This window comes from Sturnira hondurensis, unplaced genomic scaffold (genome assembly GCF_014824575.4).
Source record: "Sturnira hondurensis isolate 20B ecotype Veracruz unplaced genomic scaffold, ASM1482457v3 Scaffold0022566, whole genome shotgun sequence".
NCBI classification, from domain to species: Eukaryota; Metazoa; Chordata; class Mammalia; order Chiroptera; family Phyllostomidae; genus Sturnira; species Sturnira hondurensis.
In genome coordinates, this window is record NW_028095197.1 from 19,952,361 (window position 1) to 20,090,010 (window position 137,650).

Here is a 137,650-nt window from a genome sequence, read left to right on the forward strand (position 1 = left end):
CGCAAGCAAGCTGGATACAGAAGCAGATGTGGCGGTTAGCGGTTGGCTCAGGGGCACAATAGGGTTACTGATCATTGGTGAGTTAACTCGTGCACTGGCTCGTGCTCCTTTACTTGATTGGTCAGTCGAGCTCGTGCACAGGGGCAAAGTTTCCCTCCCTAGTGACTGTCCAGATGGCTATCTGCCTGACTAACCTTTGCTCTTAACCCACATCCTGGAACACACCCTGTTCTTCGGGCGTGTCCCGGAGCCTCTTTGCGTTAGTTAGTAAAACACCTTTTGCTTCCTTACAGCTATGTTCTGGCTAGTTCCCCTTGCCCTCAACACAAAACTTCTGGAAGTTTCTGTCCCTTGGCCTGTACGCCCAAAGGCTGCTATTCTAGCAAGCAGAGAGAATCGGATTAATAGGTGTGCAGTCAGTGCAGCTTCCTGAACCCCCATTTTCTTCACGAGTGGGGGTGATGGTGTGCTGCCTTACATAGTGGAGGAGGCTCTAAGTAGGGACATGGGAAACCAGCCCCCTGGTCTGCCAATCAGAGACTCATGAGGTTTCAGCATAATTAATGACCTCGGGTAGCTGGGGATTGGGGAAGGGGTGGGGAAGACCCGCCGTTAGCCAGTCACCTCGCCTGGGTCTGTCATCTTGACACTGAGTCTAATTTTCTCGCTGCGGCCCCAGCACCCTTTTGCTACACTGCTCACAGGTGGTACAGAAGGACAAGGCGGGGGGCCTGCAGCCTCACTGCCTCTGTGTGATGGGATGAGTCTGTGGGCCCGCACTGTCTGCAGGAGGGGCTGGGCAGAGGGCGTGTGGCGGGAGCCACACAGCGGCAGTGGTGGAGGCCGGGGCAAGGATCCGGGAAGAGCTGGTGGCCTTCAGAGCCTGTGGGAAGGCAGGAACTCTCTTCCTCTTCTGTCTTAGAGCTTTTCCTGCATCTTTGGAGAGCAGCGTTTCTCAATTTTTTTTTCCTTATCATTGTCTCTATTGGGGAAAACAGTTGATTAGGTTTAAGTTTTCCCATGTGAGAAACATTAAAAAATCAGACATAAGATTTTGCCGGGTCGCTTTGGAGGGCCACCAGCCACTGTAATGTCTAAGACTTTCTTGCCCCTTTCCAAGCATCAATTTCCTCTTTCGAGAAGACACGTGACAGAAGAATGGTTCTGCTGCTGAGAAGCCTTGCTACCCAGAAAGGGAATCTCTCTTCTTACGTTCTCTCCTGCCTGCTTGCTGTATTTCTTGTCTTCTAAATTTCTAAGGATGAGTTCAGCTGCATGTTACAGGGATACTGATTAAACTGCCTGAGACCGAAGGGATGTTTACTGTTTACTGAAGAAGTTTGGAGTTAGGTGCAGGGGCTCAGTAATGCCATCAAAACAGGTTCTCATGCCCTCGGTGATCCTCAGGGTGAGGATGCCTCCACTCTTGGCCACAAGGTGGCTGTAGCAACTCCAGGCATCCGGGCCTCACAGTCTGCCTTGGAGGGAGACAGAGGGAGGGAGACAGGACAACAGTGGAAACGGACAAATGACTAACAACCAAATAATAGTTGCTAATTCTCTCTCTCTCTCTTTCCCCCACCCCCGACACCCCCTGTTACCTTTTGGCTTTACTTCACTAGTATTCCCCAAACCCACATGGAAATCACTATACATTCAAATGGAAGGATTCTCTAGCAATAGCATTACCTGGTTGTCCCTTAGCAAATCACTTAACATCTCTGGGCCTCGGCTTCCTCATTTATAAAGTTAGGGTCACATACTAGATGCCTTTTTACATAAACTTATATAAGGAGTGCTGATGAGAAGATTCTCGAATCCATCTTTTGATGAATATACACATGTATTTCTGTTGTGGTCTGGGAGCGAAACTGCTGGGTCACGTGATGTCTGGATGTTCCTCTTCTCCATAGACCGGAACACTGCCATGGAGCGCACAGTCAGTAAATGCGTTTTTCCATCCGACCCAGAATCCTCTGTTAATAAACTCAGGGCCAGGGCTCCCCCTACTTGTCAGCTCAGTGTCTTCTCCAGCCCCACCTCTGTAAGGGGCAACCGCCACAAAGAACACCCACCCACCCACCCACCCTGGAGCTGCCTGTGGGGAGAGAGACAGGTAGCAGGTTGTCCCTTGTGACGGCGGTGAATTTCACCTCTATGGCCAGAGGAGGCCCTGTCCCTAGGAGCCTGCATGACCAGCCAAAAGAAGTTCTGGGGCTCTGGGAAATATTCGTTGTGAGGCACTTCACAGCCAGCCCTGCGAAATGAATCTGTCAACAGATAATTGAGGTCACGCGAGCCCTTTCAGCACCTGGTAGATCCTCAGTAAAAGTAAGGGTAAAGGACCCTGCGATGGCATTTTGTAAGAGAAACTGGTGTTTTGAGCACTTTTCAACAAACAGGAAATTTCTCCAAAGCAAGCACTTAAAATATTATTTACAAAAGGAGGTTTGGAATGTCAGTTTCTGGCTTAGAGAAGTGGGCGGAGCTCTGGGAGGGTGTTTGTCAAAGCCTGAGCATCAAGTAGGTGGTCCTTAGAACACCGAGATGCCAGTCCCCACCCCAGAACCAGCATCTTTTAGACACCTGCATTTGGACCCACTCCCAGGTGCTTCTCGGGCACCCGTCCACGACCTGTGCTGCACTGCCCACTGCAGAGGGTCTCCATGCTTTTGGGGCGGGACACTCTGATATGGAGAGGGAGGGGGTCCTATCATTTACCCATGAGCATCTCTGCTGGTTCTGGGACAAGGTCCAATCTCTTGTTTGCAGAACTCTTCAGGTCCTGGCCTCAAGTGGACCTGCTGGCGTCCACTTTTTCCTGGGACATCGTTGGCTGAGTTAAATTGTCCACCCAATTTTGCCTCAGTCGGTGACAGTGCCTTCTCAGTTGCCCGTCTTGTTGGACACAGCCCTCCGCGGCTTTCTCCCTGTCACTCTGGATGCCCTTTGAAAACCTGCTTTGTCCTCCTCAGCCGGCCACTTCAGAAGGGGCTGGTGTTATTCTGGGGCAGGGTTTGCGATGCCATATAGAATAAAGCTATGATTGTCTTCAAAACCAGAGGCGGCTGAGCGGCTAACACAAACATGAATGCGGCCTGAGCACATGCTGTACCAGGGGAGACAGAGAGAGAAGGCTCCACTGTGACTCGGCTTTGTTTCTGACGTCTGGGTGCTCATGTGAAGTCCTCACAGACCTGCTAGTGAGGCTCACAGGGCTCTAGCTTGGTGAACGTGGAACCCTGGGGCCCAGGGCCCCGTCTCCTGAAAGGCACCAGCCCAAAGGCCTAAGATTCCCTGTGAATGGGGAAGGCCCAGTGCTCTGTTCTTGGATTCTGTGGTCTCTCCCCCAGGCCCCCCATGCACGTGTATCTAGGGTGTTCTTTCTCAGAGCTCTCAAGCCCAGGAAATCCACGCTCCCCTCCACAAATTCTACCAAACACTAGAAACTTCTGTCCTGATATAAAAACTTCACGTTTCCTCCTTACTACCCTGTTGCTTTTGAAAACTTTTAGTAAAAGAACAGTCACCTACTCTGGGACACTTAAGAGTTATTTCAGTGACAGTTTTCCACCACAAGGAACACTGAAATACAACAGGAAATGGTGAGTATGAATAGGCAGTCCTGGGCTAAAACTGAATGGTGGAAACTTTGTAGCAAAATGTTTTCCACAGAAGTTCACTTTCTTTAGCTGTGATGACTACCCACGGGGTCGTTGTGGCCACATGCCACTGACCAACCAGGAAACTGGAAAATAAATAAATAAACTGCCTCGTATTATGGCCTTTCAGGAACTGTGGGTATCTTTTCTTTTTTGTTTTGTTTTGGGGTTTTAGTGGGAGCATAGAAATAGGGTACTCTGACCCAAGCTGAAAAATTTGGAGTGCAGCATGTTTCACTGTGAAAACTGTATGATGATCATTTCATAAGAATAGTACAGCCCTGGCTGGTGTGGCTCAGGGGATTGAGCACCAGCCTGCAAACCGGGGGGTCACCGGTTGGATTCCCAGCATGCCTGGGTTGCGGGCTGGGCCGGGTCCTCCGTGTGGTGTGGGGAGTGCGAGAGGCAGCCACACATTGATGTTTCTCTCCCTCTCTTTCTCCCACCCTTACCCTCTCTCTAAAAGTAAATTAAAGAAAAAAGATAGTAGAGAACACCTGAGAGAGAGGGAGAGGAAGGGAACTGACATTTAGGGGCATCTATTCCATGCCAGCATTTTTTCTAGGATTGTTAGAGAACAGGCTACTCCATCCTCACAACCACCACCTGTGGTAAGTACTTTTACTGGCCCCCTGTGCTCCTTCTTTTTAGGTTAAAAACAGGTTCATTAAGATTGGGCAACTTGCTCGTGGTCACCCACTTGTGGTGGCTGAGGAGGAATTCAAAGGTGGCTCCCTTTCCACTCTTCCCTGGCTGCCGAAGAGAAAGCTTGCGGAGTCTTCATAAGATCTCCATTATGTTCAGGGAGCCTGATTGTTAAAATGCATAATGCCATTCAATAAGAAACACCTATGCGATACACCTACAGAAAACTCATTTCTAGTTATACACATGCTATTTATTTTAGTGCCAACAAGAAGAATGGTGACTAGGGTCTGTGGGAGTTGTTAAGCAGCTGTTGACTATAGAAGGTAATTTTACCCAGCTCCAAGAGAACCAGACACTGGCATTTCTGCGAGGGAGATGCAGCATTTAAAATTGTTGCCTGTGTCCTCTGAGTCCTAGTCTCCCCACAAGGCAGACCCGCGTGGGGGAGGTAAAAGGTGATTAAGTGCGGAAGGAGGCCCAATGAATCACACCGGGGAAAATAAAGAAGATCTCCCAAGTTCACGGAGTCTCTGCGTGGTGTTTTGGGTCAGCCTCAACTCTCTGCATTCTCCTCCTGCCGGAGCATCACTTGTTTCTAGAGGAAAGTGGGCTGTTGACCACAGTGAATCCCACCTTCAGGATGTGTCAGGCGAACTTGGGAACAGATAGGGAAAACGTGCTCTCTCACCATCAGCCACCCTACCTGTTACTTTGTTAGTATCCATCTGTTCTTGCCTGGGCTGATAACCTCTACCGACACGGCCCTGAGAACAAAAGTCGCAGAGACTAGTAAGGTGGAATAAGGAAGTGAACTTCCACCCCCGAAGAGCTGCAGTAAAGCCTTAACTCTCTCCACTCAGCCAGCAAATAATGCTGAGAATCCAATTAGGGCTTCCAGCTAGGCCAAAGGCCCGGAAAGGAAGCACAAAAGCATGAAAAAAGAGCTTATACCTCAGGTTCTTTCAAAATGCAGTTCAGTCAAGGTGTGAGTTTAAAAGTCACGTATCATTTGTGGCACTCCCTCCATTTTCTGGTGCTCCCTCTTCTGCGGTTTAACCTAACGCGAACCCCGCTTCGCTGCAGAAGCAAGATGGCACGGGGATCTCGGCGTGCATTTGAAGAAATCTCCCGCAGACTCCTTGACTTGTTGTTCTCTATTTCCTTTGAACCTAATAATAGCGTTTTATGCCATTCTTATAATAGGCCTCATAATCCCTTCCATTTCGGGTTATTTTAAAGGCCAGACTATCTCAACCCACACGCGTGCTCCAAAGACCCCAGCCCCCAGCGTGGCTGCCCGTGGGCGCCTCAGTAAGCGCGGGTCGTATGGAACAGGATCCTCCAACGTCTTTTTCCACCTCTGATTTCCGTTAAACATTTGCTCGGAGGGCAGCGCGCAGTCTCCGCGGGGCCGGTCTCTCCGAGGCGAGGCTGGACACTCGGAGAACAGCCGCCAAGGGCCCGGGCGCACTTCCTGCGGGGCGGCGGGCGGGGACAGAGCTGCCCGCCTCCCCGTCCCCCGCCCCCCTCCGCGTCCCCCCATCTCCCTCCGCCTCCCCGGGCGGCCGAGGCGCCGCGGGGGCGGGGCCGCGCGAGGCCGGGCGCGGGCAGAGATAAGCCCGCGGGCGGCGGCAGCGGCGGCGGCGGCTCCCAGCCCGGCGGGTGCGGGGCCTCCGACTGAGCTGCGGCGGAGCGGGGCCTCGGCCGGGGCGCTGGGGGAGCCCGCCGCGGCGGGCAGCAGCAGGAAGCGGCGGCGGCGCGTCCCGGGCGGTGCGCGCCATGTCGGGCGGGCTCCCCAAGGCCCTGCCGTCCACGGGGCCCCACTCCCTGCGCGACCTGCCGCACCCGCTGGCCGGCTCCAGCAGCGAGGAGGCCGTGGGCGGCGACAGCACGCCCAGCCCGGACCTGCTCACGGCGCGCAGCTTCGCCGACAAGGTGGGCAGCGCTTAGCCGGGGACTGGGAGGCTCGTTGCTCTCCCCGAAGGGACGCTGGATGCCGAGCTCCCTTGGGCACCGGGCCTCGCCCACCCTGGGCGCCCCTTCCTGGGGGCGGGCGCGCCCTCGCCCCCAGAGACTTTGGAAAAGGCGTTTCCCCTGTCACCGCCGTGGGGTCGCAGCCTCAGGGGAATCGGCAGAGGGGACGGGCTTGCGGGGCTTCGGACTCCAGCGCTGGTGACAGCTGGCGGGGAGGGGTCCCGCGTGCGGGCTGGGGCCGCAGGCGTGGGTGTCTGGGGATGGGGTCCCAAGTTCCTCCAGGCGCATCCCTGGAGGCTGAGCTGCAGAGTAACTTGTAGCTCCTCCAGTTTGCTGGGGCTGCCAAGAAGTAGGAGTTAATGGTTTTCTGAAGCCGGACTGGGCAGCCTCGATCTTACTGCCAGTCGTCTTCCTCCCCGTCGGTCATGTGGGGAGGGACCTTTGTCTAGGTTTGTTGTGTGCCTTGACAAGTCACCTGACTCAGACCCCAGCCGCTGGCGGGAGGAGGCTCGGCTGTGGTTTTCTGTCTGGGGCTTCCTTCACCTCTGACGGCCTCCCACACTGTTTAGGTTTGGCAGCCGCTGGTTTTGTGGTTGATGGAAAGAAACTCGCCCTTTGACCTTCTTTGTGCAGAGTGAGGCTCCTGATGTTCTTAGAGCAGCGCAAGCCTCCTGCTGCTTTGAGAGACAGCAGAGTCCAGTGAGGGGAAAGCGGCCGAGTCCCCCTCCCCTGTCGCCATTTCAGCTGTCACCGGGACTTGAGCTGTGATTCTATTAGCGCTGCTGTTGACACTTGTCCCTCATTGCAGAAATCAGAATTGTTCTCAACATTTGTGATCAGTATTTTCTCCTCCTAGTAAAGTATGAATTCCTTCTTGTCCTAATACTAAATGAAATTAGGGGGACCTAACTTTCTTTCCCTCTTAGATGGGAGGGCATTTAGTACAATAAAAATGGGTATGCCTGCAGTCAAAATAGCTAGGCAGGGTTACTTGATAAACCTTCTTGAGAGGGTTTGTAAAGGCAAAGGGTAGGGAGTGGGGGCTAAAACAGTAGGAGCAAAAGGACTTAAAAAGCTTATAAAGCCAATGGTTTGAGTGGTTTGAGATGTGTTGGGGGGAGCTCTTTGTGATTGTGTTTCTTTATTTTATAGATTATACACTATATGAAGGCTTACTTCTTTTGCAAATACCTTCCCTGTATTTGACACTCAAGAAGTAATAGTTGAAATAATCTGAAAATAATTTGTTGCTCTTTTATGGAAAGAGAAATTGTCCCGCATGTATGTTGATGAGGAACTGAGGTTAAATCTGTTGATTTCCATCTCAGGTCTGTGTAGAATAGTGAATGAATGATCTATTGCTGTGTAACAAATTATCCCAAAATTTGGCATCTCAAAACAGCACCTGAGGGTCAGAAATCTGGGAGCCCTTTAGCTGGGTCTGTCATGAGGTGGCTGCTGACAAAGGTCGATGAGGGTTTCCACCATCTGCAGTCTGGACTGGGTGGGTGGAGGGCTCCAGGCTCACTCACTTGGCTGTTGGCAGGTCATAGTCCCTCTCCATCGGGCTCCTTGTCGTGGTTACTGGTTTCCTCCAGAGCGAGTGATCCCAGAAAGCAAGAGGTCCCAAGATGCAAGCCACAGCCTTTTATAATCCACCNATTTAGCATCTCAAAACAGCACCTGAGGGTCAGAAATCTGGGAGCCCTTTAGCTGGGTCTGTCATGAGGTGGCTGCTGACAAAGGTCGATGAGGGTTTCCACCATCTGCAGTCTGGACTGGGTGGGTGGAGGGCTCCAGGCTCACTCACTTGGCTATTGGCAGGTCATAGTCCCTCTCCATCGGGCTCCTTGTCGTGGTTACTGGTTTCCTCCAGAGTGAGTGATCCCAGAAAGCAAGAGGTCCCAAGATGCAAGCCACAGCCTTTTATAATCCACCACTTGGAAGTGATGGGCCTCTACCGAACTCTGCGGCCACAGAGGCTAATGCTGGTGCAACGTGAGAAGAGGCTACGAGTGTATCCACAGGCCCTCCAATAACGTCGTTTTGTTATAACATTGAAGAGATACTGTGGGAGCTTAAGTCTTGTTTATGTTATTTGCTTATCATTTTATTATGTGTAGTGTCACTTAAAGTCACAGAACTGATCAACACACCACTGCTAGGGATCACCGGGGCCGTCTTGGAGCCTGGCTGCTACAGGTGGCTATTTTAAATGTTTGCTTAATGAGCCACTCTTCATGATGATGCATACTTCTGAGTCAGGAGGACACCTGACTCAGTACTATGGGCGTTTTACCGATAAGAACTGGGAGGATGGATGCCCTGCACTACCCAGGTCTCGTTGATGGGCAGGAAGTGAGGCCCAGGTCTAATTCCTGCTGCCTGCCTTTACAGAGACACTTCTGTGAGAGAGACAGTCTTGAAGACCTCATTATTAATTATTAATTGTTGAATAAGTCTCCTATAGCTGTAAGGAACATCAAAATGACATCACTCCCAAGGGCCCGATTATAGTAAGCCACTTTTCCTTAGAGGCTAAACAATGTAATTTCTTTCTCCGACTGGGAGTAACATTTTCCTTGATTCCTGGCATGCACATGTGTTTCATAACTGGAGAAATTTCTGTAGAGAGAAGGCAACGGAGGTGAATCAGCACCAGTGGAAGGAAGGCTTTCCTTTGTCCTGCTTTTCCTCGCTGTGGCAGCGTGGAGGGCAGGTAGGAACAGTGAGTCCTATGGTCTTTCTTTAAAAAGAAGCCTGTTCTGTTGCTTTTTTGGGTAATAGGGTTGTGATCCTGGATGTCTGCTTCAGAGTCAGTTCTGGGCTTGGAGAGTGAAGATTTGCCAGGCTGCTTAGTGAGGGGAACTGCCTTCTGTGGGCCCAGGTCCAGCAGGCACTTCCGAATGACCTCTGGGTGCTGGGAAGGAGGGAAAGACCATAGGTGATGGCCTCTCCACCCAGAGAATCTAATACCATTTAAATCATGGAGAGATGGGAGGAATCCTTTCTCTCTACCAATGATTGCTAGGACTGATTCTTTTGACGCCAACTAAACTCACCAGGCCTTTTATCATCACCCTTTATCTCCACCTAAAATATAAGTAAGCTCCCCTGGCTGGTGTGGCTCAATGGATTGAGTACTGGCCTGTAAACCGAAAGGTCATGGGGTTTGATTCCCATTCCTGGTCGATGTTATGTTTCTTTCCCTCTCTTTCTCCTTTCCTTCCCTGCCCGGCTCAAAATAAATAACTAAAATATTAAAAATGTAAATAAACCATTGGCCCATGGTTTACTCTTTTTCACTTTTCATCTGAAAACTTCTCTGGGCTGCTTCTCCCCTGACTCAGCCTCCAACTCCTATGTGCCTCCCGAAACTTAACATCAAGCCCTCTCACTGTGGTTACCACCCTACCCACATCCTCAACCTCTTTACTGAACTCTTACATCTACTTCCTGCCCCCTAGGTCACGGCCACCCTCCTGAAGTCTTTGAAAAGCAGGTGTCTTTTCCTCCTGTGCTCCGCTCACATCAGGCTCAGGAGATAAGGGTTCATGTCCTCTCCCTCCACCACCTCTTAGAACCAAGTTCTGCTCCTTTGAGGCTCATGTCATTTTATTTGTTCATTCAGCAAATATGTGAGGGCCTGCTAGGAGTCATGCAGTGTTCTAGGAACTTGAATTGAATCAACCAGTGGAAGACCCTTGCCCTCATTGGGTACATTTAGTGAGTACATGCTGTATTATGTAATACATTCTAAGGAAAGAAGAAGCAGAAGGGCAGGGAGGTGTTTGGGATCATTGGCCATGGGGATGGGGACTCGGCTAGGGCTCATTGAGAACTTGGATTGGAGCAGAGGTTTGCAGGAGGTGAGGAAGTTTGCAGGTGGCTGTCTGGGAAGTTTGCAGAGGCCAGGTGGAGGGAACAGCTACAGCAGAGGTCTGAAGGCACATTGTGGGGTGGTGGGGCAGGGGGTCAGGGAATAGCTGAGAGGCCAGTGTGGCTAGGGTGAATGTGTAATGGGAGAGTCATAGTCGAGGGGCATGGTGGCGGGGGCCTGGTAGGTCACCCTGAGGACATCAGCCTTTGCTTCTCGAGCCATGGTAGGGTCTGGGGCAGGAGGACGGCATGGTTTGGTTTATGTGTGGTGAAGGATCACACGGGCTGTTGCAGTGAGAATCCTTCATGTGACTGGTCCACTGAATTAGGCTTCTTTTTAGTTAAAAGAATATTAACTGAAAAGCCCCAGGTATTTGGCTTCAAGGGTGGCTGGAACTAAGGATTCAAATGAGTCGGGAATCTGTCCTTTTCCTCTTGGCCCTGCTCTCTTCTGTGTTAGCTTTCTTCTCCGGCTGGTGGAGGGATAGGTCATACAAATGAGCTTCACAACGCTAGCAGAAAGAGAGCACCTCTTTCCTGATAGCTCTAGCAAAAAGCTTGGGCTGGCGTCTCATGGGCCTAAACTGGGTCAGGTGCCAAAACCAATCTTTGTAATTCTGATTGCTCAGACCTGACATGGGTCCCTATGTTTAGTGCATGGGGAAGGGAAGTTTCTCTATGTATGTTTGTTTCCTTTAACTGTGAAATATATATACAAAGTATATAAAATAGATCTATATGATCTAAGGGATAAAATGTATCTATGTGGTTGAACAAATTAAATGAATAATAACATGAACCGTGGAGGGGGGCTCCCCCTGCAGGGCCCCCACTGCCCTCAGTCCTCCACGGATGAGAATAAGTCTACCAAGACATGATCTGCTTGGGGAGGAAAGGTGGCTGATCTCTCAAAGGAGAAGGACCAAGAGCCTTTTCCTCAATGGGCTTTTATTGGGTTCATTTTGCACAGGAATACAGATAAAGCTCATTAATTGTGGTCAGGCAGTAAGGACCAAACAATAGATAACATTCAAAGAACTAGGAGAGCTTATTCTGAGTCAGGGTCTGTTAGCTAAAGGGTTACAAAACTTTGGGAAACAAACTCATTTCCTGCTCAGACTCTTGTCATTTAATTGAGAGCATTCTTAACAAAGCAGGTTTCACAGGATTTTATGTATTCTTTCTTAGGCCTGATCACACCAGGGGACCCGCCCTTTCCAGCACAGGGCTGCACCGCCCTCTATCATTGTTTCAGGCTTAAGTCAGGCAGAGGAAGTAAGGCAGCTAAGAGATTAGGAGACTTCTATACAGAATGAGGACTCAAGCTATGTCAAAGCTGAGGGGGTGAGGGGCCATCACCCCCAAGTCCTTCCCTGGGGCCCCCCTGTGATCGTGCCTGTCTTAGGTCATCCCTCCCTTGAGGAATCTTACCTATCTCTGGCTAACTGATCATGCACTGGGGGCCAGGCAGAGTGAAGTAAAAGGGGCAGAAGTGGCGCCCCTGCCAGGGAGATAAGCTTTGTCTCCTTAATGGCTTGTGGTCTGAAGGTCACTCACTCAGCCTTAGCCATGGAGAGGTTACAACTTCTCAAACCAGGCATGGCGGTTCCCAACAATGAACACTCATGTTCCTATCCCCCAGAGTAAACTGTAGAATATTATTGTATAGAATAAATTATGAGGGGAAGTCCCCTCATGACCTGGGGAGGCAAGAGGTGGCTTCCAAAGCAAAATCAACATGCTGTTATTGGAAGAAGTAGGAACCAGTGACTTTTGGACAAGCAGAAACAACAAATGCCCATTACAGACCTTCCACTACGTTCTTCTTATTAGTCATTTCCTCGCTTCCCTCCTCCTTACCCCTTTTCATCAAAATCTTTAGGCTCCCCTGCTGGCCAACTCACTGTCTTCTCTCATCATGCCCTTGTCTCGTGGGACTCTGTCCAAATCTGCAGACCTCTCAGTCTTTTGACCCTATTTCCAGTCACCTGCCCCTGGTTTTTCAGAATTCAGCTCCCCCATGGCCACACCTTTGTATTATAACATCCAGAACTGTTTCTGCCCAGTGGTGGTGCCGTCAGATACCACCTTGCCTTACCGCTTTCTCAGGAGTGACCGACTACACCTGTGCTCTGACTTCCTGCATACACCTGTCTCTATTAGATTCTGTGGCTCACCTCGTCCGTTGCTGTCCTCCTTATACATCCAAGCTGGATCATCCCGCTTTTTTCATGTCTTTTGCCTATATCTAGAGGGTCTGAAGGCACCTGGAGAATTCCTGCCATCATAAGTAACCACAGATTCCAACCACAGTTGGGGCCTCAGTGGTGCTGGGCACCCCTGCTTCGCACAGTTGGGCCCCATTCTGCACCGTGGCTAATCTACAGCTTTTCTCTGCTTCTCACACCCTCCACCCTTCTACTCTGCCCTTCCTTCTGCTGGCAGCCTCATTTTCTAGCTTAGGGAAGACGGTAGTCACAGTAAAAGAACTTCTTTTCACCAGTTTATAAACCAGTCTGAATCTGCAGCCATCCTTGCTTTCTTACCCATTGTTTGCAGCAGAAGAGATTCTCAGCAGATCTGGGACTACACAGCCTGCCCCTCCGGCCCCCTGGAGACCAGACCCTGCTCTGCTGTCCTCCTGACTCCTGTGTCTTCCACCTCCCTCTCCTCTGGCTCATTCCCATCAATATTTAAACACGTTCAAGTGGCTCTCATTTCTAAAACAAAGCAAGAATACAGAAAACACTGCCGTGATGCTGTCTCCTCCTCCATCTCCTGCCTCATTTCGTGACCCCTCTTCACAGCCAAACTTTTTGAAAGAAACGTTTGCTCCTCTTGTCTCTACTTCCTAACCTCTGGCCTACTGGCCTGCCTCGTGCTGTCCGGCTTCTAGCTTTCCGGCTCAAGGATCCTCGTGACTTCCTTATTGCTAAATCAGTTGACGCCTCGCATTCCTTATCTTACCTGACCTCACAGTAGCACTCGATCCTGTGGGCACTCCATGTACCCCCGAGACACCCTTTGCTTGCTGTCAGGCTTTGGAGTGTGTCCTCTGGAGCCTGGTTGTCTGACTTTGAATCCCAGATCCACTACCTACAGTCGTTGTAACAGCGAGGGATTTTCTCTCTCTGAGCCTCAGTTTCCACATCTTTAAAAGGGGTTGGCAGAAGTGCCGACATCACACAGTTGCTGTGAAAATCCTGTGAGTTCATTTCTAAAACACAGGGCCTTGAGGAGTGTCTGGTACATAGTGAGCCTTTCATAAATGCGAGGTGGTGGTGGCGGCTTTTAGTTTTCTTCCTTCCTTCCTTCCTTCCTTCCTTCCTTCCTTTCTTTCTTGCCTTCCTGCCTTCTTTCCTTGACTCTGTCAGTTTCTGTATTAGTTGTGGTCTGGTCAAGGAATAAAATAACCAGGCATTTCAAACTGAGAGACTGTAACACAGGGAATGAGTTACACTGGTGATGGGAAGCATGAGAAATCAGGCTGAGGACAGAGAAGTAAGCAGAGAAGACCATCCTCAGGTCGGAGGGCCTGTGGGAGGAGGTGGTATTATCAGAATGCAGGAGCTTCTGTGGGAGTTTGAACTGTGGTGCGAAGGGCTGCGCATCAAGAGCCGGGGCCACAGTGGAAGGGCGCCCTGGAGAGGGAGCAAGCGGCCACCAAGGACTCTGTCTAGACCAGAGAAAAATACCCTGCCTTCTCTCCTCTTCCTGCCTTCTGGTCTTTCATTAGTATCTTCCATCGGCCAAAATCTCTTCCTGGGTGGATGAGGGACCCTAGCAGAGCCCAGCCATCTTTCCTGAGGTTTGCTCAGGTGGATGCTGGGGGAAAGAATTTCTCTGGCAGTTAGATTGTGATCCATCATTTCCTGCGATGTGGAGGGCGCCTGCCTTAGACTGCAGCTGGAGAGGAAAGGAGGGCTGGGGAGGAAGGCAGGGCAAGCCTGAAGAACGCTTGCCCCTGCCCCACCCGTGCCCACTCTGCCAAAGCTATAGCCAGCCCTGCTTCCTGGGCTTCCCTGTTCCGGGAGGTCTTGAGTACCCTTTTGTTTACACTATTTTCAATTTGGCTTGTCACAGGAAACTTAAAATTGATCAATGCATTCACCTAAAATGTGAAGTGAATATCGAGTTTTACGTCGGGAGTATTGCCAGGGGGGTGCTTAAGTCCTGTTGGTCAGCCCACTGTCGTGGGAGGGGGTGCGTCTGCAGTCAGCCAGGGTGGCAGAGGTGTGTTTTCACCAGGTCCTTGATGTTTGAGGAAGCCTCCAGGTGCCAGGCGGGGAAAGCAGCACGAGCAGAGGGAGTAGCTTGAGTGGAGGGCCGCAGGTGGACAAGGCCGGTGCCCACTGCAGTTGGAGTCAGTGGGGCCACGTGTGGGTGTTGAGAGTCTAGAGGTGGGGATTCGTGACAGACGAAGGGGGAAGCCAGGTCGGGGGAAGCCGAAGACTGCTTTGAGTGCCGTGGTTGGAGTTGCTTGTGTTCTTTAGGCCATAGCCAGCCCTAGAGGGTTTTTGAGCAGGGGTGTGTGATCAGTGCTTGGGACGAGGAGAGCCTGGCAGTGAACGAGGGAGGTCGGGAAGGTGTTAGCCTGGTTTAGGTCAGAGTTGTTGCCTGGGAGAGGAAGGTTAGCACGGGTAAAGAGGGCTGGTTCTGGTGGGGGTGGTGGTGACTGGTTGTCTGGTCTAGGGGCCGATGCTCCCTGGTGCAGGAGGAGCAGGGACTGGCAGCAGGCTTGAGCCAGGGGTGTAGAGACCACTGGCTGCCGTCCAAAGTCAGGAGTTCGGGACAGAGGGTGCCCGAACCCTGATGTCGAAAGGCCCCCCCAAACCTCAGGGCTCAGCGCCAGTGGTGCCTCCTCCGACAATACCTTCTTTATTATATAGACACGGCTTCCAGTCGGTCTGAATAGAAGTGGGAGCAGAAGGCGCAGAGGTCGAGGTCAGAATTCAGACCAAGTGATACTGAAAGTCACACCCAGGGCAGGAGGTCACCGCAGTTTGGTATAAGAAGGGTGGTCGGTTGCTTAGGGACGAACAGGGCTGAGGAATGCCTTCAGGATAAGGGAGAACTGAGCTCTGGTGGAGGTTATGGGGAAGGAGGCATGGTCCATGATAAACGAGGGTCTCTCCAGTTAAAATAAGCACATGAATAACCGCTTGGCAAAAATGCCCTGATTCATGTCTGAGCCGTTGAGTTTGTTTACTTGATGTTAGAGGGGTCCTGCACCGGCTCCCATCTGCCTTGCCTCAGATGTGAGAATTCCTCATTTGGGCTCTCACAGCAGGGGTCAGGAACTCTTGTCCTGTGTCCGGGTGGGTAGTGGACAAGGGCAAGAGGGATGCCCAGAAAAAGTGTTTCGGGGCTCCTGTGTGAGAAGAGGCACAGAGGAAGGAAATGCACACGGCACATTTGGGTGGCAGAGTACAGGCTCTTTTCAAATCCAAGTCTCTCGAGCATCTGCCACAGGCCTGGCGGCGTGCTAGACGCTGGGATGCTGAGATCAAACGAAGGTCTCTCCCTGAGAGGGTCATGGTCCGATGAAGGGGAAAGACACATACACAGATGGTTGCAATGGAGTATCAAAGATGCTGAATGCATTTACCAGCTCTGCCGCCATGGGTGAGCTTCTTAAGCTTGCACAGTAGTTCTCCCTCCTTATCCGAGGGTTTTCTTTTCGTGGTTCCAGTTACCCACAGCCACTACAGTCTGAAAATATCAGATTCCCCTGACCATCAATGTCTGGTACTCCTGACACTTAGCTGCTGACATCGTCATGGCTCCTTGATGGAGGGTCACCCGGAGCAGTGGGAGCTCCTCCTGACGTACGGTCAGAAGGCCAGCAGCAGCCTGACACTGTCTCCCAATGCCCGCGTCGCTCGCCTCGCTGTGTCTCGTCACATAGGCATTTTGTCTTGGCATCCCAAGAGAGAGAAAGATTATATTCTTACAACTTTATCACCGTATATTACTGTCATTGTTCTGTCTGATTAGTTACTGCTCTTCTCTTACTGTGTCTGATTTGTGAATTAAACTTTATCATGGGTAAGTATAGGAAGCAACAGAGTATGTGTAGGGCTTGGTGCTCATTGTGGTTTCAGGCACCCATCTTACAAAGTATCCCCTGCAGATGGGGGGCGGCTGCTATAATGCCTCAGTCTCCTCCTATCTAAATTTTGCGTTGTTTTACGGGGGTGCTCTGAAGTTTAAATACGTGTTTAGAATAGTGTCTGGCACACACTACAGTGGACGTATTAGGTGTTATTGCCTTAGAACCAGGCGCTGAGAATGGGTTTAACTGCCAGCAGTTTGAGAGGTGAAGGAGCAAGACGGGGAAGGGAAGGCGACCAGTCAAGCCGTGTTGCAGAGCTGGATCTCAGCGAGCGTAGCTGGAGCTCTACTCTCCTGGGGAGCCCTGGGAGCCTGCACAGAATGCCTCTCGGTTATGCCTGCCGCAGGTCAGGGAGCTGGGGCCCTCAAACAGCAGCCCTGCCCGTCATTGGTTAAGCACAGCTTGGGTGGGAGCGTTGGGCATGAATTCCCCCAGCATTTTCCAACCTGCCCTGGGGCTGAGCAGTGCAGGGTCTGCAGCCAGGGGACGCAATCGGGCTGAGAAACGTGGGTGCTGGCAGCTGCAGGTCAGGACAGCGGTTGCTGAGGTGGGCCAGCTGAGGGGATGTGGATGGGCACTGACATCATCTACTGTGTTGGGAGAATAATGCACAGGGAAAGAGGTAAGGGGCGACCATGCTTAGGAGGACAGTGGCTTTTCCAAAGGGGATGATGTCCGAGCTGGAGAATGAAGGGTTGTTGTCTTACAAGTGGATAAAGGAAGGGTAACTTGACCAGAGAAACCAGCATGTGCCAAGCTGGGCCGTGTCAGGTTGCACGAATGTGTGTGAGGGTTTGTGAGTGAGGCGGCTAGGAAGGCAGGTAGTGGACGGACTGCGGTTTGTAATGAGGGCTTTATCCTGAGTGACGGGAGGCCAACTGCATTTTAAGCAGAAGGGGTGCAGCACCATGTTTGTGGTTAGACAGGTCACTGTGACTGAGCCCCTGGCCGGGACTGAGTGGGTGGGACCGACAGGCCGGGAATCCAGGGAGAAGGCCATTCGTTGCAGCAGACAGTTGGGGGAGGCAGTTTGACGGGGCTTCGCCTTACTGGGCTCAGGAAGTGTAGTGGTCAGGAGTTTGGTTTACAAATGATAGAAATCCAGAGGGAACTCCAGTGTCCTCCAAGTTCATCCATGTTGCAGCATGTGACAGAATTTTCTTCTTTTTAGAGACTGAATAGTACTCCACTCCACGTGTATACATTTTCTTTACCCATTCATCTGTGGGTTGGCAGTTGTGATAACACTGCAATGAACATGGGTGAGCACCTCTGCAAGATGCGCATTCCAGTTCTTTTGGCTCTACTCCCAGAAGGGCGATTGCTGGATCATCCGGTAATTCCATTTCTAATTTTTTGAGGAACTTCCTTCCTGTTTTTCATTGTGGCTGCACCATTTTACAATCCCACCAACAGCGCACCACAGTTCCCTTGCCTCTGCGTCCTCGCCAGCACNTTGGCAGTTGTGATAACACTGCAATGAACATGGGTGAGCACCTCTGCAAGATGCGCGTTCCAGTTCTTTTGGCTCTACTCCCAGAAGGGCGATTGCTGGATCATCCGGTAATTCCATTTCTAATTTTTTGAGGAACTTCCTTCCTGTTTTTCATTGTGGCTGCACCATTTTACAATCCCACCAGCAGCGCACCACGGTTCCCTTGCCTCTGCGTCCTCGCCAGCACTTGCTCTTTTCTGTTCTTTTGATAGTGGCATTTTAATGGATGTGACATTATAGCTCATTGTGGTAGTGATTTGCATTTCTCTGATGATTAGTGATGCTGAGCATCTTTTCATATCCTTATTGGCCAGTTGTATCTTATCTTTGGAGAAGTGTCTGTTCAAGTTCTTTTCTCATTTTAAAATCAGGTTATTTGTCCTGGCTGGTGTAGCTCAGTGGATTGAGCATGGGCCTGTGAAGCAAAGGGCCACAGGTTCGATTCCCAGTCAGGGCACAGGCCTGGGTTGCAGGCCAGGTCCCCAGTAGGGGACACATGAAAGGCAACCACACATTGATGTTTCTCTCCCACTCTTTCTCCTTCCTTTCCCCTCTCTCTAAAAATAAATTAATTAATTAAAAAAATAAACTAAAATCAGGTTATTTGACTTTTGTTGTGGTGGTGGTTGAACTGTAGTTCTTTTTATTGTGAATATTAACCCCTTATCAGATACATGATTTGCAAATATTTTCTTCCCTTCTGTAGGCTACCTTTGAATTCTCTTATGTCCTTTGCAAAAAACCTTTAAAGTTTGATGTAGTCTCATTTCTCTCTTTTTGCTTTTGTTGCCTGTGTTTTTGCTGTCATACATATCTAAGAAATCATTGCCAAGTCCCATGTCATGAAGCCTTTTTCCTGTTTCTTTCCAGGAGTTTATAGTTGTGGGATACAGGTTTAGGTCTTTACTCTATTTTGAGTTAATTTTTGTACATGGTGTAAGATGAAGTTCCAAATTCACTCTTTGTGTGTGGGTATCCAGTTTTCCCATTTCCACTTGCTGAAAAGACCATCCTTTCCCCATGGAGGGCGTATATACTTTTAAAACTCACTTCTCATCAATATTAATAAACCATACTATGTTCACACTTGAAGTGCCAAGGTGAATTCATTCTGTAAGTGTATAAGGAGCTTCTCTGTACCGTGCGCTGAGGAAAGCATTGCTAATGCTCCTCGGGAATTAAATATCCGAATTCCGGAGTTGACATCAGCCTGGCACAGGTCAGGTCTCAGACGTTCAGATGAGTGACGTCTTACCATCATCAGAAGCAGAATGGTTACGGGATCGTTGTTTCACTGCGAACGTGGCAGCCGAGCCTGCATTTGGGACGATTTAATTAGGCCAGAGGGATGTTCTGAGGAACTGGGCTTGTCATTCTGCTGGCATCAGCACCCACGCTGCAGAAACGCAGCGGGGCGGCCATTCTCCACCCTGTCCGGTCCAGGAAATCTTGCTTATTTCATGACTTACATCAGCAGCTGTGAAGGACGCTTGGACTGTCTGTTCATTCTAAAAAGATTCATGTGGGCCTATCGTGTACCATGCCCGAAGGACGCATCGATGAACGAGATGACCTGACCTTCCCAGCACCCGTGGTCCCGGAAGGCAGGCAGAGCGGACACAAGTGAATAGTGGCAGCTCAACTCGATGCGGGTGTGTTATACAGAACGCTGTGGTGGGAACCAGTGTGGTTTCTTGGCATTAAAGACATTCTTGAGTGCAGCGTGTTTGGAGGAGGACCTGGGTTCTCTGTTGCAGGTAGTAATTCCATTTTGCCTCTTAAGTTAATGGTCCGTGTTGGAATTTCAGTGAGAGTTTGGACATTTGTGTTCTGGCCTGGTGAAAACGGGAAATTCTTTCCTTTTCAGCCCTTGGGTTTTATTTCAGCCACATTGATCCAATGAGGGTTGGTTCCCAGTGTGTCCAAAACCGGCTGCAGCATTTGTGGGACCCGTTGCAAAATTAAAATGCTTGTCCCATTGTTAAAAAATTTACTAAGAATTTTGCCCTGATTGGTATGTCTCAGTTGCTTGGATGGTGTCCCACCAAGGAAAACTTCACGGATTCAGTTCCCAGTCAGGGCATGTGCCTGGGTTGTGGGTTTGGTCCCCAGTCCGGGGCATATGCGAGAGACAACCAATTGGTGTTTCTCTCCCTCTCTTACTCCAGTCCCCTCTCTCTAAAAACAAATAAGTAGAATCTTTTAAAAAAGATTAAGAATGTCAAGATGATGACAGTAGCCCATGTGACCTTACAGACGACACACCCATGAAGCTGGCCCCGAGAGGATCCTGTGCAGGTGCCGGTTTTCAGGTCCGGTTAAAATCACCCCTTCCCCATCTCCGCATTCCAGTTCAGGACCGCTGTCATTCTCTGTGCTTGCAAAGAGTGGGGGGGTCCCAGGGGTTGTGTCTCCCGTCTGGATTGACTGTGGAGCTCGCCTGGAAAACCCATCCTCGTCAACATTCTAGCATTCCCTGTTTCTAGAAAAATCTGCTGTGGTCTCCTCTATACCCAGGTTTTCATGTTGAACATAGGCTTGGGACTGCATTTCATTTCCTTGATTGTTGCGTCTTCTCTTTTCCTTTGTTCTGGTCTCTTCCTCTTCAAGGGTGAGTATGTGCTCCCTCAGTGAGCCCCACCTTCACCCAGAAGTGACGGGAGTGTGTGTTTGTAATCATTGCTGACATTTATAGAACATGTATCATCTCGGTGCACTCTCCTGTGACGTACTTCCTGTCTCATTCCCCTTTGACAGCTGGGGGTGGGGGTGGGGGGAAGGATTTGAGAGGTAAAGTAACTGTTCTAGTTCTCAGCTAGCTAGAGGAGATCGAGGCTGGGATTCGAACTTGGGTCTTTCAACATCAAAGCCCACTCTCTTAAGCACCACTGCTACAGAACTGTTATCCTTTCCCGAACTTCTTCCTCCTTTCTTTTCTTTTTTTTTTTTTGAGCACTTAAATGCTTTAGGCACTGTATGTTGCATTTCTTATGCAAAGCACAATCTTCAGGCCAGCAGGCATGGGACCTGCCTCTACTGTATCTTAGCCTGCGTCTCTTCGCTTATCTCAGTTACTAGCTCTTTCAGCTTTTTCTCGCTGTACCAGTCTCCCTGTTATAGAAGGTTCCTAAGGCTCACTGCCTTCTGCCCGCTCACTCTTCCCATCACTGCCAGGCTCCTCGGATGAGAGGTCTCTGTGCACTGCTTCCATCTGCCGCGCCATCTGCCGCCTCTTGCCTGTGCATCAAGCAAGCCCCTGGTCCAGGATCTGCCGCTGCCGCTCACTGCTCACAGGCTCCGAGGCGGCCGTTTTTCTGCGGTAGAGTTCCAGGCCTTATTGCTGCACAGGCCTCCAAATGCCCTCTTACCATCTGGGGAAGTGGTCCTCTGTTTTTTTCTGCACTGATCTTTTCATATAATTAATTGATTTCTTAATGTTGAACCACCCTTATATACTTAGGATAAGTCCTACTTTGTCTTGGTTCACTTCGCTAATGTTTTATATGGAATTTTAGACTTTATATTTTCTTTTCTTTTTTTTAAAGATTTTATTTATTTATTTTTAGAGAGGGGGGAAGGGAGAGAGAAAAAGAGGGAGAGAAATATCAATGTGTGGTTGCCTCTCACATGGCCCCCACTGGGGACCCGGCCTGCAACCCAGGCCTGTGCCCTGATTGGGAATCGAACTGGCAACCTTTTGATTCGTAGCCTGCGCTCAGTCCACTGAGCTACACCAGCCAGGGCTCACTCTATATTTTCTGTTTGTTATGCTTCTTTTCTTCCTTTCCTGGCTTTGACTGCATTGATGAAGTGTGCTTTGTTCGGTTTTGTTTTCCTCCAAGTTCTGTTTCCTGTTTCTATTTCACAAATGTTTATAATTACACTTTTCTACATAGGCAGGATTTAATTAGTGTTTAAATACAAGAACAAGAAGAGACATTGGGCTTGCATCTACTTCCCCTTCTTTGAAATCATCTAGAATTGACTTCCTGATTGTGATCAGCCTTTTTTAAGTTAATGCCCCTTCTAGTACATAAATCCTTTTCTTAATACTTGTATCAAACTTCACAGTAATGTCATCTCTCTGTTACACTAATGTCTGCTCGAACGAACAGAGCTTCATTCTGATCTATTTTTCAGTGTGCTGCCTTGTGTCTGTGAGTAACATAAGGGGAATAAAAATAAAAACCCTGGACGGTGTACATTATGTAACAGCATTGAGGGGTGTCCATTACTCTCTTCCCTCCAAACAGTAATTCAGCTGAGATTTTGCCCTTAAGACGTGTAGAGAGATTACTTCGCCGTCTTCTTTTTTCACTTTGAAAACATTAAAGAAGGGTAGGGCATTTCTGCAAATCAGCTTTTGGGGGGTGTAATTTATATAAAGTAACTGTTTCAAATAACTGGTTCAGTGCATTTTGGCAGCGGCATGCACACCTGGGAAGCCACCATCACAGTCAGGACCCACCTCGTCACCTGCAGGGGTTTCCTCACGCCTCTTTGTAGTCCGTGCCTTCCTCTGCCCTTGGCCCTAGGCACCCACTGGTCTGTTTTCCCTCACTGTATTGGTTTGTATTTTCTAAAGTTTTGTGTATTGGGAATCATAACTATCTACCCTTTTGTGTCTGGTGTCTTTCACTCAACATAATGACCTTTACCCACGTTGTTGCGATATCTGTAGTTTGTTTGTTTGTTTTTTTTGATTACAGAAGGGTATTCTATCAAACGGATATGCCACAGTTCATCCATTCACTCATTAAGGGACAAGGCGGTTATTCCCAGTTTGGCACTGAATGAAGCCACTATGCTGAAAAAGGGAAGAACAAATTAAACCTAAAGCAAGCAGAAGGAAGGAAATAAAGACAAGAGTGGAAACGAATGGACTAGAGCAGCGATTTTCAACCCTGTTTATCTCGTGGCTCGCATAACTAACTAGTAAAATCTGTGACACACCCCCAGTATATCTTTTTTGCTGATCTGACAAAAACTAGATGTAATTTTGATTCATTCACAGCAGATGGCTATTGTTATGTTGGCTCTTGTTATTTTTTACTTGACAATCCAAGGGAAAAGAGGTCAGTGCCCCTGACTAAATAAACACTCAGGTGTGGCATGTTTGAAAAATTCTTGTGGCACATGGGCTGAAAAATCACTGGACCAGAGAAGAGAAAAACAATAGAGAAAATTAATGGAATCAAAATTTGGTTCTTTGAAAGAAAAATCAACAAAATTGACAGGTACATAGGTGGATTGAGCAAGAAAAAGAAAATTCAAATTACTAAAGTCAGAAATGAAAGGGTGGACATTAGTGCTGACCGAGTGGAAATAAACGATTATAAAGGACACTGTGAAGAATTCTATGCCCACAAACCCTGTAACTTAGACAGAATGGGCAGGTTCTCAGACAGGCACAGGTAAGACTGTTGGAAACGCTCATGCACTGGTCTCTGGCTGACATGTTTGCATCACTCTGGGGCGGATGCCTGGCAGTGGAGCTGCAGCTTATGAGCGGCGTGCCAGCGACCCCACGCCTTCGCCAGGACTTGGTGTTGTCAGCCTTTTCACTGACCGATTCTCGTGGACGTGTACGAGTCTCTGCTTGTCCTTTTAATTCGCATTTACCTGATTACTGATGATGCTGAGCCTCTTTCACGTGCTTATTGGCCATTTGTGTATCTTGCCTGTTTTTATTACACTGTTTTTCTTAGTTCTGTCTGTCTATATATTGAATTATTTACATATTATTTATATATGCCTTAAAATCACTTTATTGAAGTATGACGGATGCACAGAAAGTTGTACATGTTTAATTTATACAACTCGGTAAGTTTGGAGACAAGTATACACCTGGGAAACCACCCCCACAATGTAAGCCAGGGGTGTCAGACTCATTTTCACCGGGGACCACGTCAGCCTCGCGGTTGCCTTCAGAGGGCCAAATGTAGTTTTAGGACTGCATAAATACAACTACTCCTTAACAGTTAAGTGAGAGCTCAGCACTGCCGCCGGGTAGAAACAAGGTGGAGGGCCGGATTCAGCCCGCGGGCCTTGTGTTTGCCACCTGTGATTTATGCCATAAACATATCTAGAACCTACAAATGTTTCTTCCCACCCTCTTATTTGTTATTATTATCGATAAGAACACCTAACATAAGATCTGCCGTCTTGGCAGACTTTTAAGTGCACGATACTCTATTGCTAGCTGTGGGGACTGCGCTGTACATTAGGTCCTCAGGACGTACTCGCCTTGCAGAACTGGAGCTTTGTACAGGTTCACTAGCACCTCCTCATGTTGCCGTCCTCCACCTCCTGGCAGGCACCCTGCCCCTCTCTGCCTCCGTGAGAGTGACCCGTTCAGATTCCTTATGTAAGGAGCACCACGTCACATTTGCCCTTCTGTGACCGGCGTATGTCCTTTGGAATAATGTCCTCCGGGTTCATTCATGTTGTTGCAAATGGCAGAATTTCCTTTTCTAAGGCTGAATAGTATTGTCTGGCTGAATACCACGTGTACTTTATTTTTTGAAAAAAGGGGGATGAAAATGTTTTAATTGTGAAATACATCGGTAAGTTGAGTGATTTACATTGTAACACTGTATGGACACACATGGCCATTATCAAACTAAGAACTTTCCAAGTATCCTATTAACCCTCACTCACAACTCTTGAAAATAGATAAAGCTGACACGATGAGCCACCATGACCACCCAGAGGGGGAAGGGGGACAGCTCGAGGGCCAGGAGTATTTGTAGGTACATAAACCTCCGGGTAAAGAAAATAGGACGTTGGTCAAAATGTGCATATGGCATGTAAGTCTCAGTGGTTTATTTTAAAATGTTGCGATGTAATACGTTGTCGCTAATAAAGGAAATTCCCTGACATTTAAAGGAAGCTGAAAACCCTGTAGGGAAAAAAAGGAGATAACAGTAAGACTCAATTTAACAATTTTACAGCTAAAAATGAATGTGAAGTCGACATAGTGATAGGCAAATATATTACTTTAAATAACCCCATCATAGTGCCTCATTATGTTAATTTATAGATAGAACGAGGGCTTTGTTGTGTAAAAGCTCTCGGAAGGCACCAGTGGAATGACGTGGGTTTCGTGCATGGTGTTGGATGGCCGGGCGAAAGGCTGCCAGGGCACGGCAGGCCGACCGGGCAGGGACAGCTCGTGAGCTTGTCTTACGCAGGGCGGCCACAGAGAGTCCCATCACCCGTGTAGCGTTTGAGCAGTTTCTTCCTGGTACCGCAACATCAACATGTACCAGTGGTTTTAACTGTAGACTTAAGAATTGGGGGCGGGGTGTGTGCAGACAGCAGGTAAGAATTTCGTTGGAAAAACCTGTGCACGTTACCGTGACCCACTGAACGAAATTCCTTCTGGATCTTGATGAGCAGTTGCTTGATCGTTGAGTCATATTGTTTTCTTCTGATTTTTTCATACAGTCGTTGTTTGATTGGATACAATGTCAACAGCTTCAGACGGCAGTCTGTCACCTACCCCTCCATAGTTTCTCTGCTTGTGAGCGTCCATTGCCGAGTCTTCTCTTACAGCTGCAGTTACTCTTGCAGGGCCTCTGCGTGTGCACTGCTGGCCTTCTGGCCTGCTGGCCCCACGGCCCATCCAGCCGCTGGCCGGGGGAGCTGCGTGGGAGATGGCAGCTGGCTGCTTGCTAGGAGTCCTGGGCACAGACTGCTTCCTCTGATTGGGTGTGGGCCAGGGATGGAAATGGCCCACGTACACAGGGTATATTCTTACTAAGAATTCTTGATATATTCTGGACACAAGGCCTTGTCAGATGTATTTTCTCCCATTCTGTGTTGTAGTTTTTAGGTTAAATTTGTGTGTGTGAGAGGGAAGGAGTGGGGGAGAGATGTCGAGGGTTTTGGGGTTTTTTTTTTTTGGTGTAGGCAGTGCATTCACATGGCACAAAATTCAGAAGGTCCAAAAACTCATCTGCCGCCCTGGCCAGCTGGCTCAGTAGGTGAGAGCATTGTCCCGATGTGCTTAACACTACTGAATGGTACACTTCAACTGGTTAAGATGGTAAATTGTATGTGTATTTTACCACAGTTTCAAAAAAAGAGAAAGTTGTAAACCCTGCTTGGCATGGGCTCATGAAATCACTCTCCAGTCCTGAAGAGACTCCGCCTGTGTGGGTTCCCAGACGGCAGTCAGCGGTGAGAGCCCAGGCCAGGGGGTAAGGATGGGAGGAGGTGGGGAGGGGCGGAGGCTAGATCCTCCGGCGGCTCTGGGCGCAGGCCTCCTGTCAGGGCCTGTGGCCGACACGGAGCCGCTGGCTGGGTGGGCTCCTCTCAGTGGAGGAAGTGGGAAGAGAGTTTCTCTGCAGATGGACAGTTTTGCTGCTGGTTCAAAAATACCCTTCCTCTTTCCTTTACTCAAGTCACAGTCAGAACTCAGTGTTTGCTTCTCTTCTCAGGCACTGTTACTCCTGAATTTGGGATTTCCCCAGACCCTTCCCATGTTCACCATTTCCCTCTGTTCCTTAACTCGGGCTAAATTTGATCTTTCTGTAAATTTGATCCCATCTGCTATATTGCTTTCAGAAATTTGTCAAATTTTATTTTAATGACAGCATCCATCCATGTTTCTGGCTTTTTTCCTGCATTCTTTTTTTTTTAAACAAATATTTTATTTATTTTTTATTTTAGAGAGGGGAAGGGAGAGAGAAAGAGAGGCAGAGAAACGTTCCTGTGTGGTTGCCTCTGCGTGCTCCCTACTGAGGACCTGGCCCACAACCTAGGCATGTGCCCTAGACCGGGAATCGAACCGGTGACCCTTTGGTTCACGGGCTGGTGCTCAATCCACTGAGCCACACTAGCCAGGGCATTTCTGGATTATTCTCACGTTGATATTTCTTTTGTCATTTCCTTGGAATTTGGAGTGACACGAGAGTCAAACACAGGGCTCAGCTCATCCGCCTGTGAACTGGGCGTCCCTCCTGCTCTTCACCGGCAGGACCGTAACAGCGTCTCTCTCTCCATTTGTTCCCCTTCCGAGTATGTTAGTAATAGCAGCAGCTGTTCAATCGAGTGTTTGCTGTGTGTCATACATCATGTCAGAGCCGGATGAACTGCGCTCTCGCTTTCTACCTGCTGTGTACCGGGCAGACATTGTTCTGTTTATGCGCTGCTGCTTAGCCAGCCGCCCCCAGACGAAGTAGGCTAAAACACCAGTTTACCCATCTCTCTTGCGGTTCTACAAGTCGCCTCAGCTTTGTGGTTCTTGTATGATCAGAAGAAGGCTCACCCCGACTGGATGCCTAAGATGACTCACTTGTGGCTGGCAGGTGACTCGAGTGACATCTCTTTGGCTTGGGTTGCTCAAAGCATGGAGTATGGGTTCCCGGAGGACACGTCCCAAGAACGGGCATGCCAGGAGACAGGAAGTGGGAGCTGCTGGGCCACCTGAGGGCCATGCCCAGAATTGCCACGGCATCACTTCTGCCTTACTCTCAGGCAAAGCACCCATAGGGCCTGCCCAGATTCATCCGGGTGGGTTGATAGATGCCGTCTCTTGATGGACAGCAGCCAGGCCACGTTCATGGTATGTCCAATAGGAGATAGACTGTTAATGCCGTCCATTAAAAGTTACAGGCTGATGCAGACTCCATGGTGGAGACAGGAGGATCACCGATGCCAGATCCGTAACGCCTCGCACCTCATGTTTCAGTGGCAGAGGCAGGTAGATAGATGGCAGTGATAGTGCAAATGACAAGCGTCAGGAAAGCGCTAGGCACCCGGGCCTGATGAGAGCACTGTGGGGATCTCTCCCACAGACCCAGCAAGTACTAGCGGTCTGTTGTGAAGGAAGGCATCTTAGCGGGGATATTTGGAGCTGAGTCTGGAAGTGCAAATGGGCATTAGCTAGGTGGACGAGGATCGGAAGAAGGCCTCCCAGGGAGAGGAAATATCCGTGCAGAGACATGATGGGAGTGTGTGAGAGCTCGTGGCTCTTTGGGGGAATTGCTGGGAGACTGAGGATTGGCAAGTAATTAGGTGCTGCTGGCACATGAGGTAAGAGGTGAAACTCTAGCAAAGGTATGGTCCATTTTGATTCTGCGAATCCCTCGCTAGGCCTGTGAGGGCCCTCCACTGTTCCTGCATCAAGCATGTTCGTGGGGGTGGGGGGTGGGGCTCCATCATCTCCTTAGGAGTGACGATGGGCTGCCTGAGGGCATGGTAGCAAGGCGAGCCTCATCAACTCCATTTCTGGGATCCTCTCCTAGATCCTGTGCATTCTCCATCATTTATTTTCCCTTCTGCTTTATCTCCAGGATGTGTGTCCAAGGACAGGAGCTAATCAGTCCAGAGTCCCAGAAAAACTCAATGTGTGGTTTTGCTGATGGCAGCTGGAAGGAGATCTCTAAGCTTTTTAAAAACTCCTCACCCGAGGATATATTTACTGCTTTTTAGAGAGAGAGAGAGAGAGAGAGAGAGGCATCAGTGAGCTGCCTCCCATACAGGCAGCCTTTTGCTGTATGGGGACGATGCTCCAACCCACTGAGCCACCCTGCCAGGGCATCTCAACGCTTTTTTACTTGCACTTTTGGAAGCTGTTATCTTGCACCAAAACCCAAGAAGAATGGGTTTCCTGCCTTTTCGTGTGGGCTCCTCCCTTGTTGTGGTAATGCCATTGTGCACAGAATTAAAAATGTTTCTCACCCCGAGTTCTGGCACAGCGTTTGGCTGTCCGCCATTTGTGACCGTAGCTCCTTGGGTGAGTTTGAGGACTGCCTGCTTTCCTGGGGCTTGAGTTTCACAGGAAGATGCAATTCACCGGGTGTAAATGTCGCCATCTGCCACAGTCACAACCGACAGAGGAAAAGCGCTTGGGTCACTGAAAGCGAACGGTAACATCTCCCGCACTTGTGTCCTTGGCATAGACGTTAATGACACTTAGGCATGGCTGAAGAGTGGAGGAGGGACACTGACTCCTCTAGTGTGACCTTTCGTCTTTAGTGGCCTCGTTCAGGCAGAGCCCTCTGAGTGCGGTGTCACTGGCCTGCCCGCGGTCTCTCTTGTTTGCAGGGTCCTTCCTTGTTCTTTCGACGCCGAGCAGAGCTTTGAAAAGCCATTTTGTTTTTTTATTTTCCTAACTGTTTTTTAGTACAACGTATTAGAAACAGAGTGGCTTTTTAGAACCAGGGGTAATCTTTTTAATCTTTGGCAATTTCATGAGAGAAGTGATGTTTTGTTTTCATTTTGTTCATCAGTTACTGTTCATTGGCCATACTGACACCATCTGCCCATTTGGGCGTCAGGCCTTTTTAAATATTGGTTTCCCAAACCTTTGCCATAGTAAAATGAACAACCTGTAGTCATACATGTTCAAATCCTTTACCCAGTTTGCCGTTGTTACCTCTTCGTTTAACAATTGTTCAGTCTGGCAGTCTTTTCCTGCATAGATTCTGAATTCGGTTTAGGGTTCAGAAACCTGCTCCCAAACACAGGATTTGATGTGCTATGAATGTAAATCGTGGAATCATCAAGCAGAGGTCAAGAGGTTAAATTTAGCCAGCCACTGGGTTTGTACAGCCTGCGAATTAATAATTTTAAAAAAATGTTCACCTGGAAATAACTGTAGATTCACAGGAAGGTACTAAAATCGTGGGTGAGGAGGTCCCAGGGGTCCGTCAGCCGTCTCCTGCAGTGGGGACATCTTGTGTGACAACGCCAGGGAGCCGATGTCGGCATCATCCGCAGAACTCGCTCAGACGGTGTGTGGGGGCACGTGGGGGTTTAGCTCGTGCTTCCCTTCACGTGTGTGGGCTTCTGTACCCGGCACCACCGCCGCGGTGCAGACCACCCCCACTCACAGAGCTCCCCGCACCTGCCCTGTTGTGGCCACGCTCATTCTGTCCCCAAACCCTGACACCAGCAGTCTTTGGGGTAGTTTTCCTATTTTTAAATGGGTGGAAGAAACATTGATATTTTGTGATAGGTGAAAATTGGTGTCATTCAACTTTCAGTGTCCGTAAGTAAGATTTTATCGGGACGTAGCCACACTCCTCTGTCTGCCGACTGCCTGTGCCTGCTTTTGCGCCTTCCAGTGCACTCGGGACGTTGCGACAGGGACGCAGGGCCCACAGAGCTGCAAATACTGGCTCTCTGGTCCTTACAAAAAATGTCTGCCCACCCCCTCTGTAAATCATCATCTGATATTCTTTTTTACATCTTGCATTTAATCCTTTACATGATCTGCTGTTTATTTTTTGTATTTGGAGTTAGAGAAGGATATAACTTGATTGTCCTCTAGATGGTTAACCAAATTCTCCATCAGCATTTATTGAGTATTTTTTTCCGCACTGTTTGAAGCTCCATAGTTACCATGTATTAAAACATCAGATCTGCTGCCTTGATTAAGGAATGACAGGGCGAATCACCGAGCTATTTGGGCAGGATGCATGTTACCCACAGGTTCTCTGGGGATGAGAAGCCCTTACCCCTGTGTTATCACTGGCTATTCCAGCCAGATGTGCCCGTGCAGAGTGGCAGTGACCTCTCAGCTTTAGTCCTTCCCGCAGACGCTGTGGCCGGCGTCCTCGGGGGGGTTGCTGACAACCAGATGGAGCTATTTGTTAATGGTTTCTGGTCCTTCATGCGGGGTTTTCCCTGGAGCTGGCTGCTCTTGAAATCCCGTGAGAGAAGTGGCTTGGTTTGTTTCTCTGACACTGACGCCTCAGGAATTGTTCGAAGGGACACATTAAGGATCACTCACGACCAGGTGTTGGTGCAGATGCGGAGATGAACGTGGTGGGCGGGGTCTCCTGTCCTCTAGGTGCCGGTTTAATGGAATCTCCTGTGACGAGGAGGCAGGTGGTGGAGGGCCACTAGCCTCTGCTCTGGACTCTTGGGGTGCGGCTGTGCTTGCTACTGGCTGAGTGACCTTGGGCCCACCCTCTAACCTCCCCAGGCCCGTCCTCTTATAGGGAAACAGGGATAATAAAGGTCACTACCCTCTCTGTCCCCCACCCTTGAGTTATTTTAAGGATTAAATGAGACATAATATGTAAAGACAGGGGTTGGAGACAGGGATGTCCAGCCTTTTGGCATCTCTGGGCCACACTGGAAGAAGAGTTGTCTCGGGCCACTATTAAATACATCGCAACATATAATCACAGAAAAAAAATCTCATAATGTTTTAAGTACATTTATGAATATGTGTCAGGACGCTTTCACAGCCATCCTGGTTTGCATGCAGCCTTCGGGCTGCAGGTTAGACACCCCTGGCTGGGCAAGCCTTGCCCAGTGCCTGGCATAGAGTGTGAGCTTAAAATGATTTCTTTTATCTTCCTGGACTTCCAGGTATATGTGTAGATTGCTGTGAAAAGTATGCATTTTTGTCTCCAAGTCCTTTAGTATTTCTAAGCCCCAAGATTTGCTTTCTATATTGGGGCTGCACTGTGTTTTAGAGCCAATGCACAACCCAGGCTCCTGGCATGCTCAGCTGGCCACCTTCAGCTCTCTGCTCTTTGGGTCGTTTGTTCAGATGACCCAAGGATCGCCCCCTGGCCATGTCAGACTCAGGCAGCAGTGACAGCCTGTGGGCTGCTTGGTCGTTTGACCTCCTTAAATGGACTGCAGTGCGAAATTCCCAAGTGAGTTCCCACAGAGAGGGCTGCTGGCTCAGGTCAGTGGAAAAACGATGTGAATCCGGTATCACTGAAGCAGATGACCGAATCCGCTCTGGGAAGCAGCTCCTACCTGGGTAAGCGTATTAGGTATGCTTTACAGAGCTTCCCTCTTGTCCTAAGGATGGGCCCTTCGGATTTAAGGACAAGCACAGAGGGCTGTCGGACTTGGGTTGACTTGATTTTGTTAGCATTTCTGATGCTAACAAACGGTAGCATTTCTAATCCTCTGTAATTTACCTGTGTTTGAAACGGGATTCCCTGGTATGGCCAGACTTTATTTTTTCTGTGTAGAAAACATCCCGCATGGTGTCTCAAGCCATCTGACCTTATTATTGACAATACTTCTCACCTGTCCCGTCCTCCTCATGGTACCTATCAGACAGTTCAGGTCGCACGTGAGGAGGAGAGAGGGTGCCTTTGGGCCATTACAACAGCTCCCTAACTGATCCCTCTTTTTTTTCCTTCTGTGTGCTTGTGTTAAACTCTTTTATCAAATTTGTATATAATTGTCACTTTCTTGCTTAAAAGCTGAGCCATTGCCTATGGGGTGCACCTCAGATTTTTAAGATCCCTCAGAGTCTGGAGCCAGTCACCTTATTTCCTGTGGCATCCCCTGGGGGGCTCGCGTTCTGTCCGTTCTCCAGCTGCGGCTGCTGCGCTTCACCCCTCGACAACTTTCCGATGCAGCGTGGCCCGCCAGGAACGCCTTTCTCTCCCATGCAGCGTTCACCACTGTCCATAGCAGGTTTCACACACGCGCTCTCGAAGCTCCATGCAGTCTACCTGGCCCCTGCCCTGGGGCTCTCGCCGTTTGTCCGCAGACGTTGGTGATATCAGGTGGTTTTCTTATGGCCGCGTGGCCCCATAGGAGAGCCGGAATTGAGACCCCCTCATCTCTGCTGTCCTAAGAAGCGGGCCGACTGCCCTCTCCGAAACCCTCCTCCCAGGCAGGGCCGCTCTGGCTTTCTCTCGGCTCCAGCATGGCCGGTTTCTCCTTACGCAGGTCTTCATCACTTCGCATCACGTTGCTCTGTGTCCCGGGTGTGTGCCACGGCCCCGATCCCAGCTTGCACCCCCTGCATCTGGAACAGCGTTTGGCCCTCGGTGGGGACTCGCTCAGTGTTTGGATGAATAGGTGAATAAATAGATTTTTTCCATATCCTCTGATTCATGGCCTGGGGAGTAGAACATCCTGGTAATTAGGTTACATAAGTCTCCCAGGTGCTGGAAAACGTCTCTCTTTTGGTCTGTAGAATAAATAGAAAGTGGAGATTATTTTATCCCGTTCCCTCTGCCTTCACGTGGAGACATAATCGAGTTTTTCATTACTTGGAGAAAGGTGCTTAAGACATCTAATTATATCTATCAAAGACATGTATCTAGAAGATTCCCGTGTCTTTCTGTAATACATGTGTGTTAGTTAGTCCTTTAGCTAAATTGTGTCAGACAGCAGCCATCCCTAGCAGTGGCTTTGAGGGGTATTAGCTCTCTCTGTTCATCTGCCAACAGCTCCTCCCACCGCAAACCGCCTGAACTGAAAAATAAGAATATTTTTCACTTTGGACAGTTGACATTTTCCTCTTCTATGCGAAGTGCAAATGAAAGCATCTTGAGAAGTACTTGCTGTTTTCTGATCTCTCTGTGAGCATTGGCTTCAAAACAAGCCTCCACACCTCCCCCATGCAGATGGGGCCCCCCCGGAGCTGCCTCCTTTCTGACTTTGTTTTAACCTCATTCATTGCCTGGCTTCCTAGCCGCATCCGTTTCTGCCCCTCTGCTGCGTGTACCTGGTCTGAAATCCTTCCACTCGCCCTGTTCGCAGGGCTCCTTTCTGCCTCGGAGCTCACGTGAGAGGGCCAGACTGACCAGTGCCAAGTTTAAGGCCCTTTTCTTCCCTGTCCTTCCTGCCTGTTTTTTCTACTTTCCTTATCTGGTTACTTAGTTGTGAAACCCTTTTGAGCAGTTTTATTGTAGAAGGCGCTGTTCCTGCTTTTTCTTTTACCCTTTACTGTTTACACTGTGATCAGATTCTTGCTTATGGATTGCCTACCACCCCCCCACCACAGACACACATACACACATACACACATACACACATACACAAAGTGAACCCGTTTACCATGGAAATTAGAAGGAATCCCCAACTCTAGTCTGAGTCACGTCAGTAGGAACGTGGGGATTAGAACTGGAGCAAGCAGGTAGCCAGGGCGGGTCTCAAGCCTGGAAAGCTGTCTGCACTTCTGGGTGGGAGGCAGGTACACGTAAGACTTCTAAAAAAGGATTTCTGAAAAGGATGCCGTGGGGGAGACAGTACCTCAGGCTGTGAGGAGTTCCACAGATAAACATCTTTGTGGAGAGGTGTGCAGATTCAATGCAACAGCGTTTCATGTTGCAAAACTGATACTGGGAGAACCCTGTGCATCTTGTAGATGCAAAAAATAAAGTGAAAAAAATTTCAGGCAAGCGTGACCTCTTGGACTATAGAAACATATTTCCTTCTAATTTAACACATTCTCAGCTCAGGTCAGTTTTAGGTTTGGGTTGAGGGTGTAAGGGCGTCCCCACCCCCAAAGGCAGGGTGTGTGTGTGTCAGATGTGGTTGAGTGTGAGCAGATTCTAGAGGCAGTTTGAATTTGGGTAGCTCGTGGAAGTTGAAATGTGCTCATTTCCTCTTTTTAGTTTAGAGAGACCTGAGAATCTGCAGCACCTAACTTTTTCCCCTGTGGGTATTTTTAGGACTCTGAAAACGATCGGTTCTCTCTGAAGGAAGGCCCAGACGTGCCTGTATGCATGCAGAATTTGCATGTAGTTTTGGTGTGAGCTGCCCATGGCTTCCAGGCAGAGGGTCGCTGTGGCAAAGGACACTTCTAGTCTTGCTAAATGTGCCAGGCTTTGTTAAAGCACAGCTGTGGGCTGTGAGGGTGAGATTAACAGTAAGCACTTGGCAGTTGCTGTTGGTGGTTGAGTGCTGCCCTGTTCTGTTTCTCACTGGAGTGGTTTCTGCTTTTGAAAACATTGGGTCTGGGCTGATGATTCACCAACAGGCGTTTGAACACCTCGTGCACACGAGTTCGGCTCTGGGCTGTTTTCGTTGAGGCCTCAGTTCCGGACACCAACAATGCCCTTCCTTTCATGTTTCGTGGGCATCTCGTCTCATCTGACACTGAGTGTGTTCCAGATATTGAAGACTGTGTCAGGTGGCGGCAGCACAAAGCCATGTAAACCAGGACGAGGCTTTATAAGATGAACAAATAGCACAGTGAAGAGGCGTGGGAGACTTGACTGTGCGTTGGTAAACACACAATATACAGATGATGGATTATAGAAGTGTACACCTGAGACCTGTGTAATTTTATGACCTCTGTCACCCAAGTCAAGTCAGTAAATAAATAAGCAATACATAAATAAATTTTAAAAAGAGGTATTGGGTGAAGAGTGGGAAAGAGTGGACATTTGTGAAGGGGTTATACTAGGCACATTGCTTTTTCTTCAGCCCTCACACCCTCCGTGTGTCATAGGTGGAGAGGCAGGGGCTCAGAGAGCCAGCCAGACTGTCTTACCCCAGGGCTGGTGAGGAGCAAAGGCAGGATTCAGGCCCAGTCGTTTGGACACTAAGCTCAGACGGTCCTTCTTTGTCTCTTCTGTGAAAGATTAGAGTGGGTGGGGAGGGGCATGGCAGGAAGTGCGAAGCATGAGAACCTCAGACAGCGCCCCCCTGGCAGGTTCAAGTCCAGTCCTTAAGTGGCATCACTCACCCTCTGTCCATCGCTGTGCACGATGAACACTTTCTCAGAGCACCAGGTTGCGGTGTGGCACAGCCGTAGACGAGGGACCAAAGACCTGGGTCCCTCACGTGCTCCAGGAGTGACCACATGCATGCCGCTTCACAGCCTCTTTTAGGTGACACACAACGGCCTGGGTGATCTCTGGGGGGCTCTGTGCCCCAAGCCCGTGTGGGATCTGGTGCAGAAATGTCGGCGGAGTTCTGGGTTTTCACTAGCAGGATCCTGACAACACGTCGAGGTGGGCAGGAAAGAGCAGGTTTCCAGGGAGAATCGCATTCTCTTTGCATGTGTGCTTTTGGGGAGGATTCATCCATCTTTTTAGGAGGCTGTCCGCCTGGGCTTTTGAACCCTCCACGTGGCACGCACGTACTTGACCGGCAGAAGAGGCAGAGCCCTCATGTTGTGGGTCTTAGTTTTCACTGAATCAGGGACAGGCTTTGGGAAATGGCTCTCCTTCTTCAGCAGCAATAATTAATTGCTCAGCCTGGAATGTCCGTGCCATGCTCTCTGCCTTGTTGTTCCAGGTGGCAAATTTACTCCTTCTCGAGGTGCCCCAGCATCCTTTGCTCGCCTCCTGCATTTTACATGGAGCTCTATTAATGCCCATATTGTGTTGCATCATAATTAGAGGTTTTTGTGTTCGTAGGCCCAGTTAGCCTGAGTTATTTAAACACAGATGCCACCTCCTGCTTCGTTTGGTGGTCCTGAATCAGCACGTTGGCGGATATGTTTTAGATGTTCCACATGCGCTTGGAAGGGAGGGTCCTTCTTAGAGGGAGTGGAAAGGGATCGTGTTTAAATTCAGGGGAGAGCCCTGGCAAGGTAGCTCAGTGGGTCAGAGCATGGTCCTGATGTGCCAAGGTCGTGGGCTCCCTCCCCAGTCAGGGCAAATTCAAGAATCAACCAGTGACTACATGAGTTAAGTGGAACAACAAATCAATATTCCTCTCTCTCTTCCTCTCTCTCTCTAAAGTCAATAAATTAAAAAATAATAAATTCAGCGAAGAATGTGGCAAATCTTTGCTCTCTGGAATCACAGTGTCTGGAGAAGTAATTGTCAGAGATTCTTAGGAAAAGCTAGAACAGACATCGGACACTTAGGGAATGTGAACTTGTGCTCTCCTGTTCTGATGTCATTTGCGATCTCGCTGGAGGTATTGCTTTACATCAGGCCAATGGGTGGATTTTACTTGAATGGCAGGTTTACTCATGGAAAAGCTAGGAAAACATTCTCAGTTGTAAACAACTTTATTAGCCTAGCTTTAAAGACAAAGCTTTACAGATAAAGCTTTAAAATAGGTGGTTTCTTAACCCATGTCCGAGGAAGAATAGTCTCTGCCTCATGAGAAATGATCCAGAATCCAAAGTGGGGAAATGTAACTCTTTGGGGCAGGTGCTGGAAACCAGACTGGTGGGCCTTGGGAACTTGGAGATACTTGTGCAAGCGCCCTAGGAGGTTTGGGGGATGTCTGAGATGGGGACTCCAGGGGGAGTGGGAGGGAAAGAGGACTGAACTTCCTACTAATAAGCAGGTAGGGTCCCAGCACTTGGGGGCATAACAGTTAAGATGTGTTTGAATAATTCTACAGAAACAAAAAAAAACCCCAAAATATAAATCCCCACATCTCAAAATTCGATAGTGTTTATATCAACTATTTCCTATCTAGACTTTAAAAAATATGTAGGTATTTTAATAATATGTATTCGTTAGTCTTACTATGATAATAGACAACTCCCCAAATTCAAACGTTTGCTGCAATCATTAATTTCTTTTTAAAAATAATTGATTGATTGGGGGACATGGAGAGAGATGTTTGTTGTCCCACTTATTTATGCATTCATTGGGTGATTCTTGTATGTGCCCTGCTGGGGATCGAACCCACAACCTTGGCACATCAGGATGCCCCTCTAACCAACTGAGTACCCGGCCAGGACCAGTCATTAATTTCTAAGTCACCCTGTGTGTCAGTGGCTGCGAGGCGGTTGCTGTGGCGTNCAAACGTTTGCTGCAATCATTAATTTCTTTTTAAAAATAATTGATTGATTGGGGGACATGGAGAGAGATGTTTGTTGTCCCACTTATTTATGCATTCATTGGGTGATTCTTGTATGTGCCCTGCTGGGGATCGAACCCACAACCTTGGCACATCAGGATGCCCCTCTAAGCAACTGAGTGCCCGGCCAGGACCAGTCATTAATTTCGAAGTCACCCTGTGTGTCAGTGGCTGCGAGGCGGTTGCTGTGGCGTTTTTCATTCTGAAGGAGCAGCCCAGTTTGGGTCGTGCTTGCCGCAAGGCAGGGGAGAGGGAGCCAGAGAGCTGGTGGAGTCCAGCCGTGGCCCTTACAGTGTGTGCTCCCATCTGGTGTGCGTCACAGTCGCTGATGTATGATTGGCCAGAGAAAGGCGCCACGCCAAGCTGGAGGTCAGTGGCGTGGAGACGTGCCCTGTGGGCAGTCACTTGGCAATGGCAAGACTCTACGATCCTCTGAAGAGAGGGAGTTAGAAACTGCCAACAATGATATGTTCTATCATCAGTTTGGGTCCTCTCCTTTTGTCACTGAGCTATTTAGGGAGTGCTTTGTGTCCATTCAGACTTACTACTTTAACGTGTTTTGAATCATTGTCTTCATATTACGTGTATTTAAATTTTAGACTCATTTGAGGGGGGAACTGCCCTCTTGCTGGGGAAGTGAAGAGGTGGGTCACCGCGTGCCTTCACGTACCCTTCGGTACCTCGGTGCGGGGCACTGTGGCACGTCATGGCCGCCCCTGGCGTCTCCATAATGACTAGGATGACGGGGTGATATTAGGTATCAGAGTCTTGTTTGCAAAGTTCGTAGATGTGTGTCCAGTGCTTTTTAAAAATTATTACTGTTATCTTACATACCCTAAAAGTCACCCTTTTAAAGTATACTATTGAGTGGTTTTAAGTACACTCATGGCACTGTGCATCCATTACTAATTCCAGAATATGTTGGTCACCCTAAACAGAAACCCCAAACTCGGTAAGCATTTACTCCCATTCCCCCTTCCCCCCAACACCTGGCATCCGTGCATGCATTTTCTCTTACTCTGGGTTTGCCTGTTCTGGACACTTCATACTCACGGAATCGTACATGTGGCCTTTCGTGTCTGACTTCTTTCACTTACAACAATGTTTTCAAGGTTCATTGCTGACGTTCTCTGATACACACTCTTTATTGGTGTCATATTTAGGAACTTTCCTTTTATTGCTTAATTTTGCTTAGAGACTTTAATGGAATGGCTGGTATTTACTAACAAATGATATCAATAATTAATATATTGGTAGTTGTGGACAGGATTATATTCAACAGTGATTATGTGATCAGTTAATGTAATAAGTTGCATTACTAAACTTCCCAGTGTTGAATTATTCTTGATTTCCTGAAATGAGTTGGACTCAATCCTGACATATTCTTCTTTTTGAAAATTCTTTTAGTAGCCCATTGCTGCTACTTTATTGACGATCTTTATACTTATGTCTAATTTTCTTTTTTTTGTCCTAACATTTTGATGTCAAATGTAGGTAACCCTCATAAAATGATTTGGAAGGTTTCTCCGCTTAAAAAATACGTGTTTTAGAGTTTTTGAACAAAATAGGACTTGTTCCTTGAGGTTCATTAGAACTCAATGGTGGGACCTTTGGGGCTCAGCTTACCTGTTAGTGAAAGTTCTCCGGAAACAGTTATGTGGTTACTTAACTGTTCAGGTTTTCTATCTCAACTTAATTTCACTTTGGCCATATATTTTCTTACAAAACCACCTACTCATATAGACTTCCAAGTTTGTCAGCATAGTTATTCATATCACATTTTGATAATTTACAGTCATTACTTAGAGGTAAGACTTAAGTAGTTATTGCTGGCTCTCCCCTACTCTTTCTCCATATTGGTCAGACTTTGTAAGTTTTTGTTTCTCTAATTCATCTTTTAGAAGAATAAAATTTCGATTTTGTGTATAGCTTTTACTCTTTGCTGTTTTCAATTGGTGCTTTCATTTTATTTATTCTCCCCCTTTCTTTTAATTTTTAAATTCTCTTTCACTTACTGTAAATGGAAGCACACGTCGAGGTATCTGAAAGTATTCTGTTCCGTGGGATGGATCTTTTTCACATGTACACCTTTGCTCCTGGGTATGGTGCTCCTTTCCTCACATTTTGGTTTTCTTGTGTCTGAATGGTGAGCTAATGCAGCTGGATGTATTGTTCCGCTTACTGTGTCTGGGGAGGGTAATGCAGGCCTGCTATTTGCCTCCCATTGGAACAAGTGAATTAACTATGGGATTCCCTTTGTTTCTCCTTGATGTTAGAATTTTCTGCTTGGATCCTGGGTTGAGTTGAGTAATCAGTTGACAGATCAGTAGAGTGACCTGTCAGTGGGGAAAGGAGTCGGAAGAAAGAAAGCCAGTGTCCTAGACGGTAGGGTCAGGGACATTGGGTCTGGCTCCTCTCCGTGTCTGGCCCCAATGTCGCCTGGCTTCCTTCTTGTTTCAGGTGCTCTCCCCATCTGGGCAGAGACCACCCCTTCGGAATTTTCAGTCTTTCATGCTTTGTGCTTTGGGGACCTGCCCAGGACAGCTGACCCAGTTGCCATCTGCCCACTCTGACCTGGCGTGGTGAGGTGGAGCCACGTGGGCGGGGTGCCCTCTGCTGGTGGCTCTCGCATGATGGATCTGCCTGAGCTTGACATCCATCCCCTTGTGGACACAGTGAGACAATCGGGTGGTCTCCCCTGGCCCCACTGCCGGCCCTGCCACTCCCTCAGCCCTCTAGGTAGTTGCATTTTAAATTAGAGTGGATGCGAGGAATCAGCGCATCTGCTGCTTCTTAGGGAACCTTAGTAACTTAAATGATCTCAGTAGTTGTGCTAAATGAATCTCAGGAGAAAGTCTCCAAACGTTTTGGATGACACCCTTTCCTAGTTTCCAGTCTGGCACAATTCCAGTCTCTGTTTGTCTTTTTCCGTCCCCCCTACCCCTCTGCTCTTTCTCCCCCATTTGCTAGCTGCTGAAGTTAGGAGGGTGGAAAGAGGGAGAAAGCAAAGGATTGCACTCAATTCACTGAGTGTCTAGAAGTCTAGATTGTAATTTTTAAATCTTCACCTGAGGGTGTCTTTACTGACTTTAGAGAGAGAGAGAAAGAGAGAGAAAACATTGATCAGCTGCCTCCTTTACATCCCCCCAACCAGGGATTGAACTCACAACGTAGGTATGTGCCCTGAAAAGGGGTCAAACCCGTAACCTTTTGGTGCACGGGACGATGCTCCAACCACCTGAGCCACCGAGCCAGGTCCAGATTGGTAATTTTACAACGAGTGCGTAACATTCTTGTTGGAAACACAATCACTTCCTGGTGAGCCTTGGGGTTTTTTCCAGAGTTCACTCTGTGTTCTTCGCTCTTAGGAACATCTTTGAACAGAACATTTTGGGGGTTTTTACTTTGAATTGATTGCCCAAAGTGGGCTTGAATATAACTTTACAACAGAGTCAGCCATCAAGAATGTCCTGTTTGCACAGGACACACTCGTTCTGCATGGATCTTCTGTGTGCTGGTGGTGGTGGGGGGAGCAGGAAGGCAGGTTGGGCGCCTCCGGTGCATACAGAGAGCCCCTGCCCCCGACCCCGTTCTCTCCTGAACCTCGAGGATGCCTCCAGAGGATTTCTCACGTTCCCCTGAACTTCTCTTTTCTTGTGATGAGAACTTGTAAGGTCTCCTCCCTTAATGGCTTTCAGATATGCGATAGAGTATTATTAACTGTATTGAATAATGATTAACCTCTTCCCAGGGCGCCTTGGCGGCAGAAGGACTGACTACGGGGCAGCACAACGGAAGCAGGGGCTTTCGTGTGGAGCCAGGGGCATCGCTCACTTCTCAGGTTCTGGGCTTCGCACCTGTCATCCAAGCTGCTGCCGCCCCACAGCACCTGCTCCAGGCTCGGGCCTCCCCGAGGGGCAGACCCTCGGCCAGGGGGGCCCGGACAGCGCGAGCCTGGGTCTCAATATCTTGAGGGGAGTCCCTGAGGAAATAACTCTAAGGAAAATGTTGGCTTTCCTTGAATGGCTTTTTAAAAACAGAAGCTTCACGTTTACCTAAAAGGATTTATGCCGGAGAGTGGAGATGAGGGACAGTACAGTGTTGGGTCAGAAAAGCCACACAAAGGGGATTCAGTTTGATTAGAACCTTGAACTCGGAACCAGAAACCTGGCTCGACTCTTACTTTGGAGACAACTGGCACCCATACATTTGAACGCATTGCCTAACCTTTTGGGACCCACTTCCTCGTCAGTAGAGACCATATGGGTCCTGCTGACTCACAAGGCCAACACGGGGTGCAAGGAAATAAGGATGTGGAAGCACTGTGCTGGGAGGTGCCACGGAAACCTGAGCCGGAAGCACCCCTTTTTAGGAAATGACAGATACCTGTAGCTTGTTCACTATTCCTGTGCACTCAGGTAATCTTCTGTGAAACTCCCGACGTGAGAGTGGGAGTGTTTTCCCTGCCCAGGAAGTCCTAAGAGAAAGAATGTGCCTGCAGATCCCACTGGCTGGCTCCCCCCTCCCCCCCATCACTGATTTGAGAAATAGTTCAGGTCCCGCTGTCCTGTCCTGCCAAGACATTCCAGGCTTTACGTGGGCTGTTCCTAGAAGGCCATTGGCCACAGTCCCCATAGCAGAGGTTGGGGAGGTTGGCTGGGAGTCACAGGAGCCCTGCAAATGGGCAGTTACACATGCACATGAACCAGGCACAAGGATAGCTGTTGCAGACTCACAGTGTTTGTGGGTGTTACGGATGTAAATAATGATTAAAACTGTGACAGTTGCTTCAGTGGGAGTATCTTCAGAGTTTTGAGAAGGGAGTGACTGATTTTGCCAAGGAGTGGATCAAGGAAGGGGACTTGAGCAGATTCCTGTGAGCTACCTGGAGACCTGTCCACGAAACAGAGGCAGGGCTTTGTGAGCAAAGATCAGGGTTCCGGGAGCTGGGCCGGGAGACATGCGGCTGCTGAGGTTGGGGAAAGCTGCTGCGGAAGACGATGTTGGCTTATCTGACCGAATATTTTCCTTTTTTTTTTGGTGCCGTGTTTAGCCATCCACAGGGCCCTTCTGGGGCCCAGCATGCTCGTGTTGACAAAACGTAAGCGCGGGTCCCTGAAGTGCGCAGCCTGGTGGTACCTGTTTAAACACTTGCTGAAATCCTGAAAACACGACGCATGTCTCGGAGCTTCAGAGGTGTTTCTCTCAGACCCCCGGGTCGTGGGCCTGCGTGCTCTGCGGGGTCAGTGTGCAGGGGGAGCTGGGGGAACCAGGTGGTTGCTGCTGTAGTCAGGCTTGTAGCCACGTCCACACCTGGAGCAGCTGCTGAGAAGTGAAGGTGGGGTCTATTCTCATGAGCACCTCCTGCGAAATGGTACCCTTTTATTAGTGGTTACAAAATTTTTTAAAATTATTTTATTATTTTTAGAGAGAGGGGAAGGGAGGGAGAAAAAGAGGGGGGAAAAACATCAGTGAGAGAGAAATACCAATTGGTTGCATAACCAAGTATGTAATTAAATTATCTGAGTTGGTGACATTGCCCTTGACCCCAGGCCTTGCTTTCCTCAGCCTTGTCCCAGCCCTCTTACCAGGTGTCCTGTGGATGTGATGATGGCTAGGTTGGCCTCTAATTCCCGGTATGTTCTGTAACCTGGGGGATCAGTCACACCAGCCTGCAGACAGAACAGAGAATTCTGGGGGAGGCACCACCCGCCCCCACCCTGGGCCCCCATGACCCGCAGGCCAGGAATGGTTTCCAAGTTCCTTATCAAGGCACTTTCCATGGTGTCTCATCCCTTTCTCACCATGAGCCTTAGTGTCTGCCTCCTGATGGTTCCAAAGTCACATTCAGAGGGTTTCATACCCAGACAGGGCTTTGTCTCTTATCAAACGTTAAAACCAGTAAAAAAAAGTAGCTGTAAGATTACACCCTTTTTTGATATTAGGGTCATAATTTATTCAAATGGTTTCTTACCAAGGCCTTAAGAGGAAGAAGTCCCTACTGGTAATTAAAAAATTTTTTTCTTCCTTTTCTTCCCCCTGGCATTTGTGCTCCCCCCCTAATTTTAATTGTGGAGGATTTTAAACATATATCAAAGGAGAAAATTTTGTAACAAAACTGCAGTTACTGCTTCCACATCCTTAATTATTTTTAAGCAAATACCATGCTTCCTGTTATTTCACCCATCAATATTTTAATACTTATTTCTACAAGATGAAAACTTTGTAAAATCTTAATGCCTGTATTATCACACCTAATAGTTTCTTAATGTCATCAAATAACTGACCAATACTCAAGTTTTCCTGACTATCTCAAAATCTTTTCTTTTAATCAGGTTCCATTGCAATTTTTATAGGCCTCTTGAGTTTCCTTACATCGCCAGGTGCTCCCATCTCTATCTGTTTCTTCCCTTGCAGTTTATTTACTGAAAAAGCTGGGTCTTCAGTTCCCTACAGTCTCACACAGTGCGGATTTTGCTGACTGCATCCTCATAGCACTGCTGAACAGCTTCCTCATTCCCTGGTGTTTCCTGTAAACCAGGGTTGCGTAATACAGATGGTTCAGGGCTCAGGTTCACTGTTGTTTGGCAAGTATGCTCCATAGGCGGTTTTGCGAATGAACTTCTTTCAGGAGGCACATAATGTTTAGTTGTTTCTTTGTGATGGTTGATTGAGTCCTTCAATGTGGTGAATATTTGGGAGGGTTTGGGTCCCTCAGTGTGTCCCTGGGCCCAGGTGGTGGCCCTGAGAAAGCGGACAAGAACATGTGGTGTGTGCACCAAGTTCCCTCTCTGCTGAGACGGGTGACGGTGGGGGCTGCTGTGTTCTCTGTCCTTGAACTGCGTGCTCCTGTGGGTTCCCCTGTCCTTGCTGGAAGACGAATTCCATGAACTTGGTTTGTTTCTCTTGGTTGTGAAAGGCCTGTCCACTTAAGAAATGTTACGTAAGGAGAGGCCCAGATTCTTTGAAAGTCGTTTTGTATTGAGAGGTGTTTCTTGGCTTAGCGAAACCAGCTTTTTTTGCTCATACTCTCCGGGTGTGTGTCTTCATTTAATTTGTAAGGTGATTCTTCTCTCCTTTCAGGACCTCATTCTGCCCAACGGTGGTACGCCAGCAGGTGCTTCGAGTCCAGCTTCCTCATCCTCCCTTCTCAACAGACTTCAGCTTGACGATGACATCGATGGTGAGACCAGAGATCTCTTTGTCACAGTGGACGATCCCAAGAAGCACGTCTGCACCATGGAGACCTACATCACCTACAGGATCACCACCAAAGTAGGTCCCTCTGCTGCCCTGCGCCCGTGCCGGGCTGTCTAGGAGGAGGAGCCTCTGTAGTTCCTGCCCTTGCTCTCTCTCTCCTTCTGTGCAACTCCACTCCCCTGTGGTGGAACTGTGGGTGTGGCCTTCCAAGAGAGTGACTGCATTCACATGAGAAGGGTTATGCAATACCTAAGTTGTTTCAATTTTAAAGTGAAGGATAAGTTGTGACTATAGCTGTCAAAGGAAACAATCTTTACATCGTTGACCCTTGAACAACATGGGGTTGAACTGCGTGCGTCCACCTGCATGTGGATTTTCTCAGTAGAGACTGTATATGTATTTTCTCTTACGATTTTGTAATAACATCTTTTCTTGAATTTACTTTATCGTAAGAATACAGTACATGATAGTTATAACATGCAAAATACGTATTGACTGTTCATGCTATTGGTTAATGGTCGGCTATTAGTAGTTAAGTTTGGGGGGAGTTAAAATTTATATGCCTGTGGAGGGGTCAGCTCCCCTCACCCCCACAGTGTTCAAGGGTCAACTCTACCTTTCCTTATTTAACATATTAATGTCACATTGCACTTGAAATGTGAACTACTGATTTAACCTAAGTCTCTGTGGTGAGGCCATGGTTACCATTTGGTGTAATTAGACTTGCTGGTGGAGGAGGAGTTAAGGAGGGTGGAAACTAACACTGACTGACTTTCTTCTCTGTGCCACTGTGATGTCATTGCCGCGTCCTCCTCTCACCCGGCTCACCCTTGGAAATTTGTCATCAGCACATGAACTCACAGTCTTCTCCGTCATTGTGACCACTGGGTACTTACCATTTCCTGGGCACTGGCCTGGCTGCTTAGTTAGATGTGTATTACCTCCTCAGAGGTCCTAGGTTGATACATGAATTCCCACGAATTATTTCCAGTTGCTTATTGTTTTTCCCCTTAGGGTCAGCTTATCTTTTTACCCTGCAGTCAGTGAAATGCAAAACCAGTTTTTCTTGAATTTGCGCTCTAAATAGCTGAATAGCAAGGTGACTGCTAGCTGGCACAGCGGTGCTTGCCTCCCGGGATGTTTTCCCGCCCCTCCTTTGTTTCCCGCCCTGCCCTGTTTCCCTGCCCTGTTCCCCTACCCTGTTCCCCTGTGACTCCCCAAATGCTAATCCCGCAGGACTTTTGTCCACTGATTCACAGGCTGTGGCACCTGCCACAGCTCGCCACCTTTTTCCGGGCCCCCTCTCTTTCCTTTCTCCCCTTCTCTCTGCGTTCTTATTTCTGTTTCTTTTCATGGGGGCTCTTTGTTTCCTGTAAGTCACATAATGTCATAGGTTGGCCTTTTCCAAGTTCCAATCCCACCTTTTTCCTTCTCTGCGATGCTGACACCTCCGGGTAAAGTTGCTACAAAATTAAGTTTGACGTACTGCTGTCAATTCCACTTCTCAAACCGGAGTCCTGTTCCTTTCCTGTTTCAAACAGCGACACCAAGTTTCCTGTCTTGGTGATGCATTCGGAGCCCTCCTTCTGAATGCCGTGTTAGAGGACATGTAGGGAAGTGTGGGGGTGAGAGAGAGGACACACAGGAAGACAGGGTCCCAAGCACCTGATCTTGTTCCAGGCCAACCCACGCAACTTCTGCTGAGGTTCTCAAGCGAAGTTAATGGTCAGAGGACAAGGTCGTGTGTGTACTTACTCTTGTTACTTTAAGCTTGGACTCCCAGTTCTAATTCAGATTCCTGGCGGCCAAAGTTGGACAGAGCTGCTTTTGCCCGAGCTAAAGTGAGCCGAGGGCTGAGAGCCAATGTAGGCAGAGTAAATCGAAGTGGTGGGTTTCTTACCTCTCCAGTGGTGGAGAGAGGTCTTTTCAGGGCAGGCTGAATCGGCAATTTGCTCTGCAGGCTCCTAGAAAGTAACATCATCATAATAACTAATTACTGAGCACTTACCATGTGCTAGACTTGTTTGTGATAGAAACCCTTTAAATTGTATTTTATAGAAGTAATATGTGCTCACTGTAGAGAAATTGGAAAACTCAAGTAAGCTAAATCAGTGAAATAAAAGATCTCTAAGCTCTCTGGCCAGAAATAATCACTTATAACTTTATGAATTATTTGTCTCTAATTTGCTTACAAAAATGCGAAGTTTCCATGGTGTCAATTCACTCAGCATGTTACAGATGTCTTTCTGTGTTGATAAATGCCAGTAAGCCCGTGTTTACGCTGCCGTTTCTAAGACTGCAGTAGTGCTCCGCAGTGTGGATGAGCGGTCATTTATTTTGTGCTGAGTGCTTTAAATATATCAGCAGTTAATCCTCACACTCAATGCAATGGGTACTGGTGGTATTTTTATTTTGCACATGAGAAACCTGAGACACAGAGACGTGAAGAAAATTGCTCAGAGACATGCAACTAATGTGTGGTGAAGCTAGAACTTGGATCCGAGACATGACATGATTTTCAAGGGAGGGATGCCTCCTGCCCTCCCCTCCACCCCAGCACTGTGGCCTCTGCCTCCCCCAGCACGTGGTTTACTGCCACAGCCTGGCTGTTGAGGCTGGTGATGGTGTAGAAGCAGACTAGAGGCATGGGAAGAGAGAGGAGCCTCCAGCTCCCTTTAGGCGCTGTCCCCCCTCATCTTTTACCCCATCACCAAAACAGTTGTTACCAGGACTTAAGCCCCAACAAGTTTTTCTTTTCATGTGCTTCAGTGGTCCACAGGCTACATGCTGCTCAGAGGTCAAGTTATAGGTGAGGATTATAAAGAGAACATCAGATGTGATGACAAGAAGGTTATCGAAGACTGTGGGAGAGCAGGTTCATTGGTGTGGGGGGGCAGAAGCCAGTTTGCAGTGGGCGAGGCTGAGTGAGAAGTGAGAAAGTCATTGCAATGAGTGTTGGCAGTTTGGCAATGAAAGCAAATGTAGAGAAAGAACAGTAACGGAGCAGGGTGTGGGTGTGAGGGGGATGGGCTTCTTGTGTGTGTTTTCAGGATGGGAGAGGCTTGGGCAAGTGCCAGGTGGGCAGTGTGGGTAGAGAAGGAGACAGTAGGTTGAAGATCGGAGAGTAGAAAGCCACCGGGAGGTAGGAGGAGATAGTATCCCGAGCCAAAGTGGAGAGAGGGAAGTGGCCTTTGATGAGGGAGGGGAATCTTTTTTCATTGTTTCTCGAGAAAGGAAGGAATTTTTGTGGCAGAAAGTTGGGGGTTCTTTACTTACAGCTGCATTTTCCTCTGTGGATAGGTAATGAGGTCCTCTACTGAGAGGGATAGGAAAGTTCTTAAGTGGGGCTTAGAAGTTTTCAAAATTTGCACAGGCTTTGTACTAACTGATTTGGAAAATGAGGGAGAGAGTTGATTGAGGATGTATAGAAAGATTGCTGGCCGGTGTCGAGAGTCCTGTTGTGGAATATATGGTGTTGATCCATGTGCTTTGCAGGGTTTGCTTTGCCTTCAGGACTGTGCTCACACACCCAGGTCTGCTAGAACGAGAAGTGGATGGTTGCATTTTTGCTAGACCTGTGTGATGGACGGTGGGGGTGGGGTGTGGGGGCAAGTCAGAGGTTGAAGTGATGGCTCAGGGAATTGACGCTGATTAAGGAAGGAAGTAGAGACAGGGATGGACAGAATGTCAAGGGACCGTAGGTCCCAAGAGGCTGAAAACCCAGGGGTGCTGGGAAGTGGCGGCCTGGAACACAGGAGGTGCCCGTTAGAGAGGGAGACGTCTGCCCTTCTGTGCCATACAGTTTGGGGAGAGGCAGTGGGAAGGAGACATCGTTGGCTTAGTGGTGGGTGGCATATGTGCGGGTGGACTGGCTCTTGAGGGTAGCCAGGCCGTGGAAAGGCTCTGGAGAGGAAACCTCAGAGCTGGGCGCTGTCAGGGAATCAGGAGAAATGACAGGGCTGTCAGTGGGTGACAGCGTGATGAGGGAGAGAGAGGGGTACAGCTGGATGGCGTGAGCCTCGAGGGGCTCTCACGGGGCCAGGGAGGGGTGGCGGCAAGGAGCCCTGTGGAGCAAGCAGGATGGCCGTGACAACTCTTGGTCTTGGAAACGAGGTTTATGAAATGTGTGAAAATGAGCAGCTTCCCACTTGACAGGATGGGTGTGAGGAGGCTGTGTTCTCAGCCTCCAGGACTGGAACAGGTTGAAGAACTACAGGGCTTTAGTATTAGTGATGCAATGGGTGTTCCAGAGAGCTTGGCAGAAGTCTGAGAAAAAGGAGGTGAGTGACGGCTCTCAAAAGAAGCCTTGGAGAAGGAGGAGGGGACCCCCAAAGCCTCTCCCAGCATCCTTTGCAACTGGTCTTCTAGGGCTCTGGGGATGTTTGAAGTGGAATAGGCTTGACTGGCTAATATTTGATGAGGGAAGAGGTCCCTTTGGGGAAAGTGGGGTCACTCGGACTTCTTAAGATTTAGCCATGGCCAGGGGCGATGGCATTTCTGATAAAAAGCAAGCCTCTCTAGAGGGAGCTGGTCGTCAATTTTGGATTGAGTGGAAATTCTTTGGGAGGACTCTGAGCCACCGTCATTGGACACACTGACTTGGGGAGCAGAAGGAGTTCTTTCGTGGGAGGATGAGGCTCAGAGGACAGGGTACCTCCTGGGTGATCAATTAGTCTTAATTCCCCTTCAGGGTTCAAGTCTGTTTTCTTTCACAGATGTCCCTTTCTCTGGCTCTGTGCTAGGTCTACAAAAGTGTTAAAAAAATTGGCAGGGTTACCTAGAGATCACCATGAGGATATTCATAAGGAGCGACAGTGAAAATGAACCATCTTCATTACCACGCATGCGTGCGGTTACCTCTTCATTCATCTGACTTTAGATGTGAACTCGTGACCTTGGGATCCTTGTGGGCCGTCCTAGCTGGAGGAACGCGGTGTGGAGACACACGGGGCAGCACGCTGCAGTGTTCGTCTCTGAGTGTGACTCTCGGGTGTGCACTCTCCTTTCTTATTGCTTTGTTTACCACAGACACTAGAGATAAAACAGAGGTAAACACTTACTACCTTTTTGTAAGTTAGACCCTGAATTTCACAGAGGAAGACTCTACTAAAAACTCAGAGTTGGAGTTTTATTGGCTCGCATATTTTATGAGTGCTGTGACTGGGTTTCTCTCCAGAAGCTCGGTGACGCCCGTGGCCCAGGGTAGCCAGCGCGCAGAATTCCAAGGTGAGTGTGTTTTGCTAGCCTCGCTCCTGGCTCCGCTTTTCTCTCTGTCTTTGTTTTTCCTTTGTCTTTCTCACCTACTTCTAATTTGTGTCATTTGACCGTATCTCGTGTATCACTGTATCTTTTCTAGAATGAGTTGTGGTGAAAGTAAGTCAAATAAATACTGGGTCAGAGAGTGCAAACATCCTTCTGTATTATAATGGCTATTTTTTACCCTGTTACTTTCCAAAGCATCAAACAAGCTTTACTGCATTCTTAACCCCCCTTTGTCTTTAAAGGAGCTGTTTAAAAAGCGTGCAATCTGTGTGTATGTGACTGTTCAAGCATGGTCTGAGAATAGGTGACAGTTTGGAAATAAGGACAAGTGTGAAGAGGGCAGTTGTCAGTATCAGTAACAGATATTTCCTCGAACCGTTTATATCCAACTTGTTAACAGTGAAATCATAATTTACGTACAATTGAATCTGGTTGCAGTGCCAGGACTACTGGTGGCAAGTTAATGTGGAAAAATCATGTTTGCCCGTAAATTAATTTAATTTCATTTAACGTCGGTTTTTATGATCAAAGCGCTATAATTACATTTCAGATAACTGAAATCAGGAAGGGGGATGAGATAAATATTTTTCTTCAGTGCAATCACATTTTGATATTGTTCCATTGTAGATTTTTTTTGTCATCTAAAATATAGTATAATTTTATGGTTCTGGCCAGAATATGGCAGATGAGGCAAAAACTTTTCTATTTTCATCTAATCTGTCTTCTAAGAGAGCAGGTGGTCTGTTCTTTCTTTTTTAGTTTTCATTTCATTTCATTTTCTGATTTTAGAGAAAGAGGAGGCAGGAGAGAAACATCAGTTTGTTGACCCACTTACCCATGCATTTGTTGGTTGATTCTTGCATGTGTCCTGACCAGGCATCGAACCTGCAGACTTGGCGTATCGGGACAGTGCTCCAACCAACCGAGCTAAATTTGGATTCAGTAGCAATATCCTCAGTGGAATGATTCTGCTAAAATAAATTCTCCAAGTTAACTTTGGAGGAAATGAATCAAATGTTTCCGAACACAATTCTGAGGGATAGTTGACTGAGTTCCATTTTCTGAGGGTAGAAATAAAAAAAGCAGACATTTCATTCTAGATCCTTGAATGTTTTCACCGGGCCCTGTGGCCCTGTGGCCCTGGGGTTATTCTGTGTTGGTGAGCCCTGCCTCTCGGTTTGGTGTGTCTGGTGGAAGGAAAGTGTGTTCTTGCCCAGGTGAGTTACTCGCAGAGAGCTTTCGTCCTCCCCTTCTGCCAGACGAGGCTCCTGTTCCCCTTTGCTCATTCTGTTCCACTCTTCTTATCCTCAGAGCACTCGGGTGGAGTTTGACCTGCCTGAATATTCGGTCCGGCGAAGATACCAGGACTTTGACTGGCTGAGGAACAAACTGGAAGAGTCGCAGCCCACTCATCTCATTCCCGTAGGTACTAAGTCATCAAAGCTTGTTACTCTCTTCTCCTGCATTGTCTTTCCTGAGACCGTGCACTACTCACTCCCACCCCCTAGGTTACGGGCAGACTGCCTTGAGTTCTGAGCCCGGGGCCACCCCTCACGTGTTTTGGACACTGGATAATGTATTTTACCTTTCTGGCTTTGGCTTCTGGTTTGCTGTATGGTATGCTGCTTTCCCGAGTGGGAGGGGGTTGGTTTTCACCTCCATTGCGATGAGTTTTTGAAGTATGGAGAGTCCTAGCTCTCTTCTGCTGCCTCGGTAAAGACTGTTTCCGCCTTTTTAGAGACTGCTCTTGAGGTTGGGCAGCTGCCCCCGGTGAGGAACGGTGCCTCCGACCCCAGCGGGCTGGGCTTTCTGAGGTCAGAGGTCCTCGGAGCAGGAGCCTGGTGCCCAGTCCACTCAACCAGCTTTTCATGTGAAAAACAAACCCCAAAGCCGCCTTACCTTCGTGTATGTAAGCAGCACAATATGTAGCTATTTCTTCTATCTGCACATTTTTAAACAGAATCAGAGCAAATAAAATGGAAAAGACTACTTAAAATCAGCAGACACATTGAGTACTTTTCCTGGTTCCTTTTTATTTTTTTTAGTAGGAGTGATAACTACACTCCAGGTGTTTCTTGGGGCTTTGGTGGCTTTAGGGCAATTTAGGCCATAACTGTCTTCAGTGGGGCTTTATCTTTCAGTAGTAACCTTGGTTGAATAACTTCTTAGCACCACCAATTTTTTTCTGTTACCGCTGCATCTTTTAACACATCCTCTTCCCCATGGGTGGAAGAGGCTGAATATGCGGGACACTCTGGTGGTTTTCTTGGCTTTCAAGGCGAAAGCAGCTGTGTTGCTGGTGCTGTGATGGGAACGATGGACTTGGCTGGGACTCCGTCCTTTCTCCCCGCCCCCACCCCACCCCACCCCCACCAGGGGTCACCCCTGCTCTCCAGGCCTGAAGTTTCGCTTTTTCTATCTTATAATCACTTAAAAACATGCCTGAAGAAGAGACTATCACTTTGAAACTGTTGGAAGTATTCCTTAAAATAGAATTTTTTTAAAAAAGAAATCTGAATTTGGCAAAGTTGGCAGCTAGTGAGTTTTTTTTTTCTTAAGTAGACTTTGTATTCGAGAATAGTCTTAGCGTTCCAGAATTATTGGGAAGGCAGTACAGTGAGTTCTCTCAAACCCCACACTCACTTTTGCTTATGAACACGTCAGTGTGGCACAGCTGCGCCGTGAGTGGACCCGCAGCGCTCCCTTCTTGTTCGTCTAAACGCCCTTCACAGGTTTCCTCCGTTTGTGCCTGATGGCCCTCTTCTGCCCCAGGATTGCATCCAGGATATGGCATTACAGAGTCGTCGGGTCTCCTGGGGCTCTGCTCGGCTGTGACAGTTCCTCGGGCTCTCCTTGTTTTTGATGATGGCGAGAGTTCTGAGGGCACTGGGCAGGCGTTTTGTAAAATGTCCCCCATTGGAGATTTAGCTGATATTCCCCTCATATTCAGACTAGGGCGATGCATTTCGAGGAGGAAAAGCACAGAGATAAAGGGCCATTCTCTTTGCATCTTGTCCAGGGTATTTCCTGTCAGTGGTACTGATCACCGTTGACATTAACCTTGACCACCCGACTGGAGGTTGTGTCTGGCAGGTGTCTCCACTGCGCACTCACCCTTCCTCTCTCCCCCCTTTCCTGACTGTTCTCTTCAGGAGGAAGTCGCTGTTTACGTGTAGCCCTTGCTATGTGCTTAAGGGGAATTGTGTCCCATCTCCTGGCCGACAGTGTACTTCAAGTTTGGTACCTAACTCTCAGAGGTCAGGCAGCAACACCCGCCGATGAGATACGGCAACTGCAGTCACTGCGGCCTGCCTGGAAGAGAATGGAAGGCAGCCTCCAGACGCCCAGGAATGATCCCAAGTATGGTTTCCTAGGGCCTGGGAGAAGTAGCTGAGTAGGAAGGTATTTTAGAAGCAAGAGGAGACTTAAATTTCTTCAGAAACTCTTAGTGCATGCATGGGCTAGAGAGAGATTTAATGTGGGAGAGCATCTCTGACCTAAACAGGAAAGTCAAACTGGAAACAACAAAAAAATTTTCCCCGGAGAAATCAATTTTACAGCAACTTTACTAGGAAGCATCTGCCTATTATTAAGCATCATCCTCGTGTTAGTCTTTTTAAAAGGTCTGATGGGTGCTCTTGGGAAGGTGAGGGGCTAAAGACAGAGAGCGACCCCTACCCTGGAGAGTCTGTTGTCAGACAGAGGCCCACTAAACAGGCAGTGTAATATTGTTTAAATTTTAATTTTTTAAAAAGTGTTATTGAGATACAATTCATATGCCATACAGTTGACCCATTTAAAATGTGCCAGGCACGGGCATTTCGTGTATTCACAGGTTGTGCGACTACCTGCAGGATTCATTTTAGAGCCTTTTTATCACACCCAAGAGACACCTCCCACGCGACTTGCCTTTCGCTTCCAAACCCTCTAACTCCGCTGGTGCCTGGAATCCACGAACCCACTTTCTGTCTCTGTAGAATTGCCTGTTCTGGGCATCTCATATGAGTGAGACGTGTAGTCGTCTGTGACTGGGTTCTGTCACTTAGCGTGACATTTTCAAGGGTCATCAGTGCAGTAGCTCACGCCAGTGTTGCGTTCCTTGTTACTGGTGAATAATACATCGCTGTGTGGATGCACCGCAGTTTGTCTGCCTGCTCGCTTTTCATGGCCCCTGGAGACGGGCCCACGTTTTCGCTATTATGAGTAACGCTGCTGCGAACATTTGTGTGCAAGTCTTTGTTTTCTCTGGTGGGTACCTGGGACCACCATTGCTCAGTCACGTAACTCTATATTTAACCGTGTGAGACCACTTTCCAAAGCGGCGGCATCGTTTTCCATCCTGCCAGCAGTGTATGAGGAGTCCAGTTTCTCCACATCTTCATCAGCCTTGGTTGTTACTGGTTTGGGTTATAGCCATCCTAGCTGGCGGGAAGTGGTATCGTGTGGTTTTGACTTGCATTTCTCTGATACTAATGGGGTTGAACATTTTTTAATGTGCTCGTTGGCCATTTGTTATCTGCCTTGGAGAAGTATCTATTCTGATCCTTTGCCTATTTAAATTTTTTTTTATTATTTAGTTTGTAATAGTTCTTTTTTAAAGTATATTTTATTGAGTATGCTGTTACAGTTGTCCCAGTGTTTTTTCTCCCCTTTATCCCCTTCCTCCCTGCACCGGCCTGACCCCTCCCACCCTCCAGCATCCCCACCCCCACAGTTCATGTCCATGGGTTGTCCATGTAAGTTCTTTGGCTTCTCCATTTCCTATACTGTTCTTCACCTCCCTCTGTCTATTTTTTGCCTAGCTATTATGTTTCTTATTCCCTGCACCATTTTACCCCATTGTCCTCCTCCCCCTCCCCACTGATAACCCTCTATGTGATCTCCATTTCTGTGATTCTGTTTCTGTTCTAGTTGTTTGCTTAGTTTTTTTTTTTTTTCATACAAGTCTCTTCTCAGATATATGATTTACAAAATCTTTCTCCTGCTCATTGGTTGGGTTGTCTTTTTACATTCCTGATGCTGTACTTGGAAGTGCAAAGGTTTTAAGTTTCAGTGGAGTCCAGTTGATCTGTTTTGTCCTTTGGCTGCTTATGGTTTTGGCGTGACAGCTTAGAAATAATTAACTAATCCTGGTTCACGAAGGTTTAGTCACAGCTTAGAAATCATTAACTAATCCTGGTTCACAAAGGTTTATACGAATGTTGTCTTCTAAGATTTGTATAGTTTTAGCTCTTACATTTGGGTCTTACACATTTCAAGTTCATCTTTGTGCAGCAAGTTTTTTTTTTTTTAACTAATGATGCTGAGTATCTTTCCACGACTTTTTCTTTTGACATTGGCACTTCTTTTATGAATGCCTCTTCATTTTTCTATTTTTTCTTATTGGTTGTAAAAAACCCTATATCTATTTATACAAAGGAAATGAACTCAGTTGAAATACCTACTTTTTCTTCAGTTGTCATCTGGCTTAGACTTGATTTCTTTTTTTTTTATTTTTTATTATAGACTTGATTTCGTTAAAAAAAAAAAAAACCTTTCTTCCCAGCCAAGTTCATCTTTCCTTTACAGTTTCTGGCTGAGAAGCCTTTTGCAGCCTAGGATGTTAAAAATATATATTTGTGTTTTCTTCTATTACTTTTGTCTTTATTTGTAATATGAAATGTAGATTTTATTCTGATGTCAGATGGGAGGGCCTTACTTTTTTCACATGAGAGTTGTCCCGGAATCACTTGAATACCTAATCACCTTTACCATACTTTGTGCACTACACTGCATCATTTATTGGACTTGTGTGTTCTTGGGCTGTTTCTGAACCTTTCTGTTCATTGATGGGTCTAGTCTGGTGTTCCTCTTACCCTGCGTTAGTGCAACTTTACAGACTGCTTCAACATCTGGGTGACAGGTCCCCACCAATGTCCCCGTCTCCCAATAGACTTTGTCTCCATAGCTTTTCTAGCTATATGCACATTTTATTTTTCAAGATGAACTTTAGAATCTTTTTTGCATATATATTTTTTGAATTTTTTCAAATTATATTTTATTAATTATGCTATGACAATTGTCCCAGTTTTCCCCCTTCCCCCCCCTCCACCAACACCCCTACTCCCTCCAGTGATCCCCCCTCCTTTGTTCATGCCCCTGGGTCATGTGTGTAAGTTCTTTGACCACTCCATTTCCTATACTGTACCTTATATCCCCATGGCTGTTCTGTGACTACTACCTATTTGTACTTCTTAATCAGTGCCCTCACCGCTTCACCCATCCCCCCACACCTCCCTCACATCTGGCAATGATCAAAATGCTCTCCATATCTGTAATTCTGTCTCTGTTCTTCTTGTTTGCTCACTTTGTTTTTTAGATTCAATTGTTGATAGATATGTTTTTATTGCCATTTTATTGTTCACAGTTTTAATATTTTTCTTTTTCTTAAAAAGTCCTTTGAATATTTATTATAATAATGATTTGGTGATGATGAACTCTTTTAGTTTTTTCATGTCTGGGAAGTCCTTCAATTCTAAATGATAGCTTTGGTGGGTAGAGCAATCTTGGCTGTAGGTTCCTGCTTTTAACGACTTTGAATATTTCTTGCCAATCCCTTCTAGCCTGCAAAGTTTCTTTTGAGAAATCAGCTGACAGTCTTGTGGGAATTCTCCTGTGGGGAACTAACTGCTTTTCTCTTGCTGCTTTTCAGATTCTTTCTTTATCTTTAACCTTTGGCATTTTAATTACTGTGTGCCTTGGAGTGGGCCCATCTTGCACCCATCTTGTTTGGGACTCTCTGTGCTTCCTGGACTGGCAAGTCTGTTTCCTTCACCAAATTAGGGAAGTTTTCTTTCATTATTTTTTCAAGTAGATTTCCAATTTCTTGCTCTTTCTCTTTTCCTCTGGCATCCTTATGATGCAAATGTTGGAACACTTGAAGTTGTACCAGAAGCTGCTTATACTATCTTCTTTTTGAAGGGGGGGGAGGATTCTTTTTTCTTCTTATTGTTCTGATTGGTTGTTTTTTGCTTCCTTATATTTGAAATCATTGATTCGGTTCTCAGCTTCATCCACTCTACTGTTGTTTCACTGTAATTTTTTAAAAAATTTCAATTGTGTATCCTTTGATTCTGATTGGATATTTTTTATGCTGTTGAGGTCCTCACTAAGTTCCTTATTCATCCTTATAACCAGTGTTTTGAACTCTGCATCTGATAAATTGCTTATCTCCATTTCGTTTAGCTCTTTTTCTGGAGATTTGATCTGTTCTTTCATTTGGGTCATGTTCCTTTGTCTCCTCATTTTGGCAGCCTCCTTGTGTTTGTTTCTGTGTATTAGGTAGAGCTGCTTTGACTCCCTGTCTTGGTAGTGTGGCCTAATGTGGTAGGTGCCCTATAGGGTCCTGTGGCACAGCCTTCCCTATCACCCAGGCTGGGTACTCAGAGTGTGCCCTTTGTGTGGGCTGAGTACATCCTCCTCTTGTAGTTGAGCCTTGATTACTGTTGGCAGATCAATGGGAGGGATTTACCCTGGCCAGTCAGCCACAAGGACTGCTTGTGACCACTGATCACCAATCTCTACCCTCTGTGAAGGATCAGCTGTACAGGGGCAGGGTCATGGTACTCTGATGTGGTCTATAGTTGTCTACTGGGTGCACAGTCTCTGGGGTTTCCTGGGTGGTGCAGGACAAGGTGCAAGCACCCACCTGTGTTCTGCCAGGGGCCACCCTGCCTGAGCTATAAAGCAATCTGAGATGGCTGCTACTTGTGCTGGGCTTCAAGATTCCCAGGCAAAGCCAAGCTGTGAATCTAGGCTGGCTGCTGGTAGTGCTGGGCCTGGGGCCACTTAGCAAGAGGTACCAGGGCTGAGGGATCACAGAGTCTGGCTGTTGCTTTTTTGAGAGGATTTAGGAAGTTTGAAGCATGAGCCAAGACCAGCCATTCATATGGAAAAGTCACAGTTAACAGTTTGGGTGGGCCCATAAGTTGGGTGGGACAGAGTCTCAGGGGATCTCCAAGGAGGGACAGTGTCAGCCAGGTTGATGGAGTCTCAGATATAACACCCACCTTCTGGCTCAGTGGCTGTGTTGGGCAATGGCTCAGAAAAGGGACAATGGCATCTGTCCACCTTTCTAGGAGAAAGCTGTCCCCCAGCTCTTGCCTTGATGCCAGACACTTCAGTTCTTCCCTCTATGCCACTCATGCCTTGGCTACCCCAGTGCTGGAGCTCAGAGGGAGTGAGTCTGAGTAAGTCCATGTGTGGGTTCTCTAAAAGGAACTGCTTTGGATTCCAGAAGTTTCTTCCACCGACTCAATCCCTGCTGGTTTTTGTAGCCAGAAGTTATGGAGACTTACCTTCTTGGCACTGGAACCCTGGGCTTGGGGGGTCTGATATGGGGCTGGGACTCCTCACTCCTGAGATATCCCTCCCAAATTTTTATCCAGCACATGTGGATGTGGGACCGGCCCATTCTGTGTCTCTGCCCCTTCCCCCAGTCTGGGTGGATTGGGTTTCTCTAATTCCATAGTTGTCAGACTTCCAGTCAACTCGATTGCTGATAGTTCTGCATGATGGTGGTTCTATATTTTAGTTGTAATTTCATTGTGGTTGTGCGAGGAGGCAAGCTGTGTTTACCTATGCTGCCATCTTGACTGGAAGTCCTAGAATCTTGGAATCAGTTGGACAATTTGGGGGAATGGTGGTGTTTCCTTCTTTCTTGTTTTTTTTTTTGCCAACCTAAGTCAGTTATGATTAAAAATGTGTGAGAATTCCCAAGCTTTCAGATTCTACTGTTTATGGTAGGAGCATGCAGATAAAGTTCCCACTTTACATGGGCTTCAGTGGGGTCACAAGAAGTTGTAGGTGAGCAGCCAGCCAGACTGTTCTTCTGGGAGGCACCCAAGTTCTTTCATTTACCTTTCTCTATTAGCTGTCCTGAGGCCTGTCCTTGTTTCTAGCCTCTATGGCTCTGAACTTGGCAGCTTCTAGGGCTGTCCCGGAGAAAACCAATCCATTACTTCCTAAGCCTTCCTTTCCTTTGCCTGAGTAGAATCACAAGATGGTTTATATCGATTGACTTCTTTCTCAACCCAACCTTTTCTGCTTTGTGTCTTTAACAAATTCTGTCCTGTTCACAGTGTACTTTCTGTTACTGCAACACATTTTTCTCTTTTTATATTGCATTGTTACTCTGTAATTTTAAAAGCAGAAATAATCATATGTTCTTACTCTGCCATCTTAAAACTCGAAGTGTGTGGGATGTGTATGTTTGTTATCTCAATTGCAGTTCACTTTGTACGTCTTTATTGCCTACTAGTAGGAGGCACCAGAGAGTCTTCACTGTGACATGTTTTTGTTTTCTATTTACTTATTTATTTTTTGGCTTAGAAGTTGGTTTTACTCTACTAAACTTGCTGGGGCACAGCCAGTCACACTGCAGATAAATAAATGTCACGACTCTGGGCACTGATAGATTGGGAGACGAAGCAAATGGATTTATGAAACTCTGTAGTGTTTAATTTCCATTGGAAATGTGATGCTTGCTTTGTCTTTGTGAAGGGAGCTTTGCTGGGAGGATGCGTTTGTACTCGTTGGCACCCGGTTTTGTTCTGGGTTGTGGTAAACTTGTAGGAATTAATTAGAAGAAATTTGTAATGCAACAGTTCTCCTTCTTATTATAAAATCATCAGTAAAAACTCTAACTTCATCTTTCAGTTGGTTCCTCCTTTTTTTGTATTGTTGAGTATACATGTCTTTAGCTTCCCCAGTAGATGAGTTAATAAGTAGTGAAACATTAGTTGAACTTTGAAGTACTTTGAATTAAAGCAGGCTTGGTGGTTGTTCTTTGCAGAGACAAAGATTTTCAGTTTGATGTTTTTTTATATATTTGTTATTTTTGCTTAGGAGCAATATTTTCTGTTAGTTTGATAAGACGAGGAAACATGGTTTTCTGTCATGTAGAGGTGTGCACTAAATATTTGTTGAATTTCATAGAAGTGATTTAAATGTGGGGAAGAGGAAGTTGGACATTTCAAGACTGAGCAAATGAAATCTTTATCCAGATCTCCCACCCATAAGGAGCAGTTTTTCAGTGACATTGTACAGGAAATATGCTTTTGTTTCACAGATTGTAAAGTACTTTCTTATAAATTAGTATGAAATACATGTGAAAGTGTTTTACCAAAGGATCAAGCACTATAAAAAATGTAAATATTTTAAGGTTAAAACTTGAAATGCTTGCCTAGGCTGGTGTGGCTCATTGGATTGAGTGCCGGCCTGCCAGCTGTCCAATGATTCCCAGTCAGGGAACAAACCTGACTTGTGGGCCAGGTGCTCAGTAGGGGGCGCTTGAGAGGCAACCACACATTGATGTTCCTCTCCCTCTCTTTCTCCCTCCCTTCCCCTCTCTCTAAAAATAAATAAAATCTTTAAAAAATAAATGAGACTTGAAATGTTTAATGGGTTATTGTAATGCTTTGCAAATAAAAATTTTGGTAAGTCCCAACATATACAAGGGGGGCAAAAGTAGGTTTACAATTGTGAGTTCTTGAAACAGTTTATTCTTGTATGTATTATTATTTATTGTGTATTACTTATTAGTATTACAAGTGTAAACCTACTTCTGCCCACCCTTGTGTATGTATTTGTAGTTTTTAAAAAAGTTTTATTATGGAAAATATCAAGTAATACTAAAGGAGAGCGAATCAGTGCAATGAACCCTCATGTATGCATCACCCAGGTTCAATATCTATCAACTCTGGCCAATTTTTTCATCTCTATCCTACTCACTCCCATGCCAGGTGACTTTTTTTAAAAAGCAACTTAAGCAGCAGGAACTTATTATCTTCCGGTTCTGAAATCAGAAGTCCAAAAGCGGTCTCAGTGGGTCCATGTCACGGCGCAGGACGGTAAAATAACGTGTACAGTTCCATGGCTTTGAATACATTCATTGTGTGTGTGCACGCATGCGTGTGTATTGATATAAATAAATATATTTTATTTTCGGGGATCGGGTGGGGAGGTGGAAGAAGGGGCAGGAATAAAGGATGCCAACTGGACTGTCTCTGCAGTGTTTTGGGATGGCCACTACTGTCTAAGTCCAGAACATTTCCGTCACCCTCCGAAAGGAACAGCGTACCTGTTAAGCAGTCATTTCGCATTCCCCTTCCTCAGCCCAACTGTTAGGAGTAATGCTGCTCGAACACTCACTGTGCAAGTTTTTGTTCGAACACTTGCTTTCACTTACCTTCACTGTATACCAAGGAATGGAATTGTTGGATCGTATATTTAGTTCTTTGAGGATTCACCAAACTTTTCTACAGTGGCTGAGCCATTTTACAGTCTCGCCAGCCGGGTGTTAGGATTGCAGTTTCTCCAACGCTTGTTATTCTCCTTTTATTGTTTATGGCCATCCTAGTGGTGTGAAGTGGCAAAAGATACATGGAGGTTCCACCCTTTAGTTCAGGCTACTTTTCTTTTGCGTCCTGTTTTCATTGTTTACAAATTTATAGAAACAGCTGGCATCCATTTGACGTCCACCACGCGCTGGGAGCTGTGTTAAGCTCGTCACTTACATTAATTGGCCTCACCTACAGAGTACAGATGCCCTTGATTTCACTGGCAACCCAGATTCCTTTGCATACACAACTAAGAAGGTAATTGTAAAGGTGAGGCTGAAAGTAGGTGTGTCCCTTTAAGGAAGCCTGAAATAAGAAAAACGAATTTCTGAAGTCATGTACATTGGAAATAATACTGCTTATTACAGAAGGAACTTCTGTTTGCAGAATTCACCCCAGGGTTCCTTTAAATAGCAAGCTTCCCTGATTCATTAAACATTAAGTTCAATGCATTAAATCTGAAGACTAGGTAACTATTTCAGGAGGTTATCTATAGTGTTAAATGAGGCATACCTAACCACTTATTTGCTCATTAGGCCTCTCCCCCAATCCCCACCCCCGAGTCCTCCCGCCCCCGAGTCCTGTTTAGCATAAGCAAATGAGAGTATGCTCAACAGGACTGATGAGGTAAGAACAGAGAGCCACCCACTGGATTTGGTAATTAGAAAGTTGCTGCTCATCTTTAAAAGGACAGTTTCTGCATTCGGGTGGGGAAATGGCAGAGACACGTAGCATTGAAGGCAGTACCAAAGACAGCTTTATTTTGGGGTGGCGGAAGGGTGGGGCTGAGAAGTCAATGGAAAAAGTGGAAGTGAAGATAAAAGATTTTTTTCAAAAAGGTTGAATGAGACCAGAAGGGGATTGGAGAGGATGTAAGGTCAAGGGCTAGTTGGATTTACTTTTTTCAGGTAGAAAGAGAGAGAACCAGCCCTGGCCGAGGCGGCTCAGTTGGTTGGAGCATCATCTGGTAAGGGAAAGGCTGCAGGTTTTATTCCTGGGCAGGGTCCATACCCAGGTTGCGGGTTTGATCCCAGGTCTGGTCATGCACAATCCCCACCCAGTCTGGGTGCATGTGGGAGGCAGCCAGTCAGTGTTTCTCTCTCCATCAATGTTTCTCTCTCTCTCTCTTCCTCTGTCTCAAAAAGCAATAAAAAATATCCTCGCCCTGGCTGGTGTAGCTCAGTGGATTGAGCACGGGCTTGCGAACCAGACGATCGGGGTTCGATTCCCGGTCAGGGCACATGCCTGGGTTGCAGGCCAGTTTCCGGCAGGGGCCAGTTCCCTGCAGGGGATGCACGGGAGGCAACCATGCATTGATGTTTCCTTCCTCTCTCCTTCCTTTCCCCTCTGAAGATAAATAAATAATAAAATATTTAAAAAAAATATCCTCGGTGAGGATTAAAAAAAAAGAAAGAGAATTAGCTATATTTTTGTAGACTCAAGGAGCAGAACCGGATGAGGAGGCAATGGTGAAGATGCTGAGGAGAAGGTATAATTAATTGACAATGACAACCACATCCCAGTGAACTAATGGGTCTAGGACACAGATGGCATAGTTAGCTTTGGGGCGGCGGGGTATGTCGTTTGAAGGGACCTGAGGAGTAGAGGTAAGGGTGGCACCCAGTAGATGGGTTTCTGTGGAGGAAGCAAAGTGGTTAGGAAATTTCCCTGTGATGCCCTTGTGACTGGTTCCTCCTTCAGGGAGATGGTAATTTGTTTAGCATGAAAGGCGGAGTGTAGGGTTTCGGGAGGGTGGACTGTCTAAGGGAATGAAAGAAGAGATCGGAATGAAGGAATTATGCTAGAGGACGACCCTTTCCTGTGAAGGCAGCTTCTCTGCTGCCAGAACCCTGGGCTGGGGGGGCCTCTGCGTCTGACCCTGTCATGCGCTTCTAATGCTCTATGTGAGCGTGGGCTCTACCGGGCATCTGACTTGGACATGTTGTCCCGTGTGGCTCTGTCATTGTGTTCCTGACTCCAGTCCCCTCCGTCCTGTTATTACTAAACCTTCCCACTGTGCACTCCAGACCTCCGTTTCTGTGAAAAAGAAGTCTCTTCATTCTTAGCCTGTTCTCCGAACACTCCCACCATCTCAAGTTTTAACTGAACCCTGGCTGTCCCTGAAGATTAGCTGTCCCCTGACATTGCTGCCACTCCTATAACCCAAAACATGCCAACTTCTGCCAAGCGACCGCTCAGTGGCAAGAATCGTTGGAAGCACAGCCACCTGCATAGCTCACTGAATCCTCCCAAGCTTGGCGCCCTTACCTGTTTTTTACAGGTGAAAAGACAGGTAGCAAGAGAGTGTAAAACTTGACCGAAGTCGAACCATTTGGCAGAGAGCAGAGATGGTCCCAGGAGGCAGGGCGCCAGAGTCTTTGCTCTCGAGAACTAAAACACACTGGCTTTGCAAAGCTCTTTCCGGCTGTTGAATTCCCACACAGCCAAGTGCTTCATTTCCAGGGGAGTGAGGGGGTGGGGCTGGCGCTGCCCGTTCCTACGGCCTTCAAAGATTTCGAGTTATCAGCCTGGGCTGCTTCTCCACTTTCCCACTGAGTGCCTTCGTGTTCCACTTTTGGGGGTTTGCTAAGTCCTTGTTGCCCTATCTGATTTCTGTTGGTGTTGTTTTCTGTGGGCATTTTTCTTGTCGTTCTTCTTGTAACTTAACAATATCTCTGCCCTGGCTGGTGTAGCTCAGTGGATTGAGCGCAGGCCTGCGAACCACACGATCGCCGTTCAATTCCCAGTCAGGGCACATGCCTGGGTTGCAGGTCAGTTCCCAGCAGGGGACTCACGAGAGGCAACCATACATTGATGTTTCTCTCCTTCCATCCTTCCCTTCCTCTCTAAAGATAAATAAATAAAAAAATCTTTAAAAAAAAAAGAACAATATCTCTATATTATGGAGTTGGAAGAGTTTTTTCACATCCTCACAAACACTTGTTTTTCTTCCCTTCCTTCTTTGTTAAGGTGTGGCCATTGTAGCGGTGTGAAGGAGCACCTCACTGCGGTCGTGATTTGTATCTACCCAGTGTTAATGATGTTGATTGTCTTCTCATGGGCTTGTTAGCCCGTTTGTTTACCTTGTCGGGAGAAATACTGACCAAATCATTTGCCTATTTGTAAATGTAAATGCTCTTCTGATGTTTCATAACTTGTACGTTTCAGCTTGTACCTTAGCAAACGCTCTCGTCCCCTGTGGTGGCCGTAATGCGGAAGGCCTTCAATCACGCACTTGATCAGGTCACTACAGAACAGGGTAAAGCCCAGAGATCCTGTAGTAGCCAGGTAGGTTGAGATTGCCCAGGGTATTGGCTCAAAGAAAATAGGAGAGAAATTTGTTTGTGTAAGGGAAGTAACGAAAGTTACCATCTTAAGAACTTGTGAGTATAAACCTAAGCAAACAAAAAAAGTGGAGGAAAGGTATTTTTTAGATAACATGGGTTTGCCTCATATACTTATTCCTCCATCACCACGTTCTTTTACCCCTTGAACTGGGAGCAGGATCTTACTCTACTTAAACACATCTTTGTGTGGTCAGTGTTGTCTGCCTTCTTCCCTTAGACTGTTTTCTCTTGTCCTGACTTTTTCATCATGTCCTCTGCACACTGAGCAATGTAAAGGTAACTAACTGTTGGGTTGACTGGCTGCTTCCCGTATTCCGGGAACTATGCTCTAGTGTTTTATTTCTTGCATTGGAAAATTGACAGTGTCGTCTTGATTTATTCCATCCATTTATTTTTCAGAAGGGTTCCCACGGATGACCAGCGACATAAAGATCAGACTGGCTGAGAAATGCCGTTCCTGGGCACGAGGGTCAGAGGGGTGATTTGCTAGCCTGCCCGCTTGTCTTTGCGCTATCCTGTCAATTGCTCTGAATATTTTTCATCCTGTCTTCACAGCCGCTGCCGGAGAAGTTTGTGGTGAAAGGGGTCGTGGACCGCTTTTCGGAAGAGTTCGTGGAGACCAGGAGAAAAGCTTTGGATAAATTCCTGAAAAGGATTACGGATCATCCCGTGCTTTCTTTCAATGAACACTTTAATGTTTTCCTTACTGCGAAGGTGAGGGCAGTTTTTCCTGTTCCTGCCCCTAGACGGGCATTCACCGGGCCCTTCGCTCAGGGTCGTCTCCGTCTCGCACAAGCCACCTTCCTGTACGGCCGCTGCGGTGGCTGTCACGTGGAGGCTGCTGTGTCTTTGGTGCCCTTCTGCCTTAGCGTGGCTGCTGTGTTTGAATTCAGGAGCAAACACAGCCTTGCAGCAGCAGGGGAAGTTCGGATGTTTTCACTTCCCAGGAGCAGGGATGAGCGTTTCTGTAAGCACTTGTGGGCGCATCACTGAGTGAGGAAGTCCTGGCCCACGGTGGGCACGTAAGGGTGAGACCAGCTGTTTGGTGAGGACGTTCTCCACGAGAGCCCTGCGAGGAGGGGGAAACTGACGTTCAGGGAGTTTGCACCTGTTCAGGTCGCATCGCTAGGGTTTGAAGTTGGGTCCTTGTGGCCCCCAAGGCCACGCCTGGTCTCTGGAACAGACTGCCTGACCACGAGCAGTTCGGTATTACTTGGCCAGGGCCAAGTTTTTGATCAGGTGGGCACTTCCCAGGCCTCTGCCAGAGAAGTATTTGGGCTCTACCCAGTTGCCAGTTTCCGTTTATTCAAACGCCACTTGGAGACTCCCCAGCTTCTCTCTGCACTTCCCTGTTGGCAGACCTGGCCAGGAAGCCTTTGGCACCCTCCCCCGAGTGTCTGCAGAAGCCGGATCCCACGCCAGCTTCCTTCCAGTGCCTCCCGTGTGGTTTCACGTATCATGTTCCCATCTTCAGGATGTAGGTAGTTTTACCCTCGTTGGCAAAGTACTGAGGCCCAGGTACTTTCCAGTCTTCATTTCTAAAAAGGCAAAAAATGAGAGAGAGTTACAGATGGGCTCGGGGACCCTGAAGCCTTCCGAGAGGGTGCCTTTCTCTGGGCACCAGAAACCACACGGCCAAGTCTGTTAGTTTTCGGGCGATTTTTCNGCGCCTCCCGTGTGGTTTCACGTATCACGTTCCCATCTTCAGGATGTAGGTAGTTTTACCCTCGTTGGCAAAGTACTGAGGCCCAGGTACTTTCCAGTCTTCATTTCTAAAAAGGCAAAAAATGAGAGAGAGTTACAGATGGGCTCGGGGACCCTGAAGCCTTCCGAGAGGGTGCCTTTCTCTGGGCACCAGAAACCACATGGCCAAGTCTGTTAGTTTTTGGGCGATTTTTCTTTCAAACCTCCGTTGGCATTTAGCCTCATCCATGACATTCCTATTCCTCTTCCCTTCTTCTAGGAGGCCTTTCCCACACAGGTCAAACTTGGGTTATTTTTTAAATAAGTGTCTCCTGGTGAGCTGATCCTTGAGGTAGTTCTTTCAGCTTATACACAAAGTAAACTCCGTTTCTGCTGTCCCCTAAGTGCAACTCACTGATTCTCCCAAATTATAGGTGCCCTGTCCAGGTAGGCCCTTGAGCTTAGTGGTTTTAATTACACAGAGGCAGAAGTGGGTGGGGGGCGGAGTTGGACCCCTGGTGGTTGGGACACGGTGTGAAGAATAAATAGAAAGATTGTGTGTGTGTGTGTGTAATTTACCCATGGGCCAGGCAGTATGGAATGATTAAAAATAGCCCTTCGATGTCTTGATGAAAATCCAAATTCATGCGAGTGAGTGAAGGGGGTTGGCTCGTTTAAACAGGACGAAGTCTCACCCTAATTCAGTGTTACTTGCTGAACTAAATGCACCGAATAACCCTATCTTCTCTCTCTTCTTTTAAAATTGTGGTAACAATTTTAACATAAAATTTACTGTCTTAACTTTCTCAGAACATACAGTTCATTAGTGTTAGGTGTATTTGCACTGCTGTACGCAAACCTCCAGAACTTCTTCATCTTCTCCATCTTGAACTGAAGTGTGGACTCCTCCATCTCCCATCTCTTTCTTCCCCCAGACTTGGCCGCGCCCCCAAATCTTTTCTTTCAACACCTCGAACGACTTGGTCTTGTTCTTGAATTGCCCACTTACCCACTTGCCACAGTGAGTGCAGAAGCATCCCCCTCCCTGTGAGGACATGCTCTTATCACAGGCCAGACGTGCCTTGAAGCAGCAGCCAGGATTGCTGGGAGAGGTGGGAGACACCCAGCACCCACTGTGTTCGAGTCAGCGTTTTTGTCTGTGGCAGAAAGGGCGCAGCAATCAGATAGGCGCCGCAGCCAACGTGTTAATTAACGTGGACGACTGGGGCTGCCCTTTCAAAGGTCTACTCTAAACAGATCTTACGCAGCCCAACGAGCCCTTCTGGATCCAGCCCCCCCTCCCAAAAATACTATCTGTGGAATCAGTCCTGAGAATTGCAAAGCCTCATGATGGTCTTGCGCAAGCCTGATGCCTGTGAGGATATTTTGTGTCTAGAACGTATGTGGTTAGAAGGAAGGGGAAATGGAATGTTTAGAACATTCTCTCTGGCATCCTGACTTTGCAGAGAAGGAGAGAGGGGGGCTGGAGGTGACTTCTGCTGTTGTTAAGACAGGCGAGTCTTCGCCAGAGTTTATATGCTGAAGGATTTGAGGTTGGAGATATGGATGGGGGAGGGGAGGGTTGTTGCTAGGGCAAGGGCCTGGGTTGCGGTGGGTGGATGGGAAAGGGTGCAGGCAGGGGCAAAGGCAAAGGCCCTGCCTGCATGGAGAAGGAAGGAAGCGAAATCCGGAGGAGCCTACACGGCAGACACCGTGGAGATCTGAGCCTACCGTTGTGTGTCAGAGGCAGGGAGGCTGCTGGACAGCAGCAGTCACCGTGATTTCCCACCCCCTACGTCAGGCCCCTGCATCTTCCGTAAAACCATCTGTGAAGGCACCATTCAAGTTAGGGATGGAGAAGAACCTGAAGATGCTGTCACTTCCTCTTCAACTTTCCTGATAGGCAGCAGCTCCTTCCAGCCCGCACACCGACGGGCTTTTTAAACTTAGACCCAGTGCATTAGGTGGCTCAACCTATTTCTCTGTCTGTGTCTTGACGGAGAAGCCCGGGATGCAACGTTGGGTTGTTTACAGCCCCTGCCCACTCCTGCGCTCGCTTCTCTGTCCCCACTTCTGGCTTCCCCGCCTTTACGCTCTTCTCTTACTTGGCTTTGGTTGAGATATGAATAACTGAATGGCGTGGATTTCAGCTTCGGAATTTGGGTTCTAAATACAACTTAGGATATTTTGCGAAGGAGAAAGGGACTTTTGGGTTTGGGTCAAACGTGTTGAAAAATGGTGTTGGAGACACAGTGTTGTTTAAAGGAGAGCACGCTCAGACGAGTGGACCTCGTTGGAAAGGGGGCTGTGAGCCTGCGGATTGTGATGGCAAAGAGAGGGCCCTTTGGTGCAGGGGGCCGGGCCCTCCAGCTAGGCTCCTTGCATTCTGAGTCCTCTGTTTCCAAATGGCAGTTGCCTGAGGGAGCTAGTTACCGAGTTCTGACTGTGTGAGAGCCTGAGCCTCTGGGGTTGTTTGTTCCTGTGTCGCCCCTAGGACCTGAACGCCCACAAGAAGCAAGGGATGGCGCTGCTGACCCGAGTGGGCGAGTCGGTCAAGCATGTCACCGGGGGCTACAAGCTGAGGAGTCGGCCTTTGGAGTTCGCAGCCATAGGCGAATACCTAGACACGTTTGCGCTCAAACTGGGAACCATAGATCGGATAGCTCAGCGGATCATCAAAGAGGAAATAGGTGAGCGCTCTGTGGAGGTTTTGGGTGTGCGTGCACAGGGACCACACCGGCAGAAACGGCCCTCGTGTGCACTAAGGAGGATCAAACTGCAGAGGCGGTGGTGGGACAGAACGAGGCCACGTTTTGCTTATGAAACTAACACTCACTCACCCGGAGGGGAGGAGGCGGCTGTGGCCGGAGAATAACCCGAGCTGCCCGCTCTGCTCTCAACGCAGCCCTGCCGCCGCGCCCCGCCCCCCCCACCACCCCCACAGTGCGAACAACCGTGCGTCAGCACACAGGTTCTCCTGTTTTTGTCTTCACTTGAGCTTCAAAAGAGGAGACACGGACTCAACGTCCCTTCGTTCATAGGGAAGATAATTCACAAAACGGAAACTTGGCTGTCTTTCCTGGCGGAAAGATGGTTCAAAGGGACAGCATGGCGACCTGTGTTTGCCAAAGTTGTGATCGCAACGGGCCTTCCGACTGGAAATGGGCTCGCCTGCCTGGCCCGGTTGCATCTCAGTCCCACGCTCCCTGCGCGGGGCAGTCACGAGCGGGCCTGCCTGTCTGTGTTCTTCCTCCTTGTTGCTGCCACTTCCTCCTCACCCGTCTCGTGGCCACTCTCTTTTCTGTATCCCAGAATGTCGGGGCCTTTGGTGAGACAGACAGACCCGAATGGTGTTGGTGATTGTGCTGGGCACGTGACCTGAAACGCACTGAAGGGGGCGCTCCAGTAGTTGACACCCACTGGCTGCAAAAACAGTGACAGCAGCATTTTAGTGTCATGGCCAGAGTCCTGGTGAAATATGGTGGCCCAGAGTTTCTTTGTGAGGGGAGATAACGTTTTTTCTTGTTTCCTGTGCTTTTCTCCTTTTCCCACTGGTGGTATCGCATGGGGCCCACAGGTTTTGGAGAGAGCTTTAGGTCCATCTGCACCTAAGGACCTGGTGTTTGGGTGACTCCTGTGTGAGGGAGTGATTCTGCCTGGGTGAGACCACATATCCTGTGGCAAATGTTTCTTAAAATTCCATTGTTTTTTCATTGCAACTGATTTTTTGGTTAGAGCATCATCCCAATAATACCAAGATTGCGAGTTTGATTCCCAGTCAGGGCACATACAAGAATCAACCAATGAATGCACAAATAAGTGGAACAACAAATTGATGTTTCTCTCTGTCTGTCTCTTTAAAATCAAGACATTTTTTATGAAAACATTCCCCTAAACCTATAGGAAACTCTGCCACCATTGTCAAAATACTGCTTCCCTGTGTGGGTAGGAGAGTGTTTATTTCTGAAGGCATTTGGTGGGTATGGCTCCTGCCACTTTGCCCCGGAAGGTATCATGGCTCCCACTATCCAGAGGCATGGCATTCTCATTATGGGGTGGAGTTGAGTGATGTTTCAATCTTAACTATAACATCAGCTTTTAGAGATTTTTAAAAATTGTTATGCCCTGGCCGGGTGGCTCAGCTTGTTGGAGCGTCGTTCTGTACACCGAAAAGGTTGCAGGTTCCATCCCCAGTCAGGGCACATACCTTGCTTGCAGGCTCAATCCCCAAACCAGGGAATGTATAGGAAGCAACTGATTAATGTTTCTCTTCCCTATCGATGTTTCTTTCTATCTCTCTAAAAAAATAAATGTAAAGAATGGTTACAAGTGGTGCTGTGTTTAAGGGAGAGCGTGCTCAGGGGAGTGAATGGCTGAGGAAACACATCTTACTGTGAGAGCTCCTGGCTGCAGGGCTTACTGAGTCAGTAATACCAGTGATTGCCGCCCAGCTGGAGCTTCCGGGTGTCTCTCCCCCACCCCTGCCCTTAGAGTACCTCGTGGAGCTGAGAGAATATGGGCCTGTGTATTCCACGTGGAGCGCCCTGGAGGGGGAGCTGGCTGAGCCACTGGAGGGGGTGTCAGCTTGCATTGGCAACTGCTCCAGTGCCTTGGAAGAGCTGACAGACGACATGACCGAAGACTTCCTGCCCGTGCTCAGGGAATACGTCTTATACTCTGACTCCATGAAGGTGAGCCGCGCTGCCTGGGGACTTGGGGACTTTCCTTGTGGTCATCACCCCAAAAGTAACTGATTATTGCCCGCTTGCATGTGGCACAGGTTTCCTTTGTCCTGGGTGGGCAGGGTCAGACATGTGGGCTGACAACGTGGGCATATAAATAGAGCCCATGGCAAACAAAGTATGTGAGTTAAGTGAAAAAAAAAATAGTTTGGAAGGAATTCTTATTTGTGTTCACTGAGAATCCAAGGGGGTGTGAAGGTTACTGAAGCAGCCCAGGGTGCTGTGGGAAAAGAAAAATTGGGTAATTGGAGCTCTTGGAAGTTAACACAGCTGCTGAAATAAAATTGAACAGTAAAGCCAGAAGATGAGGATGAAGAAATCTCGGAAAGTAAAACACATAAAAACAGTCGTTGGAAAGTAGAGCCAAAAAAAAAAAAAATGCAAAAACACTGAAAAGGTAGAAGAAGGGACGAGACACAGAGGACTGGTTGTGAGAGTTTCTGGTTGTGAGAACAGCGAAAACCGAGGGAAGGAAATTGTGAAAGAAATAATAGAAGGAGCTCTCCCCGAACCTTCAGATTCAAAGGCCATTTTAATTGCCCAGCAAGAGGAATGAACAGAGAACCAACCCGAAACCTATGCCTGGAATATTTTAGAACAAAGGTGATAAGGATCAAACACTTAAATGCCCACACTGGAAACTGCCCCAGCCTGTATGCAGACTGGTTGGAGAGTGCAGCTGGGGGCAGCCCGCACCATCAGAGGGAAGGGTCGGTCCTCCTGACCAACAGAGGCGGGTGGGTGGCTCCGGGCTGAACGTCCCATCTTCAAGTAGCCCCCCTTTTCTACTTTCCAGAGGAGACCTCAGTGGGTCGGGGCTGACGGATCTCTAGAGAGAAGCCTGTGGGTCAACTTGGGTTCTGTGAAAGAGTGAAAAAAAAAAAAAAAAGAACCAACTGGTGATAAAAGCTTTCTTATGGAAAATTGCAAGCATACACAGAAGCAGGGAGGAGCAGTATGATGAGCTCTCATATCCCTGTCATCGTTGCTCCACCAGAGAAGTTTCTTAAAACTATGAAGTTTTAAGGCTCTCGATGCATGTTCAAGTGTGAGCGATGGAAAGTGGAGCCTGTTGCTGGTGGGGTGAATCCCTGTGTCACGTATACCCTGTAGAGCTGCTAATAAAACACTTTCAAAGACAAGGTCAGGTCTGGATCCCACAGTGACCAGGGGACATGGCATAAATCTCCCTGCCTGTGAAGTGGAAATACTGGTAGTGATGATAATAAGGATAAAAGTCACACACGAGATCATTAACCTGAGGCAGCTTTGTTGGTAATTATTGGAACTGAGGCCGAAAACCAAGGCGTCTGACTCCAGAATTGTGTCCCAGTCTCCTCTCCTACGTTGCATTCTTAAAATTGAGATCCACACACTGCATGTTTAGTTCTGTGGCTGAAACAAGCATAGAAAGGCATTCTGGGGAGGGTGTAAGCAAATGGGCGATGGGGGTCTAATGGTACAAGCTTCTGATTACAAAATAAATAAGTCACAGGATCCAATGTACAGCATGGCGGCCGCAGTTATTACTGTGTTGTGTGCTTGAAAGCTGCCGAGAGTAGGTCTTAAAAGTTGTGATCCCAAGGAAAAAAATTAACTATTGCACATTTGCTGATGGATGTTAACTACTCTCATTTCACGATGTACACAAATCATCAAATCATCATATATACCTGAAACTGAAGTAATGTTTTATGTGATTTGCATATCAATCAAAAGGCCTCCTGGCCTGTTTAAAATGGACCAGAATATTTTGCCATACTTACAAAGTTAATAGGTTAATAGTATCTGTATTGTAAACAGACACAAATCTTTACAATCTCAGGGGTGTCCCTAAACTTGTCTCTTACCTAGATACACCCTTTATAAAAATTGCTTCCCAGAAAATAAAGAAAAAGTGCTCCCTTCCCCTTGCCAGACTGAACATCCAAAGCATCGATGGTCCTGGGACATTCTAGTACGTACTATTGGGTTGGCCAAAAAGTGTCTTTGGTTTTTCCGTAAGATGGCTCCAGTAGCACTTAGTTCTCTTTCGCTTCATTTGAAACAGTTTTGTTAGATTATATTGTGACAGCTGTCATATCAGTGTGCATTTAAAAGCATCGAAATTGGTGAATTATTGTGTAGCCATTTTAATATTGAAGATGGAAAAGAATATACAACATTTTTGTCATATTATGCTTTATTGTTACAAGCAAGGTAAAAATGCAACTGAAATGCAAAAAAAAAAAGATTTGTGCAGTATGTGGAGAAGGTGCTGGGACTGACCGAATGTGTCAAAGTGGTTTGTGACATTTGATGCTGGAGATTTCTCACTGGATGATGCTCCATGGTCAGGTAGACCAGTTGAAGTTGACAGCGATCAAATTGAGGCATCAACTGAGAACAGTCAGTGTTATATCACACAGGAGATAGCCAACATACTCCAGATACCTGAATCAATAAATTGATTGGTGAAAATGAGCCATGTGTATTTTATTTTATGTCAAAAACGAAATGGATTTTTTGGCCAACCCAATATCTATACGCGTCAAAGAGCCCAGTTATCTCGGAGGTGTTGGTGAAGGACCAGGGCGAGATGAGAGAAGGGTGGCAGGGAAAGGCCGTGTAGGGGGAATGGCTTTAGGAGCGACACGTGGGAGTGAGCATTGCAGGTGGAAGGAGCAGCCGGTTCTAAAGCAGAGATGAGAGCGGTGTCTGCGCAGGTCCGGAAGTCCATTGGGGGTGGGGGGACAGTGAGCAAGGGAGGAGGAGGGAGGGGGCGAGGCCGAAGGGGCAGATGGGGCCAGGATGTACAGTGGTGTCTTGCTTGAAGGCCGTGGTTGTGGAGAATCTGGATTTTATTCTCAGGAATGAAAGGGAAGCGCTCTGGCTTATGCAGGGGGGTGACAGGAGACACTTCTCACTGAAGACGACAGATGGCTGGTTCTGCAGCGTGGAGAGCGGGCTGCAGACAGCGAGAGTGGAGGCAGGGAGGTCAGGCGAGGAGACGGCCCCAGGCGGCGGAGGGGCAGATGCCCAAGGGGCTGGAGCTTGGACTAAGCGGTGGTGGAGAAGTGGGTGAGTCGGGGGTATGTTTTGCACGAGGGGCCAAGTAGACTTGCTGCCGTATTAATGCACAGTAAGAAAGGCAGGGATTGAGAACGACTCCTGGGGTTTGGCTTCCGCAGCTGGGTGGGCAGGGTGCTGTTCATCGCAGCGGGGAAGTCTGAGAGGAGGAGTTTGGGCGGGTGGGAATCGAGTTGTTTTGGCCACGTGGAGTCCAACAAATGCCAGTCAGGCATTAACATTGCGGGGTTGCGGCAGCTGCTGCCGAGTTTGGTCCAGGGTGGGAACAGAAGTCTGGGGCTTGTTTGTATATGGGCGGCGTTTCAATCTGTGACCGCTGGGGAGATCATCCAGTGGGGAGACTGAGGTTAACAGTCTAGGCCTGCGCCCTGAGGCATGGCAGTATTTCGTGGGCTAGCACCTGAGGAGGAGGAACAAGTAGAAAAGGAGCCTGAGAAGGAATGGTCAGTGTAGTAGGAGGAAAAAAAGATGATCTCGGAGAAGCCCAGAGAAATGTTCTTAGAAGAAGGAACGTGATGAACCATTGGATTTAATAATATGGAAGCCATTGGTAATCATGACTAGGGGTCTCACATGTGGATGCATAAATTTGGGTTTAAAGACAGAATTGGTCTTTGCATTACAGACACTCAGATGCCATTTAGTTTCTTCAGCCTGCCCACCTTTGCCCCCAGGGGCCACGAGGTGGCGCCAACGAATCAAGTAACTTGTTTAAGCTTTAGGTCAGAGGTTTTCAACCAGTGTGCCACAAGAATTTTTAAAACATGCGATAATACTTGACTGTTTAGCCAGGGGCACTGACCTCTTTTTCCCTTAGGTTGTCAGGTAACACAATGGCAACAGCCAAAGCAACAACAGCCGTCTAGTGTGAGTGAATCAAATTATATCTACTTTTTTGGTCCAATCACAGAATTATAGTAATAAGTTTAAATGTACCATGAGATGAAAAAGGTTGAAAATTACCGCTTTAGGTTGGCTAGTTCTGGTGCCTTTCAAAAGGGGTTTCTGAGTTAGGGCAGAAAAACCCTCCTTTCTAAACAAAAGCAATCATAGATTGAGGCCCCAATTTCTTGAAATTATGAAGAAGTGAGATGTAGCCACGTACATGACCTCAAATGCTGTTTAAAAATCAGAAAGTGTGATAATTAAACCTCTGAGATGCCCAGTGCTGGCAGACTGAATACATTTTTAACTTCTAGTTCTTCGTGAAATTGCGCCCAGATGACCCCAGACCAGTTTTTTGAAAAGACTGAATCTTGCAGGAACAAAGAGTGGTTGGTAGGAGGGGAAACAACAGCAGTATGACTGGGGACTAGAAAGCAAGTTTAGCGGTTATAAGGGACGAGGTGACCCCAGAAGCCGCTGCAGGAGTTGGCTGTAGGGTCACACCAAGGGGCTACCTGTTGACACTGTGGAACTTTTCAGGATGGGGAGCACAGGCACCTTCTGGACTCGGGGTGGGGGGCGGGGGAGAAGGAGCTGAAGAGAAAAACTAGTTAGGGGCCCAAGAAGCAGTTAGAGCTTCTGGTTCTCTTCTCCCTCCCCCATAGAAGCCACCGTCCCTTCCCCACGCTGGCTGGCCTGGGGGCACATTATCCGGAGGGGGTAGAATAGAGGGTCTCCGGATCCCAGGCATCGCTGAGGGTGGGGCAAAAATCCTCAAGTCAGGATGTGAAGTGAAAGGTTCTGAGTGTTGAGACTCTTAGCCATCTTTCTCCCTTTGGCTCTCAGCTTTCTGTCTTTCCTGCAAGACTAGAAGAGCCTTTTTTGGACAAATCTGAAGAGACCAGGAGAAGAGACAGGGAGATACTGATACTGGAGGGGAGGGGTACGTCCCCAACCAAATGCTGCAGTGGAGGCCCTAGAGAGAACTGTCAATGAGCCCTCCACATGCAGGGAACTTTTCGTCAGTTTTTTAGGGTCTCCCTCTAGGATTAGTGGACAGATAAGTTTCTACATGACTGAGAAGAAAAAGCAAAAAAGAAAAAGCATATGGAGCGAAACATTATTGAGAGAGAAGAAAGTTCCCAGGAAAAAAATTATCCATATCTCTGCCCTGGCTGGTGTAGCTCAATGGATTGAACACGGGCCTGCGAACCAAACGATCGTGGTTCGATTCCCAGTCAGGGCACATGCCTGGGTTGCAGGGCAGTTCCCGGCAGGGGACACACCAGACACAACCATACATTGATATTTCTCTCCCTCTCTCCTTCCCTTCCCCTCTAAAGATAAATAAACAAAATCTTTAAAAAATTATCTACATCTCAAAAAGAAAACAGATATCACAGCCATAAAATAAGATTTTTAATCCAGAGAACAAAGAGCTCATCAAAATTAAGACCATGATCAAAATTTTCCGAAAAATCTATTGAAGAGTTAAAAGAAAAAATTAAGGAAATCACATACAAAGTGAAACAAGAAGATGAGGATTAGAGAAAAAATAATGAAAATGAGAGGACCGGACCATGATGTTGGACCTCTGAGTGACAAGTGCCAGGAAGAGAACACGGGTAATTGGAGAGCATCAGAGAAGTCGCTCAAGAGAAGAGACTACAGCTGAAGACAGAGTGTGCTACTGGTTGTGCCTGTGTGAGTCCCCTGCGTGGCGTTAACCAGCGGCCTTGTCTCAGCCAAGTCCCTCCTCGTGTTCTGGTGTCCAAGACAGAGACAGTACACTTTCACTTGCATGGGGTGGTTGGGAGTTTTTCCTGCTCCCATCACAAACAGTGATGTGGGGGGCGTTAGCACAAACCCTCCCGTCAGCCTGCCCGAGAAGGCAGCGTCCTGGTCACCCCAAAAGAGGCGAGGGTGACAGTGGCCGAGGAGACAGAGGGCAGGGGAGACCCCAGCTGATGGGGGGAGGGAGTGTGGCTGAACCCTGGGGCCCCCGGCCTGCTGTGGGGGCAGGGACAGGAGACGCATGGGGTTGTTGCAGCTGTGCGGAGCTGGCACGCCTCTCGCCATCCCTGCCCGTCCTGGCCACATGGACAGGAATGGTGGTGCTGGGCCAACTCACCCTGTTCCTGACCCCTGTCTGGATGCGTGTGCTGATTCCCGCAAGACATGAGGCATCTGTGAAGGCCGCATGTGGCGGTGACAGGCACGCTGGCGGCCCCTCCCTGCTGCCTCATTGCCACTGGGGACTATGTTTGTGTTTCCAGGGGCAGCTCCTCATGGGTGTGTCTCTGGGTTGGAGATTACGGTGTTTGCTCCCCTCGGTCCAGACCAGTAGATTTAGCATATTTTCCGGGCTCTGTGAGGCCCAGAAAGGACCCTTGGTTTTTTGGTTGGTTGGTTTTCCTCTCTGGATTTGGCCCGTCCAATATGGCAGCCGCTGCCCACGGGTGACTTTGTAAGTTTAAGTTCAAATTAGGTACAATTAAATGAACATTGAAACCCAGTTCCTCAATCACATGCGTCGTGTGTCAAGAGCTCCGTCAGCCCATAGGCTGTTGTGTTAGACGACAGAACCTTCCACCCAGCAGCAAGGTGCTTCGAACTGGAAACCTTGCTGCTCGGGGGTCGGTGGCCGTGGGGAGAGGACTTCCAAGCGCACAGGAGAAAGGTGAGTGGCCGACAATGAAAAATAAGCTGTTGCTGGTTTCACCTTGTGTTCTCCCTATGGTAAAACACTTCTCGAAGTAAATTCTTACTTCAGGGGGTGACATCAGGTCCCTGGGTTGGCACACTCTGTTGGAAGGTTGTCCCCAGAGTGCTCTCAATGATTGGGTCACTCGTCACCTTTCAGCCCGTTGTCAGGGACACGAGATGCCCAGCGCTTTGCCAAGAAATGGCTCCTTCCCACCGGACTTCGCGCTCTTATGGAAGGTCCCAATAGAAAAAGTGTGGGATTAGAAGCTTTTATAGCAACGTGTGACTTCTGAGTTCATGGGAAAGAAAATTCTCACCATTGTTGGTTTGCCATTTGTCATTCAAGAAAAGAAGAAAAAAGAAACCCTTGGGTGAAGCGGATGCTTTTCTGGATTGTCTGCCGCATGCTCTTCTGTTCCCCTGGTGGCGTCTCGGGGGTAGGGCCAGGCCTGGGAGATGGAGGGAGGCACTCTCTCTGGGGTGCCACTGACCTGTGCTGGAGCAGGCCCCGGGGGAGTCTCCTGAAATGCTGCATCCTGGGCCCCTGGTTTGTCGCTTTAGCTCCAGGCTGGCTCTCTTTGGGCCCATTTACCATCACTCTGGTGGGCTCGCCGAGTGGGTGCAGGGATCTCGGACCTGCACGCAGCTCCTGCAGCCCCTGCAGCCTCCTGCTGTGTCTGTCCCTCCCCACTCATCAGAGTCCTAGGCGGGGCTGTGTCTCTTTGCTCTTTGTAAACCTGGGGGGAAGGGGAGCGCAGATAAGTATCTAAAGGGTCCGTGAGCAAATCAGTCTGTCTGGGACCAGCTCTTTTGACTTGGAGTCTTAGGCGCTTCCATGAACAGTTCAGAGGGTGCCCTGCATAGCCACCTGCCCAGCCCCAAATTTCTGCATAGCAGAGTTTCTCTGGGCCCAAGGGGAGCCCAGAGTCCTCTCGTCACCATGGTGATGGGCGGCGCCATTCCCCCCACTTCCCTTCCGGGGAATTCTGTCTCTTTCAGAGTCAGGCGAGTTCGCACGCTAGGAAGCTCTCTCTGAGTGTGGTTCTCCCTCTCTCCTTAAAGTGGGAAAACAGTTTGAAAATTATGGGTAAAACTGCCTTTTGTTCAAATGTGGTGAAAATGTTTCTGTATATTGTTACTGTTTCCTCCTGGAGTTGGTTTGGGGGTAAGTCTTAAGTGTCTCTCTCTCCCAAGCTCATGTTTTAGAAGGCCTTTTGTACTTGGCTTTGCCCTCTTTCTTCCCAAGGTGGAGAATGTTTGCGTGAGATAATAAACAAGTTCACCCTTGCCCACAACAACAGCAAAATCTCTGCCTCCTCCAGAGTCCAGGACACAGGTCACAGGTCACAGGTCACAGGCTGTCCTGGGGAGCACATGGTGGGGCCTGGCTGCTGAGATCCGGGGACAAATGGGGTAAAGAAGCAGGTGCCCGGGGCTTGGAGGCCCCTGTGTGAACTCTCTTCCCTGCTTCCCTTCCCGCCTCCCACAGAACGTGCTGAAGAAGAGGGACCAAGTGCAAGCAGAGTACGAGGCCAAGCTGGAAGCCGTGGCCCTGAGAAAGGAAGACCGCCCCAAGGTGAGGGAAGGCCCCTGGGGAGGGCGGGGGCTCGGGGCTGTGGTCACCCTGTGGAGCTGCGTGGCTCTTGTCCCTAGACACGACACACGCACGACCGAGGTGCTCCGTGCCAGCCGGGCACACCGATGCTATCCCCCTTTTTGTTCCCTTTAAGTCTTATTTCTGGGGGTTCCTAATGTGTGCTGGGGGTGAGCTTTCTGCTGTTTCCTGGGATTGATTCTTTTTTGGGACTCCCAGCTGTTATTCACAGGCAGTTCCTCTTGCCGTGACACAGAGTTTTGGAGAAAGCGGGAGGACAGTTTAGATCAGGGCTCTCAGACACGTGGTCTGCGACTGACCCACAGCAGGAGAGGCACAGGCGCTGAGAGGAGGCAGCTTGGCACATGCTCAGCTCCCAGGACAAGTGTGTCCAACCAGCGTGGAGAGTTGCACATGGAGCAAGCTGCACGCTGGCTGTGCACAGTAGGACTGCAGCTGGGTTGGACCTGGGGAAAGGCCAACAAAGGTGGCCCTTTGCTGCCCAGTCTGAGCACTGACCTAGCCCACGACACCCTCCCACTCCAGTGCCCAGGGTCCAGATGGAGGATGACAGCCGTAGAAAGGCGTCGGTGGTCCCGGTCACTCCCATGGGCTGCCTGTCTCTTCCCCCAGCCAGCCAGGGCTGACAGTGCCCTCAGCACTTTACGCTTGTGTCACTCCTTTATTCCACAGAGCCAGCCTGAGGCGCAGCTGCCCTCTTTATTCCCAGTGTCGAGGGGGCACGCCGCGGCCCGAGGTCACAGGCTGAGCCAGGCACTCGAGCCCAGAGCCCAGGCTGCAGAACCTTGCCGGCTCTCGGGGATCCCTCCACTCCCTTTTGTTTGTGACTGGAAGGTGCATTTGTTCTCGAAAAGGGGGTGGGCCGGGAGTGTCATTACAAAGATTAATGCAGGGCCCCCACTTCAGGGAAGTAGTTTACATAAGAACTGCTTGGTTTCCCTCACATGCCTGGCTTCTCACGGCTGCTGCCGAGCTGAGCTACATCTAGGAAGGAACTGGCTTGGGGAACCTGAAACCCAAACCTGGGAAATGGCACGCCTTGACTCTGTGTGGGACCTTTATGTCCTGATTGCTTTACCCAGTCACCCGAGGCCCTGAGGGAAGGCGCTGTGCTTTCCCCACGTCGCGGGTGAGGAGACAGGGCACAAAGCACCTCAACAAATTGCCTGGTTTTGTTGATGCCAGAGGTCTTTCTCCAGTGTGCCTGACCCAGCAGGCATGCGATGCACTTGTCGCCTCGTGTCGTGTGACGCCCATAGTGTCTACGCGAGAGAGTGAAGGCTGCATGCGTCCCACGGAGTCAGATGACAAAGACTGGGGCTCTTGTCACTGGCTCAGGGTTTGCAGCTGGAACTTGCCCAGGGGGCTAGGCCCCTCTTCCATCCTGCGTGTCCCAAGGGAGGAGATGACAGAAATACGACTGTGTGCGTGGCAGCCTCTGTCTCCCAGCCGCCTGCCCTGGTGACCGGCTGGCTGCCCTCGTGGTGGCCTGGAGCATGGTGCCATCTCAGTGTGGAGAGCTCAGGTCTCGGTCTCATTCGAATGGATGGCATGGAATATCGTGTGTCTATATTTCATATTACCGTTCTCATGATTTAGCTCCCAGGTATAAATATAGATGTCACTATTCCTGGCTAGGGAGGGAAGGAGAGATGACATACATGTTCTGCTGCTGGCCCAGTTGGGAAGCGGAGGATCCTGTATCTAAAAGATGTCACCTCAGTATTCTGTCAGCACTTGTACCTGCTCAGCTGCGAACACCAGCTTCCTCAGAGGAGATATTGTCACTTAATACATATTCAGCCCTGTCTGGGACAGTTGGTTTGCAAAGACAGGAGCTGAAGAACATGAATAATACGCCAGATTAGATCTTGACTCTGCCCTGGCTGCTGGCTGCCTGAAGTTCATACCCGCCCTGGGGCAGATGGAGCGGAGGGAGCACCGGTTGGTGGCTCCCTGCTGCAGGGGCTCCCGCCTCCTGCCCTCTGCTCCTGCTGGCCTGGGTGACTTCTCTTCTCCACCCCGGGGCGTTCACAGTGTCTCGCTGCTGCTGCATTGTCTCACTCACCTCCCTGGAGCATCACTCCTTCTCTTGGCCACAGGAGTTCTTACAAGAAAAGCAGGTTTCTTTCCTGCCCATGAGACGAACCGTAGGCTCCAGGCACAGCTGCATTCCCCTAGCACCGCGGGCGGGCAGCCTGAGCCTCCCCTCATTCTGAGCCTTGCCAGAGTTCATTTTACTGCCTGTGTAGCAATCGTGATAGTCAGTGACAAAGCAGGGGCTGTTGTGATGGGGGTTGTGACAGTGGGGGCAGCAGAAACTGTACCCCCAGTTTAGGATCTAGGGCAGCAGCTCCTTTGGTGGGCAGAGGAGGGCTCCGTTATCAGGCCGTCCAAGTCGACTGAGGTTTGGGGGAAAGAGCACAGGATTTAGAATCAGATGGCTCCGCCTTCAAGTCCCGGCTCTGCCCGTGGCCCCATGCCCACAGGCTTGGACCGGTTTGCTCCTTGGCCTCTGCGGGTTCAAATATGGACGGCTGTGAGGACGGCAGGGGGGGGGCCGAGGGCTGGATGCAGTCACAGCGGCGCCGCTGGCGGAGCCTCTGCTTCCCCCTCCAGCTCCATTGTCACCAGCAGGAACGCCAGATGTGTTTTCTGAGTGGGCTGGCCCTTAGGATTTACACTTTTTTGTCCGAACATAGTATTTTAGACATTATTTCTTTGTGTCCTAAAGCTTCTCCTGCTTCTGCACACCTCCCAACCGCCTCTCCTCCTGGACCACCGGTCCCCAATAGACAGACACCTAGGAAACGAACAGCTTTGTGCTGTCACCGTGCTTTCTTTCCCGTGGTTTTGAGCTCCACCTTCCAGAGCCACTGTGGGGGCGGGGAAAGCCCTGGGTGATTTCCCCCGAGGACTGGATGAGCTCTGCTCTTGGTAACTTTTCGTGGGAGCAGCACTGTGTCCGGGTGCAGCACCCGGATGAGGGGAGGGGAGGGAAGGTGGGCAGTTTCCCCAGGGACGGTGAGAGGGGTTGGGGCCTGCCCTTGTTGGGGGAGGTGGAGTCTGGGAACATCGATACCTGTGAAACAACAGAGTAGTAGCAAAATCTGACCACTTCTCTGTAACCCAGAAGACGGAAGTTGGAGGCGAGCAGCCTGGGACTCCGGCTCCGAACGGCACAGCTGCCCCTCCCACGGCAGTGGGTGGGCAGCTCGGTCCCACCTTCCACCCTGAGGCATGTGGCCCAGAGACTCCGTCTTGCATTGCTTCTGTCGTTGGGCCTGGCACCTGTCCACTGCAGCCGTGAACCCCTTTCCCGCAGGTTTGGGGATCCCGCCTGCCTTATAAAATCTTTGGGGACTTTTAAAACCTGCTGTCAGCATGGGAGCAGATGACGGGATGTCTCCAGCCTGGTTCCAAGAAGGAAAGTTGGGTAGAGGTTTCGTAGGGCCTAGGAAGGCCCAGTCGTGGGAAGAGCTAAGTAACATATTTTTAAGTGAATGTTGAATGAATTTTTGTTACCACCCTGCTTCCCAACACACAAAAATGCTTAATTTAATCCCCTAGGGCCCCTCTCCCATCACTTCAACAGCCCGAATTCTGTGGTGGACGTTTTCATGAGGGTTAGGGGAACCGAAGAGAAAACTGCAGGCTTTTGTTCTCTGCTTCGGAGTTGCTGTCTTTTGAGTCTAAGCTGGTGATAACATTCTGCTTCTTGGTGGCTGGTGATAAGCAACACGCAGCCACTGGCACTGGGTGTTGCCATCCCAATGCCCTTCAGATACAAATGTAGCAAGGCTCTAACAATGCCTCAGTCACAAAGTCCAAACACGGAGGCCTCTGCTCCGTGAGCTGATCGCCGCAGAAACACCGTCCAGGAAGAAACACACACAGGAGGAATGTGATTCTGGGCGTCTGATACCAGCAGCCCTGCTCTTCATAAAATTGGGCAACTTCAGTAGCTGGTCATTTCAAACAGCTCACCCCAATTCCTCTTATTCTGTCCTTTTTAAACCCTCCCCCCCCCCCCAGTCCATCCCCATGTATCTCTGGCTCTGCTGTGTCTGACTCACTCACTTCTGCTTCCGGGCCCATCTATCTTAGCGACGTTTGCTGACCCCTGTATTAACCCTACACACATTGGCTTCCCCCTGAGTTCTACCCATCACCCCTCCCTTCCTCATCTCCCCCTGCTGTTCCCCCATACGTTAGGCAAATTTTAATCATGGCAAAGCACACACACATAACACTTATCATCTGAACCACTTTCAACTGTATGTGAAGTTCATCGGCGTTTCGTAAACTCCCAGCATTGTGTGACCAATCTCTACAACTCCTCATCTTGCAGGACTGAAACTCTCCACCGGTTGAACCGCTGCTCCACCTCGCCCCTCCCCCTGGCCCCCCATGGCCCCCCATCTACTTCCTGTCTTTATGAACTTGATGACTCTAGGTAGGCTCTTCATATCAGTGGAACTACACAGTCTTTGTCATTTTGTGACTGGTTTATTTCACAGCACAGTGTCCTTAAGGTACGTCCATGGTGGAGCAGGTGTCAACGTTTCCTTCCTTCCTTAAGGCTGGATAATACTCCGCTGTGTGTGAGGGCCACGCATCTGCGGATGGACACTCGAGTTGCTTCCACCTTTCGGCTGCAGTGAACGTGGTGTGCAGATGTACCTTCCTGTCCCTGCTGTCAGTCCCTGTGGGTGTACGCCCATAAGAGGAATTGTTGGATCATATTGTAATGATATATTTTTGTTTTTTGAAGAACTATCATGGTGTTTTCTGCAATGGTTGTGACCATTTTACATTCCCACTAACAGTACACAAGGGTTTCCCTTTCTCTACATCTTGGCCAAAGCTTCTTATTTTCTGGGTTTTGTTTTGTTTTGCTTTTTAGTAACCATCCTAGCAGGTATGAGGTGGTATCTCACTGTGGTTTTGACTTGCCTTTCCATAATGATTCCTGGTGCGGATGCCTCTTTCATGTGCTTGTTAGCCATTTGTCTGTCTTCTTTGAAGAAATGTCTAGTCACGTCCTTCGCTCACTTTAAAATCAGGTGGTTTTATGGTGGTCAAGTTGTTTCCGGCCCCTGTTGTGGAGGGAAGGCCTCGCCCTTTCCCGTGGTGGCAGCTGCTGGACCTCCCGTACCTGGTTGGTGGGCCTGTCCTTCATCCCGCAGCCACCCTCGCGCCCGGACGAGCGACGGCAGGCCCTGCTCTGACTTTCTAGAGCGTCTGTCTCAGCGATGCTGGGCCCAGCTCTGTTGGTTCTGCCTCCACCAGGTCGTTCTAATTGCTCCTCTCCCGCCGGGTGTCCTGGCCGCCGCCCTGGCCCCAGGGCTCCCAGGGCAACCTCAGGACAGTAGAGTTTGGTGTTGACTCATCTCTGGTTTCTGGTAAAATCTTGGGTGGGTTGCAGGGGTGAGGAGCAGCACGTGGTTTGAAAGAATGCATTTTGATTATAACAGTTTATATTCGGAAAACAAAAAAGTAGCCTCTTTTTACAAGATGTGGAATTAAGAGCAATAAAATATTCTCACCTGAGGAGCTCTGCAAATGATAGATTATCTTCCATGAACTTGGCTTTGTTTTTAACATTGATAGTGACCAGAACTAACAAATGTTTGTTGAGTATTTAACGTACACCAGGCCCCCAGTGCTTGGTGCATTCTGTCTCATTTCACCTCATAACGACCTTGTACGGTGGATAGTACTATCCAGAAAAAGAAGCTGAGGCGGAGGGAGGCCCAGAGTCACCCATCCAGTCCGTGGGAGGTGTGGCATTCAAACTCTGAAACTCTGGCTCCGTATCGGTCTAGACCCGTGGTTCTCAAGCAGTGTGCCGCAAAAAGTTTTAAGACGTGTGATACCTGACTATTTATTTAGTCAAGGGCACTGACCTCTTTTCTCTTAGACTGTCAAATAAAAAAAAATGGCAACAGCCAATACATCAGAAGCAGTCCGGAGTGAACGAATCAAAATTATACTTATTTTTTCGTCAGATGGACAAAATATATAACAGTCTTTGGTGGGGCTGCAGAATTTAGTAATTAGTGTAAGTGTGCCATGCGATGAAAATGGCTGGAAAGTCGCTGGTCTATATACTTGGAGGAATCACGAGGCATTTCTCTTTCCCAGAAAGGGGCATGAGGTGGATGGGCCTCAGAAAAGCTGGCCTTCAGGCAGGGTCCCCAGCTTCTCACCTTCTGGGCACACCCCCCACCCCCAAGTCCCGCCCCCTGGAGTGCTCTCTCTGAGTCTTTGTGAGCACTGTGGCCTGTGAGCTGTTCCTGAGGTGGTTTAGGTGCCGTGTCAATTCTGTCACTTGCATGTGCCATCGCTCTAGAGTGCCCTCTCCCTCGGGAGTGCCACTGCCGTCATCTCTGGAGTCATCTCAGCGGGGCTTCTCCCAGGAAGCCAGGTCCTTCACCTCAGTTGGGCTTGGTCTCCACTTGCAACGCCCAGCGCGCCCAGTGCGCCCAGCACAGGGCTCAGGGTGGAGCAAAAGCATCCCACCAGTGACCGCCCAGGCAGGTTCATTTTCTTCCCAGAGAGACCAGACCTGAGCACTCTCATGCCCCTCGGGGCCAAATGTGGGGTGTGCCGTGAAAATGATGGGCAAAAAACATTTCCCAAAGCCAAGCTCAGGCAATCATAAAATCCAGAGCTGTAGCTCTGACTCCTAATTTTTGTGGGTCAATGAAAAAAAAAAGCATCCGTTCCCTTAAGAAAGCTCCCCCTTCCCATATAAGGACTCCCCTGAATCAGAGAGCCTCACCTACCTCTTCTCCCTGTGCCAGCAACCCCCTGCCCCTCACAAGGTTCTCTTTTCAGAGCTTAGCTCTCCCTCTTTGCAGAAGCAGTGTGGTGAAGCAAGCAGGAACTTGCTCCCAGGCGCTCACCCACCAGATGCTAAAAGGAGCAGTGCCCCAGGAGAGGAGTAAGGGAGCATAGACTTGCCTGCAGGGAGATGAGGCCTGGCCAAAGCCCCACCACTGCGTGTCCCTGGAGGCCAGTTCACTGGATATTTGTGGAGGGCAGGCAGGGGGCACCCGGGAGCAGCCAAGCCAGGGCACTCTTGTGTTATTTCACTTGCCCCCAAGGTGGCCAACAGCAGTGGGTGAATCAGCAGGGAGAGGCCAGAGAGGCCTCAGTCAGGGCATCCAAAGTGAAAGTCAGGTATTTCTTAAAAATTTTATTTATTTGTTTATTTGTAGAGAGAGAGGAAGGGAAGGAGAATGAGAGGGAGAGAAACATCGATTGGTCTCCTCTCACACACCCCCAATGGGGGACCTGGCCTGCAACCTAGGCATGTGCCCTGGCCAGGAATCGAAACTGTGACCTTTTGGTTCACAGGATGACGCCCAATCCACTGAGCTACACCAGTCAGGGCTCAAGTATTTGTTTTGTTTTGTTTGGTTTTTAGTTTTAATCCCAGAAGCTTAAGTGCTTTGCAGAAGTCTCCTTTCCCCCCCTCAGAAGAAAAGTTCTTTCTTTTCAGGCTGCCTAGGGTGCCTCCCATCTCTTTCTCTCCCACTCATCCTTGTCTCACGAAGTCCAGCGCTCCTGCCAGGCATGTTTGATCCCTTCCTCTCGGCTGCTCCCTTTTCTTCGCTCCTGTGTGCTGCAACCACCTTGGAACGGTCTGGGTGACCAAGCAGATGGCCAGTGCCCTCGGCCTTAGAAGCCCCGAAGGAGTCCAGCTCCCTCAGGCTTGACCTCACCACTACTGGTGTTCCTGAGTTGGCTCCGTGCCCATCAGACCTGGGTACAAAACCTCCCAGGAGGGCAGAGATGGATCCAGAAGGGACCCACAGCTTGGAGACGTGAGGGCTCACAGGCCCCAGCACACAGCGTGTACAAGGCCTGATTGTTGCTGCGAAGCATCTGGCGGGAGGGCGGGCGTTGCCCCAGCTTCGGGCACGTTGGCCTCCAGTGACCATCAGGGCCCAGCGGGGAGCTCTTCCGACTCAGGCGGGAAGCGAGCTTTGTGCTTCAGCAACCAGGGTGCTAATTTCCCGTCACCGTTCATCGCATTGGATGCTCTCTGTCTGGATGTGTAGGATGCGTGAGACCCACCAAAACAAAGTGAAAGTTGTGAAATTCAGGTGGCACCGTTCCATTTTGAGAAAGTCCCCCAGAAGAAAAAGTTGAAAACTGAAATAAGCCAGGCAGTGAGGGAGAAATACTGTATGATCTCACCTTGAACTGGAACATAATCAACAAAAGGAAAAAGCAAACAAAATATAACCAGAGACATTGAAATTAAGAACAATTTAACAATAGCTGGAGGGGAGGGGGGAGGGGGGAGGGGACTGTGGGGAGAAGGGTTTTCAGGAACTTCTATAAAGGAAACATGGACAAAACCAAAGGGGAGTGAGGTGGATTTGGATGGGGTGGTGGGGAGTGGTGGGGAGAAAATGCAGACAACTGTAATTGAACAACGATAAAGTAATTTATATATGTTTTAGAAGTTGAAATAGCCTGCTACATTTCTCTTTCTTTTTTTTGGACACAGATATATATATATTGACACACACACATCTCTTATTTCCCCAGAATTGCCTGACTTTCACTTTTCATTGTTGGCAATCTGCTATACTGGGGAGCACGGACAAGTCTCCAGATTATCTGTAATGTGGGGTTCAGGGAAGGGAGCCGGCCCATAGTCTTACTATTGCAGTCAATTCTCTGATTACTGAGGGTGGACATCCCCCAAATCAGAGGTGATGCAATAGTTCACATGATGACAGGAAAACCTTTTCTAGTTTCAGTGTTGGACGCAGGAGGCCAGCGGGCCATTTTGCTGAATGTTTGCAAAATCTACACAGATGGTCACATTTTAAAAAAGGAACCAAAGACGCATGCCTCTGAATGCAAGGTTTCTTCCTGCTTGCAAATGGAGAGAGGGTGTTCCCCCCAGGGGTCTCTGCTGTGGTTGGGTGGGTTCGAAGGTTTGGGTCGGGGTGGTCTGCTTCAGAATTCCTTCTTAGACCTGAAAACAATGGGCTCCGCCTTCAAATAAAAGCCTGCAAAGGAGAGAGCTGGTCTGGGGCGTTGCAGTGCAGTCATCCGGCCAGTCACCAACGTGCAAGCAGAGTGGTTCCGGGTGGGAGAAGCCAGCCACAGGTACAAGGCCCCCACCTCTTCGTCCCCCCTTCCAGGTGCCCATGGACGTTGAGAAATGCCAGGATCGGATGGAGTGTTTCAACGCTGATCTGAAAGCCGACATGGAGAGGTGGCAGAACAACAAGAGGCAGGATTTCCGGCAGCTGCTCATGGGCATGGCCGACAAGAACATCCAGTACTATGAGAAGGTAATGAGGGGGACCAGACCATGGCCCCCTCTTTAGGGAAGCGTTTCCAACAGCCAGAGCCTTTCCTTAGGGCCTGGCAGAAATCCAGAAGCCGGGCTCCTACCAGTCCCAGCCCCCTCCCTTGTTGTCTGTTCACCCCTAGCAGCCCCTGCCCGTCTTGGCCCGGCTGCTGCGCTTGATGCGCTGCTGGTTTGGGGAGCCCGCTGGGCTCAGTCCGTGCTGATGGAAGCAGTTTTATCTTCCGTGCCCTTTGGTCCTGGCCGCCAGCTGCTTCCCAGAATCAACCTGGCCTTCAGCGCAGGGATGCCCCCAGTTGATGGAGGTTTTGGGACTACGTTAATGCCACTGGGGGTTACTTTAATGGAGGCGTTGGGCTTACAGCTTAAAGTAACCCTCTGTTGTGGTTCTGCATTCCAGGGCCCGTCACTGGCATTGTGCCGTGGATCTCTTGGGCGATCTGGTAGAGGCTGTAGACTGCGTATTAAAATACTGTTTGTTCTCTAAAAATACACTTTAATATGATGCTTTTAAATGCCTAAAATAAAGGCATGTGGGATTATAAAGGAAAGCTATTAAAACAGCTTCTTTCCCTTGAATTCCCAAATCCCACAAACAGGATCACTGTCTTGGAACCTCATCTGGCTCCTTCCTACAGTTAACAGAGCTTCGCGCCTTATGTGCCGCGCGCCAAGGATGGCACACGTGAATGAACAAGACAGCAGGGCTCCCACCACGAAGGAGCCCTGGTCTAGTGGAGGCTACTCACTGATACAATAATCCCACCTCTGCAGAGTGAGGGGAAGAGCAGGAAGCTGGGAGAGAGCACTAGGGGGCACAATTCAGATTACAGGTCGGGGGGAGGGGGCAAGTGGAGTGGGCAGGAAAGGCCAAACTGAGGAAACTACATTTGATCTGATTCCCAGAAACAAAGACTTGGGGACTAAGTATTCCAGGCAGAGGGAGCAGCAACCTATGCCAGGGTCCCACGATAGGAAAAAGCTTGAGCCTTCAGGGGTCAAAAGGAAAGCTGGTGTGGCCTTGGTTCCCCATCATGGACACAGAAGGACCCTTCCAGGTCCGAGATGGTGGCCGAGGGACAGAGCAGGACCGCCCTGGGTCTCTGGCCGAAAGCCAGCCCCTTAAATCTCCCCAGGCTCGGTATGCAGGGGAGGGTCTCAGTCCAGCTCCTCCAACCTCAGAGTCACTGGGAAGGAGAAGCAGGGAGCGATTTCACCACTCCTCCCTCCCTGCTTGACCCATGGATGCCTCTCTCCTCCCACCTCCTCCTCCCCAGTGACTCACTGCAGAGCCCTGCTTCTCCCCTGGGGCGGCCCCTAAGAAAGGCCTGTGTGTTTCCTCTGTCCTTCCCTCTTCGCAAAAGACCTCTCAGATGGAGCCTCATTTCTTGCTCAGCAGGGTGCTCTAAGAGGAGAGTGCCAGAGCCCTCTACGTTCTAGGCCCTTCACAGGGATCTGGGATGACAGTGGCCCTGTAGAGCAGAGAAACACTTGTTTGGGAATCACAAGCCTTTTTTAATACAAAATCTTTTATTACAAAATCATAAGCACAGAATTCTGTAACACAACAACATCACACTCAGGCACCCCAGATGGCATTTTAGATGAAATGTTCACATTAAAACTGAGGATTACACCCATACCATTCCCCTACCAACCACACTCAAGCAGGCCTTACTTCTGCGGGACCCTGTCCATAACAGTGTTTGGACATAATGAAACAATAAACACAGAGGTCCCTCCCTCCCTCTTCCCTGTGGGGAGACCCAGGAGGAGCCCGTGCAAGCAAAGGTGAGGTTGGTGAGGAAAAACAGGTTTCCACCCCCTTGGAGTCGGGTGGTTGACTCACTCCACCGTGATTTACAGCCTTGTGCAAGCACTACCCATCCCTGGGGCTGTGACTCTGTTCTGGCTGAGAACCTAGGGCCCCGTCAAGGGTTTGCAGCCTGGTCTCCTTTCAGCTCTTGGAAGGGAGAGGATTTCTCCTGGCAACCCCATCTCCACTCTCCGGCCGTGAGCATTCAGCACAGACAGTGAGCTTACGCCCCATGCAGACGCTGTGACCTTTCGTGCGCGTAGGGTGATATGTTCAAAACCAACACCTGTTGCTTCCCCCTGTCTCCCGTGGTTGTGGATCAGGTGCATGGGTGTCATCAAAGGTGACCCAGCAGGAGTGACAGGACTAGAGCAGAGTTAGGGCGCTGACCCTGAAATCTGAAACTCGCAGCTGATACTGGGTGCACACGTTGTTGTTTCAGTGCCTCACGGCATGGGAGTCCATCATTCCACTGCTGCAGGAGAAACAGGAGGCCAAGTGAGCGCCTCCTTGGGACGGAGGCTCCTCGACCTACATGGGGCACGGCACCCCATCCCGGAACGTCCCTGCCGTGCCAGCGCGGTGGCACCGAGAAAACCGCAGGAACATCTCTCCTCGTGTGTTTCTTTCCCATCCCCACCTGCCTTTGCCTGACAGTTGTTTTTAATTGGTATTTATTCCCCGGCGGAGCCTGGAGGGCTGTGGTTGTCTCAGCCAAAGCAGCACGCCTTCCATGCTGTGAAGGGACCTGTGACATGGAGTACCGTGAAGATCCGACGGTGAGAGGCAAGGCATCTGCAGCCGACGTGCTGGTACCTCGTTGCGGTTTCCTGTTTTGTGACATTGGAGTTAGTGGCCTGTTGTGGGAGAGAACTGGGGTCCTGCTTTCCGGGGACACAAGGAAGGAAGGCACGGACAGAAGGCCACCCTTGCTTTGCAAGGGTGCACAGCAGCTCTGGCCCTGACATTTCTGGGCATCGACACGTCCCAGCCCTGCGGGAGGTGCTGGCCCCTCTGTGGAAGGTCCTTCATGTACAGTGGCCTGTAGCCGTGAGCATGGCCTGCTGCCTGCGTGTGACGGGCGGCACCTCTTTTACGGTTCCTGGTTCGGACGGGACCATTGAGATCAGTGTCTGCGTGCATCCATGCCAGAGCAAGCAGGCCAGCGTCCTGGTCCTCATGTGGAGCCTGGGAACACTGTGGTGACCACGCTCCCTGAACTGGGTTCTGACACTAGAATGGGGTAGATTGGAAACTCTTTTTGTGTAAAATGGAAAAAAAAAAAAAGGTGCGTTTTTTTTCTCTGTGACGTTCTTCCATGTTTTTCTTTCACTTGTGAGATGTCAGCGGCCTGGAGAGCAGGCCCCCTGGGGAGTAGCTGGTGTCCTGAAGGCAGGTCGCTCCCCGGCGGTTGCGATCATTGGGCAGATGCCAGGCCCGCCGCCCACGTCTGCTTTGCGCAATGGCCGTTACCTCACCAAAAATTCCTGGTTTAATGTTTGCTATTGTGGCCCGAGTGTTTGGGCAACCTTGTGGTGAGAAGCTGGCGTGTTGTTGCGACACAGTTGAAATTTGGTGAGCTCAGTGCGGATGGCCTGCATGAGGTGCTCGCAGGGACCTCCAAGGTGACGCAAGCAACAGCGAACACCCCTCCCGGCTGAGCTGGAGCCCATGTGCCGCCGGGTTCCCCGGGGGCCGCTGGCTGCACCTCGAGTCCTGGTCTCCAACTGTTACTGGGTTTGCTTTTCCAGTCGACAGAAACACGACCAGACAAAGAAGGAACTCTTTTTTTTTTTCTTCTCCTGAAACGAAGCTCTGTGTGTCACTTTTGTATTCTTTCATCTGTGGCGCATCCCTATAAAATGATAAATCTCAAGTAAGTGATAGCTTTTTTTTTTTAAGTGGAACAGCTGTGCTGAGACCCTGCTGCCTGTGGAAGTTAATCGGTGAACGGCGGCCAGAGTGCAGTGGGCTGAAGTCGCTTCGTTCCACTCCCGACGTCAGACTCGGCAGATGTGACGGCCGCGGCTGTGCGGCCGCTGGGGCAGCAGTCGGACGGACGGATGACACGGACCAGCTCGGTTCTGTTTCCTCGTGTCTGAAAAAGTCGTCGCAGTTTAAGTCGTGATTTTTATATCAGTGGGTACTTGACTGCACTGTTAGAAGCCCTCTGTGCCATCCTAAACCCTTCTATGTGAATTCTCAGTTTGGTACGATTAGCAATGATTCACTGAAGTAGACACATAAGAACAGCCCATCCACCCCGAGGGGTGGTTCAGCGTTTCTTTCTACCTCTAAGCCATCACGTTGGTGTGGGCAGGAATGCCCGGGGCCAGCCCAGCCGCTTGTTGGTAGAGTCAGGGTGGGCTGCCGGCCCTCTGTTGATATTTGGTAGAAAACACTAGACAGACCCGATAACAAATGCTCATCTTCGGGAATGTGTGAAGACTTGCCTTATGGAATACATGCTTTAAAACTGTTGCCCGGTGTAATGAATACTTAGAACCATGGCAGGGGTTACAAGAAGACTAGACCGTAGCCTGCTGCTAGTTGCCAAAGCCCAGGGACATTCCTGTGTAAGGGTTAGTTGAGAAAGAAGGCAGCCCTTCCAAAAGACATCAAGATCATCGCTGGGACATTTGGGGAAGGCAGCAGGGTCCGCAGTCACCCCACACATTACTGGAGGCAGAAGACTAGCTCTGAAAGGATTTGGGCACCTCGGGATTCTGTCTTTCTCTCTTTGGTCCCCATGTTGGTTTAAGACAGCAGAAAGAGCTGGAACAAGGCGACTTGCCCTCCTGCTGCCATGGACCCCAGAGCTTGGAAAACGAGTTTGTGTGATAGACTTCCTTGGGGAGAGGGCCTAGGCTGTGGCATCTGACAAGGGAAGGCTGGACCAGAAGGAAAGGGACAGCAGGCAGTGAATGAAGGACGCTCTCTGGTCCTTCCCACGGCTCCCTCGGGCCCCTGAGGGTCAGCAACCCCAAGCATTCGCCTCTTCCTTTCGGCCAGCACAAAAGTGATTGTTTCCCTGTGAGATGCGGAACCCGGAGACGTCATTGCCAAAGACTGCCTCACAGAGGCCTTGTCACCCCATCCTTCTTGGCTCCACAGAGCCGTGGTGCTGAGACCCCCGACTCCTGTCTCGTATTTGCTTTCTGGGAGACTTTTGGCTACAGACACACCTTCCCTCAGGCAGACAGACTCGGGCAGGTGTGAAGGTGCTGGCAAAGTGGAAAGGTCTCCCCGTCCACTGCCCCCCGGGCCTGGGGAGTGAAAGGTTTCATTGCCCAGGTTCAGAACCCAGGCTAAAGCAGAAGGGAGAAGTCCTAGAAACAGCAGATTTTAGAGAGCGAATGATGTTAAAGAGGGCCGTTGTAACGGGTCCAGGTATGGACCCTGCTCTTTTTTATCATGCAGTGAGGTCAGCAAGAAGATTCGAGGCTGCTCTGCAGGGAGCCCCTGCCCCTAAGGAGGAGGAGCAGCCTGCTCCACCAGGTCTGGGTTCGGGGTTTCCCTCCCGGTAAGACGATAATGATTCCTGGTGAGCTCGGATAAGTGCAGTTCTGGAGGTGATTGGCACGCATTTCACTGAGCTGCTCCGTGAGCTCAGCCAGAGACCTTTCTTTAGCTGAAATAACGAAGCCCAGCCCCACACTGGGGGTTGTGGTGAATGTAGCGTGAGTTTGTCTTCATGCCAGATTTCAGCCACAGCCAGGCTGTGTCCTCCACGTTGTTGAGCTGAATGTAGGGGGTGTGTGATGGCCCCGTGGCGGTCTGCCGGTGGAGTTTCTCTCGGGACGGTGTCAGTCCAAGCAGCACCCCGAGTTTGTGTGCCTTGGCCCTGCCATTGATGGGATTGAAACCATGGGCACTGGCTCTGTTTCGAGGCCATTCATTGGGCTGCAGAATGGTCATTGTCTGTCCTGACTGGTGCGAGGGGAGGGACAGCGAGGCGCAGACCGACTTCTAGGTCTGTGCTGGCCTCGTGCGTTCCGGTCTTGGGATGGGTTAGAGCCGGGCTCTGCTCTGGCTGCCCCCAAAGGTGCTTCCGCTCAGAAACCGGGCTGCCCGTCGCCGGGGCGTGGGCTCGGCATCCGGGACCCCACCTTCCTAGCCGCCTGCTTTAAAGGCCTACAGGAACGAGGTGATCTAATTCTGAGTCTGGGGGAACGCTGCTGTGGTCATTCCCATTTACAAAATCATGTTTGGAGTTGGGGGTTTGCCTCTTACTTTCAAAAGTCCTCGAGGTGGCAACAGACTGGACTTGCCCTCTCCTTACGTTTGCTCTGTGCGGACGGCAGGTGGCATCTATCAGTAAAGTTGAGGAAAGTGTCATCCCCTGGGCCAGCCAAATGGAGCTGGGTATGTTGGAGCTGTTCTCTTCCCTGGGATGCTTAAAATTCAGTGAATAATCCAGAAACCCCGTTTTGGATCAGCCCACCCCATCGCGGGTGAGCTTTTTGTTTGAAGGATGTCTGGTCGCCCCACAGCTGTGCAGACCGGAGCACCGCAGGGCTGACTGCGCTAGAAAAGGTGAGCAGGGACCTTGTTATGGGGAGTCGACTGTTCTTTCTTAATCTTGTGTGTTTGAAAGGCTTCCCGGGTATGGCTGTCTACTCCTTTCTGTGGGGCAGAAAAAAAATATATATATATGATGCAGGTAGTTTTTACTACTGTTGACAGCCTGTAAATACGTACTTCAAAAAAAAATAAAACAGTAGGTTATTTGTCCCATACATAAATATTCTGGGTACTTAGCACTAGAAAATCAGCAAATCCAGACTTTTAAAAATGCCCCAAACTGTGAAAAGTTTAACTCTGCTGTTTGAGAATTTGTCAACACCTATTAAAATGCTTTATTCTTCAACTAGTATTTTTTAGATTCTGGGTAAAAAGATTTTTTAAAACTGTAATCACTCGTTGCGCTTCAACACCTGAGGTCTAACATAGCCAGTCCTCAGTCCTCTTAAAGAGACAAGCCAGAAAGTGAGGTTCACCTCAGTGGGGCTGCCCTTTGGGGGGAAGCTAAGCAGTGCCGTTGCCAAATGATGCTTTTGATGATGTAAGGAAACACAGGGACCACAGACCCCTTTTTTGTTTTAAAGAATAGAAGATTAAATTAGTGCCTTTTGGCACACTTTTGATTGTAGAGAGTGCCTCGTGTCAGCACCGACACATCACCCAGGCACAGAGAACTCTCTGGACTCTGACGACATCGAAGGCTTGCCCTGGTTCTGCAGAGCCGCTTCTGCAGAGATGCCGTGGGGGCCTCAGAGCAGCGTGTTTCAGAAAGAAGTTCTCCACAGGTTGAATTGCCAAAAACATACAACATATTGTGTCGACTCACATAATTTAGTCCATTGTAACAGAGCTGTTCTATGAAAACCAGTGACTGGGTACTGCATGCGCTCCCCTCTGCCCGTGTGATTCTGGCTCCGCGTGGGCCAGGTGAGAGCAGGCAGCACCTGTCGGCACCCATCCCCGTTTGACAGGCTGGCTCACAGATGCCGACCAGACCAACCCTCCGGTCCTCTACTGGAAAGAAAGGGGCGTTGCTTTCACCTGGGCGTGGAAATGGAGCGGTGAGAATAGGTTGCAGACGAAAATGTGAATCCGGGTGTTGAAACGATGCCTGTGTCAGCTGGGCCTTCACGGAACAGCAGCTAGCACCAGCCACCCGGACACCTCGGAGGCTGCGGCCCACCCAGCAGACCCCTGTCCGCTGTGCTTCTGCGCCTGCCTCCCCGTGTCTGTGAGCCGGGGGTGCACTGAGAAACAGTGGGCACCTGCTGTGTTCCCATGGAGTAAACTGCCAGCAGGCTTTCTAACTCGTATTTTAACTGTCAAAAAAGATTTTTAAAAAGTCTTTTGCTTAGGTCATGTCCACATTATGGACTGTATTTCTTATGTTTAGAAATTGTTCTTTACATTTAAAATTTTAAGAGGAAAAAAACCCTTCTGAGGTATTGATAAAGCCCTTTGCATAAATGTGTTCTTTTCTCTCCACGCTGCCATTAAGCCAAACCAAAAGCTGTGAAAATAAAAACAAATGTGTTCAAGAGTGTGTGCAGGCCAGAAAGCATTTTTATTTACAGGTCAAAGTCTTTGTCTCACAAAGCTACCAAATTTTAAAAAGAATGTTGCTTTTTCTTCTTTGTTGTGCAACCCAGAGATTGTAAAAAGAAAAAAAAAAAGAGCTTTTGTTGCATTTTTGATGCTGGCACGAGGTTTTTGTCCACCTTCTTTTTTCATGTATCTGTGTATAAAAAAAGCTGTTTGTTGTTTACTATGGGATTAGTATTACATTTTGAGGTAAACAAAAGAATTTGTATTGCTTGATAAACTGTTAGCGTGTAAATTTCCAAGGTTTCTTTACCTCAATTAACTTAAAGTAATGGACCAATAAACCTATAAAAGATGCTTTCTTTACCCGGAGTCAGGTTCTCATTTGTACCACTGTCTAGGAGCAAAAAACGTCATGCCTCTTCCTTTTTTCTTCTCCCACAGTTGCCTGCAACAGTCAGGGTGTACAGTGCAACAGAAACATGTCACTGAATAATTTTTACTCTTCACTTTTTCGTAGACTCCTCCTCAATCTACCATCTCCTACAAGTTGGCACCAGTGTGGGGAGATGAGGAAACTTCCAGGTGTCCTTAGCCGTACTTGACACCATGCTGGGCCGGTAGGCTTGGCAGCCAGCCTGGGAAATTCTATGAAGGATTTCCTCCTCCTTCGTCCCATTGCAAAGCAGAGCCAGTCATTTCCTGACTTTTTTCTGACTGCTGAGATGTAATATAGAAGCTGTAAGGAAAGAAACATCTGTGGTTCTTTAGAGCTTACAGTGCATTGCAAACTCGGGGACCAGAATGCTCAGGTAAGTTTACCTAATGACGACAACGGACTGGAAAAGAACTTAAACTGGTGTTAAACTTGGCTTACCAATAGTAGACATCACTAATATAATGCAGCGCTACCAGGTGAGGCTGCACGGTGGGATAAGAGAGACATCACATTTCAGCCTTTCTACTTACTATCTGGTGTGAGGCAAGTCACATCTCTCTGAACTTCAGTGTTGTGACTTTTGAATGGAGACGTGTCCTCCCTGAGGAGTTGCTGATTGGACTAGCCGTGAGGTATGCAAAGCCCCTAAGTGTCAGCTGGGCACTGATTACATGACAGCCCTTATGGGAAGACTCCTCCTATAGTTTAAATATGGCCAACTTCAACATTAAGCATCTTCTAATAACAATCATTCCTGGATGCTTTGTCATTGAAAATTAAAAAGCAGGCCCTGGCTGGTGTGGCTCAATGGATTGGGCCCCAATCTGAGAACTTGAAGGTCACTGGTTCGATTCCGTCAGGGCACATGCCTGAGTGGCAGGCCAGGTCCCCAGTGGGGGACATGTGAGAGGCAACCAATTGATGTTTCGCATATTACTGTTTCCCTCCCTCTTGTTCTTCCTCTCCTCTCTCTAAAAAATAAATAAAAATAAAATCTTTTAAAAAATAAAGAAAATTAAGAAGTGGGATATACCTTTTTTTAACTGGTTTCTTTTAAGGAAGATGATGGAGGCCGCATGCTGGCGGGTCCGGTGGGAATAGATTACACATGTGACATGAAGTGATAGAAGGAAGTGAAGCTGGATTTAAGAGATTTCGGTGATGAAGGGGAGGAGTCGGAGACGACTGGGGGGCCTCCAGCCTGGTAGGACTATGAAATCGGTCAGGAGGGAAACAGGAAAGACGGAGCGAGTTTAGATGGTGGGGTGGAGGGGAAAACTTGGGACTGGACTTGTGTTTGTGGGAGTCGAGCTGGAGGCGTGGACCGGATTGCCTGAAGGAGAGTTCTGGAAGCCACGGGAGTAACTAGATCATTTGGGAAGACAACCAAGGACATGCTTTGGGAGCCTCAAGAATTCAGGATACAGGGAGAGGAGGAAGGGGACTCAGGGACAGATTTTAGGGAGGAAAATCGGGACCACAGAGCAGAACAGCGGCTCTGACGCCCGAGGGCCTGTGAAAACAGGCCACACTTTGTTGGGCGCCACCCACAGAGTGTGGTTCTGGAAGGCCCGAGAACGTGCATTTCTAACAGGTTCCCAGGGGTCGCTGATGCTGCTCGAACATCGGTTAGAGGAAACGGCGGCCTGGGGAGAGTGGAAAAGGTTTGAAACCGCTACCTTAGTGACAGGTGGGGTTGAACAGGAGCCACTGCGGAGGCTTTGAGAGCCCAGACCAGGTTAAACCCACAGTGAAAGGCAGGGTCCATGTGGGCAAATAAGAAAGACATTTTAGGTGTTCAGAGCAAGCTGGTAAGGAGCAGGAATGAAGAAGCAGTGATTGGATTTATTCGGGTCGGGGGAACTTTCAAGGGCTGGGGTGGGAGAAAAGGAAGAGCATATTGGTGAGAGTTTAGGTAGGAGCATGGCCTCGAACTCGCCTTCCCCATCCCACCTGCTGGGTGTGTGTGTGTGTGGCTTCTCTCAGGGAGGGGCTCTGCCTCCCTCCTAGTTGCCTGAAACCCAGGTCTGAGTCATTCTCGTCTCTGACAGCCTCACCCTCTCCAGTCCATTCACTGCCACCTCCTGTGGAACTCTAGCTCCCAAACATTTCTCCAAGTCCACGTGCCGTGCTCCATCCTCAGAGCTTCTTACCCAGTGTCAGTCCGCCATCATCCTCCACCTGGCTGACTGCAAGGGTCTCTCTGCTTGTCTCCTTACTGCAAATCTCGCCCTCTCCTTCCTCCACCAGTTCACCCCCCGCACTGCCAGACTGCTGTAACATACGAAGGAAAGCATTCTGCATTCCTGCTTAAAACCCTTCCACAGCTAGCCCCATTCCTCGAGAGAGAAACATTTTTAAAGGCTAGATTTGATGTTGTTCCTCCTCACTGCCCCGGTATCATCTCTCGATTCCATCTTCTTTGTTACCTCTTCCTCCCTCCCTCTTTGCTGCACTCACATTGTATTTCTTTCTCTTGGAACGTGTTCACCTTCCGGTCTTCCAAAGCATTGTTCCATCTGCCTGGAGTGTCTGCCCACTTCTGGCCTTTCTAATTCCCTACCCTCCCGTTCTTACCCGGTGCCACTTCTGAGAATCCTCATCTGGGCTATAGGCTCCCTTGCGTTGGTGCTGACTGTAGGGCACGTGCCTCCCTGCCCGCTCTTCTGTTTGCTCCAGCCCCTAGACAGTACACTCTGCTAAGGCCTCAGCAGTCATGTTCTCGCTCTCTCTCTGCGCCTAGCACAGTGCCGGGACCTCAGGAGATGCGCCGGGAAGGGTTGTTCCTTCCCTGCCGGGGATCAGCAATACCAAAGCCTCTGAGCCCAAATGCTCTGAGGTTTAAGGACGTCACGCCTGTAGTGACAGAGGACGTCTCGTCCAGGATAGAATGAGTCCCATCCACACTATGAATGTTGCCTTTATGAGGAGGTGAGCCCCCTTTTATGTATGTAAGTAAACTAGGCAATAAAATAGCCTCAACATAAAACGGCTCTTTGTATATTTCCTCTCTCCTGTCCCTTCACACTACTCACTTTGCAAAATGTGGTTGACTGAAAGTGTTCAATCTAATATTCCATTAAATAAAAAGTCCTGATATTTTCTTTTTAAAAAAACAACAGCAACAACAACAACAAAACTACCCCCAAGCCGAGAGCCTGAGCTCCGAACCTCTCCCGTGCGTTCACAGCTCCCAAGGCCTCAGGAAGAAAGCTAGCTTTTCTCCAAAGTTTTATTTTAGTTTAAAAAATATTGACTGATGTTCACCATCAGCAGCTCGTATGAAAGATCCCTTCCACGTTCTCCTAGGCTGTTGAAAATGCATGCCTTTGTCTGAGTTCTCACATGGTTCTCCCAGCAGCAAGCCCAGGTGACTAGTCAGCCGTACTGTGGAGCCCGGGAGGCAATTTCTGGAAGGAATACAAGGCTGCTGTCTGAAGCTCCTCGAAGCATCTGGTACGGCTGTGGGTGCAGCTCACACATGACCATGAAGGTTCATGCTGAGCTGCCACAGAACCTAACCTCGGCCTATTGGGGATGTCCAAAAGCCGAGAAAGTTCTTCCATCCCCAGGACAATGCTTTTCCCACCCACCAGGGACCCCTGAGTCAGAGCAGGCCATTCGGAGGCTGACTCTGGCTGGGACTCGGGTTCCTCAGCAGTGGGTGGCTCTGGTCACCAGTCCCTGGTCCCTTCCTTTGTCTTCTTTGGCTCCTGCGGGCAGCACCTTCATTTCTCTGTGACGTCTGCATGTTTTGCCCATGAGGCTTGTTTGTAGGCCACGATGCTGCAAGGATTGACAAGAGAGAATTATAAGAGAACAGCGCCAGTGGCGGGGAGGCCTCTAGCCACCTCTTTAGAGGTGTCGTGTCTCATCAGCACTGATAGGTGAGAGGCCCTGGGCAGCCCAGCATCAGAATGCTGGCCCAAGTGGAGAGGCATGGCCCAAGGGAACTTCTCTCATTCCAGGCTCGTCCCAGTCACGAAACATCCGCAACCCTTTGCATCTCCATTTTTCTGGAATCTTTCCATCTCTCTCCTGCCTGAGGATGAATTTCCACGTGTATCTCAAGATCCAGGGGCACTAATCCCAGGTAGGATTAGCTGCCTCGTCATCTGCCTTTTCACAGCCCCTTCACATCTTTCCCAGTCCCTACATTGATGAAAGATATCTGCAGATAAATGCACGGGCAGGAATGTGTAGCTCTAGGTTCAGATTTTGGATCTCTGTGCCCCGGGGGTCCTGGGTTTTCTCACCTGTTTGAGCTCTAGGTACCTCAGGCTCTGGGCTCTTCCTGAATGATACAGAATGCCCGGGGCTGCTGGAGGGGGTGTGGGCCTAAACCCACACCTGTAAAGGCAAGCTTTGTGGAAACTTCCAGCCCCTCTGATTCCCCACCTTCCAAGAGCCCCAGGGCTCTACAGGGAGGGACCCTGACTAGACTTAAAACTTAAATAAAACTGGCAAAAGGTGACCTGAGACTTGGAGGTAGCCAGCCCAGGCCCACGTGAACTCTGGGGTGCAGCCCTGACCCTGCAGCTGAGCCCGATCGTGGAGTACTAGAGCGCTGCCACAAGGTGATGGGCGGTCCCAGACTTCAAGGTCAGGTGACAGGCAGCACTGGGATGTGATGGGCAACCGTGGTGGTAGTAGGTGGCACGCCCTTTCACGGATCATTCATTCATTAAACAGATGCACTTGAGTACTTCTTGGATGCCAGGGTCACTACTGGACACAGAGGGCACACGGTCAAACAGCCGCTATGGTCCCTACAAGATAGCCTGCAACCTGCGGGCGAGCACTGGGAACAGATACTAAATAATCACCACTGTCACGCTATGGAGGAAAAGGATAGGAGGTTTGGGAAGCAAATGAGAGAAGGATCTAGTTCAGATGGAGAAGCAGATTTTCTCAAATCCTCTTAACCACAGCTGGCTGGGTTAAGAAGGAGGTGTGGGTGGGAAAGGGGGGCAGCAAGAGGGGAGGCCACAGCGTCCAAAGCATAGCGTTCACTGGGAGGGTGGTGAGTGGCGGGAGTAGGAGCCTAGAGAGGTTGGTGCGGCCAAGTATTGCAAGACCTTGTTGTGGTCCATGGTGTAATGTTTGGGTTTCATCCTAAGAGCACTGAAAGACAAGTGCAGCGTTTTGAGCAAGAGATGACATGGTCGGATTTATCCTTCTGGGAAATGGCTCTGGCCACCTGGTGGAGAGAAGGTGGGAGGTGAACGAGGGTGGGTGTGGGGAGTGTGACTCAGAGGTTAATTCGGTCATCCAGGTGCTTTGGACTAGGGGTGGCAGCAGAAAGATAGAAAGATAAGGGTGAATTTGAGGCCTATTTGGAGGGAGACTCAATGGGGCCCGATGTGCTGGGAGGGGAGAAAGGAGGGAGAGGACGTGGTCACTCTGAGTGGTGGTGCCATTTAATGAGACGGGGCAGGCTGGAGAGAGAACAGACTGGGGAGAGCGTCAAAGCTGAATTTTGGAAATTTAAATGATAATGTGAAGCTTTGAAAGTACCTGAGGTGACTTAGAGCAGCAGTTTCCAACCTTTTGGACACCAGGGACCAGGTTCGAGGAAAATTCTGGGCCACACAGATGGGGGGTGGGGATGGTGTCGGGATGATTCTAGTGCGTTGCATTCAAGCTCACCTCCTGCTGTGCGGCCCGGCTCCTAACAGGCTGGGACTGGTACCAGTCCGAGGCCCGGAGGTTGGGGACCCCTGACTTAGACAATATAAAGTGGCAAGATGACAACCCAGAGCAGAGCCCCAAAGAATTCTTCCACGTGGAGGCTTGTGGAGAAGAAGCGACCGGAGAGGTAGGAGAACAACCAGGAGACAGAGGTGTCGAGAAAGATGGGTGACAAGTGCCGCCCAAGGAAAGAGTGACCGACAGTGTTGGGGGCCACCAAGAGATCGTGGGGTGAGGATTGCAGAGAGTCCACTGGATCCAGCTTGGAAGAAATCCTGTCTTAGTGCTAATGAGTGCAGCTCCGGGGAGGTGAGCTGGGGACGTCGGTCTGCAGAGGGTTGCAAAGGAAACGAGGGGGGTGCATGAGACAGCAGGAGCAGACCAGCCTTTGGAGAACTTGGCTATAAAGAGGAGGAGGAGACAGGAGAGAGGGTGGTGGATCGTGCATCAGTTCTGGCAGGGAGAGTTCAGGACAGAGAGCATCTAACCTCTGCAGTGAGCTCTTGGAGGAGATGGGAGGGGTGGCACCCAGATACTCAGTGACTTCTCTCTTTCTTGTTAAAAATTTATTTGTCTTTAGAGAGAGGGGAAGGGAAGGAGAGAGGGAGAGAAACATCGACGTGGGAGAGACACGCCCCAACTGGGGACCTGGCCTGCAACCCAGGCGTGTGCCCTGACTGGGAATGGAACCGGTGACCTTTCAGTCTGCAGGCCAATGCTCAGTCCACTGAGCTATACTAACTAGGACACCTGGTGACTTTTGTAAGAAGCAGTGTCACTTAGTGGATAAGGGAGACTGCCTGGGTTCAAATCCGGTCTCTACCACTTATAGCTATGTACTCTTTGGCAAGTTGCAGAAAGCTTTAGACAGGGGTGTCCAACCTGTGGCCCACAGGCTGCACGCAGCTCAGGATGGCTATGAAAGGGGTCCGACACAAAACCGTCAATTTACTTAAAACACTAGGAGATTTTTTTTGTGATTAGATGTTGCAATGTATTTCATGTGTGGCCCAAGACAACTCTTCTTCTTCCAGGGTGGCCGAGAGAGGCCAAAAGGTTGGACACCTGCTAGATTTTGTTTCCTTATCTCAAAATGGGGATACTAACAGTAATTACATAAGAGGACTATTTGAGAAGACTAAATTAATTAAAATATATCAAATATTTAAAGCTGTGCCTGTCAGATATTAAGGGCACTTAAGTGTATGTAATTATTATCATAAAGAAGGGTCGGGGGCCCTGGCTGGTGTGGACAGTGGATTGAGCGCCGGCCTGCATGCGAACCAAAGGGTCATCGGATCAATTCCCGGTCAGGGCACATGCCTGGGTCACAGCCCAGGTCCCCAGTGGGGAGCACACGAGAGGTAAGCACACATTGATGTTTCTCTCCCTCTCTTTCTCTCTCCCTTCCCCTCTAGCTAAAAATAATAAAAATCTTAAAATTTTTTTTCAACCTTTAAAAAAAGGGTGAGGGAGGAGAAGACTAGGATGGGTACCAATGAACATAGGTTTGCAGATTTACTTCAGGGAAGATGGGGCCGTTCCCCTCTGATGGCTTCTATTCTCTGTGAAGCACGAGGCAGTAGCTGAGCATGTGTGCGGTGAGTGGGGAACGGGCCGCAGATGGGCAGAGGCAGACACTAATTTCTTCAGCATCTCCCCACCGCATATAAAGAAGAGCAGGCAGGCGAGGGCAGGTAACGTGAAATCGGCTCCCTTTGGTACCAGGAACGACCGGAGCCAAAGTCCCTTCTTGCCAATAGGCTGTTGGCAGCTGCAGCCCAGGGACCTCTCCTCCCAGCCTCTGCCCTCCTCTGCTCCTGCTCTGACGTGCGCCTCCCTGGGTTCTTACGTCCTTGGGATGCAGCTTCTCTTTCTGCTGTTAGAGAGTTCTGCGGGTCTTACCCGTGGATCTCACTTGATAATTAATGGTACAGCCTTGGCCTCTTACAGCTGTAAGAACTTTCCCCTTCGTGGAAGGGAAAGGTAATGAAAACACTCCCCATATACTAGAGGTTCTCAATCTTGGTTGCACATTTGAATAACCCAGAGAGCTGTTCAAAGTTCCTGTGCCCAGGCTGCACCCAGATCAACTGAGTCGGAGCCTCTGGGGGTGGGGTCCAGACATGGGTCACCTTCACATTTCTCTGCACAGCGATCCCACTGTACAGCGAGCCGCCGAGGCTTTGTTCGCACAGGGCTCCCTCTATGGCTGTCTACAAAAGGGGGAAACAATTAGCAATGACCAAAGCACCTCCTTAACCCACTTGACTGATTCAAGACTCCGGCCCTGCTCCTGTGGTATAAGGTTGCAAAGACCACGCACGGCCTACTCAAGATTACAGGCACAGAATGTACAACGGTGTCCAAGTGCATGTTACAAATGCTCCGGGGTGAGCTGTCAAGGGCAGCGGGCCTGCTTTACGTGCCGTGAAAGTCTCTTAAGGAAGGCGAAGCATCCGACGTAGCACGCACATGAAGCAGTGAAACCAGAATGGAACCGGTTACTGTGTCTTCTCATTGCTCTCGTCGGACTATTCCTGTCTTTAACTATGACACCCATTATCTAGTCAGACTTGTTTTCTTTTGTTGTTCCATGGTTTTTGTTTATTTAGGTTAGAGGAACTACTGCAACCTACTGCTGATGAGATGGGACTGGATAGCTGCCAACGTCACAGCTACCAATCCTTCGCTGACCTGGATGAAGAGCTGGGGCCCTGAGAGGTTCACCCTGCAGGCCGGGTCCGGCGGAGCCCAGACTGTTCGGCCAAGGCTCCCAAAAGCAGGCGCACAGGGCAAGAGCTAAGGGCTGGGCAACTTGAGGTCAGGTCTGGCTCTGCTCTGCACCTTGAGAAACTGAGAACTGGGCCAGGAGGGCACTAGTGCCTGCTGTTGGCACGAATTTCCCCAGCTGTTTGAGCTTCACACCTTATCATTCTTGACTATGAAATAAAGTAAAAAGCCTCGCCCTGGCTGGTGTGGCTCTGTTGGTTAAAGCTTCATCCCCCAAACCGAAAAGTTGTGGGTTTGATTTCCAGCCAGGGCACATACCTAGGTTGTGGGTTTGGTCCCCAGCCCGGGAGCGTCCAGGAGGCAACCAAGTGGTGTTTCTCTCTCACATCCCTGTTTCTCCTTCACTCTTCTCCCCTCCTCCCTTCCCCTCTCTGAAATCAAGGAGCATGTCCTTGGGTGAGGATTTAAAAAGAAAAAAAGAATTCACTTAAAAGAAAGTTTCAAAGAGCCTTCATGATCGAGGGCCCCTGTCCCAAAGACCTGACTCTGTGGAGGCAGGGACACATACTGAGATGTGATGTGAGAATTCGAAGGGGGGCCTCACCACCACCCACTTCCGACTTCTCCCCGTTGCCTTCCTCCCTCATTTTCTCCACCGCTGCCCACGGCACCACCCCCACCACGGACAGGTACAGTTCTCCTGTGCTCCCGGGCACTTCCCTGTAAAATGCAACTCTGCATCAGATCCCTTGCACCTGGTTGTGGATGCCTTTACTGCATTCCTTTGCCCTCTGGTGGGACTGATACAAGCCTGAGAGAACTGTACTTTAGGAGAAGGTGGGAGGGTCCTAAACCGTCTGGGCTGTGCTGATGGATGTGTAACCACTTGGCACACTGGCTACCGAGCAATTGAAATCTGACTAGTCCACATTGAGATGTGCCGTCAGCACAAAGTCCACACTAGATGTCAAAGACTCAGTAAAAAAAGAAACAGAAAAGAAAACCTCATTGATTAATTTTGTAAATTGATTACATGTGAAGATGATAGTTTGGCTATAGTGGGTTCAATCAAACATGTTATTACCGTCAATTTCCCCTGTTGCTGCCATCATTTTAAAATGTGGCTACTAGAAAGTCTCAAATCACAGACATGGCCTGCCCTGGTGGTTCAGGCTGTGCCCTCATTGGACGGGGCTGCTGGAGGGCCGGTCCTCCCCCTGTGGCCCAGCCAGGCGGTGGCCTAGGCTGGCGCTCTGGCCACGCCACTGGAGGGCTGCTCCTTTGCTTTGCAGGTTTTTCTCCCGCCTGTTATCTCCTAGGCTTGACTGCTCTTGTTTTACAAATGAGACAATGTCCCCAAAAGATGTCAAGGGAACTGCCCAAGTCTTTCGGGGACCTCACCCAGTCCCCTAGCCTTGAGATGTCAGGGGTACTGAGCACCCAGGTGCCAAGCCCTCGGGGGGGCATGGGGAAGAAGGGGAGGCTGGGAGTGAGGAGGGATGCCTCTTTGCTTCCTAACGAGCTAAACCAAAGAGGTCCGAGAGGTTCCCGAGGTTTCTACTCCCAGCCTCTGAGTATAAGGAAGTGTATGAGGGCTCCTATAAATAAATTGTATTACAAAAACGCCAGGAAGTGAGCCAGCGTGTTGGGGCCTTCCGTTCATGACTTATGACTGTGGGGAATTCCCAAGTAATTAATTTGGGGGAACAGCAGGAATTTGTCTTTGCAAGAGAACCTACTGAGAGCCCACTGAACATGAATAATGCTTTATGACAGTGGGCCGATGCGGCCCGCCCGTCCTTGACCTAAGCCCCTTGACCTAAGCCCCGGGGCCCTGGCCCCTGACAGCAGATGCTGCTCCTGTCTTACCCAATCGGGACGATGGCCAGGAAGGAGAGAAAGGAGGAGAGGGCAAAGCAGGTGCCGACAAACTTTTCCATGGTGAGCTGATAGAGCTCATTATACAGCGTGGACGTCACCACCCAGGTGAGAGTCAGGGACAGCTGCAGGATGACAAACACCTTTCCTGCGGAAGAAACAGAGGTTACCAGAAGATATGATGCTCTCCCTGCCTGTTCCCAGCTAGCTGGGTCTCCGGGGAGATCTCGGGAGACCCCCCCACACCCCGTTCCCAGGACTCCCTCTTGGTCTCCAGGCCTCATCTCACCAGGGCTCCTGCCTCCGTGTGGTGGGTCTGCCTGTGGCCCGTAGATGGGAGCGTCTTCCTTTGGCTGTGGCTTCACAGCGACTGACTCTCTGCCCCACTCCCCCATTTTCGCTCCCTCTGCCCGGGGTGGGCACCCGCGTGTCCCCAGAGTATTTGAGATTGCTTCTGGAACTCTCTTCGTGTCCCTTCTACACATCTGAACCCTGTGCCTCAAGCCACGCAGCTCTGCAATGGCCCAGGCAGAGAATCTCAGACAGAGGCATTTTACTCACCATAGGAGGAGTCCTTGATGAGCTTGGACATGGCTGATCGAATGGTCGTGATGGGGATGAGCGCGAAGAGCATGACGGCTCGAGCTGGAAAGAAATCACACAGAAACACTCCTCACTGTAGCCCGGCCTCAGCCAAGGGGGGAGTCAGCATAAAGCAAAAGCCTCCCTTAGAATTCCCTCTCCCCGTAACTGCTATGTGGCTTGCTCTGCAAGACTCACTCCTCCTGGGTAACCGTCCTACGTTTCGTTAGCTAAAGCACAGGCCTTTATTGGTTGTGCAAACCACGTAGAGTTAACCGAATTCTCGTCAACATGGATATACATGTCCAGCAGGTGTCTCTTTCTAATATGCAGGCCACTAGCCACGGGTGGCTATTTAACTAAAATGAAATACAATTTTAAATTCTGTTCTTTATTTGCACTAGCCACATTTCAATTGCTCAACAGCCACCTGTGGCTTATGGCTTCTCTACTGGACAAAACAGAGATGCGTCACTCTTGTCATTGTAGAGAGCTCCCCTGGAGCCCTGGTCTAGAGCTCTCTCTGAAATGAGTCCTCACATGGGAACTCCATCCCGCTGCCTTGAGGGCATTTGCTACATTGGTTGTAGAAAGCATTTATGGAGAATTTTTAAACCCATTTTTAGAAAGCTCTTGCTTGGCCAGAAATGATTTTAATTAAAGGGTCTCTTCAGCTGAATTAATGTTTTATCCCTTCAAATTGGGGAGCAGAAACCCAACCTCATCCCCTTCATCCAAGGCCATCACAAAGCCTCTTCTTCCAACCCCAGGCCGCCCCTCCCACGATCTCGTGGAGCCGTGGATGCCACTCTGGGAACATTTCCACGGCAATCCAGTTGGCATGATGTGCAGTACAACACAGATCTACCCAAGTGTGCACGGTCCTGTCTCCCTGGCACCTCCGAGGTAGCAGGTCTAATCCCTGGTGCTGAGTGGGGACACCTAGACCTCAGCACTCCTGGAGTCTGCCCCTGACCTGCAGTGTCTCCGTCCTTCCTCCCCAGGAACGCTGGACTCACCGATGTAGAACATGTACGTGTATTTCACAAAGGTCAACAGGAAGGCCCCCGACCCGAAGGAGACCATCCCGATCGTGATCATGGTGGTGTCCCGGAAGCAGCGGGAGAAGAGCAGGACGCCCAGGAAGCTGGTGATGAAGATCACGTACCCGGCCGCCATGCCGTAGCCCACCTGCACTTGGTTCCAGTGCAGAGGCGCCCTCAGCACAAAAAGGGACATCACATCCACGGTGCCCACCACAGCCATGTCGTAGAGGATGGCAGCCAGAAAGAGCAGGACAATGATGGTTTTGGGGGGCTTTGCTTTCCTAGGAGGTAGGGGGTGCCCCACAACACTCTGCCTCTCTGGCTCGTCGGGATTCAAGGTGCGGTACGAGCCAACGGTGCCAGACACAGTATCCACGGAGGGGGGTGCCTTTCTGGGCTTGGCCTCCAACTGAGGGACTTTCAGGACCAAGAGGCTGTAGAAAAAGGCAAAAGAGGCACAGCTCACGCTGCAGGCCGTCAGCACCAGGCCCCTCCAGGGTTGCCCAGATGTCTGCTGGAAGAGGTGCCCCGAGACCATGCTCCCGCAGAACCCCGCCAAGCCCATGATCAGGTCAATGAAGATGAGGCGCACTGAGCGGCGGCCCTCGGAGGAGCCCAGGGACCCCAGGGCTACTACCCCCGACCAGTACGCTGAGGTGCCGCCGCAGAGCCCGTTCAGCCCCACTGCCCAGTACAGCACCTCCACGGGCCAGTCCCACAGCACCTTGAAGAGCAGCCCTAGTCGGCAGAGCAGGAGGCCCAGCAGGCCCACACAGACAGAGATCTTGCGGTGGTAGCGGTCGCTGAGCCAGCCCAGCCCGAAGGCAGGCAGCAAAGGCGTCAGGCCCATCACGAGGTTGTAGATGATGTAGAAATTGGAGATGGCCTTCTGCTGTTCATCCTCCAGAGCGTCCCGGGGCGACGGGCTGGCGCTGTGGTTGGAGGCGGGCCTGGCGCTGTGGTTGGAGGCGGCTCTGGCCGCAAAGGATTCCTTCACCACTAGGAGCAGCCCGGCATCGTAGAGGGAGCTGGCCACCTGAGTGGACGCCACCACGGGTTCAATCCAGGTCCGCACCTGGAGGCGACTCAGGTAGCCCCTGCAAGGGCTGGTGGCCTCGGGGCCCATGTGGTCTCTCTGATGCGGGATGGAGGGGTTGCTCAATAGCTGGCTGGCGGCTGCTCCGAAGCGTGTGAGCCGGTGCTGTCCGTCCAGTGAGCGCAGGAGAGTGGAGCAGGGTGCGGGGCTGCTGCGGACACTCCTCTGGAGCCAGAAAAGGCCGTGCTCCGCCCTCGCCTCCGCCCCCGCCGGCCGGGATAACCGGGCTGGCGGCCGCCCAGGGCAGCCAGGCGCGGGGGAGCGCACAGAGAGTCTTGGCCCCTGGCGTCCGCACCCGTGGCCTCCGCCTCACGCTGCTCCAGGGAGCGCCGCCGTCCGACCAGGCGCCGATATCCTCACAGCCAGGCGTGCCCCGACCTCCTGCAGGTCGCTGCGCATTTCTCCCTCGGGCTTGTCAATGCCCGGGCTGAGAAACCTCAGACTTCCTTGCTTCCTTCTTTAAGTACGCACTTCTGCAAAGAGGACCGCGGAGGTGGGGCAAGAACGGCCATGCCCCGGGATGGAGAGTCAAAACACAACCTCTCTCCCTCAACCCCGGACACAGCGGTGCAGCCCGGATGCGCTGAGAACAGCAGCCTGAACCAGGGAGCCCACGGTGGCCATTTGATGAGGGCGTCTGGCTTCACCAGGGGCTCCAGACACTTGAGGGCAGGCTTCATGCTCCCGAAGGGTCCCTGGTATCTGTCTCAGTTGTCGCCTCCTCTGGCGAAACCAGGGAAATTTGAGAGGACTCCTAGAGATTCACGTGAGATACAGGACAGGTCTAGTGGGAGTTGGTCATCATCGTACTAGCCAGCCCTGGGACCCTCCAGGCTTGGGACCTGAATCCTCTGATCCGGAAATGAACCAGACCCAGGGCAGTCGGTGGCTGTCCCAGTTTAGGCTACTCTGGTTGGGATGGTATTTTCAGCAAGTCCCTATTACCCCCTTCATCTCTGAATGCACGCCCCACCTGAGTTAGTGGCTGGCCATTCTGTGTGGCTTAGGATACGGGCAGGGTGTACCCTGTGAGCCAAGTTGAATGCTGACCCTGCCGCTTCAGCCTCTAGTTCAAGGCTGCCTTTATTAAAGTGCAAAGGTTAAACTCTCTCATCCTCTACATTGATAAAGTCACACATCTGAGGAGAAAGAAACTAAAAGGAACTTTAAAAGAAGCAGCTGACATTTACTGAGTCTTTCCTGTGTACTAAGCACTTTACAGGAATAAATGAATTTAATCCTTCTGAGAAGTCTTTAAGCTAGTCCGTCCTCTCATTTTGTAGCTGCAGGAACTGAGGCCAGTGAGGTTAACTAACTCGCCCAAGATCGCACAGACAGTAAGTGGGGAAGCCAGTAGCACCTGGAGACGGTCTGTATAAGCCTGTAGCTGTGGGAGGTTGTATTCGAAGGTGTCCTCTCAGGTAACACAGGAATGTGGAGAGGAGCAGCTACACCTTAGTCGTTTTGAAATGATTACTTATTAACAGTGCATTGCACAAACGAGGTGGGAGGAGTGGATGGAAGTTTGTTTATTGAATGTACATCCCAGCACTTTACAAATCAAGTAGGGAACTCTTTTATTTTCTTAACGCATGGTCCCAAAAGTCAGTTTAGAAAGGAACAGTCTGTGTTCCGAAAATACCTTTGATCAAGTAGAACGTCAAACCCCCTGGCCTGGATCTCAGCTGCGGAGGAGGCTGCAGAGGGCAGGTGGAATCTCTGTGTCTGAGAGGAGGACAGGAAGCTGTCCCATGTGCTGGAGAGGGAGGCGTGGGACAGTGGGACAGTGGGACAGAGGGCAGGGGAGGGGGAGGGGTGGAAGAGATGTGGGAAGGGGACCTGTCGGTGGGAAGGGCCAGGGCAGGAGCCTCTGGGATCTGGGTGGTCAGAGGGGCCCTAGAAGAAGAGGAGCGTCTCTTGTGGGCTTTAACCAGCCTGCCGGTCCGTGTGTGTGTGTGTGTGTGTGTGTGTGTGTGAGCCCTCCCTGAGACCTCTTCCCGCCTCCTTGGTTCTTCAGAAAAGTCTGCCCATGGCTGGTTTGTGAGAGCGGGACTTTGTGTTTTCAGTTCGGTAGGCCTGAGCCAAGCGGCTGTGTCTGGGTTGACACAGGCTGAGCAGAGACCACCAGGAAAGGGGCTGAAGCAGAGGCCACACCACCACAAGGATTTGCTGACATCTAGGGTGGCCTCGGGGCTTTCACAGGCTGTGGATGGATGTGGAGAGTTGAGCCACCTGACTCAGAGCATGAAGGCTCAAGAGACCCCACCCCTGACGTGCAGGCTGCGCTGATGAAGAAGGAAGAAGTGTCGGTTTTTTAAAATTGTTAATATTGTATTTTAGGGGTTGGGGTGAGTCTCTCGTCAAGACATTGCAAGCAAGGAAAATAAGACGCCTCCCGAAGCATAAATATATACTGGAACAAGGCAAAGATTTACAAACTCATCTTAGGAGATACACAGACCCTGTCGGGGGCCACTGCCTCTGAGGGTGCCCCAATGCCTGGTCCAAGTCTCCTTTGTCTGATCACAACAATTTTCTAGTTATGATTTTACTCCCCCAGTATAGGTGCACACAGGCAGAAAATGTGATAGTTACTTGGATGCTCCGAATCATTTCTCAGGGTAAATCCATCAGTTGGCATTCTGATTCATCTGTCTGCCTGTCTGGTTTGGTTAATGTGAGCCTGGGACTGGGAGGTGGTTGCCTGTCCACGTGCTGATGAAATGAGGTTTTTCAGATTCTGTCAGGCCGAGAGCTAGGCCCTAGCTATAATAAATGTATCAAAATAGTGAATGGTACTGATGGATATTCTTGAGAGACTGTTTCATTGACCTTTCCCCCTTGAGGCGGCACCCTAACATCACCCAGTTTTATGGATGAAGGAACCAGGACTTAGTGCAGCTGAATAATTTGCACGAGGTCCTCACAGAGCCAAGACTCAAATCTAGGCTTGTGTGACTTCCAAGGGCATGCTGTTTCCACAGTGCTCCGTTTTGATGTCATTGAACAGAAGAAACACATTTTTAAAAAGCACCCATTTATTGAACACTTTGCATCAAGTAGTGTGAACCTGTTCCTACATATAGTCAAATACAATGGTTCATTTGTTCATTCATTCATCCTCTATCATCTACCGTCCACTTATCCACCCATCCATCTATCCACCTCTCCGCAGGGATATTTTGAGTATCAGACCCACTGGTAAGTACCAGGGATACAAACTCCTTGGCTCTCAAAGATCTTTCAGTCCAAAGAGTTATGAACAGGCACTGCACTAACACTCTGAGGTCTGCTTTGCATAGAAGTCACTGACGCCAGGCCAGGCCTCCTCTTGCATCAAAGACTGGCTTTGTGGGATTCCTCTCCACCCTAAGTCTGCTACCAACTTGAATAACCTCATAAACAACCTGCTCAGTCCTGCAGAAAATGAAAGACATCTGCTGTTTTTGCCGACCAGCGTACAGTGGACCTTCTGGTAACAGCGCCCCATTTTCCCTTTGATGAACCATCCTCCAAGAGGGTATGAGACTCAGGGCTGGCCAATCCCAGAAATGAGTTCCTGTGATCACAGTGATTGGTTCAGAGATAGGAATGTGACCCAAATTTGGACCAATCAGAATAAGACCCAGGACTTAGGCTTAGTTAGGCTTATTCTTTTGTGTTCATCTTGGACTGGTGGTGATGAAAGCCCGGAGTTGCTGGCAGCTGATTTGCTACCACTACCAAGGAGCTTCCCTGAGGTCGGAGCCCGTACAGAGAAGAGCAGAACTGAACGGTGGAGAGACTCCAGATCCTGAGGACACCATGAGAGCTGTTCCTGAAGCTAAACTGTCCCTCTGCTTTTTAACCACAAAATCTTCTGCATCCCCTTTTCAAGTTTGATTTGGGTTTTCTATCAATGGCGAATGAAAGAGATCTGAGAGAGTTAACCCAGGGCCTTTAATTTCTGGTGACTTCCCCCACTTGGCAGATACATCTCCCTAGGATCCAGTAACCGATTGGCTGTACTGTGCCCCCTCCAAAGTCAGTAATTCAAACCCCCACTCTCTGCCTCCTCTCCTTCTGTGTGGCTTGTTAACGACTTCCGCTGCAATGATTCTTTGCTCTTATCAGGACCCATGTACCCCTTCACTCATGCACGATTTTCCAAACCAGTAGCTTTTTCTTTCTTCTCTTCCTCTCTTGTCTCAGTTAAGATTTGGTGGCACGTCGTTGTAACAACACCCTTTTCAATAGATCAGATTCTCTGGTTCTTCGGTCTTTTCAATGCATATGAACCTTGGATCAACCCAATTATCAGCTGAGGACTGTTGGGGAAAGTCTCACAATAGGGCAGATTTTAACTATAAATTTACAAACTCAAATCTCACCTGAGCCCTCAAAACTATCCAGCAGTCCACGATGTTTCCCCAGCCAACTCTCACTCTTTAATTCTGCAGAATTACAAGTTCAGAACCTGGCCATTCCCTTCACACTTCCAAACTCGTTTACTATTTTCTGTTTTATTTCTAGCTCTCCCATGCCACTAAGATGGACTTTTCTGAGGTCAGCAGTTGTGCCGTGTCAACAAATTCAGCGGCCTTTTCAGTCCTACTCGACCTGCTCGACTCTGAGCAACCTTTGAGAAGTTCGGCCTCTTTCCAAAACTACTGACAGTTTATTCTCTTGCTTTGGTAGCACCACACCTCCTGGCTTATCCCCTTTCTCTCTGACCATTCCTCTCATCTTCGGAGACACATCAAACTCTAACCAGTCTTTGAAGTTATGATTCGTCTGGCTCAGCCTCTTCTGCAAACAACCTCATCCACACATACAATTTCAACTACCATCTTCGTAGAGTTGACTCATTCGAGTTGTGTCTGTGATCTATACCTTTCCCTGTGCTCCAGACCCATATACCAACTGCCTACTTTCCAACATATGTAAGACCAAACTCAGTCTCCTTTTCCCTCCCCGACCACAGTGTCCCCTCTCATTGCGATAGCACTGGACACATCCAGATGTATAAGCTAGAAAGGTACCATATTTTTCAGACCATAGACACACCTAGTTTTAGAGGAAGAAAATAGGAAAACAATTTTTTGAAGCAAAAAAATGTGGTAAAATATTTAATAACATAAATAACATAATATTTCACCAACGTAAATGTAAACAGAACTCAACAGCATTAACAACCATTATTCCTCCCAAATTTGGGGGCAGTGCATCTTATAGTCTGAAAAGTACAATATTCTTGATATCTTCCTCTCTATCCCTTCTTAACACAGTTCCCTACCAAATCATGTTTATTTGGTCTCTCAAATATCTCTGGAATTCATTCTTCCTCCCCCCTTTTTCATAGCAGCACCCTGGTTCCAAGTATCATTTTCCTCTTGCTTGGCCCACACAATAAACTACTAATATTTTAGCTGTATACATCTTTCTTCCTCTTTAATACTGAAACCAGATTTATCTTTTCGAAATACACATCTTATTCTCAAGCCAAATCTTCTTACCACAGTCTTCCAGCCCAGTATGGTCTGGTAATTACCTGCCTTTCCACCTTCGTCCTGTACCAATCTCTCTCTTATACCATGTCAGCCGTTGACTATTTCTCAAAGATTCTCTGCTCCTCCTCCCATAGGCCTTTGCACATGCCATTCCTTCTATGTACAACCTAGTAAAGTTCTGTTTTTGCTTATCAACACTTACTTATCCTTTGGGTCTCCGCTTATGTACCACTTCCACAGAAAAACATTCCCTGACTTTTCCAGCTAAATCATTTATTCCATCCCATCCCCACTACAGGGTTCCTTAGCACCTCATAACTTCTCTTCTTGTCACGGTTGCAATTTTCACTTTTGTTTTGGTGATAAGTGTGAGTCATGTCTTTTAGCTACATTAGACTCTCAAGATCAGTCAGAGCTGGGACTATATTTTGGCTGACATCAAGGCCCCAGAGCCCAGCACATTGGCACTTAGAAGACATGCAATCAGTATTTGTTGCATAGTGAATAAAGCTCTATTACATTGCATTGTCTGGAGGAAACCATGAATTTAGATTTTCAGAGATAGAAAAGTTAAATGTCAGTCATTATTCAGACCAGCTTCCTAAGAAAACCTGAGGCCCCACCTTCACAGGCGATAAAGACGAGTCTTCTAATTCTGTGACTCAGGCCTGTCACGGTGCCACCCTTATTCCCATGCAGCAGTGGTGATGGGTCACCTCAAGGGTCCCCCCGGTCCCAGGCCATAGACCGGTAAGGGACCGTGGACCATTAGGAACCAGGCCGCACAGCAGGAGGTGAGAGGCAGGCAAGCAAGTCAAGCTCCATCTGTGTCATCCACAGAGAAATGCTAGCTGGCCACAAAATGTCCCCAGATCTAAGGTTTTGCAGGATGTGATTTAAATGATCAACCACAGTAAAGTGCTCGCCCTCAGCTCACGTCGGTTCCCGCAGATCTGAGAGGAGATGGCCGCAGGGTGCACGCGTCCTCTCTCACACACAGGAGTGGGACGGCTTTCTGCAGGTGGATTGCTGGCCAGAGTCGCTGAGTTAGGACGAGAGCCGCTCCAGAGATTTCTTCCAGAAGAGCAGCCACCACCGGCATCACGATTCAGGGACACAGAAGGGGTCGCAAAACCTGCTTACTCGTGTGACATACCCAACCCGGTTAACGAACACAGTCTGCCACTTCAGGGGACAATGACAACTGTGTTCAACTTGGCAGGTGAAGTGGCTGCAGAGCCAAACTGGAGTTATAGGGGGACGAGTGAGCATTGGAATTTTTGACAGATTTAGAGATTTCGGAAGAGACCGAGCCGGGGCCTTCTCTCTCCCAGCTGGTGCATGACCCCCCGTCTCAGCTTTCAGAGGGGGTCAAGTACTACCCCCCAACCACAAAGACCCCCGAAGTGGGAAGGAACGCTGGGTCTGCGACCCGTTCGTGAACAAGCCGGGTGAAGCGACCGTCAGCTCCAGAAAAGGACCAGCTGCTTGAGATCGCAGATGGCAGTGGCTTTGAACGTGTGTTTGAGACGACTGCAAATCTGCATACGTTCTGGATTAAAGTCGAGGTGGGATACCCTGAGACGGCCACAGACGCACTGAAAAGCCCGCTTCCCCTTCCAACATCCCATCTTTGTGCAGCAGGGTTTTCTGCGGTGACAGCAACCACAATGAGATCACAGAGTAGACTGGACATAAGTAACACACTTCGGGTGTCACTGTCTCCCCTCATCCCCAGATGGGACCGTCTAGTTGTAGGGAAACAACCCCAGGGCTCACACTGATTCTGCATTATGGCGAGTTGTATAACTATTTCATCATATATTGCAATGAAATAGTAATAGAAATAAAGGGCACAACAAATGTAATACATTGGAATTATCAACTGCACCAAAATTATCCCTACCCCCATCATGGAAAAATTGTATTCCACAAAACCAGTCCCTCATGCCAGAAAGGCTGGGTGTTGGGAACTGCTCTGCCTGGTTTCAGGAATTGTAAACTGTCTCCCATGGCTAAGGCTGAGTGAGCCACAAAGAGACAAAGCTTGTCTCTGGCAGCAAGTGCTGCTTCTGCTTCATCCTCCTGCCCCCAAAGCATGATCGGTTAGTCAGAGACAGGTAAGACCCCTTAGAGGGAGGGCAACCCAAGCCAGACACGATCACTTGGGAGGCCATCATGGAAAGACTTGGGGGGTTGCAACAAAGAGGGAGTGATGGACCCTTGCCCCCCACCCCCGCCCCTGCTATACTGACATAGCCCAGTCTCCATGTCTTCTGGGAGAAGCGCTTCCTGGCTCTAATTCACTTAACCCTGAAAACCTGTGACGGGGAAGACGGTGCAACCCTTCACCAGCTAGAGCGGGGTCTGAGGTGATCTGGCAAAAGAAAGAGTTCCTAACAATCCTGTGAAGTCTGCTTTGCTAAGAATGCTTTTAGTTAAGTGATAAAAGCCTGAGCAGAAAATGAGTTTGTTTTCCCAATGTCTTGTAGCCTTTTAGCTGATAGACCCTGACTTAGAAGAAGCCCTAACAGTTCTTTGTGTACTATCTACTGTTTACTGCCTGGCAATGATTAATAAGTTGTACCTGAACTCCTGTGCAAAAAAAAACCAAAACAGTAAAAGCCTGTCTAGGCAAGGGTCAGCACGCTCTCCCCTTGAGGGAGTAGCTGTGCCGTCCCTTTTCCTCCACAGAACTCGGTAGTCCGTGTGAATTTGTCTCATGTCTCATCCATGATGCTGCAGGCACTGCAAGCCAGTGCACGAGTCAGTTGGGGACCGCTGGGTACACTACAGTAAACCCTCTGACACCTTAGCATGGATTTGCAGCTGAGTAGCACATGACCATGGCTCTGGGTCTAACTCGCAGGTACCTTTGGGATGAGACTCAGTCTCATTAATCTCATCGGCACTACACTTCGGACAGATGTCACCACTAAATCAAACCCACAAAGGTAAACTTGGAACTCTGCTATTCCTCCAAGCCCTGATCTGTTTCTTTATTTTTAATTAAAAAAATGTTTATTGACTTTAGAGAGAGAGGAAAGGAGAGAGAGAGAAAGAAAAAGAGAAACATAGATTGGTTGTCTCCCATACATACCTCAGCCAGTGATTGAACCTGAAATCTAGGTTTACACCCTGACCTGAGATGGGTGTAAACCCTGGAACCCGCAAACTCTCAGTGTATGGGACAACGCTCTACCCAGCTGAGCCACCCAGGCAGGGCCAAGCCCTGAGTTATTGAAAGGTTTGGAGCCACTGAGGCTGGATGTAGAGCTTGGAACTATAGCCCGTATTTCCATATTTCCTGTCTCATCATCTTCTGGCAGCTCCTAATATAACACATATCCAAGGAAACATTTTTGGCAAAGGAATCCTTGGGACTATGTTAAATTAACCTCAACTCACCAGCCCTCCTCCTTTCTCCTTGGCTGGGTGTAGCACACACACGTCTGTGCTTCTCACTCTCTCCTCAGAAGCTAAATCCACCATCAGGAGCTGATGGATGATGGACACTTGTTCCCCAGTTTAGGACGTGGGGTCTCCGAGCTGCCCTCCTTACCTGACACGTGATCAGCTGCCTCAAGTGAAAGTCTCCACAGTATTTTTGAAAATTAAGAAGTGAAAGTAAAGGTTCTGTTCCTCAGGAAAAAAAGAAGAAGAAGAAGTTCCTGTTCCCAAGCATTTGAGTATTGTCTCAAAAAACCACACTGTAATTCGAGGGAGAAAGGAGGGGAAAAACGCTAATATTTCTGCTACCACTCTGACTCAGTACCTACTTATCTGCACGGTCATTTCATCAGTCAGATTGTGCTTCATGAAGCAGAAACAGTACATCTCGGGGAGACACGGCAGGTACAGGCTGGGAAACACCTCTGCAATGAGTTAGATCAAGTCAGGCACATAATCACTTTCTGATTTCAGGGGATGGATGTGTTAGCAAAACACAGCCCCTGTGGGAAAGGCTTCACCTAGCCCAGCAGGAGGAAGGAAACCGTTGAGGTCATTTCCCACATATAAATATTACCAAATCTGTGGCACCACAGAGGGTAGGAAAAAAATAACATCAGCTCCCTCTTCCAGAAGTCAAGTCAATGTTTTGAGGATGTGGGTTGAGTCATGATGTGATCTGGAACTCTATCTGGGCTAGAGTTTCCTCCACATCACTCACCTTTCATGAGGAAGGAGAAGACAGCCATCTCCGCTCCCAGCTGCTGTGAGACGTCTGTTCCATGGATTTGGACTCCAATCCGTCTCTATCTGCCTCCCAGCACTTTCCAGATGTTTCTTGCTGGTTCCAGTTCACAGATGGCAACTATTTTGTTTGCCTCTGGGTCAACAGAGATATTCTTATTCATATTCCTTCTGCATTCAGTAATACTGTGAGAGAAAGGGGAGGTAATGCATATATCCTCTCACCGTGTTAAGATAAAAAACATATTTTATCCAGGCTCTTATAGAATAGTCATACTCTGTGGTTCATTTGAATAAACCCATATGTGTGATTATAATACCTCACTCCTGAATCCAGAAATTAAATGAAAAATATGAAATTACTGTGGTGTATTGCACTGATACAGTGCATGTAAAAACTTTAAAAAAATATGGTACAGCCAACTGGTAGTCACAAAACAGTCATAGGGATGTGAAGTACAGCATAGGGAAAACAGTCAGTAATATTGTATTAACTGCCTACGGTGCCAGGTGGGGACTAGAATTACCAAGGGGACAGTTTATAAATTATGTAATTGTCTAGTGATAATGCTGAACACCTGAAACGAATAAAACATAATATTGAATGCCAACTGTAATTGAAAAATAAAAGAAAGTAAAAGAAAAGAATTCTTAAAAACATGATACAAAATATGGTCTGTTGATTATGGGGCAACAATTCTCATGATTTTCTATAGACATTGTTAGACGGCCACATAAACATACACAGAATGGCTGATATCTTTCATGCCAATTTTTTCTAGTAATAAACAAAGGCAAGTGCCATTTCTAAGCTAGAAATGTTGTAAATAAAATAATGTTATTTTCTAGGACATCTGGTCAAGATGGAGGCGTAGATAGACATGTTTTGTCTCCTTGCACAACCACAGAAAGAATTACAATCAGATCCGCAAAACAAATAACACCGAGAACTGTCAGAAAATCGAGCTGTATGGAAGCCTGACAACAAAGGACTCAGAGAAGCCGCATCACCAGGCAGGCAGGAGGGGTGGGGTCCCAGAGATGGGCACGGAGGGGGTATGACACAGAGGGGCAGCAGTGGAACGGATGGTCCCGCATTCACATGTGGTGGATAAAAACCCCGATGGATATCTTGGGAGCGAGCAGTCCCAGCCCCAGGCCAGATGCCACAGCCTAGGGTTCCAGCAATGGGGGGATAAATCCGTTACCTCTGGTTGTAAAAACCAGTGGGGGTTGGGGTGGTGGAAGAAATGGACAGATTTTTGCCACTTAAAGGGCCCACAGGGACTTAGAATGTCCTCAAACTCACCCACACTGGGTTTCATTACCAGGGCAGCAGCTGGAAGGGTGTCAGTGGCACCTGGGAAGTAGGTGAAGTGACTGGAAATGGGACAAGTGCCAGGCAAACCTCCAGAAGAAGGCAGCAATGTTGTCCCCTCTGTGAGCGCCCCCCACAGGCCATAGCAGTGGAGTGGGTTGCCCAACAATTATTTAAGCAATTACTTAAGGCTCTGCCCAACGCAATTTACAGGTCCCTTTTCAGAGGCCACTCTACTAAGACAGGGAGTGAAAGCAGCTGTACCTAATATATAGAAACAAACACTAAAAGGCTGCCAAATTGAGGAGACAAAGAAATATGGCCCAAATGAAAGAACAGAACGAAACCCCAGAAAAAGAACTAAACGGAGATAGCCAAGCTATCAGATGCAGAGTTCAAAACACTGGGTGATCAGGATGCTCAGAGAACTCACTGAGTGTGGCAAAAACATAAAGGAAGAAATGAAGGTCACACTAAGTGAAATAAAGAAAAATCCACAGGGAACCAACAGTGAAGGGAAGGAAGGCAGGATTCAAATCAATTATTTGAAACATGAGGAAGAAATAAACAGTCAACCAGAACAGAATAGAGAAATGAGAACTCAAAAAAATGAGGAGAGGCTTAGGAACATCTGGGACGTCTCCAAACATGCCTACATCTGAATGATAGGGATGCCAGAAGGAGAAGAAGAGCAAGAAATTGAAAACTTATTTGAAAAAATAATGAAAGAAAACTTCCCTAATTTGGTGAAGGAAATAGACATACAAGTCCAGGAAGCACAGAGAGTCCCAAACAAATTGGACTCAAAGAGGGCCACACCAAGACACATCATAATTAAAATGCTATAGGTAAAAGATAAAGAAAGAATCTTAAAAGCAGCAAGAGAAAGGCAGAAAGTTACCTACAAAGGAGTGCCCATTAGACTACCAGCTGATTTCTCAAAGGAAATTTTGCTAGCAAGAAATATTCAAAGTGATGAAAGGCAAGGACTCACAACCTAGATTATTCTATCCAGAAAAGCTATCATTTAGAATTGAAAGGCAGATAAAGTGCTTCCCAGACAAGGTAAAACTAAAGGAGTTCATCATCACCAAGCCACTACTACATGAAATGTTAAAGAGAATTATTTAAGAAAAAGAAGATCAAGAGTATGAACGTTAAAAAGGCAATGAATCCACCGCTATCTACAACTGAATCTAAAAAAACAAGTCAAGCAAACAACCAGAACAGGAACAGAAACACAGACACAGAGATCACTTGGAGGGCTATCAGTTGGAAACAAAGAAGGGGGAGAATAGGGGAAAAGGTACAGGGAATAAGAAGCACAGATGGTAGAAACAAAATAAACAGGGGGAGGTTAAGAACAGCATAGGAAATGTGAAGCCAAAGAACTTGTCTGCACAACCCATGGACATGCACTAAGGTGGGGGTGCTGCTGGAGGGAATGGGGGTGCAGGTGGTGGGGGACAAAGGGGGAAAACTGGGACAACTGTAATAGCATTATCAATAAAATGTATTTTTTTAAAAGGAATACTATTTTCTGAGTGTAAAATTGTAAAAATAAATGTAAAAATACAGATAAGTTCTGAGAAAAATCAAAATATAATCCAACAGGCAGACATAACCACTAGTTAACATTCCAGCACTTTGTCCTGAAATTTAAACCTTTATTTTTCATTTACTATAGCCAGGGCATTTTTCCATATCATGAAAACAGTATTTGAAATTCTTGATTAAATGTGGGATAAAATCTAAAGTGCTCGATAGTTCACGGAGCTGAGATTATAAACTCATTTCATTAAAAAAGAATAGATATATACACACATAAAAGTGTCTTACTTCTTATTTGATAATATGCTGACACCCAATGAAGTTATAAAAGACACATGTATCCGTCACGGTGGGCTTGGTTACATTGTGGTGAGAAGTAACCTTACATCTCAGTGGCTTAAAAGGACCAAGGTTTACTTCCCTCTAGGGTTACATATCTTTCATGGGTTGGCAGAGTGGCTCTGCTCACTGGAATGTCTCAGGGACCCACATGACAGGACAATCACCAACTCAAATATTTCCGGTCACCTCTTCAAGAGAGCTCTGAAGACTGTCATACTGACAAACGCTTGGCCTAGAAAGTGACATCCACCACTTCTGCTCAAAACTTATTGGGCAATTGGACTTAATCCAAATTAGAAACTTTTGTGCTGCAAAGGACACCATAAAAAAAAGAGACAACCCACAGAATGAGAGAAAATATTTGCAAATTATATATCTAATAAGGGACTTGTATGAACAATATATAAAGAACTCTTATAATTCAATAATAAAACATTATATGACCCAGTTTAAAAGTGGGCAAAGGGTATGAATAGACATTTGTCCATAGAGCAGGTACAAATGGCTGATCAGCGCATGAAAACCACAGTAAGATACCTCTTCACACCCATTAGGATGGCTAGAGTGAAAAAGAAAGACAGACCCTGGCTGGTGTGGCTCAGTGGATTGAGCACCAGCCTGAGAACCAAAGGGTCACCGGTTTGATTCCCAGTCAGGGCACATGCCTGTATTGTAAGCTGGGACCCCAGCGGGGGGTGCGCAAGAGACAACCACACACTGATGTTCCTCTCTCTTTCTCCCTCCCCTCCCTCTCTCTAAAAATAAATAAAATCTTTTTTAAAAAGACAGTAACATTGACTTGTACACAGCTGGTAGAATATAAAATGGCGCAGACACTTCAATAAAGCTCTGGCAATTCCTCAAATGTTTGAACATTAATTTTCATAGTAGTGTTATTCATAATTCCCCAATTGGAAACAACCCAAAGGCCCATCACCTGGTGAATGGGCGAACCAGATGTGGTATAACCACATAAGGAAATATTATTCCACCACAAACGTCAGTGAAGAGCTGAGACATGCTACAACATGGATGGACCTTGGAGACATCCAAGGGAAAGAAGGAAGTCAGACACCAAAACACCTTGTATTCTGTAATTCCATTTACACAAAATGTCCAGATTAGGCAAATCTGTGGGGGCAGAAAATAGATTTGTCGCCAGGGGCTGTGGGGAGGGGCAATGGGGAAGCCTGCTGGTGGGTTCTTTGGGGCCCCAGGAAAAAGAGCTGGGACGCCTTTTGCTCCAATATAAGGAAGCAATTTCTAAGTCAGAGCTTTCAAAACTGCCCTCAGTACAAGCCACCAGCTTCTCGCCTCTGCTCTCCTGCAATCATCTCCCAGTTTTCTTCCCACAGCTCTAAGGCCCCTTCCCTACATCAGCCACACTGCAGCCAGAGTGATTCTTCTAAAGCACAGATAGGATCATGTCATTTCTCAGCTTAAAACCCTTTGATGACTTCCAGTTGTGCTTGGAATCAAGATCAAGGTTAGTATGACAGCCTTTAGGCTTACCCGGCCTGGCCCTCCCTGCCTCTCCAGCCTTATCTCACTTGACACAACCCCTTGCTCACACTGGTCCAGCCACACTGATCTTCATCGTTCACCTCCTCTGCCCCACGGGTCCCAGAACATGCTTTTGTTTCTGCTTATGACATTCCATTTCCGTCTCACCCAATCCACACCTACTCTGCCTCCAGATGTTCACTCAACCATCCCTCTCTCAAGTAAGCCTTCCTCAAACTTCCTGCCTTGGTCTACTAGGTGTTCTCATCGTATCATGCACCTCTCATGTGCAGTTCTTTCCACTGTTATAATTTAACGGTATTGGTATAAATGTTTAATCGATGCCTGAAAGGTCCATGAGTGTAGAGATCGTGGGGTGTTTTTTTTCCTTTCTTTTCATCCCCACCCGAATTCTCAGCATGGAGAGCAGTGTCTGATATACAGCAAATGCTTGATAAATGCTTCTCAAATGAATGCATGAACAGCTGACTGAGCTCTTGAAGTAGTAAGTATACTCCTTCCAACAGGAAACGTTTTAAGTTGAGGATACGCAAACTCAAAGCTTCTTTTAGAATCTCAGTCTATAATCCCAGGACCCTTATTAGGAAGGTTTGCTTAGCTAAGAAAATAGCAGTGACTTTGCTGACTTGCGGTGATCAGTCTCTGAGCCCTCGCCGCAACACATAGTTGAAAACAGCCTGAGCGCCACCTAGTGAGCAGAGGACATGCTCCTTTCCCCGTTCAGCATTGTTCATTCGTTCTGTTAATCTCACTGTTCAACTCCAGGGGGCACCATTCACATAGACTATGACTCAGCGGTGCCTGGTGCAGCTGTGTAGCGCGGCGCCCCTGGCCAACTGTGATTATTGGGAAGGATATTAGTCAGAGGGAAAGAAGCTAGAATTGCAAGGGGAGCACAACAAAAAGAACCCGTGAAAAGGAACTGGCTGAAGAACTAGGATGCAGAGCGCAGTGAGGAGTCAAGGTGTCACAGGAACAAGGAGGGGCTGGCCTCTCTGCAGACTGAGGCAGGTCAGGGGGAAGAAGGCAAGATGGGCCAGATGAAGATGAGATACTATGTGGGAAGAAGGTATCCATTCTGACTGCTCTCCAAACTCGGACGGCCCAGAAGCTGCCCTTAGGAATCTAAGAGCAAAGCAGTGGAGGGAAAAGAGAACCACATCACTGAAGCCTGCAGTGGCCTTAACCCTCAGAGAAGGGAGAAGACCTATCTGTGCAACAAACATCAAAATGTTGATCAATCCATTGAAGTGAACCTCGTCGTTTCAGAACGAAGACTGTATTTGTGACTTAAAGTAACCCCTGGCATGTACAGGTGGGTGTGACAAAATGGTCCGCTATTAGTGAGAATGCCCGTACAGACAGAAGAGGGAGAGATTTAGTTCTGGCTCTCGTCCCCTTGCATACGTTTGATCTCCTCTTCCCTGGCCAGCAGCCACGCTTGTCCCTCACGTGCTTTTGATTTCCTGGACGATGGGGCTCCGCCCATCAACCAGGAGAGTCCCCCAAGCCTTGTCTGTTTTCAACTCAAACAACGTCCCCGGAGAACCCGCTTTAACTGGGAGGAGTACTTACCTAACGTAGAAAATACACATTGATCAACATTTAAGCCCCGCCCCCCCCCACAAGGCCATATAAAAATTTCTCTGCATTTCAGTTGGTTGAGCTGCTGTTTACACAGTTAAAATGGTATATAATTTAGATCTTACAATTGTTGTGTTATGCACCATGAATTCCATTACATACAAGTGCCTATTTTCTAATCAAATGTTTGAAAAGAATGATTTCTCTATTCACACTTTAATAGGCTAATTAGTATAAAAGTTGTTTTTTTTTTAATCAAAAAACATGACCTGAGTATCAACAGCAAATTGCTCAAGTTCAGCATTTCTATGCAAGAGTTCCTTATCCTTCTTACTTGGTCATATCTGACCCAGACCTTTAAGGATCCTGTCGTTTGGTACTTAAAGGGCAGAGACATACTAATTACTGCATAACACCGTGGTATAATGATAGTGCTCTCAGAGCAATTATTTTATAACCTGCACTACCCATCTAGACTGTTCCCACCAGTGCACGTCTACATGATAAACAGGAGAAAAAAGGCAGCTGTTTTTCTTTGAGAAAAACCACTGAATGACTCATCTTTCTCTCACCAAGAGGGGCAGTTTGGGGCAATCCCAGCACAGACAGGCATTCCAAATCAACGATGATGAATAGTTTCTTGTTTTGTAAAAATAACAGAGCTGGCCCAGGTTGGCCGCGGTCCCTTGCGTGAAACGTATTTGCATGTTGGGGTTGATTTAAATTGCAAGCTATCCTGCTACAATTTAAAAACAAAAGCAAGTTTTTGCTACATGTTACACCAAAAGGTGGTCTGATGCTAGAGTCATAACCCTTTATAATGTTGCTTATAAGTGAAATGAAGGAAATCCCCACGTTTAAACACCTGATTGGAAGACTATGATTAAGTTGTAGAATCATATAATAAATAGTTACCACAGAGTTTCCTAAAGAAGACAGAAAATCCAAGTATGTCCCTGTGTTCCTGAGGCCCTGAGTTTCCTGTAACCTGGAGATTAGGGCTCAGGCTCCATGAATGTGTCCCAGGGGATGCTGCGCACTGTATATTGCTGCACACAGGGAAGGAGACGCGATCTCAGGCGGTCCTGCTAAGGATGGTGCTTAATTTAGTCGGCGGGTTAAGATGGTGACCACAAGGTGTCGCTATTGTATGTTTTTCATTCTGCAGTTATAAAGTGATCCGTGCAGCTGCTGGAAAAATATTTTCATTGATACATAGTCTGGCTTAGGGCTTTAAGAACGCCCATATTTTAATGGGTTTTGGGCTGTCTTTGTCACCTTAATGTAATTCATCTGTAAGTGACTCAAACATGTAGAAATGAAAAGGCACAGCATTGCCTTGTCAGGTTAGACACCTGACTTGCGGATGGTGATGTGTGTATGGTTAATCCGCTGCAGTCGCCGCTCCCGTTGGGCTTCCTCAGCAACCTTTTACTTCTTGAGATCATGGAACTTTGTTACAAACAAAAGCTGGTAAAGTGTCCGTGCGTGTGACTTTCTTAATGGGATGAGGCATGTCACAATGGAAAACATCATAACTCAGGCAATGGTTTTAGTGAGAGGGAAGTGACTCAAATGTTAGGAAACAAAAATTCTGGAAAAACAACCGAAAAGGCTTAACAGACCTGTCACCTCCAGGGACTTAAAGGAGATGGGTAAAGAAAGCTCTCAAATCCTTTCTACCAGTTCCCAGAGCCTTATGAAGTGTTTCAACTTGAAGTAAAAAGAACGTCCACTCGTTCACCGATGTTTGTAGGGGCGGTGCAGGGGAAAGGCCCGAAGCCCACCAGCAGCTCCTGAGACTGTCTCCCTCCAGCACCACCAGCACCACCAGCACCACCAGCAGAGCAGGTTGTTAGAGTTGGAATCGCTGCTGGTTTGATGGGGAAGAACAACTGCATCTCAGGAGCGCTTTAGTTTGCGTTTCTCTTCTGCGTGAGGTAGAGCATCTCTTCATATTTAAGGGCCATTTGCATTTATTCTTCTTTGATCTGTTTGTATTTTTCCTTTCCCTGTCATGTCATTGATTTTCGTCTCAAATTTTCAAAGCTCTTTGCATTATTAGTGACACTAACACTCTGTGGTATGTTACTAAGATTTTTTTCCCAGTTGGTTACTGACCCCTTGATTTTTTTTATATACAATGTTTTCTGGTTTTTGTGTAGTCAAGTTTATCAGTACTTTTTATGGGTGTATTTCAATCATAATTAGGAAAGTTTCCCTCACTTCCAGAATGTAAAAGAATTCGCTCAGATTCCCCTATGGTTCTTCTTGGTTTTCCTTTACATATAGCTCTCTGAGCTGTTTGCAATTTATTCTAGCATTACCTTTTTTTCCATGGGCCCAATTTCTTATAATAACCCTACTTACCTTTCAAAGTCTATCTGTTCCACACTGCTTGGATATGCTGCCTTACTGTGTGTGAAATTTCCATGTGCACTTGGTTATATATCTGGATTTTCTGTTTTTCATAGTCCCATTTTGGGGCAGGTCCACCTGGACTCTGAGACAGCAAGTGACAGTCAGGAACACAGCTGTCCTGCCCCAGGGGCACCTCAGCTCTGCAGTGGCGGCTGGGCTGCTGGAAACCAAGTAAGCGGGCCTTGCTTAGATGCGGAGCCGCTCTCCCCCTTCTCATGCCCAGGCCCCTCTCTTCCCCTCTGCCTGTACACCAACCACTTTAAGGAAAAGGCCAAGTATGCTGGGGAACCTGAGGCAGGGGCAGGACAAGGGGTCTGTCGTATACAGGCACCCAAGTCACCATCCTACTTGGTCTTGTGCAGAAAAGGGTGCCTAGGAGGGGTTCAAGGTTGTAGTGAGAGAGAGAAGTGAATGTGATCTTGTAGATGACGTCCTTTGGGCTGACTCCACACACTGCTTTTGTTGCATCGACACCTGACAGGACAGCAGGAATATGCTTGCATTTTCCCATCCCAGAAAGGACTGGTCCGATCAGGGAAGAGCTGCGTACAGAGAAAACAGCCAGTGAGACAAACCCCACTGCCATCTGCCACCAGTAGGTGGGTCAGGAGTCAGCGTGACAGCCTCCCCCTCTGATGTCCGAAGTTTTCACTGTATAGGTGTCTTGTTGGTGGCCACCTCTGAAGCCTCAGCCTCCATCGCTCTGACTATGGTGTCTGCACACCTCTGCCGGCTGGTGTGGCCGATGAACCCGCCAATACTCAGGGGGGCAGATGCCAGAAGGAGTCCCTTAGGTCTATGTGGGTGGACTCAGAAAAGTCAATCTCTCTGGCAGTCAAGGAAAACACTGTCTTTGCCCCCCCTGCCCCCCCAGTAGGAACCTCTCAACACCTTGGGCCCCAGAGACAGGGGAAATCTCTGGCTGATTTTTGCTGATTGGAGCTTCTGGAGAAGGGAGACAAACTACCTGAAGGTGCCTGCAGGGTTCGGACATGTGGCCCCTCTGACGTGTCTCCCAGGAAGAATCCTTTTGGAAAGCATCTCTGAGCTTATTGAGCTCCTCTTGAAATGGAGTGCTCGACCCATGAAGGGCTGTGACTTTGTTTTCAAACTCCCCTTTTGGATTTTAAGACTGACACGATATATTCAAGAATGCTGCTGTCCTGGCCCCAGGGGCATTTTTGGTGTTAGTGGGAAAAGTAGCTGTAATTCCTCCATGAAAACTTTCTCCCTCCCACCCACATCCCTACCCGACCCTCCAAAAAGCCTGGAGCAAAGCCACATGCCCTGTGATGCCCTCCACTGGACCTTCGTGGGCCTTTGGGTAAGAGGAGGCCTGGCAGCGTCTATTGGGCTGGTTGTAACAACAGCCTCAGAGTCAGCCCTGCTGGAAGCAGACGTGGGCGCCCCACTCAGGGGGCAGAGCTCAGACTCGAGGTCTGTTGCCAATGGCCTGACTGCTTGTTCTTCCACTTGGAAAAGCGTAGACTGCCAGGTCAAAGGGGGCACGCAAGCTGTTGAAACAAACCGAGCTTGCTGATTGGACCGTCTGGGCCATTCAGGTAGATGCCTGTGGCACCAGCTGGTTCTGAGGCTGACGGGAATCAAGCTGCTGACTGAACAGAATGTTTTCGATGTAGAGCTAGAGGTTCAGGCCATACTTGGGACTCCTCCCCAAAGTTACCCCTTTCATTTCATGGTGAGGGAGGCCACCTCACGAGGGTGCTTCCCCTCCCCCTCCTTAGCAGGTTGACTCTGTCACCTCTTGGACCCCCTCCGAGGCTGTCAGGGCTGCCTCCCAGGCAGCGACTGATTGGCATATGCTGGATATTCTTAAGTTTCACAAAACTGGACTTTCTGGATGAAAGGTCTGGGTGTGACTGGGATGATTGGATAAAAGGTCAAGTTCTTCTGAAATGGGACATGAGATTTTATGGAGGTGAAGACAGAGCAACAAAGCAGCACCTGGGCGTGGGGGTAGAGGGGCGTAAACAACCTCTCTGACCTCTAGAACCATCCCGGAGCCTTCCCACAGACGGAAAACCCAGAGTGTGTTTCTCCCAACTGCTGCCGAAAGTTTAACCAAGTGTTGGCTCAGCCGTCCTCCGCCAGAAGACTCTGCTCGGCTGTGTGAGGCACGGGCCGTGGCCCAGCTGGTGCTGGGGACTACGCGACTGACTGTCCTCAGGCAGCCCCTCCAAGTGGATGAAACCGGCCACTCGAAGTCTTACCAGCAGCGGGAAGGCCACGTTGGAGCCAGCGCCAACCTGAGCTTTCTGACTGACGTCGACCGCACTTTGGGGGCCTCCAGAATTGTAAGCTTTTTTTCAAGGATGTTCTCCTTTGGGACTGTAGTGCTTACGGTTTAGCTTTCTCCTAAAACACAGTGGCTTGCACCTTAAGAGGTGGTCATAAGAGACCTAGAAGTGCTTAAGGAAGTAAGCACCTTGGTCTTGGGTGGTTATGGATGGAAGGATCACCTTGACTTCCCCCTTGGGGGTCAAGGTAGGGCTGTGCCATTGCCATTGTATCCTGCTCCACCCAGATTAAAGCTTTGAGTTAGTGCAGAAACTTGGAAGAAACCCCCTTGGCTTTCCAAGGTAGATACTTAGGGTTTGTAGGATTTGTTCAGCTGGAGCTCCGGGGGACATAACCAAGGTCAATACGGCGGATTGGTCTAACTCTGCTTCTTAGAGTACACGCTGAGTAAATCTGGTCTCAGCTCCTGTTGGCGATGATAGTCACAGTGGCCAACTGAAGGGTACGTTCATAGGAAAGATTTCTAGAAGCCAAGACAAAACAGAAATGACGGGGTGGGCACTGCCTGGTGGGGGGGCCCTCTTCCACACCATTCCTGTCTGTCTTGTGACACGTTATGTCCTTGGCTGTGTCTTCGCAGATGTTTGCTTGGCAAACAGCCTGGGACCATAGACATGATCCCCCTGTCTGGAGAAGAGGGCATGTCTGATTCTTGACCAGGACGGCAGAGGGGGTGGCTCAGCTCTGCCACACAGACCTTTCAGCCTGCGCCTGTCCATGTCTGAGCTCCTGACCTTTGCTTCTAAGCCTGTAACTCCTGCAGTGTTCTTTTGGACTAGTGTCAACTCCACTTTTCCTCTTGCTTGGGTCAGAAACCCAAGATGTCATTCTTTCCCCTCTTCTCATGCTATATACTCCATGCATCGGGAAAGGATGTTGGCTGTCTAGAAACTCACCACTTCTCTCCGCCTCTCCCCCTCCCACCCTGCTACCAGGCTGGACCCTCTGGGCTTGCCGAAGAGGGGCGCTGAAGTGCCTTTCTGACCCATCCTTGCAGAGATTCCCTTTGCCTCCCTGCCTCCTGGGCTGGCACCTCTCCCGAGTGCTGCCTGGGGAGCTGAGCCCTTCTTGCCTCTCCTTCCCCTGCAGGGGCAGCACGTCCAGCTTTCTCTGGTTCTCTGACTCAGCCCTAGTGGAGCCCCCTGCTAACTCCCCAGTGTGTGTCCATCCTCTTCTGCTATTGCTTCCTCTTTTATTCTTTGGGTCTTTGACAGATTCTGGAGACACCTCCCTCTTTTTATCCCCCAAACCTTTTCATTCATTTGAGTGGAGCTTCAGGAGGGGGCACAGGTAATTATATGTCTAACAGACCATGTTTACTGGGAGGCCTAGCGGTGATTTCTTAAATAGAAGCAGTCTTACGGGCCACATAGTTCACTGTGCTATTTCCTTAACACATTCTCCAGATACCTTAAAGATAGATATACTCATAAGCTACGCCTTCAAGAACTAAGGACATTGCTAGAACCTTAAGCATAAAACTAATGTGAAATACCTCTGGAGAGTGGCCTGAGGAGGTTGGAGTATTTTGAAGGTGGAGGTAATGTTTCTAAGGCAGGGAATGTGTAAGAATCATCTGGGTACAGAACCCTGCCAGTCAGTTTGTGCTTTGTTCTGTTGGTGCAAGTCCTGCCCAATGATAGTGTATGCTCTGTGCCTTTATTCTACAAATTTTAACATGCATTATGTTCTGGTGTTCGATATGACTTCGATACGTGCTACACTGGACACACACACACACACACACACACACACACACAGAGGATTTTTCCTCTCCTTCAGAAGTTCACTGTAATGTAGTTCTGTGTGTGCGAATGGGAAATATATCTTTTTAATACCGTTCCTTGTATCTCATCTTAGACTCTCCAAGTTATAGGAGGCAAGTGCAGAGAAGAGAGAAGCTGATTTTGGTTGAGAACAGGGCGCTAACACTGGAATTCACGACGGCTGAACTGCTCATTTAACAAGAAGGGGGGAAATGTGGTCCAATCGGTCCACGGAAGGTGCAGAGAAAGCCTGGTGGAAGGGGAGCTCGATGGCTCCTCGTCTTTCCAAACAGTCTGTTGGCACTGATTAACGAGCCCGGCTGAGTGTCTTTATGGCGACTTAATACAAGGCAAAGAGGTTAAAGAGAAATGAAAACAAAACAAGGGGGCAATGTTATTGTACAGAGAGGAAGTTAAGGAAGGCTGATATTGTCAAAGCATTAATAGGACAAATGGGAACTTAATTACTTGAAGCTTAAATAGGAAATAGAGTAGGAAAACTTGACCTGCATGTAGCCTAAGCCATTCCCGGGAACCCCTCTTAACCCCCTGGCCAATGTGCAGTCCTCCCCCCACCACCCCAAGTACAGAGTGCCGTTTGGGGCGACTCCAGGCACCCCCCTCTCCGCGCTCCGGTTCTGGAGATTCTATGTCACAGATGAGTGGTGAAACCAACGCATCCCATCCTTACATGGATGTGTTTCAACTTTGGCTGCACTTTGGAACCACCTGGAGAGCTGTAAAACATCCTGGTGCATGTGACATGGCCACCTTCCACTCCCACGTCGCTGGTCACACAAGTCACAAGGCTTTCCTGTGCAGGTCAGGGAAGGCCCCCGATGAAGCCAATGCACATGGTGAGCCTGTGTTGATGGGGCTAAGCACCATTTCAGGTGTTGGCTGTAGAGGGAACAAAATCAGCTCCTTGTCTTCCTTGCACTTACCTTCTGCAAAGTGTGTCCAGGCTGTAAACAAATAAACATGAGAGGCCAAGGAAGGTGGGGAAACACCACTGCCTAATGCTGGGGTTCAGAGGAGTCCTCTGTGTGAGGCTGATAGGGAAACTCAAGAATTAAAGGTTTTAGCCTTAGCTGATGGGCTTAAGTGATTAATGAAGGTGGAAAGCTGTTGTTCCAGGCACTGGAATGCAGGACCTACCTGACTCCAGGAGGTACACAAGCAATTCAACCCCCTGGCGCCAGGAGGTCTGCCAGCTTAGGAGCTGGTATCTGAGTTGCTGACCAACAGGTAAAGAAGCACTGGGAAAACTGCGGCCAGACTTCAACTCTTACCTGATTCACTTTTTCTCCAAACCCCTCACCTGCCGTTTCTTCTCCTTATAAAAAGGTCGGCCCGAGATGAAATGTCAAGACAGATTTTACAGGTAAAGAACCTGTTCTCCTCTCAGGTCACCTGCATCTGAATAAAACACCCATGAAGATTCAATCCTTGTCTCTACTTATTGTTTCTGGTAGTAAAGGCAGCATAAACCCCAGCTTTTCTTGTTTCAAGGTGACACACAGGGACCGGCATGTTGTGAGGGTGCAGGACACGCAGATACCTGGGTCTGAGTATTTCACACGGAGTCCAGAGACAGCAGTGCTCACGGGGGTCTCAGGAACACTGCGTGCATAATGACGCACAGACATGTGGGAACCCGAGGAGGCCGTGGGGAGCCAGGCAGCCGGTCCATCTCTGTCAGTGCTGCTGACCAGGTCCTCTCCCCGGCCGGGCTCTCCTCAACTGGCTGGCATGACCTCCTCCCTTTTTCTTTACCAAGGGGTCAACCGTCTATTCTTCCAGGAGCCAATCAGAGCCTTCATAAAGGGTTCGTGAGCAGCAGGACAGTGTTTCAGAAAAGCTCAGGAGAGTTGATGGGCCTGCTTCCAGGCGCAGACACTTTCAACTCAAGTGTGTCCTGGGACCAGAGACTCAGCTGGCAGAGTGTGCAAGGCTGGGAAGGGAGATCTGGAGTGTCCCTGGTTGCCCTGGAAATGCCAGATGACCTCAGGGTGTCCTGGTTTGGCATTTACACTGGAAGTTTGCTTGACATTAATCTATGTTTCCTTGGTTCAGCTTGAAGTCATTCCAGGGGAGCTATAAGCAGACAATTTAAAAGCATCTCCTTAATCCCACAGTTAGAAAATTTAATGCCCTTTATGGAAGATGCTCTAAGGGGCTCAGTTAGAAATCACGTGTATTTGGGGGACAGTGCAGCACAAATCACAGAGCAAAGAGTGGTCAGGGCAAAGGCCCTAGTGCAGGGAAGGGGCCAGCAAATGCTGTCTCTAAAGAGATGGTTGGGAAATATTTTGTGTCTTGCAGGACAAGAGGAAAAATAAAAAATATTATGTAGGTACTAACAAAATAATAGGGAAAATACGTGTCCACATTTTTTGATGAAATTCAAAATTGAATATTTAGTACAATATTTGGGGAATACACATCTGTTAGTAAGAGAAATGGTATATTTTTTTGAAACTTGCATTATTGGAGATGACAATAGTGTTCCTGATATTGCACATACAGCAATGCCTTGGCTTGCAGGCAGTACAAAAATAGGCAGTGGGCTGGGTTTGGCCAATGGTCCAGAGTTCTATACCAACTAGTGTAGAAAACATGGTTTCAGAATCTAACTACCCACGGAGGTTCTGACTGAAGTTACAAGTACAGGAGAAAAAAAAAGAGAGAGAGGCATAAGTATTGCAAGACATACTTCGACACTATTTGCAATAATCTGACTATATACCTATAAAACCAACAGAATGCACAAAGTGCTAGAACTGATTTCATTACAATTATAAAAATTTATCAAGGTTGCTAGAGATATCAGCTTATAAAAGTCAATAACATTTCTCTATACCAGAAAAAAATAATGATACCGATTTGTGGTTAAAAAAACAAATGGCCGGTCATGATGACAGTGCCCAAAGAGAGGAAAGAAGGCCCTGCCACTCCCAAATGGAAAGCAAAGCTATGGAGGCACAGAAAGTACAACTGAAAGTTGTCCGTGACACGCAAAAAAAACAAGGACTGTGCTTCAACTGCCTTCTGATGGCCAAAGACACTGTGTCTCTGGAGGCAGCCTAAGTATCTACCCCCAGGAGACACATGCTTGACCACTCCACCATCATCGTGTCCCCTGTCCACCGAGGGAGCCATGAAGAAGGTGGAAGACAATGGCACACTTCTGTTCACTATGGATGTCAAGGCCAACAAGAACCAGGTCAAACAGGCTATGAGGTAGCTCTTGGGCATGGACGTGGCCAAGGCCCACAACCTGCTCAGGCCTGATGGAGAGAACGAGACACATGTTCACCTGCCTTCCCCACAGGATCAATGGGAAGTAGCCAACAAAATTGGAATCCTCTAAACTGAGTCCAGCTGGCTAATTCTAAACATAAATATTCTACACTGTGAAACAAACAAACTGCTGAAAGGACATAGCAATTAAAAACCAATAATACACAAGAAAACTACCAAGGAGAAAACTGAAACTCTGAGAAAGAACACAGAAGATCTGAGTACACAGACAGACAGGGGGCTCATTGGTTTCGGTCCAGAAACTGCGTATCAGACCTCTGACCTTGAGAACTGCAAGATAATAAACTTGCTATTGTGGCCTCTACGTTTCAGGTGACTGGTTCCAGTGCAATGAAGAAACTACTGCAGGACCTGTCTCTCCCGTCCAGCTGCAGGCCAAGGCCAGAGCTTCCTCACTGTATTTATGGTGCCCAGGCACAGTGAACTCCTGGATGGAACTGAGCATGTGTGACCAGGTGAGGAATCCCATTCACGCTGGCCTGCCTTTGGCATTTAACCTGTGGTGCTCTTCGCAACAGGTTTGTTTCTCTTTCTTTAACCAACTCAGTTTATTCCCAGTCCTCAAAATGTGTTGATGGACATGAAGGTGATAGTAGGGTGATACAGAACTAAAAACAAAGGACTTAGCATTTAAATGTCATGGTGGAAAAGTCCCAATGGAACTTGACTGTGACCTTAGCCCTCTAGTCCCTGAGCAAAGTGCACCAAGAAGCAGTAACATCACTCCCATTGAAGGCTGTTTTCACCATAACTTTTATTCGATACCTGGTTTTGTTCCATATCCTAGAAAATCAAAATACAGGTTTGAAAATAGTTGTCCTTCTACATGTTGGTCTTTAGATGAAATAATCACCAACCTGAGTTGACAGGAACAAGACAGTGAAATAGAAGATGCCAGCCCTCATGTTTCCATGGAAACATCTATTTTAACAACCACTTGTGGGTGAGAATATCTTAGAGTTCATGAGAGTCCAGGATACAGCTGAGAGGCCCCGCCACCCAGGTGAAGCAAAACAATCCAAGGCATCAATGCACAGAAAAAGGTGAGAAGGACAGATTCCTCTCCCCAGAGTCACCCCCTCCCAAAGTAGCCCAGCACTGGCATCTCTGGGAGCCTGTTAGAAAGCAGAATCTCAGGCACCACCAAGACCTGCTAACTCAGAGCTCCCAGTTGGTCAAGGCCCCAGGTATTCGTGTGGACGTTCTGAGAAGCACTGCATGATCACACACACAGGAAGCCATAAATGATATTTCCCCTTGTTCTCTGGGTCATTTACCATTTATGTGAATGGTGTCATGCTGCACGTATCTGTTCTTCAACAAGCAGTTTCTGAGATCACACCATGCTAATATAAATACAGTACATTCTTGTTAACTTGTTCAGGGAAATTCACATTTATGTTGCTGATAATGAAATCTGTTCAGAAATCAGTCATGAGTGGCATGGACACAGTGAATTCTGGTACAAATGGCCCTGGGGCTGTGGTAGGAAGGATGTCCTTCCCAAGGGAAATGAATCACCATTGATGGCTGTAAGACTAAGAGTTACATACCCAGGAGAAAACCATGTTTTTCAGTCCTGTGTCTTCCATGTCAGTGAGAACACTCAAAGTAGCCTCCCCAGCAAGTGCACTGTTACATGAACAGGGAACCTGTACACAATGGGAAGGGTCCTTCACCCCAATTTGAATTAAATTTTATATTCTTAATATATTTAGGGACACTAGCAGCTCGAGAGAGATGTGCACAGTAGATACCAATGGTGGTGAGGGAGGTTTTCTGACACCCACTCCCTCCCAGTGTGCAGGTACACAGAAGGGACAAGAGGAGGTCAGGCCCTGACACCTGGCTCACAGGGTCAGCCTCAGAGCATGTATCTGTCAGTGCCAATCTGAGAAGGAGAATTCCAGGATGGGGCAAACTGTGGGGCAGCTCACAGTTGGCTTTCTCGGGTCACTAAGAAACAGG

At 48.7% G+C, this 137,650-nt stretch overlaps 2 protein-coding genes and 1 long non-coding RNA gene across 3 annotated transcripts; 2 read left to right on the top strand and 1 right to left on the bottom strand.

Moving 5' to 3' along the window:
- Positions 1–5,913: 5,913 nt before the first annotated feature.
- On the top strand, positions 5,914–96,751 carry SNX30 (sorting nexin family member 30). The gene is made up of 9 exons (XM_037036222.1): positions 5,914–6,245; positions 44,357–44,548; positions 51,047–51,157; positions 65,016–65,174; positions 68,638–68,833; positions 70,635–70,834; positions 79,035–79,121; positions 88,334–88,486; positions 90,762–96,751. The coding sequence occupies exons 1-9, from the start codon at positions 6,090–6,092 to the stop codon at positions 90,819–90,821; spliced, it is 1,314 nt and encodes a 437-aa protein (XP_036892117.1). The 5' UTR covers positions 5,914–6,089; the 3' UTR covers positions 90,822–96,751.
- A 3,291-nt stretch (positions 96,752–100,042) lies between these two features.
- Positions 100,043–110,010, bottom strand: SLC46A2 (solute carrier family 46 member 2). Its single transcript, XM_037035957.1, has 4 exons — positions 108,728–110,010; positions 107,688–107,771; positions 107,118–107,274; positions 100,043–100,610 (listed from the first exon to the last, which is right to left on the bottom strand). Exons 1-4 carry the CDS (start codon positions 109,878–109,880, stop codon positions 100,553–100,555), a joined length of 1,452 nt encoding a protein of 483 aa, XP_036891852.1. The 5' UTR covers positions 109,881–110,010; the 3' UTR covers positions 100,043–100,552.
- Positions 110,011–130,425: 20,415 nt separating this feature from the next.
- On the top strand, positions 130,426–133,799 carry LOC118979773 (uncharacterized). Its single transcript, XR_005064989.1, has 2 exons — positions 130,426–130,588; positions 131,173–133,799. It is a non-coding gene; the product is annotated as an uncharacterized LOC118979773 (long non-coding RNA).
- The last annotated feature ends 3,851 nt before the right edge of the window (positions 133,800–137,650 follow it).

Excerpts from the sequence above, each read along its gene's own strand:
- SNX30 (XM_037036222.1), top strand. The coding sequence starts at position 6,090 with ATGTCGGGCGGGCTCCCCAAGGCCCTGCCGTCCACGGGGCCCCACTCC. Across the intron at positions 51,158-65,015 it reads AGCCCACTCATCTCATTCCC|CCGCTGCCGGAGAAGTTTGT; the intron begins GTAGGTACTAAG and ends CTGTCTTCACAG. Across the intron at positions 79,122-88,333 it reads GAAAGGAAGACCGCCCCAAG|GTGCCCATGGACGTTGAGAA; the intron begins GTGAGGGAAGGC and ends CCCCCCTTCCAG.
- SLC46A2 (XM_037035957.1), bottom strand. The coding sequence starts at position 109,880 with ATGGGCCCCGAGGCCACCAGCCCTTGCAGGGGCTACCTGAGTCGCCTC. Across the intron at positions 107,275-107,687 it reads CATCAAGGACTCCTCCTATG|GAAAGGTGTTTGTCATCCTG; the intron begins GTGAGTAAAATG and ends TTTCTTCCGCAG. Across the intron at positions 100,611-107,117 it reads CTGGCCATCGTCCCGATTGG|CATCGTGGCCTACAAACAAG; the intron begins GTAAGACAGGAG and ends CAATCCTTGCAG.